The 123,480-nt window shown below is 43.6% G+C and overlaps 2 protein-coding genes across 4 annotated transcripts; one reads left to right on the top strand and one right to left on the bottom strand.

Annotated features, from left to right (window-relative positions):
• The first annotated feature begins 1,012 nt into the window (after window positions 1-1,012).
• cenpf (centromere protein F) lies at window positions 1,013-40,286 on the top strand. Of its 2 annotated transcripts, none has more exons than XM_039737901.1 (19): window positions 1,013-1,092; window positions 1,929-2,116; window positions 5,209-5,405; window positions 8,580-8,695; window positions 8,828-8,919; window positions 9,301-9,580; window positions 10,912-11,114; window positions 11,587-11,712; window positions 13,655-13,783; window positions 15,816-15,938; window positions 16,266-16,401; window positions 18,920-23,697; window positions 26,387-29,011; window positions 29,896-30,048; window positions 32,075-32,218; window positions 34,521-34,689; window positions 37,284-37,754; window positions 37,905-38,059; window positions 39,785-40,286. In XM_039737901.1, exons 2-19 carry the CDS (start codon window positions 1,955-1,957, stop codon window positions 39,995-39,997), a joined length of 10,272 nt encoding a protein of 3,423 aa, XP_039593835.1. In that variant the 5' UTR covers window positions 1,013-1,092; window positions 1,929-1,954; the 3' UTR covers window positions 39,998-40,286. The 2 variants fall into 2 exon arrangements, with proteins under 2 accessions (XP_039593835.1, XP_039593836.1); XM_039737902.1 differs by having other exon boundaries at window positions 32,138-32,218.
• A 2,018-nt stretch (window positions 40,287-42,304) lies between these two features.
• On the bottom strand, window positions 42,305-101,674 carry LOC120516778 (spermatogenesis-associated protein 7 homolog). 2 transcript variants are annotated; one of them, XM_039738710.1, is made up of 11 exons: window positions 101,209-101,674; window positions 99,291-99,364; window positions 93,371-93,463; window positions 87,385-87,432; window positions 71,004-71,089; window positions 62,231-62,667; window positions 61,327-61,396; window positions 55,777-55,835; window positions 51,638-51,715; window positions 50,611-50,665; window positions 42,305-43,301 (listed from the first exon to the last, which is right to left on the bottom strand). In XM_039738710.1, the coding sequence occupies exons 2-11, from the start codon at window positions 99,355-99,357 to the stop codon at window positions 43,032-43,034; spliced, it is 1,263 nt and encodes a 420-aa protein (XP_039594644.1). In that variant the 5' UTR covers window positions 99,358-99,364; window positions 101,209-101,674; the 3' UTR covers window positions 42,305-43,031. The 2 variants fall into 2 exon arrangements, with proteins under 2 accessions (XP_039594644.1, XP_039594645.1); XM_039738711.1 differs by lacking the exon at window positions 101,209-101,674 and adding an exon at window positions 101,115-101,192.
• Window positions 101,675-123,480: the final 21,806 nt, after the last annotated feature.

Below are 123,480 nucleotides of genomic sequence, written 5' to 3' on the forward strand. Positions count from 1 at the left end.
AGAGACCACCGCCGATTTCTTTTTAATACTCACTTACCTAACTGTTCATAAAGCACTCTGAGCACATTCTGTGTATAAAAACATGTGACAGTAAGAAATGTTGCTGTTTAAATTAAGATCTGATGTTTATAGAAGAAGCCGATGCTCCCATATATGCAGTTTTGGGGGCTGGCCGAAGACCACATATGGACCCAACCCGAGACTCTGCTGTGTGCTGCCGCGTTGTGGTAACCGCTGACTGAACCCGACAGCACATATGACAGAAAACACGGACCCCCCCTTTAGCTTTACACCTTTTTACTTTCCGCCATAGGCAGCTAGTACTGGAAACCGGATAAACAGACCTAATTTCTCAAAATAATAGTAACAGTGTAAAATCTCTCCGAGTTATAAAAAAATACAGCAATCCGTTTATCGGGCCTTTCCATTCGCATTAAATCCCCAAACTCAATTTTGACTAAACCGGAAATAGTAACGCAGCAAATCATAAACAAGTATTGCGCACCACGCCGATGTCAGCGGTGATGCACACCTTATCAAAAAACATAGCAACGGAAATAACAAGTAATAAATCATAAATTAATAACATAAACCCGATGTGCCCCATCTGAGTCGCGAGGAACTCAGCCTGTCGCGGGGCAGAAGGATACGTGAGCAGAGAGTGCTACGCCAACAAAGAGTCCACTTACTCACGAATGTGTTTTTATTTTTATCAGCTCTACAATGTACACGTGACTACCTCTAACAGGTACGTGCAACGCTGCCCACACCATCCGTAGAAATGACACAGGATCGATTAATCACAAACAGAGAGCTCCTAACATTAAGGCGGGACCTATTTTTAAAACATCCAATCAGCTCTCAAACCGGGAAGAACTGGCGGATGTTTTCAACTAATAGCCAATCATAAGTAGCTCCAAGTAGACGCAACGCTTTTACTACCAATCATACCTCATAGTCTTGCGTCATGTTGTTGGAGGGCGTGGCCTACTGCTATTGCGCGCAGCGCGTACATTTTGAAAAACATAAAATAACGCATGGGGATGAGGCGCGTTGGCAGTAATTAAAGGCCGTTTTCAAGCAGCTGTTTCAGTGAGTAAAATGTTATATTGTTTGTTTTACGTTGCCAGGGTTTGCTTTGTGAACATGAGCCTGTGATATTTACATTGATAATCGCGAATTCGAGGATTATAACTCGCGTTATTGTGACTGTACGATAACGAGTATCCTAATGCGTGCATTGTTCTTTTTTTGTTATTTTTATGTACGTCAGTTGAACTCCATCAGCTATTTATCTCAAACGATTGCTGACGAATTTACTAAATACTGATGCGCCACTCTAATTTTGAAAAGTAATATTTTTCATTCTCCCCTTCCATTGCGTTCTTAAGGACAGGCGACTCGTTCAGGTCGTTCTCAGTTGAGAGCTCGCTAGTCGGCTTCTTTCCTAGGCCCACAAGTGTGGACAGATCGTATTCATCCTTCCGCATTGGTATAGTTTTGTTATTTAGTTTTATTATCTTGTGCTGCATTTTGTTATGCGTAATGAATTCTGTTTTTGGATGTTGACAGCTTGATATCAACTTTTCATAAGACTTTGTCTGAGGCCAGCCACATCTAAATTATTTATGAATAATTATGAACCTTGGCTAAACAGCCAGACTCAGCCTAGATAATACACCTGGAGTACTAGCTACGAGGCTCTCTTAATCCTAATAAATTAATATTAACATGGTGTACAAAGTGGATGAAAGTTGAGCGTGGTGTAAATCTACCACAGCCCCACTTGGATTCCCTGTCATGTATGGACACCAAGTTTCACTAATGAATTGGCAGTGGGGACTCACAAGTCTAAACAGGATTAATCTGCCTTGAACACGTCATGTTATGTTAGTTTCATTATAACATTGATTGTTATTATATTTCAGGGTTCACTTAAGCCCCTGGCTGCACAATGAGTTGGGCGGTTGAGGAGTGGAAAGAAGGGCTTCCCACCAGGGCCCTCCAGAAGATCCAGGACATCGAGGGACAACTGGACAAACTAAAGAAGGAGAGACAGCAGAGGCAGTTTCAGTTGGAGTCACTGGAAGCTGCTTTTCAAAAGCAAAAACATAAGGTTATTAAAACTTCAAATGTGGATAAGTGAACATTTTTTGTAAGCAATATTGAAAAAATGTATATAGAGTTTTTAGTTAGAATAAGCCAAAGACAAAATAAGAGGCAAGCAGAATTCATAATCAATTGTGATGGTAGGATCTCGTGCAGCTTGTACTCCGAGAAGCTGATGAAAGGGTATAATGAATGAATGATTAAGCTGGTTGGGAGGGCACGTAATGGCCTACAGTGGATGATGACTTCAAATAAAATTTTAATAAAAATGAAGTTGATAAAGTGAGAAAAGGCACACTAGGTCAAGCACAAGTGTTCCTGGGAATGAGCAGTGCTGGATTAACCATATAAGCAAAGTAAGCACATGCTTAGGGTATCAAGGGTAAAGCGGGCACCACAAAAATTTTTCATGGCCAAATTTTTCACATAAATCATTAAATTAATTAAATGTATAGCCATTTTCAAAATTTAATGAAAAATAAATAATGCCTCCCTGTACCTCCCTATGCCGTCACTGTTCATAGATAGCGCCTTACACAGTGCGTTCTGCATACTGGTGCCATCTATGATGGTGAATTCCTGTTTCATGGTGATTCCCTTAAACGTCATGTTATGTCAAAATATTGTGAACATTATTCGATTCAAAACACTATGTTTTTATATTTTTAAATAATAGTTGATTAAAAATTATCACATAATTGTTGTGTTTTGTGAATTATCTGTTATTTAACTTAAATAAATTTCTAGTGCGTAGAAAGCATTATTTTCTGTTTTAAGCAAAAACAAAAAATCGTCCCAGTTTGAAGAAAAAATATTCTGGTAAGTCTATTTAATTCTATTCTTGGATATTTTTAAATTCATTTACATTATGTAAAAGTGAAAATCGTACAGCCGATTACTATTGGTTAAAATTGTTTAACTTTTTTACTAATAAAGATTTATTAACAAAATGTTCACAAAGTATTCTCCAAGTCTTGTACTAAGAATACGTGTAAATAGATTTGCTAAATTGACACAAAAGCCATTAATAAATAATCAAAAAGGTAAATCTATGGTTTTCATGTCAAAATGAAAAACATACATTTCAAAAAAAACCTTTAAAATCGACTCCAAACGTTAAAATTTGTAAATATTCGGATGCCATTTTCTCTTCAAGTAATAATAAAAACGCAATCAAATCTTTATCGAAAAGCAGTACTGCAAAAAATAAATTTTTAAATCAATTTTGGGGTTAAAGTCAATTTCTACAGGTTTTAGCAGGAGATTGGATAATTTGTAGTCCAGAGATACATTTCATATCAGCACCTTTTGCTTAATTGTTGGCAAACTTGAAACTGAGATGAAAAGGAGAGGAGAGAAATACACAGAAATAGCTGAGAAATATTCTTTTCTAAGTGATCTGCCATGTTATGTCACTTCATCATCTACTAACATTGAAAGGTATTCGAAGTACTGCTCACCCAGAGGACTTCAACAGGATTTTCTCAGCTGAACTTAAGCAGTTTCATTTATACAGTACAGGTCAAACGTTTGGACAATTCAATGTGTTTTCTTTATTTTCATGACTGAAGGCATCAAAACTCTGAATGAACACATGTGGAGTTATGTACTTAACAAAAAAAGGTGAAATAACTGAAAACCTGTTTTATATTCGAGTTTCTTCAAAACTCTGATTGCTGCTTTGCACACTCTTGGCATTCTCTCGATGAGCTTCAACAGGAAGTCACCTGAAATGGTTTTCACTTCACAGGTGTGCCTTATCAGGGTTATTTAGTGGAGCTTCTTGCTTTATCAATGGGGTTGGGACCAGCAGTTGTGTTGTGCAGAAGTCAGGTTAGTTGGACGATCATTTATTTTTCAACAGGACAATGACCCCAAACACACCTCCAGGCTCTGTAAGGGCTATTTGACCAAGAAGGAGAGTGATGGAGTGCTGGAAATGGTCATGAAAATAAAGAAAATACATTGAATGAGGAGGGGTGTCCAGACTTTTGGCCTGTACTGTATGTGCACCGTAAGTTCAGTGCAACAGAAAATGTAAAAACAAGATTCAGTCATGCAGAACTTTATAAAATAATTTTAGAAGACAATTTTGAGAGTGCTTTTCCAAATGTAGATATTGCCTTTCGTATATTTTTAACATTAATGGTCACAAACTGCTCAGCGGAGTGCTAATTTTCTCAGTTGAAGTATATTAAAAATCCCCTCAGAACAACTATGCATCAAGGCAGGCTGGGTGCCTTATCTCTATTCTGTATAGAAGCAGATGTGTTACGTAAGATTGATTATGAAGATCTAATCAAAGAGTTTGCAAGGAAAAAAGTAGGAGAAAATTATTAAGTTAAAAATAAATATTTTACTTCTTACTATAAGTATGTGTTGTTTAATTTTGAATTTTCAAAAATAAATTAAAATGTTATTTTCTAATTTGTTATTATTTTAATATTTTGAATTACTAGTGTAAGAGGGCACCAAAATTACTTGGTGCTTAGGGCATCTAAGGGTCTTAATCCGGCCCTGGGGATGAGGCAATTTAGAATCACACATTAACGTTTTATTCCAAACAGCAGCCAGCAGTGGCAGACATTGAATTCAGTTTCCTCGGACTTTCGGATGCCACGACCGCTGCCCTTGTCACGTCATACTAAGTGACCTGCCAGAAATTATTTTTTTCAACACTGAATAAAATATCTTTCAGCAGTAGCTACAAGACATGAACCAGAATCTCAAGGTAGTTTGCATTTCTGGCTTTAGGTGTAGGTAAGCAAATTCATAAATGACACCTTTGTAATGGCAAATGCCATCCCAAGACCCTTAACAAGTTCAGGTAAATACCTTAATGGTTTATATAAATTTTTCAGTTAAAACTCGGGCAGGTTAAGTGACTTAGTCAGGATCACTCGATACGGTGGAGGTTAGGCCTTTGCATTTATCGATACTGTAGTAGAGAATTAGTTGTGTTTGGGGTTGCTGACTATGTTGTCCTGTTTTGATTGTTCGTGTCGATATTTTATTTGTATGAATTTCACCAAATTGTACTCAATGAAAATGACATTGCCATGACAAGTTTTTAGTTACTTAAACAGGATTTTCTTCCAGGTGGAAAATGAAAAGTCTGAAGCTGTGGCTTTAAAAAGGGAGAACCAGAGTCTGGTGGAGTCATGTGACAGCCTCGAAAAGTCCCGGCAGAAAATCAGCCATGAGCTGCAAATGAAAGAGCAGCAGATGAACTGCTTGGAAGGACAACTGGCCTCCAGTAAGAAACAAGCCGACAAGCTGGAGCAAGAAATCAAAAGGTTTGTTATCTCAGTACTCCGAGTTCTTGGTGACAAGTATGTTGCTTTTCGGACAAAATCCAAATTGAAGTCTTACGTGGTAATACTTTTATACATTTTTTTGTTAAAAAATTATATGTCTTTTGAAAATTCACATGCTGTCAATGTAGCTTACAATCCATGTTTAAAGCATATATTGCTGTCTGTAGTTTAGAAAGTCTCAAGGAGTGCCATACCATAATGAAATAACACGCCTTATTAATCTGAACAGTGTTTATGCATGAAACCTTTCCATAAAGGTTTTGTGTGGTGAAGTCTGTTAAAATATTACCGTATAAAATCTTAAAAATACAGCATTGCAGAGTTGTTACCTTTTTTTTTTTTTTTTTTCAAGCTCTGTACCTGTTGTCAGATTTCATTTATGTGGACGTGTGTGGGTAGAAGTTGCAATCATCAATAAACAATGCGATATGTAATATAATGGTGTGTCGCACAAATGTTTATGTATGCAGTGGTGATGGCTGCTTTGATGGGTCTGCCTGTATTTATGATTGTTTTAAATCGTTTCATGTCCATAACAAAGGTGGCAAGTTTAAGAACCATTGGACAAGTACTGCGTAGCTTCCAGGTTTGCAGTATTTGTCTGTAATGAAAATGCATGTGTGGCGGTGATGGAGTCGCAGATAATTGTCAGCCTGTGGTCAGTCTGAAGTTTTAACGCATAATTTATGAAAAGCTGGCTGGTTGCTTTTGCAACTTCAAACCACCCATCAAAGATGTTTGCACAGCTAACATGAATAGCAGGCCTTGACTTTAACACTAAATCCTGGTAGTTAGCAGGACTAAAAGAATGAAAACATGTACCCGTCCCCACAAATCAGTAGCGGCATTTTCTGTAAAACACACGAGAAATTGAACAAAATGTGTCTTTTATTGGCTGGTATCACACACATTGTTATGGAGCTTTGAGTGAAACATCCAATCCTTTAGTAAAATCGAGACTGCAGGGGAGCACATGTATGGCAGTGTGTTTGAAGGTCTTTCCTGTTGTTAATATCTACAGCTATATTTAGATTCATTTAAATTTAGTTTGACGGTATCTCTAATTTAGTGTTTTACTAGTCAAAGAATCTCCTATGAACTGCTGTTGGGCTTTCCATCACAGATAACCGTAATTCCATTTTGACTAGCTGTGACTGATTTTACAGATGTCTTCAGTGTGTTTACATTAAAAATATTGCATGTTATTTTGAAATGAACTTGTGCAAATGTAACAGACCACATCAGCTAATTCCAGTTTTAACTAGTTAAAATTACAGATATCTTCTATTGGAATTTTCACCTGGAATTCTGTCAAATTTTGAGTAGTTTCAAAATACGTCATGAAGTTAATTATCTGATATCAAATTGCTTTTATTATGCCAATCACTGCGTGTTGTTACATGTCGGCGCTTCCCTCCCTGTAAGCATTTTTGGAAATTGTCTGCTGTGAGATGTAGCCAGATGTATACAGTAATGTACATGTCCAGAGACACCCATGAGTGAATGTTTCTTAAACATGGGTGGAACAATTAGACCGCTCACTAAATTCCACCAATTGGAATCGCAGGTGGGCTCTTAGTAAGAAGACCAGTGTGATGTAGCAGGTTTTGCCGATGGTCACCACAAACATTTTATGTGTCTTCTCGTTCGAGAATCCTGTTTGGCCTCTTGAGATTAGTGGGGTCTGAAAGTCCATTGGTTTTGGCACTTTAGAAATTTTCAATCATTTTGTCTCATTAATTTCAAGACAGTCATCACATTCCTCAAACAGATACTGGAGATATTTCAAGGTGAAAGCAATGACAGAACAAGTGGAAGCACAAGCAGCCCTAGAATGAAAAACAGTTAAGGTTAATACTTACTTAAAGACGAAGCTGCATGTGCGCCTCGTTAACATCTGAAGCATTCATCGAAGGGAGACCATTAACTTCTTACAGGCAAACCTGGAAGGCACAGGAGGAGCAGGCGGGGGCTTAAACACCGCGTCTGAGCAAGAATAATCAGAGGAGCCATATTGTGATATGATAAATAGGAGACTTTCTTCATACAGCTTAGCACACTTGAGCGAGTGACAAGGAGCCCCGTTCTCTGTCCTGTCCATCTCCAATGAGGATTTAATAAATAAACTATAGCTATAATAGCAAGACAACTTTCAAAGGATCATCTTTGAACATTTTTACAATGAAAATTTGTAGCAACTTGAAAAATTATTAATAATGTCAAATTAATACTCTGACTGGAAACGTTAGTTGTGATGGGTAAGCCGCGACGCGTCTAAGAATATCGACAAAATATTTTCAATTTTCTAGTCTTCATGCAGAATCTGCTATTGCAGAGTAGCACCAAAGTGAGCCGTGGTCAAACAGATTAAAGTCAAGTTTAACGGCTCTTCAGAAATTTTGAAAAAGGCCGAACTCCACCAGGCCTACACTTTGCAGTTCGACTCTCCCAGAAGAGACGCTCAAGCTGATTACAGGATGGTGATTTGTTACTTTTGCTTTGTCTCGTTTGTTTAAAGCTTGGGAAGTCTTACAAAAAACATAGATAATGGAGGGATGTTTATTATCACTCAAACCACACACAAAGTGTTTATTTATAAGAGGAAACTCTACAAGAGGCTGACTAACCTTTAGCGGTTTATGAGGTGCTGATATGCTGGCTGTTTAATGTGCCCAAGGATTGAACAGGCCCAAACAATGAGTAGGGGAAGAACAAAGCCATCTAGAGTGTTTAGCCATGTTGGACACAATAAACATGGCCTTTCCATCTATGTGTTGAAAATCTTTGTTATTTTCAAATGATTATTTGGGATTTGTGCAAGTTTGTCGATGAGCACTTGTGACTCTCACATCCATTGTTCAGGTTTTAGGCCCCTTCAGCCCCAGTGTAGAGTTTGCAGGTTCCCCCTCAGTGTGTGCGTGTATGTGTTAAATGGGTACCCAAATTATAATTGTCATGGTGCTGTTTGTGGAGTTTTGTATTTTTCTTCAATTGTGTTCCTAGTGGTTGTGAAGGATTAAGTCTCGTGTTCAGTGTATTTCACATGTTTACACAGTGGACTATTTGAAATGTATCTTTAAATGCACAGTTTGATGAATTGTTTCACATATAATGTGCCAATTTCACATTCTGTTTTTTCTTCACCTCCTTTAGGTACAAATATGAGCTAGAAAGGATTCAGAAATCTCAAACGTCTTGCGATTCACAGCCATGCAGAACACCACAGGAAAGCTTTATGTCTTTCTCAACACCGAGTAAAGTTCCTAACGGTAAACACTTCAATACATCACAACTGCAGTGTAGTCTGAGAGCAGTCAAAATTGATAATAAGATTTTACATATGTTTAAATTCTTATAAATACTGGAAAAGTATAAAGTTATGTTCAATTTTCTTTTATAAGATGAGAAAATTGAAGAACTTCAAGAGAAATATAACCGAGAATGTGAAGAGAGAAAAAGGCTTGAAGCAGAACTGAAAGTCCTGCAGGTCAAAGTAAGTGCAAAATGGCAATTTCAAAATTACAGGGCGAGTCATAATTATGTTAACACGAATGGTACTGCTACGTATAGACGTGTATACAATGTTTGTGCCACATATGGTCCATGTGCTGAACAGGACGGCAAACAGGTGGAGACATTCCTGGAAATCATCTTGCACATATGAAGTATTTTTTGTAAAAAAAATGTTTCTGCCATTCAAATATTAACATAATTTTGACTCGCCCTGTATTTATTATTTTGTTATTATTCAAATTGATTGTCATTCTTGGGGAATTTGTTTAATAACCTATTATACAACATAACTACTGCTTTAGTAGCAGAGCAGAGCTGGCTTGTGTAACTGTGCCATTAAATGGTTCTGTTTTAAAAACAGTTAGTAAACCAGTCCAGTGGGAGCCACAAGGACATTGCACGGCATCAGGCGGCATCTTCTGTATTCCCATGGCAAAAAGAGCAGGTGGCAAACCATCAGTCAGGCAACTCGTTTGAGACCCCCAATAAAAGGGGTAACAGCACTTCAGGATTTCCATGGGAGCAAGTCCCCGCTTATCAACAGAGCTCTAGATCTGCAAAGAAGACGGCGCCTGCTTGTAACCCAAGTGATGGCACTAGCAGCAACCCACAGTATGAGCAGCTGAAAACTTCCCACCAAGGTATGTCGTGAAGCGTGATGTCTCTGGAGCTTTTGGACTTAAACTTTGGTCTTTTGGTTGCAGGATATTGTAGTTATCTGGTTAGAACGAAACATTTAGACTAAAAAATGCATATATCATTGTATATTAGCAGGCTTGTGATTTTATTATCTGTTTATTTGTTTGTCGACAAGAAAGTGAGTAGGTGCAATGCGTCGTTTTGTGAGTACTCTTTTTAACTTTTTCAGTTCACACAGCTGCAAGCAGTGATTTTATCTTCACATGTATACCGTATATACTCGCGTGTAAGTTGTGCCTTGAAACCCATAAAATCAGACCCCGACTTATACGGCCGTTCAAAAATTTGACATTTTTTTTAGCATCTTCTTGTTTCCTCCAATCTCGCATCAGTTTCTCAGACACATTGAATTTTGTTACCAATTTCTATTGCTACTTCAATGATGTTTAATTTAAAACCAGCTTCATATTTTCTTCTGATCGTACGCCCATCGTAGATAAGGGATGCTCTTATGATAAAGGTGTATGAGGGTGTGAGATACAGAAAACACAAAGCAATGCAAACGTTGCTTTGGAGTAGTTCGGGTATTACTGTGTGGTCACATAGCCACAATACATAAGGGAAAAAAAGGCAGTGTGCTCCGTGGTTACTCTCTCAGGTGGGCATTAGCATATCTTAATCCAATAGTGTGAGTTTTCTGCATTCAACTTATACCACCCACATTATAAAATGCCCGAAATTATACAGTAAAATCAAGCCCTGACTTATCCACGGGAGAACTTAAAAGCAAGTTTATATACGGTAGTTGAAACATTTGTTATTAATGAAAAAAACATTAAAATCAATTTTCTGTGTTGTGACGGGGTGACATTTGAAATCCAGGGGAATAATTTGAGAAGAAATGAACAGGAACTTTTATCCAAATCTAGAGCATTAAACCATGCATTCTGAAGCATTTCTGTGTATTCTTGCATGCATGTACTCTGATTCAAACATGGCCTTTCCTCCTGGACGTTTCACCTCTTCAGTGCAGTACACGCTGACTTCAACCGACAGCATGCCTATCCCGGTTTATTTGTGTCTGGGATGCAAGAGGCTTGTGTGGCCAACCTTGTCACATTTGCTAGTATGTTACTTTCTATGAAAGGTCAAAATGGCCAAACTGAAGAAAAGGGGCAGACAAATTAAGAACAAGCGATGAGTCCAGTGTGTTAGAAATAGTCTTACTGCTTGCTAATGTGTAACTAAACTGCAGCTCTGTTGGATATTTTTACTTGTGATGTGTTAAAGAATAAGGACTTAGTTAATTAACCATTAATCTTTCTACCTTTAGAATTAAAAGCACGTGTGTGTGAATTGGAAAATCAACTTAAATCTCAAGAAAAGGATATCAAGTGCCATCTCAACAAAGTGCAGGAGATGCAAAGCCAGTATGAGAAGGTGAAGTTACAGCTCAATGAGAAGGACAAGGGCTTAAGCAAAAGTAAAGATGAACTTGCCAGGGTGACGGGACAGTATGACCAGATGGTGGCCAAGGTAAAGAGAGAGCGTTTTTGTCAAATGGAGCACAGCTAATGCAGTTCAGATTTGATTAGGTATCTAAGTACTGAAGCAGGTGTATAGTAGGAGAACCACCGGACTACGCCTTGTATTGTCCATTTGGGTAACTAAAGAGTAACACGCTGTGAAGCACTACAAGAAACAATGCTGCCAGTGAGAAGATCGTAGATTCAGTGACACGATTTGGACCTTGTAGTCGCCTTCATTTCTTTCTCTGGTCAGATTTTGTTTCCCTCTTCCCAGTCACTTGTGGCGCCCGTATAGAGTGTGCAGGGGGCTTCATTTGCAAGGTGTACTCGGGCTGTTGCTAATCTTATAAGGGTGACTGTCTACAGGGAAAAGAGAATCGGCACTGCACAAGTTCCATGTTCGCAAGCTGAGGAAATGTTTGGAGTTATCATTTTTACTGTTTATAAAATAAAAAGATTAATGTGTTTTCATTTTTCAGTGTGCAGCTCTTGAGCAAAAAATGAAACAAGTATCAGAAGAACTTAACTGCCAACGACATAATGCAGATAGTACTCGCCTGGCAATGGAGCAGAAGTTAAAAGACCAGGAGAAAGGGCATCAAAAGGTAATCGTAGTTTTATAAAGTGTGTTTCCGTTTTCAGAATTTCATTTTGAATTAAATAATCATTAGATGATGGAACTCCATAAATACAAGATCTGAATAGTGTTTTGGAACCTCATCCTGGAGTGAGGGGACTGCTGTTTGAGTAGCAATTCAGGCTCAGTACCCAGTGGTTGGTTTAAAGAAGCACAACGTCTACTGCTTGCTGCTGCTGTGATGTTGCCAGGCTTTCCGTCACCCTGTAAATGGGTTAGTGGAGTTTTTAAAAAAATATTAATGGTTGGCTTAAACATCAAAACTAAATGTTAATTAGTACTTATAGACTTGACATGTTTTACTGTAGTTGACAAATCAATTCAGTAGTTTCTGCTAATACCCTGAGGATCTGTTGTCCTCCGTTTGAATCCCAGACCCAGTCCCTGACTGTATGAACTTTGTGTGTTTTCTCCATCTCTTTGCTGTGCCATCTCCAGGTACTTCAGTTTATCCCTCAAATCTCATAGCTGTTCGAAAGTATATGTTGTGAACGGGCCATTCAGCCCAATAACCTCGCCATTAAGGTAATTAGTAACTCTAAATTGGCTCCACGTGAAACTGTAATTGCCTGGGCCCTGTGAGCAGCAGGCAGCTTGTCCAGGGCTGCTTCCTGCTTTATGCTCAGGTCCACTGGGATAGGGTTCTGTCCTTCCTTGCAAACTTCAACTGGGTCAATCAGATTTGAGAATTTGGTCTTAATGTAACCTCTTCATGTAGAAACATTAGAAAAGGAACATGCACATCCATTCAGCGTTTCCTGGAGTGGTGTGTGTTCCATCATAGAAATGTTGGCCTTGTATTTAATGTCAGCAACTGTTTATGTTCTGCACTGATTTGTGTAGGTCTCATTTAAAAAGTGAATGTCATTGCTTGTTTTGGTTTGCTTCATGATGGGAGTTAGTATCGTCGATCACTGCTGTTATTTCATTGATGTTGAGAGGAAAACTTTAGAGACCTCCACATCTTGACATGACGTTAATGTGGAGTGTCAAAGTGGATACAGTAGGACTGGCTGGCTTGTTGGGCTGAATGGCTTTTATTTTTTATTAAACATCTTAATTTTCCTGCAGTGGGCTGGCGCCCTGCCCACAGTTTGTTTCCTGCCTTGCGCCCTGTGTTGGCTGGGATTGGCTCCAGCAGACCCCCGTGACCCTGTAGTTAGGATATAGAGCAGGGGTGGGCAAATTCAGGGCCGCAGTGGTTGCAGGTTTTTGTTCTAACCCAGTTACTTAATTAATAACCAATCCTTGTCAATTATTTAATTTCATGGCTTGTTAGTGCTTTAACTCTGCCATGTCAAGTCATTCTCATATCATAGATTTTTTTTCCATTCTAAGATTATCATCCAAATGATTTGAAGTCTAAAACAGATCACTTATTCTCAGTGCTTCACTTTTTTCTCTTCAGTTTCCTTCCAAGTATTTAATTAAACCCAATAGTGCATGATAAACACACACATGGTGTAGGTGGAAACAAGCTAAATTGAGAGATGATGGTTTCTTTTTTTTATTTGCATCTTATTGCTAATAAAGAGCAATTAAAAAGCAAGACTACAGCTGTTTAAGACTAAAGTAAGCAATAAGGGTTCAAAATCTTAATGAGCGAGACAATTAAAGTGAAGCAGAAGAGTTACTTGAGCAATAAGTGCTTCTTATTAAGAAACTGGGTTGGAACAAAAACCTGCAGCCACTGCAGCCCTCCAGGACTGACTCTGCCCACCCCGGATATAGAGGGTTGGATGATGGATGGATCTTCATTTTCTCTCACCCTAATTTTCACTGGTCTCTCTTTAAGCTTTATGTTTATTCACTGTTGTGGATATTAGATGTCTATAAGTTATATGAACATATGTGCTACAGTATGTAGGTTTTCATGAAGGTTAAAATGCAGTTCATTTTTATTTTTTCAGGAAGTTTTATATTATCAGAATTCCTTACAGAATGTGGAACAGCAGCTTAGTCAAATGAAAATTAAAACGGGGCAGGAACTGCAGCAAGCAAAAAATGAAAACAATTCTCTAAGATCTGAATGTGATAAGGTATTGAACCATTATTTAATTAACATGATTTTCCTAATTGAATGCATTACTTAGTATCATAAATCAAATATAATTAAATACCCTCTAAAATGTAATAATAAGTTGGCATTTATCAAACTTTATGGAGGAAAATCTGTGGAAATCTTTGTTTTTAAGTGTGACTGCAAACCGGAAAAGTGACTTGACGAGTCTGCTTGGGAAGTGTCAGCCGAGTGCACCTCTGAATCCATAAACTGCTAAATCTGCAGGCCCCGAAACCTAAAAAATTAAAGGAATACTCCACCCTAAAGTGATATTTGTTTAATATATTACTCTACCCGTGTAGTTTGCAGTGATGGCTGAGAGAATATTTTAATGTTGTCGTGCTGAACACAGATTAAGAAAAACTTTATGATATAATACAAGCCGGTGGTAACCAATGCTGAACAGTGGCAAACTGAAAATGTCCATTGAGCAAAGAAACGAGAAAATCTCATGTTGTGTAATCCACATGTCAGTTTTCCAGTCGTATACTCAAAATGCGTGTAGTTTTTACTAAAATAGCATTAAGTAGGTACCTCTGGGAAAATCGGCTCACATCATAAACCGCACAAGTCACATGGGATTGACTTTTAGAGCTGAAGATCTGCCTCCCACATTCATTTGTGAAGAGCCTTACCGTAAATTCAAATACGCGACCCCTGTGACTTGTGTTTCCTGTTTATGACGTACACATCAGTTTTCGTTTGCCATTTTGGAGTGCTGGCCACTATTGTCTTACAGCATAACATAAACTTTTTGTTTTTTTATCTCCGCACTGCATGAAAATGTGAGATTAAAAAATATATCTCGATCATCTCTACAAACTGTGTGGGGCAAGTAACATATTTAAAACTATTGTTTGTTTATGACTGCAAAGTTTTCATTTTGAGCCATTTCAATTGTGTGAAGCTAAAATGTTAAACATGCGTATATCAAGGAATATTTTATTTAAAAAATGTTTATACAGTGAGGTGTTGTAAATTAAATAATTTGGTTCTGAAACCTTGTTTGTTCTTGCCTACGTTTAAATACATGTATTATGGGGTAATCTGTTCCAGGCCCAGAGCCTTGAGCAGAGCTGCTATCTGAAATAATCATTTAAACAGGAAAAAATAATTCAGAATTCAAAATATACAGCAAGTGTTAAAGTAATTTAGAATTCATTTATTTAGCTTTTATAAACTGTACACATAAATTTGAAAAGCATAAACAATCTTTCCTTAGTAATAACTTTTAATTGTTCTTTCCATAATAAAAGCATAAAGAAATCTTGCGCACTTTTTATTTCTTCCTTGTTTTTTAAAATTGTACGTATCGCTGATTTAGCCGTACCATATTCATTGTCATCTCAAGGACTGATAAAGTACTGAATATCAAATTAAATAAATATTCATTTTGAAATCCAACATTTTTTCCTTTTTCTTGCTTGAAATGATTTTGTTTTTAATGTCTAAGTTAATTGGCTTTCTCACTCATTCCAAACTACAGTATATATTGCGGAATAATTAATAATAATATTTTCACTGCTACTGGTGCAAATAAGCAGATAACTGAATGTTAGTACCGATAACAATGACGACGACTGACACTTTAATCAAGACAGCAAGGCGCCGACACGTCATATGCGCACACGTTCTACGTCAGCCAATAGTATTCCTCCGTGTTTGTTGTAGCATACCTGACTGGATATCCATGAGAGACGTTACTGACTTCAGATTTCATACATTCATTGTAAACCAACTGGACCCTTCCTCCAGTAATTTCACTTTTGATGAATTACAAGTGATGGGCATTTGTAGTAATATTTAAATAAAAACAGCATTTTTGTATTTTCATTTCAAAACTTGTGTGCTTCACTGACTTTCAAAACGCCAAATAATGTTATTCCAGGATGTTCCTTGTCTGGCTGCTTATTTGTAAGTACATCACTGAACACGAGGGGGCAGCAAATGTGTTTGAATAACTCAACGTTTTTGTTTGTTTTGTTCCGTTTTCCTTTTGATTTATGCAGGCCGCATTCCAAAAGCAGCATCTTGAAAAAGACTTGGACGACATGAAACAGAAGTTTTGTAGGTTGGAACAAACGCTTCAGTCTAGCCAGGCAAAGGAAAACAGTTTTCGAATCAAATATGAGGTACGTACTGGATTATTCAGAAATTCGGAAAATCTAATCTAGTTAAATTATTTTTGAAGGCATGCCTAGTTAATACTGAAGAGTAATGAAAATGTCACTGGAGTAGCTTACAAATATTAAAGTTTCTCCTTTTTTTTAAGTCTGAAAGAGCAGTGGTCACATATAATTCTGGATCGTTTTGCCTTTGTCAGCAGTGAATGGTCGCCCTTTCTTAAAACACAACAAGTGCTTTTTGTTCTTTTCTGGCTTTGCATTTCTTGTTTTTTGAATTTCAGTAGTCATGTTGACATGTTCTGGAGTTTTACTGTTTTTATTCTTCTTTTGAAGGAAATGCAAAAAGAAAATGCCAGGCTGTCCAGTCAATTTAATCAGAGCTCAAAAAGGCTGATTGAGGTGGAGGAACAACTGAAGAACAGCAAACAAACCCTTCAACAAACAAGCAACTTAGCCGAAGACTTCAAAAGTAGGTTTTGTTTCACAAAATGCCTGCCTGTGTGTTACAGTAAAATGCAGTGCAAGTGTGCTTCACTGTCAGGGCAAAATGAGCCTCTGCCTGCTTTGCTTTTTCAGACTCGGCTTCCCTTTGGCCCCTTGTCTGCTCTGCTGTTACTGTCCTTTCATTTGTCATCGTGGTGTTGGCTTGTGACATTTACATTTTGCTGAGTGTCTCTGGAACAGTTCACCCAAAAATTGTATTTTGTAAACTATCACTTACCCCATGTTGTTTATAGTCCCAGCCAAACAAATTTTAATTTCCTGTTTTCATGGGCAGTGGAAATCACACAGTTTATGATAGACTGGCCTTCAATAGGGGCCCAGTGCTGAACTACAGCATACAATATTAAAATGTCCATTAAAAAAGTCTCAAGTTATGCACATCGTATAATATTAGTTATCGTGTTGTATGATCACAACGTCCAGAACACTGCTTTGTATTTACTAAAATTTTGTTAAATAAATACCATCACAAAAAAAGAACAGTGCATGTACGTTAAGCGTGTTCATCTTAACATTTTTTTCCATGGACGTTTTAATCCTGTTGGCTGTCATTCAGCCTTGGCCAAGTTGAAAGCCTTTGTGTGATAAGCTCTGTGATGTCCGTTCTTCATGAACACATGAGATTAAACCTCTTCTCTGCTATTACTACAAAAAGCACCGGATATGTTACACATAAAAATGCTAGCGCTTTTGGTTGGACTGGTACAATGTTTTTAAATGGTAGAAAGGGCTTTTAATCAAAGAAGTTATTGTAATTTATTTTGAAAAGCTTACATTGTACAGATTATTATTTTCTGTCTTCCTGGGGGGCTGCCAACCAGGATCCCAAGCTGTTTCATCATATGGTAGGTGCAGCAACGTGCTGTGCCAGTGCATGCTCCCCAACCTGACCTGACATTGTATAAAATGGCGACTAAAGAGAATGACAAGTGCTGTACTGAACAACACAGCCATCGTATAGTGGCCTCCAGTTAGTGCCCTTATGTATACAAGGCAAGCCTGTAGCGTGCATGAAGGGTTTTCATTTAAGAGTTGTGTATTACTGAGCCATCAGCTAAGAATTACCTGAAGTAGTGTGGGTGTTATTTTGGAGAAGCTCTTGCTTCCTGCAGAATTTAATGTCCTGTGATTACCACGGACTGACTTTAGTGAGCTGCTCTCTTTGCCAGCAGCAGCCAAGCTCATGTAGTTCTGGTCTGTTTTTCAGCGCTGATGTTGACTTCAGTGCACTTCCACATATAATGCAGTCACTCTCCATGAATATTCGCGATGCAATATAATGCAAGATCCAGTGTGAATATTGTACACCAAGTAGTAGTACTACACCAGCATCAATTCCATACTAAATTTGAAGGTACCAGATACACTTACCCACCCAGTAAAACTCTCCTATAATCAAACAGACTTGTCCAGGGATTGTTCCTGCTTTGCTCCCTATGCTTGCTGGGATAGGCTGCAGCTTCCCTGTGACCCCTGCTCAGGAGTAAGCAGGTTTAGAAAATGAATGGCTGGATTTTTACGTATTTTTGTCTCACAGGCAGCATTTCAGTTTGGCTCAATAGCACCCTCTAGAGACCTTATGCAATATGTGTAGTATTTAATTGATCCAGAGGTCCTAGACATTCTTATCAACCCAGTAAAACTCTCGGGTCAAGGAACAGGCGAGTCACTATTAATTAGGTCATATTAGCTGTTAACACGCGTACCCCACCCAAAAAGGGTACACGTTTTTTTAAATGTTACCTACCCCATAGAGTTTGTTTGTGGTGGCTGAGAAAAATGGTGTAATCTTATGTATTCGTGGAGAAATTCAATATTGAATACTTAAACTCAATGGGGTTGATAGGTGGCCAATAATATCCAGTGGCATATGATGTGGAAAAATGAAAAAAAAAAAACAAATCAACCATATCTTGTGCCACCAAACTCACGTGTCCCATATCCCTTCGTATGGTCAAAATGTGTGCATTTTGTGCTAAATATCAGCAGCATTAAATGTAATGTAAATTTGTGTTTGAATTGAAGACCCCTGTGTTTTGTGCAAGCGCACATCATTTTCATATAGGATCTCAGATGTATGGATTATGGGACACGAGTTATGTATGAATTTTCTTTCTTTTTCTGTGGATTTTTTCATTGTTTGGCACTACACAGCATTGGCCCTGTTGAGTTTGAGCATTCCATATATTTAATTTCTAATGACAACCTGTGATTAAATATTTGTCTTGGCCACCACTACAACTACAGTACATGTGGTAAGTAACATTCTAAAAAAATGCCTTTCGGGTGGGGAGCCTTTGTGTAATTATTTACATTTTTATTTCTAAGTCTAAAATATTTTGTATTTTATTTAGTAGCACATTAGCCGGTTCTCTGCATTAAGGGGTTGATTAGCTTTGAAAGAGGGTCATGATTTAAATCTTAAATGAGACTCCATGTAAATTATGTGTAACTGTAGATATTGCCTTTTTTTTAACCCACAGCAAAGCATGCAGCAAAACTTGAAGAAATAAAATCTTTAAATACAAAATTAGATGAGCAAACTAAACGATCGACCCTCGATGTGCAGAACCTGAAGAATAACATAGCTGAGCTGGAAAAAGTCAGAGACGGCACACAAGTGCAGCTGAAGAAGAAAGAACAAGAACTGGAACAAATGAGAATGAAGCAGCTGTCTCTGGAGGAAGAACGAAAAACACTGCAAGCCGCAATTAGTGCAAAGCAGAAGCAGTGGGATGAACTTAAACGGGAGAACGAATCGCTTACTCAATGGAAAAACGAGAAGGAAAACCTGATCAAGAATGCAAATGCTGAGAAAGAAAATCTGTTGGAAAAAAATCGTTCCTTGACCAAAAATGTTGAGGTTCTTCAGAATAAAACAGATGACCAACATAAGCAAATCACACATCTTGAAAGTCTGAAGAATGATCTTTGGAAAGAAGTTGAAACTCTTAAGGCTGAACTTGTCCGTAAAAGTGCGGACTTAGAAGAAAAGAGCAAAGCTTATGAGGAACTTAGCTTGAAAGAGAAAGTGTGTGAAGAAAAGCATCTGAAGGAGTTGCATAATGCCGCACTGAGTGTTTCTCAACTGCACTCACAGGTATCGGAGTTAGAAGTGAAATTAAAAGAAGAAAACAATAAAGCGCTGGAAGCGGAGCATTCTTATAATGAGCTGCGGACTGAGTGTGAGACCAAAACTGACCTGGTAAAATCCAAAGATGAAGTGATAGGCTTGAAAGATTCAGAAATTCAACATCTCCAGAGTCGAAACTCTCAAATCATCCTTCATCATGAGCAAATGCTGGCTCAGATAAATGAAGAGAAGTGCAACTTGATCAAACAACATGAAGACACGATTGCTGCAAAGTCTGCTGAAATGGAGACAATGCAGTTGGAGTATGTGAAGATCCAACAGGATTCTGTGTTCTTTAAGGATCAGGTGGTATCTTTGGAGTCCTGTCTAAATGTCCAAAACCAGCTTAGTGAGGATTTGCAAAAGAGGAATGAAGAGCTTTGCAGAGTAAATGAGCAGATAAACTTACAGTTATCAGAACTTGAGAAGAGTCGTGATTCATTGCTTGAAGACGTACAGCTGAAAATCGACCAGATTCAATCCAGAGCCTTCGTTCACCAGACAAGAGCAGCAACTTTACACTCCTCTGCAGATGACACAGGGGTCCAAGCTGGTGCTTTGAATAAAGTGAGCAGTGATGCGCCATCACAAGGAGCAGAAAGTCATTTAGAAATGGCAACATGTGGACTGGAAGAAATAATGCCCACAGATTTGGCCTTCGGAAACAAATACAATTTGCTGTCAGAAGGAACTGAGCTTGCTATGTGTGAAGAGCAAACCGAGCAGTTGATGGACATTTCTGATGTGTCTCTCCTTGAACCAGTGAAAGACAAGATAACTAACAATTATAACAGTGAACCACAAGCTGGTGCATCGTCCGGTGATCACTTTGCAGGCAAACACTCCGCCATTCTGAGCTCATTAAGAATTATCCATGAGAAGTGTGTGGCTGTGGTTGAGGAGAATGCAAGGTTTGAAATGGAACTTTCCGAGAAGGCAAAAGAAGTTAAGCTTAAAGAAAAGCAGTTGTGGGAACTTTCTGAAAAGTCAATCCAGGAATCTGAAAAATATGCAGCTGAAATTCAGTCTGCTGAAGAAAAGGTGTCAAGCTTGAAGCAAAACCTGGAAACCCTGCAGGGTCACCTGAATAACAAAACACGTGAAGCAGATGAGTTAGCAGAGAAAGTTAGCATCTTTGAGCACGAAGTCCGACAGTTACAATGTGATCTTTTGGTTAAAACAGAAGAGCTCACAAAACTACAAGAGTTGCACAGATTAACCTGTCAAGACAAAGAACTTCTAGAGAAACAGCTGACTGACTTGCAGAATGAATTCCAGATTCTTCAGAGCAGCAGCTCAGCTCTGGAGACGCAACTGGAAGCAGCAAAACGTCAGCTAGAACTGCTAGAAAGCAAGCTAGCGTCTGTAGAAGCCGAAAGTCAAAAAAGTCTGGATACCATCAAAGAAAAGGAAAATGTGATTTGTCAAAAGAATGTTCAAATAGAAATGCTGCAGATGGATATTGAAGACAAGGACGAATGTCTGAGCGCTTGCTCTGCACAAATAGAAGAGCTGCAGCATAATCTGAGCCTTGCCGAGACCAAATGTGCCGAGAATGATCTGCAAAAGTCCAACGCTGAGCAAGAGTTGAAGTGTGCACAAGAAGAGCTCCAAAGTAAAACAAATGACATCTTAAAAATGAACGAATTAATCAAGTCCCTGAAGAAGGAACACGAAAGAAGCGTAGAAGAAAAATGCCAGGCTCTTTGTGACAAAATTGAAACCAGTCAGGGCATCATCGAGAAACTTCAGTGTGACTTACAGGAAGAAGCCAAAGTGACTCGAGAGACAAATGACAAGTATGAAGAGTTAATAAAAGAAAAATGCATCCTTGAGTCTGAGCTTAGTAACGTGAATCTCTCCAGCAGATTAATCTGTCAAGAAAAAGAACTGCTGGAAAAGCAGATCATTGACCTACAGCATGATTTACAGTCTTTAAAAAGCACCGGCTCAGCTTTACAAAGGCAACTGGAAGAAGGCAAATTGAAATTAGAAGAGCTTGAAAGTAAACTGCTGTCTGCAGAAGCTGAAAACCAGAAGAATTTCAATACAATAAAAGAAAATGAAGATGTGATTACCCAGAAAAATGCACAAATAAAAATGCTCCAGAAGAATATCGAAGACAAAGACGAATGTCTAAGCTGTTGCACTAGGCAAATCGAAGAACTTCAGCATAATTTGAGTACGGCCGAAAGAAAATTAGGGGAGGCCTGCTTACAGAAGATGACCGTTGTCGAAGATCTGAAGTGTTCACAGGAACAACTCAGAAGGAAAGATGAGCAGATCTCAAAAGCCGATGAGCTAATAAACTCCATGAAGGAGGAACACAGACGAAATGTGGAGGAAAAATGTCGGGCTGTTCTTGAAAAGGCTGAGGCAGATCAGTGCATCATTCAGAAGCTACAGCATGACTTGGAGGAAGTGACTAATGCGTCAAAGATAGCAAATGACAAGTGTGAACAGTTAACGCAAGAAAAATCCTCTCTCGAGTGTGAGTTTAGTAACTTGGAGCTTTCAAACAGATTAATGTGTCAAGAAAAAGAAGTTCTTGAACAACAGATACTTGACCTACAGAAAGACCTGGAGATGCAGCTACAAGAGACAAATGCTAAACTACAAAGGGCTGAAAGTGCATTACACACTGTAGAAGCTGAAAGTCAGAAGAATATCAATGTGGTAAAAGAACATGAAGATGTAATTAAGCAGAAAGACGTCCTAATTGACATGCTTCAGAAGAACATTGAAGACAGAGATGAACGTCTGAGCTCTTGTCTGGTGCAGATAGAACAGCTTCAGCATACTGTGAGTGCAACCGAGAAGAAATGTGAAGAGAGTGAGTTGCAAAAGTCTAACATTCAGAAAGAATTAAATGGAGCACTAGAAGAACTCGCCAAAAAAGACTTTGAAATTTCAAAAAGTCAGGAATTACTAGAATCCATTAAGGAGACATTTGAGCAAAATGTCGAAGAGAAATGCCAAGCTCTCCTTGAACAACTCCGAACCCACGAACAGATCGTTGAAAAGCTTCAGAGTGACTTACAAGAAGAGACAAACGTGTCGAAGGTAACAACAGACAAGTATGAACAGTTGGCAAAGGAGAAATCCCACCTAGAATATGAAATGACTTCTGTAAGATCTCAGCTGGCAGCTGTTACTGAGCAAAATAACAAGCTGGTTGAAGATCTTCAAAATTCAGAACATGAAGTGAGTCTCTCTAAAGCTGAGAGTTTGAATCTTCAGGAATCTCTTTTAAAGCTAAAAGAAGAAAACACTATGTTACAGTCATCACTTGGGGATCAAGAAAAGCGGATCGAAACTCCCGAGCCAACTCCATCCCATGAAGAACTGAAACGTCAGTATAATCAACTTGAAAGCCTTCATCATGAGCTAAAGGAAAAGTTTGCCTTACTTCAAAATGACCACCTGATATTGCAGGGGAATTTCAGCGATTTAATGTGTACAGTAAACGAGCAGCAGGGCCGCATTGAAAATCTGGTGAATGAAGAAGCAGCTTTACTACTGAAATTGGATCAACAAAACGGACAAATGGAACATTCAGCATCCGTCTGCAGGCAAAATGAGACAAGATCATCTGAGCAGGTTCTGGTGCTTACAGATCACATTGAAGCAGAAACCGGAGGTGACGTCTTGGTATGCGAGCCTACTGCAGTTGCACCACCCCAGAATGCTCCAAGGTCTCCTAAACAAGACCTCTGCCATGTGAAGTCAAATGACTTGGGCATGTGTGATGGGCAAACGACAGATTCATGTGATGAAAGTGAACAACTCCATCCAACTGATCAACAGGTGCATGTCCACTCTTCCCTGGATTCAGCAATAAATCTTGTAAATGGACTGCCTAGTCTGTCAGAGGTTTGCGGTAACGAGACTGAGGAACTAAAGGTAACCTTGGAAAGAACGACAAACGAGCTGAACCAGTTAAAACAACAGCACTTAGTAGAAATGCAGCAATGGGAGAGCAGGCTAGAAGCGCTGAACCTAGAAATGGAGTCCAAGCTAGCAGAAGAAAAGCAGCATGCGTTGTTCTTGTCGTCTGAATTAGAAGCTGCCAGACTTCAAATGCAGGGTCTGGACCTGAGTTCTCATTCCTTGTGTGTTGAAAATGAGGTAAGCAGAAGCTGCCGTCTAATTTATTTTGGTTAGGGGAGGATCTGCTAAAGTCTTTGGAACATTGAGTGGGGGAACCATTTAAGGAATAATCCATCCAGAAATGATATGTATACAGTATATATACATATTTTTTTAGAATGGAGAGTTTCTGATAGAATCGGTGCCTGCAGTGACTAGCACTGGAAAAATAGCAAACGGTATCATGAAGTTTCCAAAAAACATCCTGTTTCTCGTCTTCCATAGTCCACCTGTCAAGCTGTCCAGTTGTAGGCGTAACACGTGTGTTTTTACTAAGATTTTGCCCAGTAAACCACTTTTGAAAATCCATCCATCCATCCATTTTCTAACCCGCTGAAGCCGAATAGGGTCACGGGGGTCTGCTGGAGCCAATCCCAGCCAACACAGGGCACAAGGCAGGAACCAATCCTGGGCAGGGTGCCAACCCACCGCAGGACACACACAAACACACCCACACACCAAGTACACACCAGGGCCAATTTAGAATCACCAATCCACCTAACCTGCATGTCTTTGGATTGTGGGAGGAAACCGGAGCGCCCGGAGGAAACCCACGCAGACACGGGGAGAACATGCAAACTCCACGCAGGGAGGACCTGGGAAGTGAACCCGGGTCTCCTAACTGCGAGGCAGCAGCGCTCACCTTAATGAAAATGGAATGAACATTTGATCTGTAGACTTGCCTCCTGTCGTTACGCTTCTATTCAAAAGGGGCTGAACGTGTGAATCGACCTTCCGCTTGTTGAAGCATTTCGGACGTGCAGACTCTCTTCCCATGATTTCTTTTCTCTCAGATAGCACATGATGCGTGTTATTAGCCAGTAAATAAGGTGTTACCGGGGCGCATGCATGACAACGAATGAGGCAGGTGGTGGGCTTTCAGTTTGTATGCTCAGTCACGTTTGGGTACATTTCATTTTAGTTCACAAGAGCACATTCCGGACTTAACAATACTATAATACAAATCCATGCCTGAGACACGGTGAGTGTGCACACGGATGACTTCACATGGCTGCTTCAGATACTGTTTACTGTTCACGATGGCCAGACAGACACCTATTCAATCAGAATCTCCATCTTCACTCTGCATAAAAATGTGAGATTAAAAATTTGTGTTGGACGTCATTACAAAAACTCCATGAGCTAAGTAACAAATGTTTAAAAAAAAGAAAATGAGACAGAGTACTGGAATCGATATTTTTGGTGTTGGATCTCCTGGTATTGGTATTTTATATTTTCAGTCCTTGTTCTGCATTGTGTTTTTATGCAAATTAGAAGAAATGCTGAAATGCCAGTCTTTATTTCATGGGATATTTCATGTTGTTTGTGGTAATAAATGAAGAAATAATCAAAGAAATGCATAAGCAAGTAAAATAATATATTTATTTTGCGACACATTTAATTGTCTATTCTGGCATGTAATTTTGTTATTATTTTTTATCATCGCCTTTTATAATACATTTATTTATTTGCTAGGAGACCCGGGTTTGCTTCCTGGGTCCTCCCTGCGTGGAGTTTGCATGTTCTCCCCGTGTCTACGTGGGTTTCCTCCCACAGTCCAAAGACATGCAGGTTAGGTGCATTGGTGATCCTAAATTGTCCCTAGTGTGTGTGTGTGTGTGTGTGTGTGTGTGTGTGTGTGCCCTGCGGTGGGCTGGCGCTCTGCCCAGGGTTTGTTTCCTGCCTTATGCCCAGTGTTGGCTAGGATTGGCTTCAGCAGACCCCTGTGACCCTGTGTTAGGATATAGTGGGTTGGATAATGGATGGATGGATTATTTACGATTTGATTTAATATTGTCCAAAATATTCCTTGATACCCATCACATTTCCTTTAGAATTCTGTTAAAGGATAAGTTCACCATTTTTCAAGTTGAAGTTATTTCTTCACAAACATGGTATGTTTGCATTTAGCATGTGAAATTGTGTTACGAAGTCCCCCAATTTCTGTGGCACTTTACAATGGAGGCACCGGGTCCTGAAGTACCACCAGGAAATAAAAGCCTAAAACTAACTGAATTATGTCCTCTTTTAATTGCAGTAACAGAAAGCACACCTTTTGTGTTTCCAATGCATGTTTGTGACATGCATTGTCACAATTAATTATTTATTAATAATTAAGAATTATTTATTAATTAATTATTGTGTATTTCTTGTACAAATGTTCTCCAGGTAAGAATACGATTTCTATTGTTTTAGATCTTACATAAATACGAAAATATATTAAAACAACAGCAACCACGTAGCTCAAACCGTTACTGTGATCTGGTCCAAGTTTAAGGAGTGAAAGGTTAGCAGAAGACAGCAAGTGCTGAGCTAGCATGCACAGCTGGTTTTCTTTTAAAATGGTTGTATCCCATGATGATATGGGTGTGTTTTTTCTTCAGAAATGACACATATAATTTCTGAAGAAATAACTTTGACTTGAAAAATACAAAGCTTATTCTGTAATGGCCTCTTAACATTTTTGAACAGGTCCTCTCTAGGAGAATTAGATTTTTGTCCAGTTTGTGGTGGTGTATTAATTAGCACATGCCAGAACGAATTTCACTGCACTCTGCACACATGGTGATAATGACCTTAGATACTTGGAGTAATTGTGTTCTACAAGTGAGTAACGTTTACTAAAGTGTCACGCTCACCTGCCATATTATGTTTGTTTTTATTACAGGCCAGTGAAGCTCACAGCAGCCCCATTTTCCACAAGCAGGCTGAAGAGATTGTTAAATGCAGTCATCCAAGAGAAGCTCCTAATGAACACTGGAAAGAGCTCGAGGACTTCCAAAATGCGGATGTAAAAATGAATCAGTCGCCAAATGACACTTTTGAGGGACTCCTCAGTGATGCAGACATTCTGAAGCTAAACCCTGAAACGAGTCTTCATGAGGACTCTAAGTTAGTCCCTGAGGTTCTTCAAGAGACCCCACTTTTGCAAAAATGTGAAAAACTCTGTAAGTTTGTTTGTGAAGTGCAAAGAAGCCAATCCCCCAATGACACGTTTGAGAGACTCCTGAGCGATGTAGAAATTCTGAAACTGAGTGCTGAAACAAGCTTTCATGATGACCCCCAGGATGCCCAATTAGCACCCTCTTCTCCCCAGGAGAGTCCTCTGTCCCAGGCACGCAAAAATGCTGAAACCAGTGAAGACAAATTCCAAAATCTCTTTTCACAGATCAGCACTCTTAGAGAAGAGGTGGTATGCAAAAGTGAAATGTGTAGTGCAATGGAGGCAAAGGTACAAGAAATTGACAAGGAAAAATCTGCTCTACAAGGAAAATTGGATAGCATACTAATTAGCAACCATGAACTAATCGACCAAGTAAAAGAAATGGAAAAAGAGGCCAGTGATTTGAGGTCACAGATGCAAATTTCGAAAGTGGAATTTTCAGATGTAGCAGTTGTATTAGAAAATTTGGAAAAATCCAAGGAGGCATGGCATGAAAAAAATCTCGAGCTTCAAAATGATCTAAAACGAAGCAGATCTGAGAAGGCCAATCTTGAAAAGCACATCTTATCTTTGGAAGCAGATATTGAGGAGTTTCAGAATAAGAATCATAAACTGGAAAAGGACATTGAATTTAATCAGAAGAATTTTGCTGCCATGGAGAAGCAGCTTAGCCTGGTTACCAGTGAGAGGAACCAGATTAGTGAAGAGTTCTGTTCCTGTCTAGAGGAAAAAGAGGATCTGGAGAGAACATCACAAGCCTTGAAGGAGAAGCTAAAGCTGCTTGAATCCGATCACACAAACAATAAAGAGTTCATTAAGTTTCTAGAAGTGGAAATAACACAGCAGAAAAAAATGGTTCAGGTGGCCAACAGTGACTTGGATGCTGCAAAAACCGAACGTAGTAACCTTCTGCAGAATCTACATGACTGGGAAAATAAAATTGCTGTAATGAGTTCTGAAAAAGATGAACTTTTGAAACAACTCAATGTAAGAGAAGAGGAGAAAAATGTGTTATCTAGTGAGCGTGAAGCTCTGGAGGGCAAGCTGAAAATGTTTGAAAGTGAAAATGTGAGATTGTCTCAGTCGCTGGAAAACTCCCTTATAGAAAAAGGTGAAATAGCGTCACGACTCGATTCAACTCGGGAGGAAGTTGCTCAGATGCGACAAGGGATTGAGAAACTCAAAGCCAAAATAGAGTCAGATGAAAAAAAGAGAAAACACATGGAAGAGCAGATTAAAACACGGCAAAGAAAGATCGATTCTCTTTTAGATAAGATTGAGAAACTAGAAAGGGAACTGGAAGAGTCAGAAGGACATCTGGAAACGGTGGTGCTTCAGTCTGAGGAAAGAAAAGAGGAAGCTGAATCCTTGCTATCTGAGAAGGTGGCCTTATCTAAATCTGTTGCGTCTTTACAGTCGGAAGTTAGTGCCCTTCAATCTGAGAAGCACAATTTGGAAAACAACGCAAACCAAAATGAAGAAGCGCTCAAAGAAGAAGTTCAGACATATCGACTTAAAGTGGAGTCTTTGCAGGAAAAAAATGAGACATTGGAGAGAGAACTAGAAGTGAATCGAAAACAATTGCAAGATTCCGTCCTTGAGTCTGAAACGGCTAAAACTCACTGCAAGGAATTAAGCAGTGAAAAGGGAACTCTTTTAAAATCAGTGGAGCATCTGGAAATGGAAGTTTGCTCACTGAGGAATGAGAAAGATAAAGTGGAAAAAGAACTTCTTAGTGTGAACGAAAAGGTGAGTCAGACTGACCTGCTACTTTCAACAACCGCTGAAGCCTTAGAAAACCTTCAAAAGGAGAAGGCAGACATGTTAAAGAATCACACAAGTGTTGTGGAGGAGTTGTCTCAGCAGTTGAGTGAAGTGAATCGTCAAGGCCAGGACTGCAAAAGCGAGTTGCACTCTTGGAGATTGAAGAACGAGGAATTGACTACTCGCTTGTCTCACTTGGAAACTGAAAAGAATGAGTTGTCTCGGCAAATGATTCAGTCTCAAGCTACCTATGAGGAGCTTCAGGGGGCCAATAAGTACCTCACTCAAGATCTGGAGGCCCTTCAAATCAAATTAAACGAAAGCACTGAAGACAAAGAGAGACTACTGAAAAGTATCGCTGACTTGCAACTTCTCAAACACACCATGGATGGTGAACTCTCAAGCCTGGAAAAAGAAAAGGAAAATTGGAAAAAGAGTCAGAGCAGCTTACAGAACAGAGTTACGGAGGCAGAAGACCTGATAACCAAAAAGGAGGCCACAATTGGTGCCCTGCAGAATTCCATTAAACAGCTTGAAAAGGAATTGCAATCTGCAAAGTCATGCAGCTCTGAAGAAGCAAGACAGGTTGGTTTGTTTTAAAGGGTTTATAGTTAAGCTTACAGACGCTGTCCTCTACCAAAAAGTAACTGTTGAACAGAAATGTCTTGGGGTTTTAAATTGACTTTGACATTGCAGTGGACAAGCCCTCCATCTGGGTTTACATCCAGCCTGGCCTGCAGTACCTCGCTAGGTGACCCCAAATTGGATTAGCAGCTTTGAGAATGTTCTGTTGTGTCGTCCATTTTCATGTTGCCTTGGTTCTTTTTTCAGATGAGTTACTCAACACAACTTGTCCATCGATTTTCAGTTACAGCCTTCATTTAAGTGATTTTCATGAGGTGTTTAGTTTTGTTATTTATTTTTTAGGCTTTATTGTCATATCATTCATACACAAGTCAGTAGTTGGTATGAGTTGACATTCCCCCCAGAACTTTGGTACAATGTAAAGAAAAGAAAGGTGCATGTAAGAGTCTAAACATGGTGTAAAACATATAAGGGGACTTGGCACAAACTACACAATGTGCGACTAGACGTGGCAAATGCAACCACACACGTTGGAACAAACTCTACCACGTGCTCTTGAGCAGCTATGGAGCCTGAGGAGATGAGCTGTTGCCCGGTCTGGTAGAGTTGGTCTGGAGGTTTTGGTCTTTTTACTAGACAACAGGTGAGCAGAACGTCCATGAGTTTCATGGCCGAGGTCCTCTGTAATCTAATCTGCCTTGCTGATACAGCGTTTCTGAAGATGCCTTGAATGGAGGGGTAGAAAAGGTCCCAATGATTTTTCTTTTTTTTTTTTTATTTATTTTTTATCTACTTACAAGTCCTTGTGGTTAGAGACCTCACATTTACGTCAATGGCGTATGTCAATGCACAACCTTTGTAACATTCTGCTTTCTCGCTTTTAGATGAGCGACTTAAAGGAAAAGAACACAAACCTTCAGAATGAAATGAATGCCATGCGCAATGCTTCTGAGGACATGAAGAAGGAATCCGAACTTGAGCGAGAGGCACTAGCTACCCAGCTTCAAGAGCACCAGCAACAAACAGGAACCATCAAGGTTTGTGCTGCTAAAGATCTGATGACTTTGTAGCAAAGTAATTATTTCACTTGTTTTGATGCTCTCTTGGTTTGGATAATTGAGTAAAATTGAAGTTCTGTGTACTTTGTGGTCCGATATGTAATTACTAATCCACAGCTTCAGAATTACTGCATTGCACTACAGCTCACAGTGGAGGATTTGGGATGTTTGGAGCAAAAATGGAGTTTAAAATAAAGCAAAAAAATGTATGAAGTACAGTATTGTTGAGAAAAGGGAGGGTCATTGTTATATATTAAATATAAAATGTAGATACAGCAGGAAATTAACAGTGGGAAGAAAATGACAACACAATTTAGCTATGGAGCTTTCTTCAAGTATGTTCAGATAAGGCAAACCTGGCAATATGTAGAGATGTGGGATGGTCCGCTTCGGCAAGGAGACATTTGGACTCGACTCTTATTTAATCACTGGTGACTTTGAAGCACTTTGTAAAAGAACACTCAAATAAAAAGATCAATTGGAGGATGACCTAGAAAGGCGTAAAGTACAATAATAGCATAATAGCAAATATTGATCCAGCAGTCAAGCAGTGCCCTGGAAATCATAAGGCACAGACTACAAGAACCGAGCAGCATGCTGGTGGGACAGTTTCTAATTGTGTTTGACCTGAGGCTTGGCCTGCTCTGAGCCTGCACACAGATAAATGGACTTGACTACTGCACACTGAGGAACTTCCAAAGGACTGGTGGTGAGCAAATATTGTCACGTTATATAAAAATGATAATCGGGCTGATCCAAGTTACCCAGTCCAGTAAGCTTAGCGTGTGTGTGTTTGTCATGGGTAAACTAAGAGCAACACATGTCAAGAACAGACAGTATTAGCAAACCGTCGGCATGGGTGCAGAGGTCGTGTTTCTGTAATATGCTGAAATTCTATGAGGAAACAATGAAAGCAGACAATCGGAGCGGATGATGATATTGATTTGGATTTTCTGTTTTAATGAGGTCCCATATGATACACCACTGAACAGATTCAAAGGAATACTCTGTTATTTGTTACAAAACCCATGTAATTTGTAGTGATGGCCTAGTAAAACTTTTATTCTCATGTTTTTGTGGAGAACTGAGATAACAATATATCTGACGGAATGGCAGCCAAAGGTGACCAGCACTGAACAACAGTAAATATAACAACATCTATGAAGAAATCTTGCATTACTCGTGTCACGTAATCCACATGTCAGGTCATCCTGTGCTCGCAACATGCCACACGCTTGTGTTTTTTCTGTTAATCAGGTGCCTCCAAAAAATGAAAGTAGTCCACAAACAGTAAGCCCCTTCACACAGGATCCCGCTTTTACATTGACCAGTGATTGAGGGGTAAGGGTTGCTTTTCAGTTCAAAAGCGTGACCCCCATATGAAGGGGCTCCTTGTTTGTGAATCATACGATTGGAGGACTCGACGTGTGGATTTTGTGACACGAGTAGCTTGTTTTTTATTTTTTAATTTTTTATTATTATTGTTCACTAATGGTCACCATTGACACCCATTCTATCAGAATCGTCCGTTCTTCATGAAACCATGAGATTAGCCATTACTACATACTACATGGGATAAGTAGCATAGGCAAAAATCATTTTTAGAGGAATATTGACTAAATTTGTAGCTGGAAACAAAATTGGCTTAAACATTGGGAACAAAGTATTATGGGAGAGGAACTTAATCAGAATGAAGTGATTTTAACAGTGGTGTCAATGCTGGGGCCACTGCTCCTTTTACTGTAAAAGATCTTAAATGAGAATGTGAATAACAGTCTGGTCAGGTTTGTAGTTTAATAAAGTGGAAATATTAGATTTGAATATACAGTGTGAGTTTGGAACTTGAAATTGTACCCCCTCATGAGAAGGACCTGGAGGTCCTAGTGGACTGGTCCCTGCCCACATCCAGACAAGTGTGCGGAAGCCATTAAGAAAGCTAATATGACGTTCAGCCGATCTTCTACTCTAACAGATTTTGATTGAATTCTGTCTTTATTCTTAATAGCTGTCCTTGGAGGCCAGTACATTAGAGAATCGTGAGCTGAATGTTAAACTTCTCTCTCTTCAGAGTGAACTTGAGACGAATAAACGAAAACACGAACAGGTCGAAAAAGAGTATCAGCAAAAACTTGAAAAGCAAGCAAGTGAGGTGAGGAAACAGAAGCTGTATATGAATTGCTTCTCATGGTGCTCTTTGTTTGGAGTGTGTGTTTTTGAAACCTCCTTTTGTCTGTGAGTGTAGAGCTTTAAAGTGGCAGTACGAGGTGTACACTGATAATTTAAGTGTAATTATGTGAGTTTTTAATAGCATCTGCCTGGTCCTTGACAAAAAGCCATAAAAAACTTGCAGATCAGACAGCAGTTATTCTATTGTTCCATTTTCTTTAGATGTTCACATTTCTGTGCTCTTCATTACGTCCACTTTATAAACGGCTTGTCTGTGTTTGCTTTGTGACCTTATCTTGAGGAGACATGATGCAGATTGCTGCATGACGTTCTTCTCTCTTGATTTGAGTGGCTGCATTTCAAGTCTGAGAATTCACAGTGAGTGCTCTGATTTATTAGCAAGTCCACCAAACAGATGTCATCCGTGTTGCCCTAACAAATTCTCTGCCATTTATTTTTTTATTTTTTTTAAATCTTGGGAATCCTTACATGTGTGTTTCGTTCATCTTTTGTCTTACTCTACCAGTTAATCCACGTTGTCTTCCATTTCACTTCTGGTCGTTTCTCTCCTGTCTCCTTCACGAGGCGCCTGTTCACCAGGTCTTCCGCTACATTTCCTCCTCAAGCCAAAACCATTTCTGCCTGCGTCTACTTGCCCTCCAGCCTATTATGTCAAACTTGGTTTTACTGAGGGTTAGAAAATAACACTTTATATTCCAAACTTTGGCCACACTATATCAACAACCTCCCTCTCCAGTGTACCTCTCTGCTCATCACAAGCACTTGTTCTGCTTTCCTTCTCTTTTGAAAATGTCTTCTTTCTTTGTCATCTTTTTTTTTTATTCTTGAACACTTCAGGGACTTAGGAAAGCTTCCATTTGTCACAGGCCCGAAATCGGCACCGAGTGACAAAATGGCATCCGTGCATAAAGCTGAGTGAGAGAGTGGCAGTCTGAACAAATCTAAGAATTTGTATCTAAAGCAGACTACATTTGTTTACACCTGTTTGAACGTGCGTCATGATTGGATGGTACTTGAGCACACTTAAAAAAAACAGGTGTAAATGCACTGGGGGTGGCGCAATACAGACAACATTCAATCAAACGGGCAGCAATCGCATTTAACACAAATGGAAATGCCAGTCAGTGGAAGAGACAGAAGAATCGTGTAGGGCAGCGATAGTGGTCAGGTAAGCCACGGAAGGGAGGCCAGCCCGTACACTTTTGTGACTTTATAAAGTAAGTGGCAAGGGTGACCTTGAGCTGCCATATTTTTTGCCATCATTGGCATTGTGTTAAAACACTAAAGTTCCATATGGTATCTTCTTTTAGCTTTCTCTTGTTGAGTCGTCATGAGCAGCCAGTTTTCATTCTAACTTAAGGTTAGTAGCTGTGGTGCACTGTGATGTGCACGGACCCTGGAAACACATTTTATTGGCAGGTATAAATGTCATCCGGTGAAATTCTATTTGTATACAATCTATATATGAAGCGCATGTTACAGGGGTCTTTGAGCAAACTAGCGCTCGCGGCAGGTTGTATGTAACGTGTTTTGAAAATCGATGAAGGTGGCCACTATAAAAAGGTCCAAGGGCTGGATTTGGCTTGCAGGCCTAGAGTTTGACACCCCTGCTTTTTCTCAACACTGTAATAATGGACACTTGATCATTGTGTTTTTATTTCCAGACTTTACTACATTTCCCTACGTTACTGGCCTTGTCTTACATGTGCTAACTAGTTCCGTACAGGTCTTGTATGTATTTTCTCCTTTAAATTTCAAAACAAGAGAGCAGTTTCCAGAATGCGTCCTGATCCCATTTCTTCCTTCCTTTCACTAAATGTCCTGAAGTATTCTGTAAGTAGTAGGACTTTCCCATTTTCAGATAAGGTCCACTGCTGACATTTAGGACTATCTTTACTATGTTATGCCTTCTCCTTAGAGCACTGAATTCTTTCTTCACTCACTTTCAGCACCTATTCAATGTTGGGAGTCGATTGGAGATGTGATGCACCACATGTTGGAGCAGCATTGTCTCCATGTCCGCTCTTCCCATAGCTAATAATGAAGGCTCCTTTAGGCCTTGATCTCAAGTTCAGAGGCACAGTACAGTGAGTGAGTTTTTTGAATGAGAAAGCACTGAAATTCCTTAATTTCACTATTTTTCTAAAAAAAGTAAAATATCAGTGAATGTTTCATAGACATGATGGTTTATTTCCATCGGTTGATGTTATTTTGAATTACTCTGAACCATTCACACTTTTCCGTTTCATTTATCCATTTTATAGACTGCTAATCTCAAGTCTAAGATTAATCAGCTGAAGAAGAAGATGGAAGCTTCAGCACTTCAAGTACAACAGCTGCTGGCCTCATGCAAGCAGCTGGAATCAGAAAAGGAGGCTCAGAAGAAAGAAAACGCAGAGCTGCTCTTAAAACTGGAGTCCCGTCAGAATCCAGGTATGGAGTTACCAAGTTATCTCTGTACACGATTTGATCTTTTCAATAAATATTTGGTAGCTCAGTAAATTATGAAGTAGTCACAGTATTATTTCCTGTGTGGCTTTTTACAGATGTCAGTATTGTCTCTGATTGTCATTTGAGTGTTTTTATTTTTGCTTTTTTTCCTATATGACATCGTCGTGTGTTATCATCCCACCTTATTTTGCATGCTGTTTGGTGAGGCTTACGGAGGTAACGCATTCCACAGGGAAGACTTGATGTGCCTGTCTCTAGCCTTCATTTCCTAAGTCACCTATGGAGGCTGAGAGAGAAGATCTGTCATTTCCTGGGCCAACCCATGATCTCCTCCCAGTGGGCTGCACCACCTTAAGACCCTGAAAACAGAACCTCTTTAAGCCAAAAAGACCAAATCACTCAGCTGAATCACTGTGGTGCACTTACACTGAATCAGTGATTTAACTCCAAACATTATACTAATATTATACACTAAAATTAGACAAATGGCAAGATAAGGATTTGGGGAGTCTCTAAATCCACCCTTTACAGTTTAGGCAAAAGAAAATTAAGAGGTGACATGATTGAAGTGTTTAAAATTTATGAAGAGAATTAGTCCAGTGGATCAAGATGGTGACTTTAAAATTAATAATGAGTAAAATGGAAGAAACTTGTTAAGGGTAAATGTTGCACAAACATTAGGATGTTTTTCTTTACACAGAGAACCATAGACACTTGGAATATGCGACCAAGTAGTGTGGCAGACAGTAAGACTTTAGGGACTTTCAAAACTCGATGTTTTTTTGGAAAAAAGAAGTGCATAGGACTGGCGAGCTTTGTTGGGCTGAATGACCTGTTCTCGTCCAGATTGTTCTAATGTTCTAATTCATTTAGGTGGATCTAAGGTTAATAAAACACACCGGTAGGGTTCATCAATTAGCAAAGGTTGCTTGTGCTAAGAAGTATTGTCTTGCATAGACGTGGGGTCTGAATGGCAAATTCCAGTCTGATCTGATCTGATATGTGTGTATGTATGTGTGTATATATATATATATATATATATATATATATATATGTGTGTATACTGTATATATATATATGTGTGTGTTTATATATATATGTGTGTATGTAAAAGCCAAATCTCACTGACTCACTCATCACCAAATCTACCATGAGGACTTGGGACTAGAAATTTGGAATGTAGCTTACCCTTGGCCCATAGGTGCTCGCTAAGAAACAGTTTTAAAAATTTTGTGGTTCAAACACGAAATTTCTTATAGTTTTTTTTTTTAGACCCATTTGCATGGCTGTCCCCTTTTCACAAGAGAACTACTTAATGGATTTAGATCGGGTTTTTCTATAATTTATACACATATACGGGGTGGTCCAAATCTAATTATGCAGATCCAGATCGTCTGGATGACTTTGATTTATGCAGGGACGATTCCAGTTCAGCACAAAGACGATTGATTCTTCATGTCGTCAGTTCGCACATTTCTCGATGGTCCGGGATTTTTCGGGTGATTTTCTATGTAATAAACTTAAGTTATAGCGTAATGAATATTGCATAATTATATCTGGATATATATTGTGGGGTACAGCCCGGACACAGACAGGTAGACATGATGTTAATCACCACACACGTTTATTTACAATATGTACAACATAGTAAAGTGCACCAATCACCCCTTAAGTCCAGGCCTTCTCACTCTGCCTTTCTGGTCCTCCTCCACTCCTCTCCTCCGAGCTCTTCCACCCAACTCTAGCCATCGAATGGAGGGAGGCGGCCCCTTTTATGCAAGCCCGGATGGGCTCCAGGTGCTTCCCGACACTCCCCTGTGCGGCGGAAGTGGCGGCTGTGCACCTGGAAGTACTCTGGGTGTTCCCAGTCTTCTTCTCCTCAGCACTTCCGGGTGTGGCGGAAGTACTGAGGTCCAGGGCTCCAAAGGCATAGGGGCGCCCCCTGGTGGTGACCATGGGCCCCTACAGGGTGGAGCTTCAAAGCTCTGTACCCGTGGCCCCCAAAGGTACCAGGGTGGTCGCCTCCACATGGTCTAGGGAAATCGCAAACCCTCCTCTGGTCCTCCTGGGTGTCCCAGCCAGGTCACCTCCCCAGCCGTCTCTGACAATATATACACTGAATAAGTGCTCTGCATAAATTACCATGATAAACAGCCCTTTTGAAAAGCACACTTTATTCTAAGCATGTCTTCGAATACAGATTGAGCAGACATGACAAACTGAATAAATCTTTCAGGAACAAGTCGACTCCATTTCTGTTTCCTCCAGTTCCGTGAAATTCAAAGGCTTCTTCTACGGAGCTTCAGTCCTACAGAGAAGCAAATCTAAAAGACAGAAGCAGCCCAGCTGGGGTGCAATCTGATTCTTTGGAGAAGAAAGCGCCGATAAAGAGTTTTATTACTCTGAGATACGAGATCTGCATGTTAGTGTGGTCATTTAGTTTATGCTTGTAAAGGGATTGTACTTTCTTTGTAATCAATTCATCCCTGGAAAGCAAAAGTGTAGATTTCTCTGCTACATTCTTCACTATATACAGTATGCATGCATAATATATTTTCCTTTTTTTCCTCTTAAAGCTGACAGCACAAACAAAGAATCCCTAAGATTAGAAATTGAAGATTTACAGCTCAAGCTTGAGGAAAAGACCAAAGAGGCTGATGAAAGCACCGAAAAGTACTGTAACCTCATGATTGATTTGTACAAACTGGAAGAAAGTAACGAAATTCTTGAGAAAAGAGTTGCTTTACTTAACAGTCAGATAACTAATGTGAAACAAAATGATTCTCAAAATGAAAACAAGTCTAAAGCAGATCTTAAAGAAGCCAATCAGCCTAAAAAGTCAAAGGAAAAGAGGACACCTCAGCAGGAGCCACCTCGCCCATCAGTAAAGAGGCAGAGGGTGCCGGAATCTGAGGAGAGCGATAAGCAGCCTGGCATTGCCGACATTCAGGGAGCGGTGAAGAGGATTAAAGGTTCGGCTGAGCAATCTGCAGCAACAGAAGATGCACAGTTTCACCTAGAAGGGCTTCCAGAACTGGTCAGGAAAGGTAATAGCAAAAGAACATTTTCTTTGGAATGAAAAATCTCTGGGGTCTCCATAATTTTTCCAAGCCAATAGTCAGCCTTTTTAATAGTTTAACACTAATGAAGCATAATGTCCCCCTTAAAAAAAATCTATATTTATTTTGCAATTTTAGGGTTTGCTGATATTCCAGTTGGAGAAATGAGCCCCTACGTTATAAGGAGAACAACCGTTCAGCGGTGCAGCCCTCGCCTTGCAGCCAAGAGATCACCAGCTGTGCCACCTGCAGAGTCCGCCACACTTGAGAGTCCCATGCTAAACACACATAAAGTGAGTAGCCTTTGTAGAACTGATTTCAGGTAATGCTTGTCTAGCTCTGTTCTTATGAGCTTTGCTGGGCTGAATGGCCTGATCTCTCAAAACTGTTCAAAATGCTGTAATGTGGGCACAACCCTGAAAAGCTGGCATTTATTATTTCACATAAGAAACATACACTATTTAGAAATAGGCCGGCCTTCTCTTAATATTTTACCATCGTTTGGTTTACCAAGTCAACTTTACATGTCATGGGTGTACTCTACCATGAAATTTATACTTGCATGTCTTCTCAGTTGACAATAGTACAATGCAAGAAAAGTCTAATTAGCACGCAGAATTATATAATTAGTGGAAACACGACAACGGGAAAGAGTTGGGTCAAATTAGATACAAAAATAAACAGAGAAAACATCCAATCAGTGCAGAGCAGTCATTTCAGACTGGAGTTCAGAGTAGAACCAAGTCCATGATGGCCGAACTGCTGGTCATATGGCTTCCAGGCAGGAAGGGGTGGGTCCAGGAGGGCGGTCAATGGAAGTGGCGTCAGAGGGAGGACGAGAGAAGGTATTAGCAAACGGTGCCAACCCCTCGGTTCAGGGGGTACCTACTGTCATCAAGAGCCAGATAAACATGGTACGTGTTAGTGAGAACAGAATTTAAAATTAATTAGGCTAAGAAATGTGTATCTTAATTATTGGCATTATGGGTTAGCAGATTTAAAAAGAAACGGTCGAGTTTGTCCAGTTTAAAAGAAATCTTATAACACCCCAGAAGACAAAGTCCTGCATAAGACAGCCGCTGATGAGGAAACATCTGAAACACAAACCCAATCTTCTTTACAGGGAGTCTGCACCGTCACTGCTGATTTATTATAAGAGTTTTATTATTATTATTCAAGCTTATAGCTAAAGTGGGCAACAGGCCAAAGTATTATGTTGAACATCGCTTGGATTTAATCTTTTATTGTTGAATATTATTTTATGCTGTAATAAATGATTTAGAATCCTTTACTATTATTTTGGTCAAAGATTCTTTCATTCTTGTGGTCTGAAAGGTGAAGGTATGGAGAGTCTCAGCTTAGGGGTTTCATTGAAGGGTTAGCGGGATGGCGGCCTATCATAGGTAAGGAACCTTAAGGACCTGAGGGTCTCCGTTGCCTTCAGATGTCTCACCTCTTAACCTGGGAAAGACAAACGGATAACATGAGTGTCCCTCCAGCCTCGGATTCTAGATATCTGGCGTAAGACGATTGAAACAGGGAGCTTTCCAAACTGGTTTGTTGTTTTCCTGTTTTCTGGGTAAAAAATTTGGGGTGCCATTCTGGTGCAGCATTCACTACTGCCTACTCACATATTTGGAGTCCTGGGTTCAAATCCAGTGACCCGGTTGTTGTCTGTGTGTGCTTTGCATGTTCTCGAGGTGCTCTGGTTTCCTCCCACCAGCCCAAAGAGGTGTGTGTGTGTTTTTAACTTGTCTTGTCTACGTGTCGGTGTGGTGTCCTCACCCTAACCTGATACCGACTCCTGACCCATTGTCACCCCAAATTATATATTTGGCAGGTTTGAGAATGTCTTTGTGAGATTCAGCTTTGTGATTCAGGGTTTCCATAACTGAAGTTTTGAATAAATTAGGAAACGTTTACACTGAATGGCACACTAATTGTATAATTAATATTACTCTACTAATAATAACAACTGTGGCAGCTGTTTCACTTTTATTTTTTACTTTCCTTGTCAGAAACATTCCGGTCAGTTGGCCCCTAAATCTGGAACGCTGCTGACGGCCATAACTAACAGCCCAAAAGCACACACCTTTGAGAGCCCAAAAGGCGAGACGGATGCCCGGGCAAAGCGACGATCCCTGAGCCTAAAGAAATCTCCAGAGCAAAGACAAAGGCTCCGTGACCTGGCGAGGTCCCCAAAAGAGGACGAGAACTGCAACGTACAATAATAAGGGGGGGTGGTCTTTGTTACTGCTGTGAAGGTTCTTTGTGTCTGTCCCGTTATATTTGTTATGTATATTTGTTTCTTACAATGCATATTTGACTTAAAACCCAGTTTTTATTTTTGTACAGTTTTACAACTTACGTCTATTGTTAAAGTTATGTCAATGTTTTTATTGTTTATATATGTGTAAGGCTTTGATTTTTTTTCAAAATGCCTTACATTTTTTGTTTCAAATGTTTAATATTGTTAACTCTAATGAATGTTTAGTAAAATGTTCAGAACCTAATGACAAAGCCTTCTGTGTCATCCTCAATATTATGCAGAATTGGTCTACAGTGCAGCAGACATTTTGTCTCCAGTGCCATCCCACTGCAGGACCCCCTGGACCAAAGTGGCAGGGGGCCAAATGTGACGACTGGCAGTTTTCACTGGTAATGAAAGTCACTGGGTGTCGCATCTGATCTCCTAACTGGCTTGACCTTGTTAACAGGTGACACACAGTGTCCAGCAGAAGCCTAATGTCTGACTGTCGCTGATATCTCTCTGCCATCAGAGTTCCTAGAACTTGCGGTTCTCTTGACCTCTGAAAGTGTTGATTATTGTCACAGAGTGAAGTGCGCTGTGGTGCTGCTTCTTGTACCCATAACTTGTGGTGGTGGTGCGTGAAATCTGCAGCTAACTGTCCCTACAAGAATAAGGGCCCAATGCCGATGAGAACAGGGACAAGGAGAGGAAGGCATGTCACTCTGGGCCGACTTGTATTTCCTTTTTTCAAGGTGTGCTAATGCAGTAACCTCGCATGCATACTGGAAATTCATATATACCAGAGTGAAATGTCTTCCCATTGCCCCTAAAATAACTGCAAACATGGTTAACTTTTAATTGTGTACAATGTGCATATACATCAGTCGCTTCAAATCTGAAGCACTCATTCATCGGACCGCAGCTGCTGGTGGCAGACGGCACACAGAAACAGTTCAAACCGGTTCACCAAAACGACCCCAGCCAACTTTATTTGTTGTTCCTTTTTGTTTTTCCTTTGGTTTATAAGTTTTGTTGGTATTCAGTGGTATCTCGGTGGGGACCCCAATACAAGACAATGTGTGCATTGCCCATTCTTCAGGGCTTTGCTGGCACACCAGGCCTGTTGAGGCAGCAGATTTAACGGACAAAACCCTCACGTGCATTTCAAATAAAACAACTGGACTTCAGATTGTAGCAGGGTCTACCTGGACTTTATCTGATATCAGAGGTGAAGTGGCCCCTCTGCAGACATCGTTCGCAAGAAGCCTGAAGAACGAGCTGTAAATTGATGAATGACAACTCTGATGGACAGAAGAACTCGCCTTTGAGAAGATGCTAACTTTAATCCAATCTGCTTCCTTCATAAACCAGTTGTACTCGTCCCATCAGGAGATTCTCTGGGGAATTCAGAGGGAACTCGGAGGTCAACCCTGAGCACAATCTCCAAAATGGCTGAACATCTCTGAGCCCAGAAATCCGATGAGCTGAAAACCAACAACTTCTTCACTTCGTGGACCTGAAAGCTGAGATCCTGCCTGCCAAGCCAATCACTGAGCCAGTTCTGAGGACTGAAAAGCAGCCAGTGCTTCAAAAAGGGAACATCCACATCTAAATTCTCGTGCCAGAAAGAGTTCCACTTTTCCTTATGACGTTTTAGACAATACAACAAATGGCCTAACTGAGGAAAGCACTGCATGGTGCCAACGCACTTGAGCCCGGAGCAGTAACATCTCCATCCAACGTCACAGAGCTGGCACTGTGAAACTATTTATGTGTGCCCAGTTAAATCAGAACTCCAGATCACCAGTAAACAGCGAGCCTCTCCGTGTTACGTGTTTGTCTCGTCGGTCTGCGTCTTGTCTTATGTGCCGATGCGCAGTATATGTACAGCACACTCAGCTACCCTATTTCTATAATCCTGGTCTTATTCTGTTTTTCTTAAAACTAGTGGGCTTCAGTTACCTTGATATAAGTCTCATGGCTGAAGACCGCCTAATACAACAGAGAAAGGTAAAGTAAATAAAGTAGGAGTCTTACTGAATTAATTACCCGCATTGCAGAAGGTAAAATGGTTGAAATCTCGCCTCATTCACCACACAGTTTCTTTAAACTCCACAACATACGTAATCTGCTAAAACTAATCGGATATTTTCAACACCAAACGCATCGTTTGGACACACGCAGTCCTGGCTGGAAACAATGAGGGGAGATGAATGTAGAAAAGTGGGGAATTCCAAAGATCTCCCAGACATTTTTACTAGCCACTGGATATTGTGAAATTGACTTGTAGATGGCTTTGAAATTGATGAACGTTCTCACTGTGAAATCTGCTGAATGAAATGAGCAAATAACGCTAGAAGTGTGCCCAAACCGTTCACGTTTGAGAAATGTCGGAGTCTCCACTCGCACAGCCACCTTTCCTTGGAGTCTCTAGCAGCTGACAAACACGCTGAGCCCAGTGGATTGTCGAGTCATTCACATTCAGGGTTTATTAAAATCGTCGAGGTGGGCCATGTTTATACGCTCTGTGTCCCCCAGAGGTGGTTGTGTAGAAATTCTTAAGGTGTAATCACCAAAACAAAGCAAATGAATTAAACGTACAAAGTTCGACAAACCAATCCAATACGTTTATTAAGGACATTTTTGTTAATTGTCGTTCTAAATCTCCATTCAACGCCGTACACCGGCCAATCGATTTCAGCACATTGGACTTTGATGTTCAATGTTTTCTTCAATCTATAAACCTCTAGAAACGCCTCCTCTATGCTTTTCTCTAAAATCTAATCTTCCAGTAACCAGCTTTGAAAATGGATGAATGTGGATTATTGTGCTGTGACAAAATATCAAGAAAAAGTGTCATGAATGTTTTATGTGCCACTAAATCCATTTCCACATTTCCACCTGAAAAGATTTCCCATCATTCGTGACAAACTTCCCATTAAATATTTACTTCCTCTAAATCGTGGGATTGGCTGTTTCTGTCTTCTGATGTCCATTTGTGTTACGTGTTAACATTAAACGTGCAACACCTTTGTGAACGTCGCCCTCAAGTTGTCAACTTCCGCGTCCCTCGAATTTGTTTCCCTTAACTCGGAGATTTCAGCCTCCTGTCCTTTGTCGTCTTTTGTGTTTTTCAGGAATTGACTCCTTAAGGCTTCCGAGGCCGAGCCTGTCAGAGGAAGGCCTTCACGACGTTCACCCGTGTAGCTTATGGAGAAGTCGAGGAGGTTGCTGCTGTAGGTGATGTCATGAGCGAGATGCTGCAGGATGGTCCTCATCCGCACCTGAAAGAAAGAAAGAAAACAGGCTGCAATTCTAAACATTCTCTACAAATGAGTTAACATTTTTTAAAAACTCTGTGACTCTTTTTTCATTTGATTTTTCTCTTCTGTCATTCTGATATTTCTCGCGTATGTTTGATTTATTTATTTCGTTTTCTTTTCTCCTCTTTAAGCTGCAGTTATCCAAGGGGGCCTTGCAAGATTATTGAGACGCCTGGTCGAAAATGGCAAAAGACGCTGAGTGTGGACGAGGTAGCCTTCCGACTCTGGCACCAAAGCTCTGGTGTTCTATTCTGCGTGGCCACTTTATTCTGTAGATCCAGATTAAGATTTCTGTGTGCAGCAGACACTCGAGTATTAAGAGAGACCTCCCAAGTATCGGAGGGCTTTTCTCCAGGCCCGAGATGTGAACCTGCCACTCTGAGGGACCCTGACTCAATACGACGACTTGTCACGGCCTGTTTAATTCCGAATTTGGCTGAAGCTTTGCCACCGTCTTCCTGCCGATAATCCTACGTTGTGCTCCTCGCGATGTTGTTGGAGTTCTACACGCCGTTTTTCTTGTCACCGTTGGCTCCCTGGCCGTTGCCTCTCTGTCTCCTTTAATCACGTCTTGTCCTTTCTAATCACATCGGCTCAAGTGTCAGAACATCCTGTGCTTCATTCATAATTGAACACTCCTCAGACTGCCGGCGCGGGAGCAGCGGCCTGCCATGCCAGCTCATTCTCTCTTCTCTCCCTCTAAATAAAACATGAAACAATGGAAGCACGAACTGAATGGGTCATTCGGAGTCCCCGCGTGCTGTTGACATTTTTAGGATGCGCCTGTGGACATTGTAACGACGCATCGATGACGACAGCAGGCTGGGCTTTAGCAGTCTGTGAAGTGCCTCACTGGTTTTGCATTTTCGAGAAACGATTTTCTGCTGCAACGCAAATTGGTTTGTGTTCGACTGCCCGTGATGTCTACTTCATTCATTTAGTATAAAATCAAGGAAATAGGCGAGTAAATGAAAGCAGGTAGGCTCATGGTGATCGGTACTATCCCATCATGCCCCGAGCCAGGTAGACTTCATACGTTACCACAGGAGATCTCATTGATTTTTGGGAGGGCAGCACCGGCTCCTGCACATTCATTCACAAGGCGTGACTGCAGTGTTGGAAGAGGCACACGGTGACGTTGTGTCTTTGTTTCGTGCTTCATGTTGTAGGATTAACAAAGAAGACCAATGGAGTCTTGCTGCAGACCTCCAGAGCTGCGCTTCGTTGCATTTACCATCAGCGGTGTACCGCGATACTCCCAGCTACGTTGTGGTTAAGGTTAGAGTCGGGAGACAGTTACCTGACACACATAATGACGACGGTTGAGAAAAGCGAATGACAGAAATGTGCAGTCCAATTGGCTGGAATCACAGAGCTCCAGAGGTCAGCCGCTAGACCCTTCTCAACAGGACAGAAATAGAGTTGGGGTATCACCTCAGCGAGACTCTTTTTAATAGAAAACAACGGAAAGAGATTAAGAAAATCCAATCAGGCAAATGTAACAATCTGTTGGCATTTGGTGCAGGAAGGATGGTGGGTCCAAAAATGAACGGCCAAAGCTCGCCTTTGACTGTGTCAAGTAGTGACCACTGCAGAAGGGGTGGAGCTTACTGAGAACTTGAGGAAGTGACATCAGTCAGCAAGACTGGGAAGGAAAAGGGAGATGGAGTTAGCAACCATGCCCCCTCTTGGTGCGGAGTGGTGCTGCTTATCTTGGCGGAGCCCTGAAGGTTCCCCAAAGCACACGTGTCTGACAAAATTTTGTATATTTTGCAGTTTTCTCCTGCTACCCCTTTTTTGTGTATGGCTTTTATATTTTTGGAATTCTAATCCCATTCCCTTTCCACAAAGTCCTACGCTACCCGCTCTTGATGCCTGAATTGGAATTTGTGGTGCTTTCGTGACACTGACAGTCCTGTTCTGACCATTGATACGCACATTCAGTTTACGTGAAATGTTTGCGTTTGCATATGTTGTACATCACGTGACTTCTAGGCAGAGGGTAGGTCATATCGTGTCCCCGGACCACATCAAATTAAACGCCAGATTACACGACTGCTTTACGACTTTCCAGCTCGCCGTTTTCTCTGAAGACCGATATCATGTTGCCTGACTGAGCCGGTGCTGTACGCGGGGTTAATTGCTACCGTGATTTCATCTGCCATCTTGGCCCTTGCTTTTCTTTTTCTTATTTGTTTCATTCTGCTACGTTCTGTAAAACACGAGACATCAGACAGAGGAGTTTCACGTCTGTTTGTGATGTCCAAAGCACCTTGTGCTCCTTATTCCTCGTCGCCGCCCACCAGCTCTGATTCGCTCACATAATGTCAAAGACTATGGCTACGAGTGAAAATCACTGGAAAATTCGTGCCATGTGACAGAGCCGTGTTGTCCGCGCAGAAGTGTTCTGTGTTGTGCCAGTCGCGGGTACCTACCGAGGCTCTGCTGTCCCTGCCTTGTGGACCTCTCCCAGTGTCTACATGACTTTCCTCCATCCAGGTGGCCTTGTGTTTTGAGGTCTTTGGCCTGTGGCAGATTGGCACCCTGGCCAGGGTTGGCTCCTGCTTTGTGCCTGCTGGGCTTCTGCTCCCAGTGGTCTAGAACTCAACTCCACTGTTCTAGAAAACTGGGCCAGTGTCATTTTTGTGTGCTGATCATTGTTTGTCCACTAGATGGCAGGACTCTCAAGTGGAAAGTGCTGAGCGAGCCTAGGAGTCCGCAGATGTTGGCAGACACGATGCCCAGCGCTCATCTTTTGTATTTTTAATGGCTATTTAAATGTTTCATATCAACTGTCTGTGATAAGATAGAACTACAAAGTGAGGTGATCTTTTATTAAAATCAAATGGGCCTTCCCTTAACGTAATTCCTCACCTATTTTGATCGGGGGCATCGGGCCGGTGTCCACACGGCAACAGGCTGGTCAGATTCCGGTGACTTGATGCTTCACATTGACGGACTTCCTCTCTGCTTTGAACACCTAAGCTTGCTGCTGTCTCCATGTGTGCCCCTCAGCATGCCATTTGGCCTGATAAATGATAACAATTGTGGCTGAGGTTTGCTGTAGAAGGGCACCATATGTAATGCAGGGGTGGAAGTTCTGACTTCCGAGGTAAAGAGAATGCAGCATAAGGCCGTTATAAGTGGTCATCTCTGTACATGGGGGAGCTGGCACAGCAGCTACTTGGGGGTGCACAAGGCCCTCGGGGGTCGCTTTCCTCCATCTCGACCATTATGCCAGCCACTCTGTGCCCTCTATGGCAGTGCCCACTTTTCTTCTGCCAGGCAGTAGGAGGCCCAGTCAGTTTCTGGTGGGTGGTTTAGAGCCCAGTCCTGGGAGGTCCCCGGTGCCTGTGCCATCTCTTCATTCCGAAAACAGCAGGACCGTGATGTTAGGTGTTCATCACGGCTGCCAACAGGTGCTTGAACGGACATTCCGGGTGTCTCCTCCAGTTCTTCGGCTTCTCCTTAAACGCCGTTTCTTCTTTCCATCTGCAGCCCTCCTGTTCTGTTTCTATAGCAACTGTTCTCCTGCATCGTCACGACTGAGGCCTTGTCAGCTGACAACGATGGATCCTCAGCAGCAGAAGACAACGTAATGAAGTCGTAATTAACCTTTAGGTGGGAAACGCACTTGAACTGCGGATTCTGCAAAGCGAGCACTTCAGGAATTCCAGGCAAAGTCTTCACTCTCGGGAAATGTGACATAGTGGCCGTTGCAATGCAGTCGTTTTACGGGCATCATCTCTCCATGCCAGACTGCCTTGAGGTCTTTTATAGCGCCTTTTACAGCTCTTTGAAAGTATGGAGGCACTGGAGCACGTGAAGTGCTAGCCTTGTCATGGTGCAGTTAGCTAAAGGTGACACGGCTCGCTGTGGGTGGCACCCCAGGATATATTATATAGCGCCTTCTGTAATGAAAGTGACCGCAGTGCAGTTTACAGACGTATCGTTATGGTGTTGCTCAATAAACTGGTGCACTTCACCACCTGCGTGGCGTTCTAACTGGCCAGTCCAGCACTGATGTGGACAGCAGCAGGGGCTCGGCCGGTTGGTCACCGTGAGGTGGACGGCTGAGCTCACTCTGTCAGTCTTAGGTGGCAGCCTTGTACCGTTCAGCCACACAGCACACCTTAAATGTCCGTCAGTTGAACATCAAATGCCAAAGTCAAAAACAACATGTGGCAGGAGTGGAGTCAGACAAAGCACTGATGGACACAGAGCAGGGACACGGCTTGGCAAGGACTCAGGACAGTCGACATGACCACACAAGGCAGGAATTGGGCGTCAGGCTGGAGAGCAAATCTAACCCAAATGTAGTGCCAGTCTCTGGGAGTTGGTGATGCCAGTTTGAATTTTAATCAACTGAGCGGCTGACATGTGAGTCCAGACCATTCACACATTCGCTGGGCCCTGCCAGTCTGCCCTAGGCTAGTTATCATTAATCTTTACCTCAGTCGTGCCATGCGTCCACAGCACAGGTGGGCTCAGCACAAACCCCTGTTCTCGTTCTTCTTGTTTTTATTTCATTTACCATATAATCTCATTTTATACTGAAGCTCTTCAGTGCGATTATAAAAGCCGCCTTCCCCAGTGTGCCAGTCTCCGTACATTGGCTTATCGTTTCTTTTATTCCCCTAACAAGTACGACGGTCTAATTATTATTCAGAATTTCCAGACTGGCGCCAACTTCACGTGACGGAGGTGCCAAGAGCTCTGCACAGATTCACCGTATGCCTTTGCAAAAAGAAAAGTCAGACGAAGAAAAATAGGAAAGAGACAACCTCGGATAAGTGGCCAATTAAGCTGTCAAAGGGTGGCAGCAACATTTACCGGGCACAACTCCGCGTGCCCTCCTCCACAACTTCTTTCAGAGACTTTCTGACACTTTGGCAGCAGCTGGCATCTGTAAAGTGAGCCCAATGACCCTGTTCCTTCCATCCATCCAAAATTGGATCCACTCACTCAGTCATGGGGTTTCATGTTGGCAAAACTGTAGGTGTGGTGCCAGTCCACTACAGGGCACACCTACACACACTCAGAGGCATTCATGGCAGGATGGGGTGGGGACTGGCGTGGGCGGGGTCAGATACCAGACCCTTCCTGTGTTCAATATTCCTCCCCTTGCTGCAAAGCATATGATGGGAGGAGTCTGATGTGGGTGGGGACTGGTATGTGTGTGACTTAGATGTCAGACCCCTCCCATGTTCAGTAATCCTCCACTTCCTACAGAACATGTGATGGGGTGGGGTCAGATGGGGCAGGACTTATGTGGGAGGGGTTGAATGCCATAATCCTGACCTTGCTACACATCATGTGATGGATGGAGTCTAATATGGGAGGGGTCAGATGTCATACCCCTCCTGTATTTGGTAAGGCTCCCCTTGTTGAAGAACCAAGGATGGATGGGGTCTGATATGGTTGGGGATTCATGTTGGAGGGCTGAGATGTCAAAGCCTTCCCATGTTCTGTAATTCTGTCCTTGCTGAAGAGTATGGGGTGGGTGGAGTCTGATAGAGGCGGGGCTTCATGTGGGCGGGTCAGATTCAAGCCCCGATGTGTTCAGTAATCCTCCCCTTGCTGGGAAAACGGATGAATGTGGGTGGCGACTGCTGTCAGCCTACCTTGTAAATGAAGTCTACAGCTAAAAGTCGAGTAATGTGACAGCACCTGATATGGCCAAGACCTAGAGGCTACAGTGCCCCCCAAGAATCACCTTGGCACAAAGAGGCTGAGACCCCTTGGTTAATGCCACTTCCCAGTCACTGATATGTCACTGCCACCGTCACTGTCACCCTCCATAACAGCAGAGACACGTGTCACCTGGTGCTTTGTGTTCAAACTTAATTCTGTTTGTCTCTGTGAACGACTTGGCGTGTTTAATGAGAAGGCTCGCGTCTGCCTTGCGTTCAACATTACATAATGAGGCTCTCTGTGTCCCTGTTCCTGAGCACAGCTTGTTGATTCAAAAATAGCTTACTGCTTGTCGCCGATGCGTCGTGTTCATTAATAGACGATTGCCACTGAGATGAGGCGTCGTATTCAGTCCGGTCAGAGTTCCACATTTCTTTATAAAAGACGCTCATTTGCACTTGACGGACATAAAGTGTGTGTACCTGACATGGCGTCCTCGATCAGACAAACCGCCACATGCAGCCACCACCTTCTGGCAACTATTAAGTCAAAGTCCTCTCATAAAGAAATCAGAAGAAACGAGTGAGAGTTTCACCGAAAGCCAGGTGGCATGTGACAAAAGGGACCGGAATACGTAAGAAATCTGGGAAAGAAGGACCTGGGAGAGCCGGTGGGGCCAGGAGACACCCCTGTGCTCATGGAGTCTTGTAGCCTGAGGAGGTGGTGGGCTCCTAAGCTAAGTGCCAGACCCTGGTAATGCCAAGGAGGCCCCGGTAGGTCAAGATAAAGGCGAACTCATAATAAAAATAAATTACACGCAGAAGGGTACAGGATGATGGAGATAAAGCCCTTCCAGCCGGGAGTCTTCCTGGTCTGACACGACCGCTGGGGGTTTTCTGCCATTTTCCTCTGGAGACCGCTAGTGGATGGCTGTGTTCCATGGTGTCTCTAGAGATCTTCGTTTGGGTTCAAGTCCAGAAAGTCCTGGCTTGGTCTGAGCTACAGAACCGTGCGTATGTCAGGCTTGATGAATCAGACTTACAAATCTACACAGAGCTTTATAAACGTGGCCTCAGCTTCCTAAACTTGTCATGTCGTGTAGTGACCAGGGTTTGTGACAAAAGAGGCCTGCACTTATCCCAGCCAGCACAGGACACTAGGCAGGAAAAAACCCCAGACAAGGTGCCAGTCATTTGCAGGGCCAACACACACTCCCACCCGGGCAAATTTAGCATCGCCAATTCGCCTAACCTGCAGCCTTTGAACAGCGGGAGAGAACTGGAGGAAGCCCACACAGACATGGGGAGATCATGCAAACACCACGCAGGGAAGGCCCAGCACACGGACCCCATTCTCCTTAACCCCGTGCCACTGTGCTAGCTAACCCTAATTGTCTTTACGACGTAAATGAATTCTTTCCTTTAAAAAGATGAAAGTTAAAATGTCCCTGGAAGGACCTCTGTGTGTCCCGTCTCTGTAGATCTTGACAGGAAGACAATTTGCAGGAGAATGGCATACGGGAAGACGGCTCTTAAACGACGTGTCAGGTGGGAGAGCGGAGAAGACCTGTTTGGTGATTCTGAAGCAACCAGCAGGTGATTTGTGTGCCGACTGTCGTGGCTTTTCAGGCCCCTACCTTATTCAGGTCATATCTTCGCTCCATGTGCTTTTGGAAGACGCCGTCCATCACCCTTAAAGAGAGGAAATGAGACGTGAGTAGCAAATCAGCCAAAGGCTCATGTTAACATCTCAAAGCAGCAGCTTATGCTTCACTCTTGCGGTCTCGCTTGTTCAGATTCCCCACCCTTAATGGCTTCTTGAAGTCTGAAACAGCCACATTCGCTCATTAGCAATAAGAACCAGCAGTGGCCCGTCTGAGCAGAAACGGACGAGAAAAAAGTGAAAAGAGAGAAACCCTTCGGCTTCAGGCCACAAGTCGCTGGGTTGTGTCTGGGATGTCGATGGATGATATAAAATAAAGCTGACACAGACGGGACAATCCATAACATCACACAAGATGGGTTACTGGCCAGGACTGGCATCTACCACCCAGCAGGGTAGACTCTGCCAATGGTGAGTTACGAGGAAAGCAAAGGACTGGCAAAGGCCTGTCAGTCCGCGGGAGAACAAAAACGGACCTGAAGAGATGCTGGTCAAAAGAGTCAAAAGGCAGCCAAAAGTTCAAATCAGTCACGGGCAGCACACCACGCCACTGTCAAAGGTGGGTGAGGGCCATGGCAACTGAAACAAGGACCTGTCGACACCCGAAGGTGGCAGCCCATGGAACGGTGGCAGGCATCGGGGACCTGCACTTGGAGGGTCGTCCACATCCGCCACACTCACCCCTCTAAATCTCGACATCTTTGGACCACTCAAAGAGACGATGGGTGGAAAGACTTGCAGTTCAGATGACGAGATGCCCGCGACCAAAAGACTTTTTTTCTAGAGAGATCCATCCCCTAAGTAATTGAGCGCCATGTAGATTAAGTCGGACACTCGTATGGCTGCACGGCCCCTTTGACAGTGTACGCTTGTCATTTGTCTCAGCCTCGTATTTTGAGTTTATTTTTGGGGTTGGGCCCATTAGGGCGAGGCCTTTTCCTTTTGTGAACTATTTGGAGGTCTCAGGCCCCTTTTGGTCTCGTTTCACACGTAACACTTACTTGTTGGAGTAACATCCTCTCAGTAAAATCTCATTGGTGACGTCTTCAAGGAAGTCCAGATACCGCAGTTCTTCTTCCCTACAAGACATCAGAGGTGTCTGTACTTCACCTTTTTGTGACTCTTACAACTTTTAAACAACTTCTCCCTTTTGCCTTTCTATATAAAGGAGACTTCTGGGTAACAATGAAAGTAATTTCAGTTAAATATCGACAATAAGATTAATTAGTGCAATGAGATGAGGTCAATAGATGGGAAAAATGTAAAACTTGGAATGGTTGTTAAAGCCTTCCAAAGCACAAACGGCTCATCAATAAAAATGAATCGGTTTACGGCGCTCATTAGACCAGCAGAACAATTGGGATGACAGTACAACGTTCAGCCCTACCAGCTCGTCCGTCCTCTCCACTCGAGGTCCCTCAAGTCCTGCTGACCACCACGCTACTTGCTCATGTAGTATGCGTATTCGGAGGTTTCACTAGTGACAGGGATGCTTTCGGAGATCATTTCAAATGAAAACGTGGCATTGGGGATGTCACCTCCAGGAAGGGCAGTTTTCATGTCAATGGCTGAACCTTCTCTTTGTCTCCCAGACCCTCAATGCCTCCTTCAGAGTCACAGGTTGAGCACAAATAAAGAAATAAGAATCTTCACTGGCCATGGCTTCCATTGCTGAGGTGCCCTCTGACAACGTTTCAGTGTCACACTCGCCGTGAAGGAACCTGGCAGGCCTGATGACCGTCCGACTCCACAGCACATTCGGCACTTAAGTGCTTTTACTCTGAATGCTAGGAGACGGAGTTAATGCCCTGGAAAGTCGTAGCAGGATACCGCACTTAATAGGAGTCGGGAGAAATTGAGCTGAACAAGACAGTGAACAATGGCTGGAGTCCAACAAAACCAGCGGCTAAGGGGCTGGCTGCTTTTCTATTTATAAAAGTTCTAAGGAGCCTTCAGAGGGAAGATGAGTGAGCGCAGGTGACTTTAGAAGAAAATCGATGGCTTTTGGTAGAGAGCAGATTGGGGTATTTGTGTCTCGCTGGTCACACAAATCTCGTTAGGCTTCATCATTAAAATTAGACAAACGCAGAATCACATGCACTGCTGCGTCACAACTCCAGAGTCTCAGGTTCAAACGCACCCTGGCCGGTCCTCAATGTCTCCGTGTCTGTCAACGATTTCAGCCCAAACCTCAAAGAGACCACCCTCAGCCATCCCTATTGGCTGGGGTCTCGGAACTGAATAACTGGGGTTGATAAAAGGTGGCTGTCCAGACGTCAGAGGCCTTCTCCGGTCTGCTGCTCAGCTTCTTATTGACTCGGAGTCGTTAAATGTCAGGCGTGGCCCTTATGGCTTACAAGGCTTGTGTCACACTGGCGACTGGCAGGTGACACACGTGTACTGCGTGCGCGTCTCGTTTGTGCCCTCTGCTTTCGTTTTAGCAGCATGTTGTGACTTGCGACTTCTTTGGCACTCTTCATGCTTGTGAGTGTTCATTTGTACTTTTGGACATCGCGGAGGTGACAGCCGTTCATAGAAGCTTCCTCTCTCTTTTTTCTTCTTTTTGAAAAGCATTCTTTTAACAATTATTAATTATTAATGTTAAGATTACCTGTGATCTGCCATTTGGAGTTTTAAACCGAATACATACCGTTCGGATTAACGGTGACCTGGAGATGTCACCGGGTGAGTGCAGAGGATCAGAAGGCTACCTTACATCTGCAGCATCTGAGAATGTTAGAGAGTCTGGGCAACGTAAACTGGGGTCAATTAAAGAGTGCCACCCTCAGTGGGTAGCACTGCCACCTAAGGAGCTCTCTTACTCCCCATCAGAGGAGCAGCCCAGCATAAATCTGCAGAGAGGATAGTAAGGTGGGAAGAATTTAGATCTGGCCTGCCTCCATATAATGAGGAATGTTCGATCACTTTTAAATAAGATGGATGAACTGTCACATCTCATGGCAAGCACCAGTGAGCTCAGATACTGTGGCATTGTGGGTACTGTGTAGAGCTGGATTGCACTTCTTATTTCAGTTGCTATTTTAATGCTGGGTGGGTTGCATCTGATATGATCAGATGGAGTGGAACAGGCAGAAGGGGGACTGGACCCCTGTGTTAATGAGCAATGATACAAAAAAAGAAAGCACATTACAATTAGAACTAAAATGTACAATCCAGACATGCTGACTGAATTCATCCACGTTACTGCCTAGAGAGACGGGATCCATCATCCTGATTTAATATTAATTAACTCAGAAACGGAAATGACGCACTCTGTTAGCGACACTCCAATGATGAATCATTCAGAATTGGGAATGCTGGTTGACTTCAGCCAAGGAAACTTAGGAAGGAACAAACTTCTATCAGCGTGTCCCACTTGGGGATGTGACCAGCTGGACCTGCTCTGTCCACAAGTTAAAGTCTCTAAAGGTAAACCTGCGGCACAACCAGGCAGATCTGACCACATCTATGGAATCCTGCCAACTACGCTATCTATCTATCTATCTATCTATCTATCTATCTATCTATCTATCTATCTATCTATCTATCTATCTATCTATCTATCTATCTATCTATCTATCTATCTATCTATCTATCTAATCATGCCAATTATGCTATCTATCTATCTATCTATCTATCTATCTATCTATCTATCTATCTATCTAATCGTGTCAATTATGCTATCTATCTATCTATCTATCTATCTATCTATCTATCTATCTATCTATCTATCTATCTATCTATCTATCTATCTATCTATCTATCTATTAGATAGGTCTTCCTGCTTCCATAAGAGATGCCCCTCGGTCTCAGCCTTTAAATCCCGGCTGAAGACTCACTACTTCAGTTTAGCATATCCTGACTAGAGCTGCTGATTAACTGTACATACTGCATCTCTGTTGTTAGTCATTAGCACTATAACATAAGTAACATGATAATTATATTTGAATACTAACCCTCACCTATTCTGTTTCTTTTCTCGGTACCCAAATGTGGCCATTGGTGCCTCGGCCCACCTGCCAAGTTGTTTGCCTGCCTATGGTAAAGTCATCCCTGATGGAGGATCACAGGAATCATGGGAAAGAGAGGTCCTTTCATCGGAGCAATGTTTCAGCCGTGGCATGGCCAAATGGAGATGCAGCTAGATGGATGAGGTCTCCAGGACTCAAAAACCTAATTATGTCATATCATCTACTGTTAAACCGTAATTCTAAAATTTTATTATGCTGTCTTAAGGAATTGTTCTGTTGTGTATATTGTATTGTATTGACCCCTACTTTTGACACCTACTGCACGCCCAACCTACCTGGAAAGGGGTCTCTTTGAACTGCTTCCCGAGGTTTCTTCCATTCTTCCCTACAAGGTTTTTATTGGGAGTTTTTCCTTGTCTTCTCAGAGAGTCAAGGCTGGGGGGCTGTCAAAAGGCAGGGCCTGTTAAAGCCCATTGCGGCACTTCCTGTGTGATTTTGGGCTATACAAAAATAAACTGTATTGTATTGTAAACTGTATCTATCTAATCATGCCAATTATGCTATCTATCTATCTATCTATCTATCTATCTATCTATCTATCTATCTATCTATCTATCTATCTATCTATCTATCTATCTATGCCAATTATGCTATCTATCTATCTATCTATCTATCTATCTATCTATCTATCTATCTATCTATCTATCTATCTATCTATCTATCTAATCATGCCAATTATGCTATCTATCTATCTATCTATCTATCTATCTATCAATCTATCTATCTATCTATCTATCTATCTATCTATCTATCTATCTATCTATCTATCTATCTATCTATCTATCTAATCATGTCAATTATGATCTATCTAATCTATCAATTATGCTATCTATCTATCTATCTATCTATCTATCTATCTATCTATCTCTATCTATCTATCTATCTATCTATCTATCTATCTATCTATCTATCTATCTATCTATCTATCTATCTATCTATCTATCTATCTATCTATCATTTCCTAATACTGTGTTGCTTCACCAATGTGTATGCTGATTTCTCCACTTCCATCTGTGCAGTTACTACACACACAGCCTTGTCCGTCAGAGTAAAGAAGTTGTTTGATTGTCTTTTTCTTGAAGAATGAATACCATAAACTCGTGTCCTACCTTAGAGTGTCAGATGGAACCTGAGATGCTGTGAAAAAACGCAGACCTCCTCTGTAGTCCTGTAAGGGAAACCAACAACAGCCAGCATTACCTCATCTTAACGTCACACTTTTTCCTGCTCTTATGTTTCTTTATTTACGCAGTCAATTGATGTTTATGGCCACAGACTTTTTAATTATTCTCTCATTTTTTATTGTTTTTTGGTTCCTTCCACCACCACATGCTTCATGAGTTATAAAGGAACAGCACAAGTCAGCGAGCCAATGAAGTGCAGCACACGGGGGTGTCACACAGAATTCTGGGCCCTTATACTTAAGCAGCCTCTGCGGACCCCTTCCTCTTGACCCAAGTCTGTCACATGTCCTTTTCTATTTCAGGTTTTAAGCCCCCCTCATCCCCCTCCACCCCGTGGGTAATCCTTACCTTTTTTGTCCCCACACATCAGAGGTTTCCCAAAAGTGGAATTAAAAGGAGTAAAGGGAGAGACCCTCGCCAGGTTCAAATGTCAGTATGCTCATTTACGGGGTGGGCTTGTGTGCCCCCCCCCATCCCAAGCACATGTGCACTAACTGACTTTAAACTAACCCAATGTGTGTGTCAGAGTAAAGGACAGGCCCACCAGCCCGGGTGGGTTCCCGCCTTGCACCCAATGCCAGGATTTAGCGAGTACAGAAACTGATATTTTAAGCCAGGCTTGGATCTCAGCAGGCTTTGAAAAGAAAACGGCAGCACTTAATTTATGCCCTCTGGGACCTTCAAATCTGAGTCATCTCACTAATTCCAGCTTTTGTACAGCAAGGAGCACAAGGTGAGGGTTGATTTGGCAGCCAATCAGTGTAAAGAACATTGGGATGAAAACAGGAGACCCCCTTAAAGTAGACAAAGACGCAGCTTAGACAACTCAGTCGCAGTGCACCCTTTGTTAAGTTAATTCAATGGGCTTCAAGAATGGAGGCTCTAAGGCCTTTACCCCCCCTCAGAGTTGGGTGGGTGACACAGATAACTGGGCAGTGCCCCCCAACTAATCTCAATGGCAGGAGAAACACCACCTTTGGGTTCTGGTTGTTAATAGCCATCTTTAATTTGTTTTTATTTCATGCCATTTCGATGTTGGACTGGCCTGATGGGCACCCCGACACCAGTCATAGTTCGGAGGTGGGCAGTTTAAGGCTGGCACAGAGGGGCTGCACTGTGGGCAAATTACTCCATATAAAGGGGCATCTTGGATGGTCAGTGGTGGTGACTGGACCAGACCCCTGTCCCTGTGTCATTTAAACTCCAACACCTTTACCAGCAGGGGGCACCCTCTCTGTCTGTCTTTGTATTGTCGGGTTGATGTTTGCATTTACTGCGGTGGGCTGGCACCCTGCCCAGGGTTTGTTTCTTGCCTTGCGCCCTGTGTTTGCTAGGATTGGCTCCAGCAGACCCCCAATGACCCTATAGATTGGATGTAGCGGCTTGGATAATGGATGGATGGATAGATGGATGTTTGCATTCAGTGGTCTTCTACTTAATGAAGATGGCAATGGAATACCAAGAGTAGATACATGCAGATGATCTTTACAACATACTGTTAAGGAACAGTTTTCAGTCCGATTTTTGTTCCGGTGTGAGTCACTGCCATCCTCCCGATTCTCTCTTGACGCGGACGATAAACCTTCTTCAGCGAAGTCACTGGAGGGCATTTTCAGTGGCTGAGATTTACATTTCTTTGATGACATTTATGAGCTCGCGGACAAGCGTATGAATATCAATTTGAGCGCCTTAAAGAGTGAAGCGCAAAGCACATTAACGCACCCAGCAGTGGCAGCCGAGTCAGCTGGGCCATTAATTTGGCACAAGGATCATTTCATTTGTGAAGCCTTTTGAAAAACAATTAGAATTAATAATACGACTGGTGGGGTTTAAAGACGCTGCAGTTAGCAGAGTCCACTGTGGGCTCACACCTGATTTGTTCTTTGGTTAACTTTACATTCGATCCAAATCCGATACGAGATTGCAGAGATGCCGGAGTCCTGAACGTAATCGTCAAGCACTAAGTCACCAAAACAAATTCATCAGGCAGATGCCACCTTGTGGACCACCAGGAATACCAACAGGGCAGCGGCGGCTCAAGTACTCTCGTTATGCCACCAAAGGTCATTACAGGGGAGGCAGATTAGGAGAAGAGACGTAGTGAAGACAAAAAATGAAGGGGAGTCAAAGAGGGGAATAACGAAAGAATGAAAATGATATTCAAAAATCTTAACTGACGATTAGCAGCAGGGGTCTGCGCCGAAGGGGTACTTGAACTGAGGTAAAGATTTGAGTGAGAAGAAGAACGTAGAGGTTGGAGTGTAGCCACAAACCCGGAGGAGGAAGAAGTGCATCAAAAGGGGACGAAGTTAGCATAAGCGCCCTGCCCTCCACGACTCCAGCATTTAATAACCGTGCTGGCATCTCAACGATGAATAAAGAAAATGGCAGCAATCGCAACACAAACAAAATGGCGTCAGAAACGACCGGAATTTAATTAAGAATTGAACGTATGCAGTAGGTCAGGGGTGTCGAACTCCGGGCTCGGAGGGTCGCAGTGGCTGCAGGTTTTCATTCGCACCCTTTTCCTAATCAGTTTTCACTGCTAATTAACTCCTTTTCCCTTTATTTTAATAGCCCCCTGTTTTTAAGGATTCGGTCCTCTAAATTGATTATTCGTTTCTTCATTAAATGACAGCCAAACTGAAACGAGACATGAAACGAGCCGCTAGAACTCCAAACTCCAACCAGTCTCTCAATGAGAAGTTGATTCTTGCTGTTAATTAAGTCCGTTTTTTAATTCCATGGCCTGTTGCTGCTCTCGTTCTGCCACAGCAAACATTTCCAAAATGGCTGATGTTTCTGTTTTTCCTAAGACCACCGTCAAGATGTTTTGGTGAGTTTTACTGAGACCTTCACCTTTCTTTATTTTCAGACACTTGTGTGATGGGCACAGGTGAGCTGGTCACGTGGCGACTCGTTTTGTGTCTCGTTATTGTTTGGCTGACAACTAAGGGGGGGAGTCACGTTAATTGAAACTAAGAGAAAAGATGTGAATTAGAAACAAAAACGGGTCACTCATGAAGAAGATGGTTAGAACGAAAACCTGCAGGACCGGAGTTCGACACCCGTGCAGTAAGTGAAAAGCAAACTCCTTAACTGAAAAAACTCAAAACTGCCGTCTCCATTTACCCAAACAAAAAAACATGAAATGGTCGTTTCGTAACAACTTCACTTTGTTTTCAGGGCAGGACATGAGAATGGAGCCGGGCTGATGGGGAGACGTGGAAGGTTTGGCTCCAAAGCAGCGGTTTGTCAATTTCACAACGTCGAGGTGGACATTCGATTACTTGTGCCGAGTCTCTTGCAGAGAAATACGCACATAAGGTGCAGGAGATTCACCAGACAACGCAGAGCCGTTAGCAGGCCCCCAAACCAGCTTTCATTAGCTTGTTGACTCGGCGCCGTCCTCCATCTTGATTTTCAATACTCAGATACGACTAAGCAGTGATGTAGAATTAGAATCCATGTGTCCCTAAGAGAGATCGGATACGTGCGAGTGAGTGCAAGAAAATCAGAATGGACCGGCAGTGCATTGACAGGCACGGTGCCCACAAACGAGGGCGCACCTCAAGGCTCTTAAAGCTGAAAGTAGTGAGGCTGATCCACGATGAGGACCTGCGCCCTGACGTCAGTGCAGTCAGAGACCAGGAGCTCAACAGCTGGGTCTGCTTTCACTTCCATGTTCACTTTTCTCACAAAATGAGATACCGTGAGGCCTCACGTCACCCGGCTGTCATCCGCGTTTGAAAGCCGTAGACAATGGTGAGTGATGGCGCTCGCTGTCCTTGGCGACTGGACTAATTGAAAGTGTGGGGACAGAATCAATTAGCAAAACACCAAGTGACAAGTGACAGTCGGCTCAGAGAGTTGATCATAACTGACGTGTGACTCTCTCTCTCAGGCCTCGTCTTCCTCCTCTCCGTCCAATCTGACGATATTCCCAGGCAGACTGCAGATCGAGACGTTTAGCGTTAGCCAACCAAGACAAAGGGTAATGGAAGTTGTGCGTTGTCACATTCATTCTGATCAGTGAGGCTCTTCTTAATTTCCTGCTCCTGCAGTGAGACTCCCGCTAATTCGACTTTCACGCTTTCATTTAGATTCTTTATCTTTCTTTTGAGGTCTTTATTACACGACTCCCTTGCCAGACGTGTTATGTCACAAACCCAGATGAGGAAAAGAGCGAGAGGTCTCTGTTATGATCACCACCATAATTATCTGGAACGTCACCCCTCAAGTGACTTCGTTCTCTTTATTCAGTCCTCTGGCAGCATTTGACTTAGTGGCTGTGACGGGGAGGGAGACGCCACTTCAAGGCCAAAAGTCTGTGGACACCTGACCGTCACACTTACAGTATATGACATTGTTGGACATCCCATTCCAAAAACCGAAGGGCCGTTAATATGGAGCTGGCTCCCCCATAACAGCCTCCGAGGTTGTGGAGTTTTGGCCAAGAGAGCTTGTATGAGGTCAGGTCCTGAGGCTGGACGAGAAGACCTGGCTCACCTGGTCATCTCACACTGAGGTCCATGTCCATGTCTTCATGGGACACAGGAGTCCAGTCATGCTGGGACAGAACTATGGCCACAAAATCCAATGGCTCCTGTGCGTTGCCGGTTAATGGTGGGTGCTTTGACGTTCCTGCCACGTGAGGATAAGGGCCCCAGTGGAGCTGCTAACCAGTGTCGTGGCTCTGTTGCTCAGCTACAAGAGTGGCGTTTGGGGGTGGCAAGTGGGGTGACCGTCCCAGGCCCCGTGCCTAAGGGGGCCCCACTTTTGAGGTCTGCGTGTCCCGTTTGAGCAGATTTGTCAAGTTATAATCTCTAGTTATATTTTGATAAAGTCTGCATGTTTTGTTGAAAAAATGTGGCTGAATACACTAATGAGAAAATCCGGTGTATGTTAACATTATTTTTATTAAATTCACGCGCAAGTTTATACAGTCCACACATAACGGTAAAAGCACTTGACGTAAGTCAGCCCCCCCATGGGGTTAGTCAGCCCCTCTGCTCAGCTATTTGGTTGTGAGGGTCTCGGGTGAGCTCTTGCCCCCCAGCCATCATGAGATGTCTCCTGGATAATCACTTGCTGCCTTCCCTTCAGAGCTGCTCGAACCTTTTGCAAAGAGTGGAAGTTCTAACCGACCAGCAGGCACTCAGCCGGCTCTGGCAGGAGAACTCGTTTGTTCTTAGCTCGTTCAACGCTCTCCTCCTGTGCCATTGCACCTCCCTGTTCACGGATTTGGAATTCTGCTCGTTCTTTGGCCGCGTCGTTTTATTGAGGGAAGGCCGATGTCTGCTCTGAACGTCGTGTGTATGGCTGCATTGGGAAAGTGTGCAAGATGTTGACGTGTTGACTTCTTATTTCGACTACCATATTCATTTGCACTTTATGCCAGGATATGTTATGCCCAATTTACGTAGGAATTCTAGAAAGGTTTAAATGCTGTCTTGTGATAAATCAAATAGATACCTGTTTTTGATATTGGGAGGCATCCTGACTTCTGTATTCCTCTAAAGCCAGCACTGGGACGTCCGTCGACCTGCGGAAAGAAAAGCGTAAAGTGAGGCGCAGAGTTCATCCAGTTGCAGCGTCTGCCCCTTCTCCCAGGACCCCATGGCCTCAAATGTGTTGTTAAGTCATCATCAACTGCCACTCTGACACACCGCAGTATCATTTATTTTTATATATATTTTATATCCAAGGTCTAGTTTTCCTGATTATTTACAAAGGGGGGCCCCAAAAATGGCCAGAATGCCGTTATCGACTCTAGGTGGTGCCAGTCATGGTAATCAGTCTGCCCATTTGTATTTCTGACATTTATTCTGCGATCATGCGCGTGATTTTCGAGGAAAGCACATCAGGCTTTATCGAACATCGAGACCACACCGATCGTGTTTTACCGACATTAATGGCCTTGTTAATAAAGAGTTTCCCCATGAACTGACTGTTAATCAGCAGCATGATCAGGAATAAAACGTCCAGAGCAGTGGCCCACCCAGAACTGCCTTTCACACCAATGGCGGCAGATCCCAGTTTTTAACCAAAAGCGATGTGCTTATGACTTGGCACTCCCCGTATTCGCACCGCCAGATTTCTCTCTCTGTGACTCTCTTTTTTGTTCCTGAAATTAAATTTGGGATTGAAAGGAAGACAATTTGCTAGCATGGACACGGTGACAACAGTGGAGTACGAGACATGGTGACAGGAATGAAGGAAGCGCTGGGATGGCATCTCAAGGGGTTTTTGGACGATGACTCAAAGAGAGCTGGTGCAAGTTGGATAATAACGTTTCTTTTTTAGCAATTCCGGTAATTTTTGGGTCCCACCTCGTATGTTACATTCATTATTAATTGCCTTAACGCATTGACCTCACCTGTTGACAGGGGATAGTGAGCCCCTCTTGGGCGGCGTGTAGTACCGGTAATTCGATAAGAAAGGCTTGGCCGCTTTCTTCAGTGTCCTCGGCGTGAACGGCTTACTCCGCCGGGTGAACCACTTCGAGTGCTTATCGAGGACATCTCCGCAGTACGTTGCCTTCGTGGGAGTCGAATAGATTTTCTTTGCGAGCGTCTCATCTTTGTATTTCCCGAGGCTCTTCCACAGTCTTGAAGAACTTCTTGTGTGATTCAGAGACCTCAAGGCATCCTGGCAGAGCCCCCCTTGGACTGTTTTGACTGAGCTGCTGACCGCCTCTGGACCTGCCAGTGATGTGATGGGCGTCCCGAGAGGTGCGACACGAGCTTTGTGAAGATTTCGTTGATTGGTGATGCCGTTGACATCATGCTGACTTTTATCTTCGGTGATGTCACCCTGAAAAAGAACGACAGCCATGAGTGAGTGAAGACAGAACTGTCCGACTCGTCTTGTCAATACCGAAGAAATGTCGTGTTTACCGTAGTGTAACATCGAAGGCGGACACGAGGCACACCTGAGTAAATACTGTAAAAGTGTCTGAATGGAGTCGTCCACCAGTAAAACAACAGCGCAGCTTTCACGAGGACCCCCAACCCGTGCAGCCCACCACAATTTTGTAAAGACGTCCTGACTGGAATAAAAGGGCCTTGTGACTCTGAGCATTCGTAAGTCCGCTCGTCCGTCTATCCACTTTCTTAATTCGCTCCGCTCAGTCCGTGGGGGTCTAGTGGGCCTCACATCACGTCTTTGTGCCAGGGTTATCTTTAGATGAGCCATCTATTACCTTATTATGATGCCATTTTGATTTGTTATTGCCATTGTTGCTCACAGTTGTCACGGCGGTTGGCTTGATGTCCTATTTAAGATGGCCGTGCCCAGCTTTCTCAATCCAAGTTTTGAGATGATACCACCTGCTGTTTAGGCAAGCCTCCCTGTTACTGCAGATGGCGACTTTCCGTTATGTCTGTCTTGCTGGTGTTATTTTTGATTTAGGCGTTCGGCTCGTTTGCCCCCCCGGTTTTCACTCCTATTCATTTTAAGACTTTGTTTCCTGGTGCGTTCCCGACACTTCCCTTACATTTGGGATTGTCGAACTCCAACACCTTAAGTGTGTGTCATACTACATGGCATGGAGTTGGCGAGAGTGTCACACTTAACGCCCACCATTTCACATGTCAGGTTACATGACTTGTGGGCCTTATGACTATGCGTGTCTGTCAGATTTTAAACGCTGATTAAGCCTTCTGACGGAAGGCCTGGCTGGGCTGACATCCCACTGGGGACTGCTGGTTCTTTCTTACTGGGGTGAGAGACTGTAAACGATGAACAGCCTGGGTAGACTGGCATCCCGGCTGGGGCGGTTCCTGCTCCCTTTCCCAACCAGGGGGCCATTATAGAATTCAATACAATACAGTTTATTTTTGTATAGCCCAAAATCACACAGGAAGTGCCACAATGGGCTTTACCAGGCCCTGCCTCTTGACAGCCCCCCAGCCTTGACTCTCTAAGAAGATAAGGAAAAACTCCCAATAAAAACCTTGTAGGGAAAAATGGAAGAAACCTCGGGAAAGGCAGTTCAAAGAGAGACCCCTTTCCAGGTAGGTTGGGCGTGCAGTGGGTGTCAAAAGAAGCAGAAGCGGAGAAGGAGACACAAAGCTGAGAAGGTCTCATAATCCTCACTGGGGTCGAAACGCTTCCTTTGTGTCTTTGATGTACATTTTTATTTATATGTGTTACTATTTCTTTCATTTATGCGTTGCAGTTTTCTTTATGTTTATTGTTCTCTGTATTTAAGCCCGTGTTTTGTTCTATGTGGTTTGTGGGTGGTTCCCCAGGAGGCGGGGCCCTAAATCTGGAGGGTCTCCCACAGTCCCTGGTGGTTCATTGTGAATGCGCTCGGGAGTTGGTGAGTTTATTTGTCTTTATTGTTACACTTTGATTTTTTTGGATTTCTACATTTTTTGACCTCCTGCTCTGTTTTTTGGCTTTTCTTTGGATTCAGTGGTGGGACTTTGTTTGCTTTGGATGTTCTTGCTGGCAACTCCTTTAGACTTTTGTGCTCTTTGAAGCTTTTCAGTGTGACAGAGCATTTTGTGAGAATAAACTTTCTATTGTATAAAGATCTTGTACTTACCCTTACTGTATATTAGGCCAGAGTTTTGGTAGGACATTCCCCCTCCATTGGGCATTTTTGGAAGTAGTTTTGGGACGTCTGTGTTCTTTCACATGGGAGGGTGGCATCTCCCATTTGGAGCAGTGCTGCAGTTGTTGTCATTCCTTGTCCATCCTTTACAAAAAAATTAACCTTTTCAAAGTTTAAAAGCCTTCCAATTACCACAGGGGGTTTTGGAGGCATTGTGGTCCTCTATTGCCTAAGCTGAAGATGACATTTTGGCCACCACCACCACCACCTATTGTGTTCCTGAGGGAGTCCCCCAAATGCTCCTATTGTAGAAACTCTGAAGCCGGCATCATTTGTAAGTCGTTTTGGAGAATCCCTTGAGCGACGTTAATGAGACGGAGCTAATTTAGTGCTGTAGAATCCAAACATTTATCAATATGCCAGAGCTCCTTCTTGCCCTTTTATTAGACAAACAATCGCGTTCTTTCCCTGAAGCGGATTCCCACAGAAAAGAAAACAAAAGGAAATATCACAAGTCAGCTCGGCACTCCATTTTGACACAATATAAATTAGTGCTAAACAAAGCTGCTGAGCGGTGATTAATCCTCAGGAAGCAAAGCGCATGCAACCAAGCGATTGTCACTCCTTCTGAGGCTGGGAAGGGTAATACTGGAATAAAATAATGATAACATAATATTAGAATGAGGAGCTGAAATAGTGACGACTTGAAGATAAGACCAGTCAGGGAACAAAGAAGTTTAGAATCCGCACCTATAAGGCTTTAATGAAAATGTCCTTTAAAAAGATTTGTGGGCGGCACGGTGGCGCAGTGGTAGCGCTGCTGCCTCGCAGTTAGGAGACCCGGGTTCGCTTCCCGGGTCCTCCCTGCGTGGAGTTTGCATGTTCTCCCGTGTCTGTGTGGGTTTCCTCCGGGCGCTCCGGTTTCCTCCCACAATCCAAAGACATGCAGGTTAGGTGGATTGGCGATTCTAAATTGGCCCTAGTGTGTGCTTGGTGTGTGGGTGTGTTTGTGTGTGTCCTGCGGTGGGTTGGCACCCTGCCCTGGATTGGTTCCTGCCTTGTGCCCTGTGTTGGCTGGGATTGGCTCCAGCAGACCCCCGTGACCCTATTCGGATTCAGCGGGTTAGAAAATGGATGGATGGAAGATGTGTACTCCTAACTTGAAGACGCTCCCCACGACGGACTCTCATGAAGGGTGCCCCCTACTGGCAGCCTGACTCAGGACAGCTCACATTTCTTTGTGGTGGTGGTTAGCTCGTCTCCATACCGCAAATCCACACTCCAGGTTTCAGACGGAGAACTGCACAGACTAGGATTTGAACTCCAGGAACAAGGCAGCAATGCCAACCACTATGCCATCCACCAGGACTGGTAGTCTTTGATTGTAAACAGAGTGGCATAAAGTAGGACTCACTAACCAGAAATCAGAAACTAGTGAGTGGTCAACAGAACCAGCAAAAGTCTGATTCACCAAATTAAAAGGAACACAAATCGTTATACCAGCAGGTAAGGAGTTAACTGAAGCAGGTAAAAGTCAGGCTGGGGGCAGACTGGGGTCCGAAAACGAGAGAAACACACATTGAATCTCCAAATAGTAGGCCTGGTCCTAAACCACCTCTGCACCAAAGTAAGGCCTGACAGTCACGGGGAACGCCAAGTCAGACATGATCTGTCCTGTTAGCTGTTGTGGCGTAAATCTGAGAGGGAGGGGCTTATTTAGTGTCATAATTTAATAACATTGTTAATTATTAGGCTTCTGGGGACAAATACGGTTCTCTATCTATCTATCTATCTATCTATCTATCTATCTATCTATCTATCTAATCCTGCCAACTACACTATCTATCTATCTATCTATCTATCTATCTATCTATCTATCTATCTATCTATCTATCTATCTATCTATCTATCATTGTCTCTTATAATAATGATGAACTTCATTTCAATAAAATTTGAAGAAGACTCAATTCAAATGGTTGCCTCCTAACTCAAAAATGAACAAAACCTGAAATTGAAAAATGAAATGAAAGAAATCTGAATGCCAATATCGATCCTAAAAAACAAGGTCAGAGAGTTTAAAAACCAAAGAATTAAAATGTATAAATGTACAAATCTTTTCAAGACAAAATCCAAAAAATGGGGATCTGAACAACACAAGAGGATTTCTAACATCTCAGCATGAGCTCAAAGCGTATCTGGCCTTTAAACAGGCTGAATGCAATGCTGGGGGGCCTGCCTCCTTTGGCTCATTTTGAAATAACATGACAAGTTACCAAGTAAACTGTTTAATAAATATGCAATAATTCAAAAACTAGCCAACACAATATAAACAAAACATCAAATTACAGAACTTAATACAAATATAAGCATAGAAAAATAACAACAAGCAAAATAAACAGGAGGGCAGCACGGTGGCGCAGTGGGAGCGCTGCTGCCTCTCAGTTACGAGGCCGGGGTTCGCTTCCCGGGTCCTCCCTGTGTGGAGTTTGCATGTTCTCCTCGTGTCTGCCTGGGTTTCCTCCGGGCGCTCCGGTTTCATCCCACAGTCCAAAGACATGCAGGTTAGGTGGATTGGCGAATCTAAATTGGCCCTAGTGTGTGCTTGGTGTTTGTGTGTGTCCTGCGGTGGGTTGGCACCCTGCCCAGGATTGGTTCCTGCCTTGTGCCCTGTGTTGGCTGGGATTGGCTCCTTCGGAAAATGGATGGATGGAAAATAAACAGGCCAAGAGAGTGGACACCAGGGTCAGAGTCCTAGCTGAGCCACAACAACAGGGTTTTCAGGATTCTCAAAAAGATGAGGTGCTCAATACTCTTGAAGGACTCTGGAGTAGAGGGATTGGATCTAGAAGAGGCCATTTAGTGGGCAGACCTATGGAGTCCGTGGAATCAGACCTATAAACTGATCTTGGATGAACTGGGGGCTGTCGTTTGGGATAAGGAAATCCGATCGTTCCACTAAAGCACTGAACTGGAAAGTGAAATATAACAATGTATTTTTGGTGTGATGTCTTATTTCTTTTACTCCTGCTGTTTCTTGTTTTTCACACAAAAACACACAAGTAACCTAAGGTTATAAACCAGAAGGAATTCACTTTTTTTGTTAATTTTTCAGTTCCTGCTATTTTTAAACAATGCCAAAAATGAAGTGCATTCTCCTTTTGCCAAGACCGTTTATCAATGGGCTTGTCCCGGAAGTCACATCACATGAGTTTGTCATTGTGATCTTTCGTCCAAGATTGTGGATTCACCCAAACCTTACGGCGATCAATTCTTTGCTGTTCTGGAAGTTCCGCTTGGCAGATTATTGCTCTGACTAGGATTTAGGTTTCGTGTTTTGGTTCGGGATGTTTTTTTTGCTGATTGCACGGTTGCAGTGTTTTGCTTGGTTTTTTGGTCTCTTATTCCAGTTTTGCTGCTACATTCTCTGTGCAGTAGGCACAGATGTGAAGGCAAGCAGAGGGGCCAATAAATGAATTAAGAAAGCGAAGTGGACTCTCATCGAGATGAGAACGAGACTGCGTTCAGTCAGTAAAATGACTTGGTATGTGTGTGGTGGAGGGAAGAGCAGGCCGCTGTTCACATCTCACAAGACGTTTCTCAGAAAGCACCTGTGTGTTTCAAAAAATGCATTTGTTTTTTTTTTTTAATATATATATATTTTTTTTTAATGCAAAAATAATTTGTAAGTTGGAGTGGCTGTGTGCTGCCAGGAGAATATGATCTGTTACTAAGCAACAGCATCATCATACAATGCACTTGGAGTCGGACCGAGTCGAGTCGAGATGCTCTGTACTTCTGGCTGATGGATCTTCATTAGTAATCATTTAATAAATACACAATGTGCTCCAGGATGAGCAGAAACAAGCAAGCCGTCTTTGTGACCTCTTTCTCATACTTGCTCTTCAGAAGGAAACGGTATGAAGAGGTGAAGATCATTTAGCTTTGGAGATTACGCCCAGGTGGCCTAACAGCTTCTCTAGGTGGTCCTTATGCTGCAGACGTCCAGCGTGTGCCTGACAGAACCGCGCACGGCGTAGAAGAAGCCCAATAAAGTGGCCGTTCAGAAGACGCTCCTGAGCACCTTACACTTGTAGCTGACTGACCTCCCTGTGACTCTGAGTCTACATAATAAGACTGAAGCACCAGGACTTCAGGACCCCAAAACTGTGCACCGAGCTGCCTGCTGGTGTAACAAATGCAGAAACAGGCCTCTGTAATAAAATCCAAAATCATAAACAGAATCTTTTAGAATCGATCTCAGAGTGGAGTACTGACCAAAAAACATCATTCTATTATCAATCCCAACGTTCTCAAACTTAAAAAAATGATAAAAGAGCCCCCAGAAAAATGTAAGAAAAGCAGACGCTTGCTGAGATCCACCCAGAGGTTTAAGTCGCTCATTGATGCTGCTGAAAGATTTCGTTTTCCTCTCCTCCTTTGCCGAGTGTCCAAGAAGAGATCCGTAACGTTACGCATTTCCTTTGTTTTACGGTTGTGGCGGACGGCTGAGACACCCATAGAGGAGCAAGACGGGGGAAAGCAGCTACTGAGGGCCACTACTTCCCACCGGACCACAGATGGAGATGTCCCTGCAGATTCCACCATTTGGAGTTCGGCTTCACAGCCCTGCTGGGTACTGTGGGTGCCACCAGGAGATGCTGCAGGGAGACCTGAGGATCTTTATTTTCCATATAGCCTGGAAGTGCTCCCAAGTCACGGGGTCAGAAACACAGAAGTTCTTCCGGGCTGAAGAAAAGTACAAGTCTCCATCTGACCCGGAAGTGCTGACAAGTCACATGGATGGAGGAACAGAAGGACTAGAAGAAGGACTGGTGGAGACCCAGCAAGCGAGCCGGAGTTGGGAGGTGGTGGACAGAGCTTGCTGGGAGGTGTGGAGGAGAGATCAGTGTGTATTAGTATTATTATTAATATTATTGTTATTGTGCTGCCAGTTTATGGTGGCGGAGGTGCTTCAGAGCACTATTACAAGAAGAAAAAGGGTTAAACAAGTTCTTGGAGATTTAACCCTGCGTTCAGAGTGTCTGTCTGTTGGCTTGAAAGAGGCAACAGTGCCCTCTAGTGTCTTCCACGCTGCTTTCTAAACATTCTGTAAAGTTTGTGCTTTACCTGTAAACTTCACTACCCTAAAACTAGACAAAATAACTTGAAATGGCACTTGTTTTGCTATCACTTAGCAAATAATTCTGCCAATGGGGTAACCAAAATTTACTTGACGAGATGTCTTATACCATTTTTTTGATAGGTCAATAATTCTTACAATAAGGAAAACAAGATGTAATGTCCTGATATAAATACTTGTCACTTGCTTAGATTTCATTTCTTGCAGTGTTGCCAGTGTCGCCTGTAGTTTTCTTTCTGTTTTATTGTGATTTTCATATCTTTACGTCATTTCTGTGAGGTTTGCTCTTCTCTTGTTATTTGTGCCTTTAAATGTGTTGCCGTTCCTTGTGTTTTGTAGGTTGAGCCCTCCCCCAGAGGCGGGGTCTTCCTGACATTGCCTCCTCTGGCCCCTCCCACTACCCTTATATGTCAGTCACAGAGACGGGGAGTCAGTTCATTGTGAATTTTGTGTTTGAACTTGAAGGATTCGCGTTCGGGTTGGCATTAAGGTCTTCATTGTCACACTGGTGACCCAATAATCTGCTGCTGTGCCGAATGTGTTAACCATTTGTGCTCTACTATGCTCTAGATCAGGGGTCGTCCTGGAGGACCACCATGGCTGCAGGTTTTCATTCCACCCCTTCTATTAATGAGTGACCCGTTTTTGCTGCTAATGAACGTCTTTTGAACTCATTTTAACTTACTTGCTCTTGAAGACTCAGACCCTTTCATTCGTTCTTTTTCCTTAATTAGCAGCCAAACAATAACGAGATACAAAATGAGGTGTCCAAAGTACAATATCTGAAAATAAAGAACGATGAAAGTCTCCGAAATGTCGATCCGCTCAGGTCCCCAGTGCTCTTAGAAAAAGAGAATCAGCAATTACAGAAATGTCTGCCATTGCACAATGAGAGAAGCAACAAGCCAGAGAATTAAAGAACGAGTTTAATGAACGACAAGACTCGGCGCCTCATTAAACAGCTGCTTGGAGTTTGAGGCCCCGATTTCGGTGGTCTTCTGGTGGCTCCCTCACTCACTTCACATTTCACTTCTGTTTGGGTGCCATTTAAGGGCCGAAATGAAGCAAATCAGAGCAACGATGAAGAAATTCAGGGGAGCAAATCTTCAAAAAGCAATTCAATTAAAATGAATTCACAACAAGTCCATTAGCATTTAAAAAAAGGGTTGGAATGAAAACCTGCAGCCACGGTGGACCTCCAGGACCGGACTTGGTGAGCCCTGTTCTAGATCTGCAAGCTGAAACAGGCCACACCTGACACCATGCACGTCAGACGAGTAAACCCAAGCAGCCCTCTACGGCGTTTGTATCTTGTGTCGCACCCTTCTGGGATCACTCAGGACCCTCTTCATAGCATCACAAGTCAGTAAAGGTGGAGCTGAACGCCTGAATATGAGGGTAAGCAGGAAGAGGACTTGGACTGAGGAGTCAGACGTCACTGATACTCACTGCGGGGAGCGGCCGTCTGGTCCGCAGGATGTGCTGGTATTGCCTCAGCGCTTTGAACAGTTTTTCTCTCTTCTTCTGGTCTTTATCTGCAAAAACAAAACATTTCATTTGGCCAATCAGTGACACGTCCGCCAATTACTGTCTGACTAACTCTTCCAAGGCGAGTGTCGGCAAAGGGGAAATGTCGACAGAAGTCACCAAAGAGGGGACTGTTTGGTTTTATCCACCAGATGGCAGCAAACACTGAAAACTACACTGAGGCTCGTATGCTCGAGGCATTCGTTTGAGCAAAAGGAGATCGGGAGACAAGACAAAGACGAGAGGGAGGCAGAAATCAAAATCGGGAGATCAGAAATCCTAAAGACAAAAGCCAAAAAGACTTTTAACCTGGAGATCAAAGTGAGTGGAAGCGCACAGAGGCTTGGCAGATCCACAGTCCTGATACAGAAGGGCCATCGGGGTGACCTCATAGCCTGCCACCCTAATGACATCACGCACCATGGCGACGAGAAAACAAACGAGGGCACCTGAAACTGCACAAGTTAACTTTAAACACCTTCAGTACGTGTCAAAATGTAGGAGACACGCAGAAAACGCTCCTGGCTTTTCAGAACGTTCCAACAATCGGCTCGACTTGCCTCATTTCTCCCAAGTAACACCAGGGTAGTCCCAGTTCACCACACTCCTTGGTCACTTACTCCGCGTGTCTTGGAACGCCAAGTCAAAGGCCAAGTCGAGACACTGTGGAGGGATTTGAAGTGGGCTGTGCATGCAAGACACCCCTGAGACATCACACAAACCACACACAGGAGGATCAGGAGAAACGTCCCCCCAGTTGATGCCAAAGACTACTAGAAAGTGCCTACTCATTACTGGGGCAAGGCCAGCCTGTTAGAGCCGAGAGTTGCTTTATCCACAGACGGAAATGGCCGATCTGTGCATTTTTCAATGAATGAAGCACTGCCATGTCCAGTTTCAATGACATCACCTTTATCTACAATATGCTTCACGAGAAGATCAAGGTTTGATGTGTCCACACTTCACTGGGGGGTTTTTCACGTGACTGTATTGACTAACGGAGGCTCGTGCAGTCCACATTTGCTCCTTTCTCTCAGTCGGCCCATCCTGGTCTCGGTGTGGCCATCTCATGACCTTCTACCAGATGCCCTGTCAGATCGCTCCACCATACTTGTTCCTGGCTAAAATGTAAAGCAAGGTCAAGCGTCAGTAGTCCCCACGGTCAGCCCGTTATCTTTCCCTTCAGCTTGATGTCTTGGTGTTGCTCCAGCTTGTTATGGGTGGTGCGGCCGACTCCGTCCTCATCAGGTCCATCAGGTGTGTCCCAACGAGGCCAGACAGCTCTGCTTGGTCCCATTGCACTACGTGAACTCGTCATTCATGTTAATTCTGCTGTACCGAGAAAGTCTTTCCTTTTTTTGTTAAACGTAATTAATTCTCAATTCAATTCTCAGACAGACGCTCAGTTGACGCCTATGTGGTGACCACGTTGTCATCAACAAGGGGACGGAAAGACCAAACTCAATAAATGAAATGTAAAGACTTCTGTAGATATGGGGACCATCGCTCAAACCAAACAGCCCTGCCATGTAGAAGTCTTGCCATCCGAAATGAGGTGTGAGCTGTGAGACGAGACACAAAGGACTCGCGTCCATTTCAGAAGAGGAGGTGACGATGGCAGCTGTACTCACACCAAGGAAGCCAGAGGCCGCTAAGAGGTGACAGAGGACGCGTACATCTTTGGCCTTTCACTTCCAGGTCAGACTGAGCGGCGGGGCTCTTCTTCACTTTCCGGCACCCTTTATGGTCGCAGTAGTCGGTCGATGACGAGGACTCCTGCCCACCAGCTGTCTTTGTACTTTGGTATTAATGTCACTTCATGTGCTCCATTTCCGATGTCAGCCTGCGAATTTACATTTTGCAGAAGTGGAGTATGAAATTTAGAAAAGATGTGCATAATTATCCTCGCGTTTAGCACATCGTGCATGCATTCGCTCTTTTGCTCTCGTTCGTTTCTAAATGGCTTTTTAAAAGCAGGCCACTTAAGTGAAGAGGCGCGCGTGTGAATATCGATGTACGGGATGTTCCTGCGCACAATAAATTGTTAAGTGCGTCGATGTCTAAGAGAAATCATTTAAAAAACGAACGCGCCTAAGCAGACAGGGACCTCTCACTGAACACCTCACAGTGGACGTCGGAGAACAAACTTAAAGTTGGAGACCCGCTAAAGGGTGACAATGACAACAAGGGTGCTCCTTGGTGGAGGGCAGTAGGGTGTGTGGCACACCGCAGTGAGCTGGGCACCCCCGCGGTGTGGTCCCATAATGAAAGAAGGGAAGCCTGGAGACTCCGGACAGGTGACAAGTCACTTCGGACTCTTGCAGGGGTGCCTGGGAGTTGAAGTTCTGACAGACAGCCTGCCAGGTGGAAAGCAGGGAACTCCAGAAACAAACGTGACCTCACGTCCTCATGGGCTTCCAGCAGACCACGAGATGCACAACGAGGCTGCCAAGTGACATTTCTGGATATACGGTTCTTAGTTTGTGTCTTTTTAATCATTTTTCTTGTAAACAGTTTTTTATTATTTTCTAAGGAGAGGAAAAGATGGGAAGAACAGAATAAGAAAAGTACAACATCTAAAAGAGAATAAAGTCCCCATCGTGCTGGCACTTTGTCATTTTATGGAATGCTGAGCTGTGCTCTCCATCTAAGATGGGGTGAAATCCAAGTCATCAACGTGGACCTCAGTGTTAAGGTTTGTGGCTCACCATGCAGTGCGTCTGTCTCTGTTATATACCATCTGTTAATGCATGTGATGCGCCACCTGTTGGAATAGGACAAGATTACAGTAGAAATCGCAAATTAAATACACTAACCTGCTTTCTAGGAGTTAATACCACAAAAACAAAGTACACCGAAATGTAATCAAAATTCTATGTGCTGAATAATACTGTAAATCAATCAATGAATACATAAAATTATCAAAGAATATAATTACACTCTATGTATATTATTTATAAAAAAGGAAGAACAAACTTTGCATTGGAATAAGAACTTTAGACATGCATCTGTTGGAATGACAAACGCAATGTCTCTGTTAAGTGCCATTTGGTATGGGATTTGCAAAATCAGGGTTAATGTTTGTGATGTGCCATCTGTTGGAATGGCAAGTGCACTGCTTTTTAGTACTAAAAATGTTTGTGATGCGACATCTTTTGAAAGAGCAGAAACACGGCAAGCAGAGAGGCACACAGACAGGCACTTAAGGTGGAAATGAGGTGAGAGGTGAAGGCTTTACATCCCAGCTGACAGAGTTAACTTCAAACCCTCTCAGAAACAGTAGAGGAAAAGGAGAATATCCCATGGCCACGGACTTCATTAGGGGGTCCTTCACCAAAGGTGCGCATACCTAAATTGTGTCCATTGTCACACTTGTGAGCATGAGGAATGTTTCACTCGTTTGGGTCTCATTGGAGGAAGAAGAAAGTGAAACACCATCGTCAACACGGATGATGTCACCTGCCTAAGCCCCGCCCCTTTCGGTCTGCCCAGGACTTAATGACCTGCAGTGTCAGAAGTCGACCAGCTTCAGAGGAGAGCAGAGCTCTAACCCTGAAAAATGCCATCTGAACACCTTTCTGATGCCAGTCAATTCCTTGCTGCCCAGGTTGAACCCGAACTCTTTTGTACCCTCTTACACCGTGTGTGAGCAGGAATGACAGTGACGCACTACTTCACTCGGGCCCGCTCCGTTGGATTAGTGGCCTGTTTTATAAAATTCTTTGCCTGCCTGCCTTGATATTTATGGAGGAGTCCATATTCAGAATCAGTGATAAATATTAATAACACAGCTCAATATTTTCTCTCTTACGTTGCTGAAAATGAAAGACGGCCTCATTCTGCCTTTTTCTCTTTTAATACCCGAACCTTGCCGCTTTATCTTTCGTCTCAGGGTGTGCATTCCTCCTGCACAATGAATATGACAATTTGCTTTGAATGTTAATAATTAAGCTAATGTCACGGCGCGCGTGTGGGCGGACAGAGTGCGGCTTATATGGGCTGCGGAGAGAAGCAGCCACTGAACTCCCCTTCCAGGCTGCCGTTCCAGCGCTGAGCCGTGCCGGCCATCGTTTCTGTTCAAAGTCTCCCGTGCGGCTGACCTTCAGCGTTGAGCAAAGGCTTCACTCCGCACGCATTCACACCACTTTCTCATTTGACCGATTTCTGTGCACTTCAGTCAGCGCAGTGCCGTCTCTCAGTCTGGGCTTCCCTTAAGTGACCCCAGAAATGGCACAGCTTGAAAGAGGCGCTGGGGGTCTCTGGGGGTGTGGAGCCAATCAGCCTCACCTGCCCAACAGACCTCCAGAGCTCCACTCCTTTGAGGAGGCTGTCACTTTATACGACACGTCACAGGTGACACCTGCTCTGGAGTTGGGGGAGGAGTTGGCTGCCTTAAGTCAACTAACCAGGTGACACAAACCTGCCACCCAATTGGCTGTCCAGGTGAGCTCCTGAATCGCAGAACTGCGCAGGTCTACAGCTGGACCCATCTGATCTGCCGGACACGCTCAGTGCCCACTCACATGGTCGAGGGGTTTAGTTTGTGTCCGACCAGAGTACACCGAGTACATGGGCACTGCAGTGCTGTGACAAAGTAAGTGCACCCCAAGCTCTTCAGAATATTTGTGCGGGGTCTTATTGCCCCTTCTGCAGAGTAGAGTCAGAGTCTCAATTGCATGTGCCAACTGTCCAATTAGGTGAACGCTGGCACTTTATAATGGATTAAAGAAGTTCTGTGTACAAGTCAGGTCAGGGAGGTCCATACATCTCTGTGGTGGTTCCAGCTGCTCTACTGGGATTTCCCCACGCGACCCTCTCTGGTGTTCACAGTTTGATAGACAAAAACATTCAGGGGGGTCAAAGGCGAACATCCAAGAATTTTGCTCAAGCAGTGCTGCCCCACTCGGAGGTCATTGGATTCCAGAGTATGGACGTCGTCTTAGCCATTCGAGCTGAAGGAGTCCTCTGGCTTCTGACTACGAGGTCATCAACTCTTCATGGTGCGCCGTCTCCATATCAGCCTTGCTACAGACACGTTTAGGCTCACAGACAAGCCACAAATCGTCAAATATCAACTCTTTATGACAATGGCGTGCAGAAGGTCACCTCTGAATACTCAACAAGGGAAGCCATGAAGTGCCTGGCCTAGAAGAGCAAAAGATCATGACAGGGAGGTCACGGGGGCACATGGCCATCAGAAGCAGACAGCTGAGGTCACCCTGTCTCTTTGTGATCTGTGGGTTAGCTAAACAGGGTGAACTCCGGGGTCCATCCTGCCCTGAGGAGTATGATGGCGCACATTCCAAGGTAAAGTCTGATAAAGTGGACACTCCGCGTCAGTAAAGACATTACAAACACGTCACGCCAAGAGCGGGTGGCAAGTGTGGCGACTGCCCCAGGCCCCACGCCTAAGGCTTTTGAGGTCCGCGTGTCCCGTTCGAGCAGATTTCTCAAGTGATATTCTCCAGTATATATCGAAATATAAATATATATTTGAGACGCTTCTAAGAGGAACCCTTTTAAAATCCCTCTTCAAGGTCAAATTCCGTCCATGAACGTCTTTGAAAACATTCCATAGTCGGAATATTCACGCATGTGACTCACGTGATAACCGGCTGACATGACATCTCGCATATCGACACTCACAGTATACTTTTCTAGAAGAGGCCCCGCTAATTTCCACCTGACACCGCATCACATTTCGCACTGTCGTGGTATTATGAGTAAAAAATTGCACTTTTTGGATAGATTAGATCATTACATTTTGATAAAGTCTGCGTGTTATCTTGCAAAAATGTAGCTGAATAACGTAATGAGAAAATCCGGTGTATGTTAACATTAAGGGGCGGCACGGTGGCGCAGTGGTAGCGCTGCTGCCTCGCAGTTAGGAGACCCGGGTTCACTTCCCGGGTCCTCCCTGCGTGGAGTTTGCATGTTCTCCCCGTGTCTGCGTGGGTTTCCTCCCAAAGACATGCAGGTTAGGTGGATTGGCAATTCTAAATTGGCCCTAGTGTGTGTCCTGCGGTGGGTTGGCACCCTGCCCTGTGTTGGCTGGGTTTGGCTCCAGCAGACCCCCGTGACCCTGTATTCAGATTCAGCGGGTTAGAAAATGGATGTTAACATTATTCTTATTAAATTTGCGCACAAGAGAATACAGTCCAAACATACTGGTAACCGGCCCCGCATGGGATTGGTCAGCTTTGGGCGGGCCCTGGGCGGGCCTCGCCCACCCCTAAGGCCGCCGCAGCATCACGCCCACCACAGGGCCACAGTATAATGTAGTGCCCGGCTGAGATGTCCACCAGGGTGCCGGCCATTCTGCTCCACTGGGCCCTTGAGGAAGGCCCTTCACCCAAAGTTGCTCCAGCGGCCCTGGTCAAATGGCCGACTCCAAGGGAATGTGATGGCTGCATTTGGTTGGGCCTGCACAATGACAATAGTTGAATCGTCTTCTTCTTCTGTGACACGGAGTATTGCATTATTACAGCTGAATGAACATTTTTATTTCAGACCAAATGTACATAACGGCTTAGTTTCGTCAGGCTGACTGGAATTCATAAATGGGGGTTAGCGACAGTTTCGCCTGAAATTACTCTTAAAACTCAAGACCTGCCTTGTAATTTAAGTGCAAGTCCTTCTTGTTGCTTCGAGTTCATTGCACAGCAGCAGGAGATGTGAGCCCACCTGGGTGGAAATACAACGAGCTTTTCCGTTCCACTTCTGGCAATCAGCATCACTTAAATACGCAGAGACAAGCAGGCCATTCAGCGCAGCAGAGCTTCTCGACTTTACCACAGCATCAGTTCTTTTTAATTAAACACCTTGATTACATTTGGAATGGCTATGGAAGTCAATCCTTATCCAAGACCCCAATGTTTTACAAGGACATGAAGAACTGATAAGCACACCTGACGGGACAGATAAGCCAAATGAGTGGCGACCCTTCGTCCCTAAATCTTGGGGGTCAAACCACACAACCTTTCATTACGATATTCTGGCATGTCCTCCATTTATGTAACCGTCCTGAAGAAGGGGCCTGAGTTGTCTTGAAAGCTTGCATATTGTAACCTTTTTAGTTAGCCAATAAAAGGTGTCATTTTGCTTGGCTTTTCTCTACATTCATAATGGCTAACACGGTAAAACACCCGAGTACTACTGTAACCGTAAGAAAATTCAATGAAATCCATCCATCCATCCATTTTCTAATGAATGAATGAATTTCAATGAAATCAAAAAACACAAATCATCTTTAACGTCGGCCACTGATTCCTGTTTACTGCGTCCGGGCCGGCGAATGCAGATAACCCAACATCAGCGTCTGCACAACGTGCAACATCAGGGAGTTTGTCCAGCAAGAAGCCCACTGAAGAGAACCTTCTAGAAAACAGAAAAACCAGTTGAACTACAAAAGACGGACGATAGGTGACAAATGAGCCGCCATCGCACTGCACAGATGAATTTTCATTTACAGCCTCTGGTTACATCAGAAAACCACGGCGTGCTGCGTCCAGTAGGGAAAGAATGGATTGTCTTCTCCGAGTGGAATGGGAGGCGCCTCAAGTGGAGGAGTTCAGGTACCTCGGGGTCTTGTGCACGAGTGAGGAGAAAAGGGGATTGTGAGGTCGACAGATGGACTGGAGCGCTCAGCACAGTTATCACTCCACCGATCCACAGCGGTGAAGAAGGAGCTGAGGCAGAGGCCGCTACCCTCATCTGTGGTCATGAACTTTGGGTAATGACCAAAAGGACGAGATTGTGGGTACAAGTGACAGAAATGTGCTTTCTCTGCAGGGTATCTGAGTGCTGACGTCCAGAAGAGGCTCAAAGTTGAACCGCTGACCCTCCTCATCGAGAGGAGCCAATCGAGGCGGTTTGGTTACGGACACCTCCAGGGCCTGCTGGGTGGATTGTATCTCCTCGATGGCCTGGGAAAGCCTCGGGATCCCACAGCATGACTCGGCAAGTGTGGCTGGGGAAAGGGACATCTGGGTCTTATTGCTAAGACTGTTGTCTTGGATAAATGATGGGAAATGAATGAGTGACTGCCAATCCCCAGCCGTCAGGTCTGTGAAATGACACCCCAGTGTCTTTGAGGGTCTTGGAATAAACAAGCATCAGGACCTTCAGGTTTGAGTGAACACATGTCAGTTAAAGCCATCATAAAAAAATGAAAGCCCAAGGCAGCAGTTGGCAGAGGATTTGAGGCGATTGTTCCCAGGACCCCTTAAGGGGGCAAGAGCAGCCCATAAGACCGAAACCCTTCTTCTAAGCAGTGAAGGCTCCAAGTTCAGAGTGACAGATATAAAGTCAGGTAGCTGGCTTGACTGTAAAGAAAATGATCAAATGAGAAAAAAACGGCACTGGCAGTGAAAGAGCACATGGCATTGAAGGTCAGCCTCGCAAAATAAAAACACTGCAAGGCAACAGCGGTCCGCGCTAGCAATGCAGGCTGGAAGGGAAATTCGCTCGCTGCTTCTCTCGGTCCTCCCACACACATGCCGTTACATGCTGCTGGGGTCCGAGCACATGGAAGAAGGGGGGGCTCGCGGTACCTCAGGGCACGTTGTCTTCTCGTTTGACAGGGAAGAGCAGCAGTGCTTCAGAAAGGACATGGCCAGTGAGGGTGCCAGGCGGACTTGGCATGAGGCTGACATGAACTGCTTGGCTCTGCCCCACATATTCCAGCGGACAAGTTCTTCTTATCAGCTGCTGTCTCTCCTTGGCACAAATGACATTCTGGAATCATTCCAGTCAGGGTTCAGAGCTTTCCACAGTACTGAGGATTCTGCTGACTGTGCCAATGTGATTTTACTCAGTTTAACTGCTGCCATACTGTGCTCCTTGACCACCTTAAAAATCGGGGTGGCACCCAGGGTAGGGCTCTGGACTGGTTTGTCTCCTGCCATAATCATCAAACCTTTTCTGCTAAAATTAGAAACCCGTTTTCCTCACCTGCTGTTGTTTCACGGGGGTCCCACAGGGTTCTGTTTTCGGGCCTGTTCTCTTTTCAATTGATATGCTGCCTTTGGGGTCAAAGCCTTACGAAACCCGACATTTCCTTTCACTTTTATGCTGATGATATTCAGCTTTACTTGTCTGTGAAACCTAAAAACAGAAATGACGACAGGAACTTGAAGAGAATCAGCACCTCGTGAGGGACGTCGGAGGTAACGTCTCAAGAACGCGACTTTACTTTTGGGTTAAAAAGTCTGCTCTGCCCAATCGCTATGTGATTCAAGAGCCTTGGCGTCTTCTGGCTCACTGATTTGTTCTCTTTCTTGGCTCTGGTATTTGGTTTGATTCTTTAAAAGTTTGAGCCGAATGTCCCTTTAACATCCCTTAAGGATAAATAAAAGGCTAAACAAAGCGATCACTCCTCCGAGTTGTTTCAGAACGTTGTGAAGCGACTTTTAATGTCACTAGAGACTGACGCAATTTAGCTACTTTATTAAAAATCTTCATTTTATTCATCCTTTATATGCTAATCAGGGGACATTACAGCTGAGAAGATGTGTCTGAGCCCCGCAATGTCAAACTCAGCTCTTAGTAGAAATGTCAAAAGAAACAGCGATTGGGTGACAAGGAAACGTGTTGTTTGTTTAGGACGGCGCTGATCAAAGGCTTCGTTAATACACATGTTGTGACAGCCATGATTAGGACCACCTTTATCTTACCAAACAAACAGGAATTATCGACCCACGGCCTGTAGAAGAAGTCGAGCGTGAGGTTCCAGAGGGCAGAATGTGGTGTCGTGCAGGACCGTTAAATTGGTTTACAATAAACGCTGTGCTGCTTCGCGGGCCATTTACTGATAAAGACCAATCTGCCCACCAACTTAACCCAAATTAAGTGGAAAATGCGCCTTCCTTCAATTACTAGCACAGCTACGCATCCTGAAATAGACGAGGCAGCGGGACGCGTTGAAGTGCACTCTCTCTACCAGGATGGTTATAATTACTCACAGGTGTGCACATGGAATTTTTAGAAAAGATTAAAAAGAACAAATCAACAGATAAAATACACAATCCTTCAGCCAGATGGTCAAGGTTCAAGTTAACAAAGTAAGCCAAACAAATATCGATTCTCTTCAAATGCCAGGAAAGGCCTAGCAAGGAGGCTCACAACAGATCATAAACGAGGATGTCGCTGAAGTCGAGGGCTGGAGGGCCTGCAGTAGAATTGCACCCCAAAACACTCGAGAATCAAATCCTAAAACCAGAATGCAAACACAACCTGAAGTCTCCAAAAGATCACAACGTATTCTCAAATCTCTCGAAAAGCCCACCGAGGTGCTTAACTATTAACGATCTAGGATGTCTCACTAATGCTGCAGCGACCGACGCCTGGAATAGAAGTAAATTACTGGCGTGACTCTTTTAATTGCAATACCGTGACATTCGAATGCCAGGATATGTCAAAACTCGAACCCGAAGAGTCTCAACTAAGTTCTAGTGCAATAAAAACATCGCCGGCATGCTAAAAACATCGAGACATTGACAGTCAATCAAAGATGCGAAGGACAGATGCTGGCACTCTGTGTTGGAACTCGAAGAGGGGAGTCCTGGCCCACTGATGATTTACAGCGCCATGCTGCTCAACTTCCCTGGGGGAAATTTGACTTTTTACTGAAGTTCTTTAAATGAATAAATACATAGATAAGCAGATCCCCCCCCACACACACACACAGTGGTCTGCACACACAACACAATAACAAGAAGGCAAGAAAATGAAACGGAAATAAAACTACCAACATGTCAGTCCCAGTCCCCGTGAGGTGCTATTCAGACGTACCCCCGTTGGTATAACGGACCCCCAGTCGTGTTTCTGCTGAACGACTCGTTGGCTGAACGTCCTCAGTGTTTGTGTGTCACAGAGAGGACGTGAAGCATTGTTCATGATGGCACTCAGTTTGGTCTTCATTTGTGCCTCCTCCCGAGTGGATCCCATAACTGAGCCTGTCCTTTTAATGAGCCTGTTGACTCGGTGGTCCTCTCTTGAAGTGACGTCACCAGCTCAGGCCACCACACCGGCCATCACAGAGTTGTAGAAGTTGTGTAGGACGTCACTTTCCACATCTGCTCGGCCCTTTCTTCTCTTGTGTTATGAGACCAGTGCAACCTGCCATTGATGTGGACCCTCAAATTCCTGTAGGAGTGCACCACCTCCACGTTCACTCCCCAAATAGTGACCAGCACCCACGTACAAACAAAAACAGAATAAATAATGATACCTGCCTAGTGCCTAGAGGCTAAATAAAGCAAAACAAATTATGGGTGAATACTCCCTGATGTTTAACACGTTCAGTTTTAACAAGAAACACATTAGGAATTATTTATTTTAATTTTGCTTTCACTGTAATAACAATTAAACAAAATTATTTGCTATTTTATAACAAGAAAAACGGGGCTTCACGCCTTCCAATAGACGGCTGATGTTACGCTGGCCCCCTCGTAAGGAAACAATAAAGTCTTCAGTGGGGTCATCCAAGGAGGTCTGGACTGGTGGAGAGCCCAGTGTGAGGAATGGATTCAGCATCCTGACCATAAGGGTTTATTCCAAACTTCCTCCACCATTCCGTATTGTTGTGTGCGCCATTTTGTGAGCTGTGTGGCTCTGGTTGTGAAATCAATCAAATTGGACACTACTTAAGATGGCGTCCAGGGAGAAGACTTGATCCTAGTTTTGGGATATTGAAATACACTCAATAATTTACCTCACAATTCCTTTTTTGGAGGACCCCTTTCTTTATACGGGAGGGTTTTGGGACCTTAGGCATCGTTATATCGACTACAACTTCGGATTTTCTGGTAACTTTTAGAATCTTTTGGATCTCCAGGCTAACACTCTGTTTAGACTCATCTTTCTGGTCACATTTTGAACTCGTTATTTGCAGTTTGGTCGCCCGCTCTCATAATTGGTGTCACGTGTCTTAAAGGTCTTGTGCATGTTTTTAATATTAACATTATATGAGCAATGCTCCCAAGAACTTTTCTTCATAATCAGGGATTCATGGAAGTCTCTCATGACCGCAGTACAAATATCAAGGAATTCCAAGCAGATTTGATCTTTTTTGCGTTCAATAAACTAAAAACGTAACATTGGCCTGGAAACGCGTGCTTAGACAAAGCTGCTTGCTAACAAGGGGCGCAGATGCAAACACGTTTACTGCCAAATTAGAGCATAATAAGCACTTGAGGGAGCCGCGCTTGTCTGTCCTCATTATCGTCTTAGCAAACATTCAAGGGTACTTCACGGTTTTTCAAAGGCCGCAACAATAACGTGAAGGAGTGAAACGGATTCAGCAACCGCGTCTGGAAAACCTGCAGGAGTCAGTGGAAAACACGGCAGTTGAGTGGAAGATTCCCGTTGTCAGGGACTCCTATCTTGCATATCATTTGATTCTTTTGTAGGATTTTATTCCCTGAAGTATCCACTGGATTCATTTGTTTTTAAATAAAGTTTTCATTTTGATTTGTGATTTGGGCCGCCATTGCATCGGAATTCGGACAGCAACATTGTTTATTCCTAGAGTGGGCGTGTCCGTAGAGGTGGTAGTCTGTCATTCACGATGCCATGGGATAAAAGGTCATCCGGCGCTATGCTTCCCTGTCCAGCCATGCAGATCCCTAAAAACTTTTAAAACTTTTGGAAAATTTTCCTTGTGTTGTTCTGGTTGTCGAACTCTCTGCACTCTTTCCGATTTCGATTTTGTCTTGCGATTCTTGGCTTTGGAGACTGATGGTTGTTCTCCTGGTTCAGACCCTTGTTTCGGTTTTGTGACGACGCCATCTTAAATCTCGTACCCAGTGGCACAACATGCCAATTCACTCAGCTGTAATTGTCTGAAAGGCAGTTGGGATTTCCTTTTTAGTAAGGATCGGGTAAAAGCCACAAATCAGAGATGTGCAAAGATGGAAAACCAAGAATCAGAACAAGGAGTGAAACAAGAATCAAAGTCAAGAGTTCAAAAAAACAGAAGAGCATAAAGAATCGAACGCAAGTATTTTAAAAGTCTGAATGAGCGTAAGCCGCCCTAATTCAGGGATTTCATAAGGAATGTAAGAATTTAATTCATGAGGCAGAAGTACAACACAAACAAGAAGAGTCGTGTCCGACTAGCACAGCGCTCTCCCATTTATTAAAACACGCTCAGTGGTAAGTCCGTCTCCTTGAACTGCGTCATGCATTTATTAGCCTCTGGTCACCGGACATCCATTTTGTCTTTTTTGTCAGACATTTTAGCCCTTACGTTCCTCTTTTTTTGTGCATCTTGTTGCCTTTCTCCATCTGACATTGCAGCCATGTCTTGGATGACGTGACACACAGACATTCACCCCACGGCTTTCTGTCTTCTGTCGGCCACTGCACTTTGTTTACAGGACATTCCTGCCCTCTTGTGGACGACAGATGACATTACGCCTGAGCAGGGGCACGGAGGCCGGATGGACGGATAGCTTAACGGTTTATATATATATATATATGTATATTGTGATCTTTGGCCGGCCAATACCCCCTCCAGGCCGCCAGATCGAGCCCTCCCTGCAGTATGGAGGTGCCCCGAAGACCAGCAGAGAGTCATGGGATATGTAGTTTTTATACAAGACCCTGCTGGATACCACAGGGGTTGCAAGAGGGAGCTGCAGGGAGGACCGAAGACTTCTTTGTGCCCTATAACCCGGAAGTGCGTCAGAGGAAGAGCGATGTGCTTCCGGGGTGAAGAAAAGGACTTTTTATCTGACCCGGAAGTGATTGAGAGTCACATGGACTGGGGATTGGAACACTTCCGGGTCCGGATATATAAATGGACTATGAGAGCTCCCAGCTGGGTGGTAGGAGGGCAACGCGTCTGGGAGTTGGAGGATTGTGTATTATTGTGATTATTGTTATTTGTATGAGTATAGTGGAGGAGAGGGTGCTTGGTGCACTGTGGCGATTGAATAAAGTCAAATTCTGGACTTATACCTGGTGTCTGGAGTCGTGGACAGGGGTTCAAGGGAGCGATAGCGCCCCCTATCTGTCACAATATATATATATATATATATATATATATATATATATATATATATACAGAGATGTTAAAATATGGAAATGTTTAAAGTCTAAATATTCTTCATCATGTCATTCATCATGTATATTCTATAAGACACAATCTATGCACAGTGAATCAAACAGTAATCCCTAGTCTGGCTTTTGAACTTTTCATCTTTGTTTCATTTATTTTTCCGTTTTGCTCACTAAGGACCTCATTTCAGCCCTCAGATCACGTCGTCTCTGATTGTTGTATCTGTTTGTTTCTTTGCCAAATGGCTGCCCACCCACTCTTCACAGACTTTTACATGTAGGTTGCTGTTGGTCCAACTTAATGTCCTGGTCATACACCGTCTCAGAAATGTCATCTGTTGTAAAGTAGGGTCTCCCAAAAACTACACCTTATTCCAAGCTGACAGAGGTGATTTTAATGAAAATTTGCATGTATAATAAAACTGAGCCAAGTTCACATGGTGCTATATGGTGTTTCAAAAATGTCATCAGGAAGGGTGGCTGTAATGTGGAGGAGCCAAAAAATGCCCCATGAAATGTTACATACGTGCAAACTGCCATCGATACAACTGAAAATCTCGAGTCTACGACTCTCCCAGGGAGTCCTGCTTTTGCTGTTGATTGTCATCCCTCAGCCTTGATACGGTCACACTGTGCTGGGAGAAGGCAGTGGAGATGTGGGAGATGGTCCTGGCTGTCTCCTTCAGCACCTAGTTGTGGTGCAGTAACACAGCAGCGGAGAACACAACCCAGGGTGCCTCTCTTAACACACGGGGGCACACTGGACTCTCTGCCTTGCCTCAGCGGAGGACTGGGGAGGCCATCACAGGCAGAGCCTACCAGGAACTTCATGAAAACTGACTCGGCCTTCCACAGCTCTGCTCAAGTGCAGCTCCTCCACCTCAGCTCACCCCACCTGCTGCCCTGGCACGTGTCTGGGCATTGCCCAGCCCTCCCCTACCTGCTGCCTCACAACCTATCGGTGCTTCCACCTGCTCCATTGCTTTTGCGGCCCTTCACTGCCCCTCAGCCCTCACCTCAAGGAGCACGTCTGTTAAAACCACAGAATCCATCAAAAAGTGTAATCAACCAAACGTTAAACTTCCAAACTTTGTCACTGCTTTTAACAGTTTCTATTAGATGGCCTCATCTAGGAAGGAATAATATAAAACACTGAATAAAACATCAAGATTCTCATCGCCGAGGACAAAGGGACATACAACACTTCAAAAAGCTGATTTATGGAACAAACGATTTCCTTAAATTGAAGTTTCATCCGGCAGATCAGCAGTAAGTTCATTTTCAGGATGACCTTGAGCTCAGTGGCATTGAGTGTCCTCGGAGCAGCTGAGATATTTGACTCTAGAAGCCGGTGGTGATGCACTTGACTCTAAATCGAGAACGTTAAAATCAAACACTCCCCGCTCATCGCGGTGCACACACAGCCATATACGACCTCAAGGGGGCGATCCTGAGCAGACTCCAAAGCCCCACAAATCCGTTAAAAGGGATTTATTGATGGAACAGGAAAACACCTCAGTGGAGACACTCGAAGGCCTGATGAAACACACGGTAGGTCTGCACCTTCTCAGCGAGTCAGCGAGAGGAAGGATTTAAAGACTGGGAGAGGAGATGAACTGAATAAACAAAGTGAGGTCGGAACTGGAAATTCAAGCAACGGTCACTGAGTCCCAATACAAAAACCACAAACTCGAAAATAACGCAATCAAAACATTCTTTAACCAGAAACGTGAATAGGAAAATAAACTTGGGGAAAGACTTTTAAGATATCCACAAGTGTGGCAGATCAAAAATATGACCCTGTCACGTGAGTGACGTCACACACGAGTGCCACCAGAATGGCAAAATAAACGTGGCCTGAAAGATGGTGAAAAGTCAATTTAAAAAATGTCAACAGCTGCCAGTGGATGGGAATGAATCTCCGCCATTCGAAACATTTTTGGGAGTGAGAAAATAGAAATGGAGTATAACAATCATTCTACATGAATAAGTTAAGAATGAATTCACAAGACTTACCTGCCTACTCTCACCTCTAGTGATGGCGTATCCTCATCCACCTCCTTCAATGTTTTATTGAGGGAGGAATTCAGCGGGTTTACAAGGTAAGTACGATTTTAAAAAGGCATTTTATTACTTTTGTGGGCACGCTACTGATAGCTACACGTGCTCCTGCTCCATGGCGCCATTAATGGGGTCACAACATGAAAAGAGATTCATTAAAGAAGAAGGTAAAAGCACTCACATTTGACGCTGGTGAGGAGAGTCTTTGGAACAGAAGAGTCGATGGCAGCTGTGAAAAGAGAGACAACTCAGTTAAGTTTGGCAGGTCCTCGCAGTCGGCTTGGACTAGACGCTTGTTTAAAGACTTAGCGCCCTTAGTAAGGAACTCCTCTAATCTGGTCTCCTAGACTCAAGTTAAAGTTGGCGGTTGGATTGACTAAGGTCACACACACACACACCTCAAGGATTAATCTGTGGGTCACACCCAAAGCGACACGCGGTATTTTGAACCTGAAGGTGAGTAGGCCACTAGCCAGGAATGCTTCAAAGTGGACATCAAAATTGGCCAGGCTGGTTCTTCTCCTGGTTCTCCACTCGGTATCTCAGTATCAAGTAAACCACTTGCCCGTCAGCGTTCCTTTCACCCTTTTTACCTTTATAATGTTATAGAATTCAATCTTGATCACCTCATAGTACAGAAATTGTGCTGTCTGGCAGCCTATTGTTGCTCATACAGGTTTGGTGAGTCTCTCAATGGGCCCTGAGGTAGTAGCAATGGAGTGGAATGTTTCATCTCCCAGTCTTTGGCTGTCCTCTTCAGAATGAGGAACAGCAGTTGGCTCCACCCCACCTCACCTCCAGCTCCACCCCTTCTGTCCAACCAAAATAAAACACCATGTGACCAGCAAAAAAGTGTCATTTGACTGGCAGAGCCTGAGCAAGAAGGATGACCCTGCAATTCTTGAGCGATTTTGACCAAATCATCATTTTTGGAGATTTTTCCATCTGTCTTCTTACAGGAATAACAAATTAAATTTGACCCCCCAGTTGAAACCCCAAAGCTGTTTCTATTTGACTTCTTATTTTCACCATCTAGCATGATTGGTGGCATGTCAGGTGGACATGAAGCCAAGGATGGCAAGAAGTGAGGTCCCCTGTGAATAACTGCCAGGAACTGCCCTCTGCCCAGTAGATCTGGAGGGTCTTTCAAAGTTCCTGGTGGTTCATTGTGCTCACATTCTGAAGTCGTGAATTAACTGTGCTTGTGCCTTTGGTGTATTTCATCTTTCACCTTCATGCCCATTGTGTGACTACATTTCTGGATGTCTCTATTGGGACTTTGTGCCCATTGGATTGCTTTGGTGTTTTTTGGCTATTCTTTTGCTTCTTGTACTCCACGGAGCTTCATTGTTATTGAGGAGCATTTTGTGGGAATAAACTGTTTATTTTATAAAGATTTAGTGCTTGCCCTTATCATTAGTCAGAGTTTGATGGTGATACCCCCCTGAGTGGGCATTTTTTGAAAGTGCTTATTGGGACGCTGGGGCTCCGAGTTCACAACAGGACCTTTCAGAGAACCTCGTAGTCGCTGTGGATTTGTTACTTGAACTGCAAAATAAAAAGCAGTAAAAGAGAAACTTTATTTATAAATGGGAGTAAAAACCTAATGAAATGTACTAAGATGTGTATCACTTTGTCCATCCATCCAGTATCCAACCCGCTATAGCCTAACTACAGGGTCACGGGGGTCTGCTGGAGCCAATCCCAGCCAACACAGGGCGCAAGGCAGGAAGCAAACCCCGAGCAGGGCGCCAGCCCACCGCAGGTGTATCACTTGGCGAGAAATGCAATTCCATCACAAAAGCAGCATGTCTGGCAGACCAGGTTATATTTTTTATTTTATGCAATTGACTAAGGTGATGGATTGTTCCTGCCTTACACCCCATGCCTGCTAGGATGGGCTCCAGCTCCTCCATGCCCTGCTCAGGGTTTTAGTGGGCTTAGACAATGGTATGGTATTGCTTTAAGGTTAAAGGTATGTCAGCGTTACGCCACAACTCGGACAATTTCAGGTTTTGTCCAAAATGTCAAACTTGTAGCTTCGAGTTTGCAGGGCATTGGCGTTGAATTTTGACTCAGAGACTCGGATTTAGCGTTTTGTCCGACAGCACGTGAATACAGCATAAGGGTGCCACTGGTGGGACTGACTTAGGGGTGCCAGGGAATTCTGATCTGACCAGGCAGCCCTGTCAGTTGAGGTCTATGAAGCCACTAGGGGGAGCTCTCAGGAGGCAACTCACTACTTCTCTATCATGCAGAAAGTGTGTCGCCATTACACGGTGTCACACACGTGCGATTAGGAGGAAGCTGAGTGGACCAAGTGAAGGTAATTACCCTCCAGGCCAGAGGGCAGCAGGGTGTGCTAAGCCTAATTCTGTATACAGGAAAACCTCTCCGATTCAACATCGACGACGTCACGTCCGGCGCCAAGACGGACAGCACTTCCGGTCCCGGTGCCAAGACTGACGTCACTTCCGCCTCCGGTGCCAAGACTGGAACTCCAACATATGCACATCAGTGCCTATTTTCGAACCCTTGTGCAGCCAGGGACAGTAGACGGGTGGCTGCCCCAAACCTTTTTCGTGGGTTGAGAAGGATTCTTTGACAACGGCTTTTGTTCATTTACACTGCTGCTCCCTGTTTCCACTAACTTTCTGATCAGAGATGCCTCCTGGATCGACTGCATTGTGTTAACTGACTACCATCATTAAGGGTGGCTTTGGGCGTGAGAGTGTCCAGAGATTGGCTGGCATCCTGCCTTTCACGCAGTGCTGCTGGAGTTGGCTCTGACTTCCCAGACCTGAGAGGTGGATCGCTGATTCTGTGTGAAGGCCCAAGACAGCACCTGTAGTTTAGCACACTAAGAGCCAATTCTTTTCATTCGTTTGTTTGTTATTTCTATCGATGGCATCTTGCCTGCTTTTTGTTGATGTTTGATCCATCATTCTGAGCTAAGAAATTATTTTAGGCAAATAAAACTAAAGAACGTGTGCTTCTTACTTAAACAAGTAAGAAGTCAAACCATTTTAAGTCAGGCCCAGCAATTCCATGCCATTGGCTTTGCTTTTCTCACAAGATGGCCCTTTTGATTTATACGCTCGGCCGTTTGTGGGTCACCACGATGACCTGTGCGACATTTCACAGTAATCACGGCGCCCAACGGGAAAGCTGCAGGATGTTGGGAGGTAATTAGCGAAGCCTCCGTAACTGGGATAAGTGGCACTAATGACTTGGCTGTGATACACAGCAGAAAAACAAAAACGAGCAAACATCAGGAAGCGCGTTACGTCCCACCTGGGCTTAGAAACAGCGGGCAGCGTGAAACACTTCCCTAGGAGTGAAACGCTACTCGACCTTCTATTAGAACGGCCATCCGCTGACCGTGTCTGCCATCAACGCCACTTGTTGATAATCAAAGTAATGGCCTCCTTATTACAGGCTGCTCCCGCTTTGCTAAGCTAATCCGTTCCTAAAGATCCGTGGCTACGCTGAGTTTCTGAAACGTGAACACGTAATTAACATTCATTTTAACTCCAAAAATTTGAAGCATGTCCTGGCCCCAGAAAAATGACCTCCGTTTATGCTCAGATAGAACCAAAAAAACATGAAAATTGACAGATTTAGTTCAATGATAACAGTAGTCATCAAAACAAGCCCTAATGAGACGATCTCCCTTCATTAAAAACACTTTAATAAATCCGTTTACCTGAATTGTCGCTTCAAGTTTCACATTCAGAGCAGTTTGACTTTTTAGTCTTTCTTGGGCTTTTCTCACTCATTCACAATCTTTTTTAAAGCGGCGCTACTGAAAATAAGTCAAGAAAGAATGTAAGCGGCCTGCTTGACTTATCTGGACTGAGCCCGGGTTTGAGCGCCACCCACATTTAGCCCCGTCCCTAACGTCCAGGCGCGCCCCACTCCTCACGCTGCAGACGTGCTTGGAACGACGATGTCGGTGCTTAGATGTGATCATTCGAGGTTCATCCCAGGCTTGGTCTTCGTACCCGTGGACAGCCATATGACGAAACGTGGAGTCACATGACTGTTTCTGAGTACCCGGATTTTCGTAAAGGGGTAGTTTGTTCTTCTGGGGGTACCTCGGTTATTGTCGTTAGACTCAAGGTCAATTATCATTTTGTACCTTTGCCCCTTTCACCTTAGACGTTCCAGGAAATTGTCTGCTGAACTGTCCTAGGAATTTGCCATCTCTCAGTCGTCTGCTGGGTCAGGATTGGTTAAGGGTCACAATGTTCTGGTCTGAAACCTTTCGATATTTTCTGTGGGTCTACTCCACGCTGTTTTAATCTGTTTATGGATTTTAAAATACATTGAATTGATTTCTTGAATTACTTTCTAATTGAAGGTTACTTTCACATACCTGAACATATTTTTGCATCACGGTGGTCTGCCATTTTGTCTTCTTATTGTCAACAGAATTTTAGGTAAGATTGTGTTTGGTTTCCATTGCTGTTGTTCCCACCCAGAGCCACGGCTCCATGCAACACGATGATATTAAGATCAGCGTCACCAAATGTCCAAGACTCTGGACCAATCAAAACACTTGTGCTATGGCGGTACTGTATGTGCCCTACCTAAAGGTTTGAAAACTCTCCTAATTTAATTTTGGGGATCTGTAGGTTGGTTTATCTTGACTTTTGGTACTAAGCCTTCCTAATATTAACGGCTGCAGTTTTGTCTCGTCCATCTCCTGCTTCTACTTATGATATTTTACCTGCCTAAGTCTCTGTCAGGTAGAACACACACACGTTTGGTGGCCAGCAGATGCCAATAGCGAGAGTCGAACACCGACTTTGATTTATTTACTTGTGTAGACTCTACATTGGCCTTGAGTGAGCCAGTAACGGCCTGCTGTAATGGGACCCCTGAGACCCCATTTCAGGCAGGGGCTTCTCTGTTGCTTGTACATTTTGAAGAAAACGCCCCTTTAGAAAGCATTTGTATTTAATACACAATTTAATAAACTGATGGCTTTACTTAACTTTGGCCACCCTGCCTTTTATCCTGCCTACTACGCTACTGCGATTGGTTTTACTTAAAAAATCTGAAAATGAAATGTAACCCGAGATGAGTAAGAACGGATAAAAGGGAGTGACATGTCATATGCTGCATTGTGAGGTCAACAGTCACGCCTGCTGATCGTAAAGAGCGCACTCCAGCTACTCCCCGGAGATTTTGGGTGCTCCCAGTTGTTGGAAGTCGCTTTGTTTAATTCTTGGGATTTTTTCACTTTTGTTTCTCCTTTGTGTACATATTTTGTGCTGATGGTGATTTATTGCTTTGGTCACTTTCTTTTATAACAATAAAATAAATAAATAACAATAACCTCAAAAGATAACAGAGTTTGAAAAACAAATCCCAAATACAGAAAACTGTCAAGAAATGAATAAACAAGTTAGAAACATGGCAAAGTGGGAGAGGAGTTTGATGGCTTCCCCCCTTTCCTGAATGGCTGGCTGAGACCTCCAGTGTAGCCCTTCCAGGGTCACGGACCACCTCTCAGTCGAGACACCCAGCCTGCCCCTCTCCTCTTAGCCCTCCCAGATTGTTCAGCTCTTACACCGCACCATATTTCTAATTCTTTAACCCGTCACTGTTCTACCAGAAGGAGATGGCAGAAACCAAAATTCTCCAAATGCCAGATGCCAGTTTAGCTGGGTCATAGAGTAAGCAAACCCACCTGCTTTTTTTAGCCCCAAAATTCCTTGCTACAAAAATGGACACAGATAAAAAAAAATACACGAAAAAGTCACAAGTGGTGACAAAAACAGAAACAAAATCCTAAATCAAAGTCAAAAGTCCATTACCAAGGAACACAGTAAAGAAGAAAACGGTACAACGCCTGAAGGAGTCGCCCACCATCTCAGACGCCTAGGAACCACCTGATGTGGACCTTTGACGTCAGAGCTCTCGCCATTCCAGGCCATTTCTTTGGCAATGTTAAAAAAAATGGCAGCACCCATGAAAACCAAACTGGTGTTGAAGGACTGGCATGGAAACATTTTTTAAAATAAATGATCAATCAAGAAGCCGTCATCCCCATCGGTTACAGGATGCTTCATAGTAAGAATGAGAGAAACACCACATTGGTATGTCATTACCGTCCCGTCCCCCAGCTCTGTGCACTGCACTTCCAAGTCGTGGCTTACCTTTGGCAGACAGAACTTTCTGGTAATGCGCTCTCATGTTGTCCTGAATGAGGTGCTGAGTAGAAAGTGAGCAGGACGACCCGGAGCAAAAGGCTGTAAAAAGAACCAAAATAATGAGAAATGAATTCAAACCCATAAAGCCCCCTCAGTGGGAATTACAAATCCATCCAACCATCACAGCCTCACATTGGGAATTCTGAATTGTCGTCTTTAACGTCCCACCACAAAAAATACAAAATCCAGCTGCTAGACGCGGTGAAAGTCAAGGGGCTGCTGATTTGTTACGTTTTGAATCAAAGTTCTTATTCACCTCTAAACAGGGACGGAGGCAGAGCTTTGTGTTAAACGGCTAAGATTACCTTCAGTACAGAATTTGGACAACAAGCTTTGATTTAATGAATATTTCATAAGGACATGACATTAGCTCATGTGTGTTTGAACCAAAGGATCCTGTGGGCATGAAACATGGAGACTCCCCCGTGCGTCATAAAACAGCTCAGACGCTCAGGCTCAGGGTCTCTGCAGTGGTGTAGAAGAAGAAGGATTAGGGCCGGCAGGATTGTTCCCTTAATTATGAAGATACACGATGCATACACAGATTTGATCGAAGGAGGAATAAAAATAAAGACGTGTGAAGCCAGAGAACAAAACCAGAAGCAAAGCCTAAAAGATGAAGCTGAAAACCAAACGAGCAACTGGAACTTCCTTTCCATTTGTGGGGATTTTTCTTGGATGTCAGACAATCCACCAACATTTATAGCAAGTGCTTAAAAATGGAAAAGGCAACCATGAAGAGTACAGCCATTGGTCAAGAGTGACACATTGGTGATGACCACAAAACAGAGCTGATTGGACCGTTTAGAAAGGCACACGTGACCCTCCGTCCATGGAGAAGGTCCCACAGTCCACAGTGCATGTTGGGACAAACGCCAAGCCATGGAGTCCAAGGAGTTCTCCGTGTGGTGAGGCCCACATCAGGGCAACGGCAATTTATTTAAAAGGCTTCGGCTTCAGTGCGGCTCGTCTTCTGACCCGTAACTCTAAGTGGCTGCCACCCCAATCAGAATTGCTCACGGTTCTGCTGGGAAAGGCGCTCGACTCCCATAATCCTACACTGCATTCATAGGCATACGTATATGATGTTTAATTAGACAGATCACCACAAAATGAAACTTCTTCTACGTTTTTATTATCATTGGTGACATCAGGGTGTCCATCGCAATTCTACTCCTTCCAAACCGGTGACTTCTTTCAGTACAGCCGTTGTGAGAGTTGAGTAGTCAGCGTGCAGTAAGCTCATGATTTGCTGCCCACTCGTCATTTAATCGTAGAATCTCAGCTCAGTGCGGCTCGTAGATGTGCCCAGCATTAGGAAGAAAATCATACAAACACAGTGACTGGAGCGGAAGTTCTGAGCTCCGTCTGGATCTGAAGTGTCTGCTCTAAAAGTGGCACTTGATGGCTGAAGATTGGCACTGCCTCTACCAACCATTCTCCAATCACTTCGGAGTAAACTCTAGAGCCTGCAGTCTCAACCCTGACAGGTTTCTTCATGTTGTGAAATAAATAAATGAGGAAACAAATAAATAGTGTGGTACATGAGTGCTACGGGGGCACCGTCAAGGCAGAGAGGGGGGCGGTTCTTGAGAAGGTACGTGAAGTCACTTCAGTGCCGTGGTGGATGCCCCTTCCCTTTCACCCTGGAAGTCTCCATTCACATATAAGGTGACAACTGACTCAGAAGCAACTTAAACTCCGTTACTCCAACACCATGGCGGGCTTTACTCTTTTTACCAATCACAACTGAATTTGGTGCTCTGCCCAACCATAGCTAAATGGGGCTGAGACCCCAATCTTCACATGGTGTTCCTTCCTTTCTTTTGCAATACATAAAGAAGTAAGCAACAATACACACCTGGTTAACCTCCTTGGTGTTAACCCCAAACGTCTCTCAGGCTCAGAATTCGATGTCAGAACGGTTAAGCCCGAGTATCTCTGGTGTTAGGCTGCTATGATACGATATCTGAATAACGCTCTGCTGCCATCTAGAGGATAAAATAACATCATGCTGCAGAAACATTCTATGTGTTACTCTAGAATAGCTCATCAATATTCATGAGTGGGGTGGAGCCTACAACCAAAACAAACAATGGTGTGTAGTCGTAAAGCTGTGAAGTCAGTTTTGGAACAAACTGAAAGTGAACCATAAGTTGAATCAAGCGACAGTGACGACAATGTGAATTGGTCATCAGACATTGACGTGGATAGTGAAAGTGACGTATATGGCACTGAATGATCGGACCACCATGATAATCCGGGTGAATTCAGTGGCATGAAGCTCCAGAGTGGCATATAAAGGCAAAATGATTGGAAGAATGAGAAAGACGTCAGCCCTGTTCACACTAGGAGTCCCAAAGCACGTCAAGTTCCAAATACACTTCTAAATGTGCCTCCTAGAGGGGGATACCACCATCAAACCCCAGCTAGTAAAAGGGCAAACACAGAGTCTTCATAAATTAAAGATTTATTCTTCACAAAACTGCTTTGCTACAAGAATGAAGCTCTGAAGGAGCACACAAAGCGAAAAGGAACTGCCTGTGACGCCAAAGGCAAACCAAAGCAAACTCGTCCCAATGCAGACATTCAGAGAATCGTCCAAATACGGAGCAGAAATTCAAAAAATCAAAGAAACTCAATAAACTCAAGTAAGCCCACCACTCGTTAGCATATTTGAATGGGCCGCCAGGGACTGTGGGAGATGAGGGGCTGTTGGTGATTGGCAGGTGACCCCGCCACTTTGAGGACCACCCACAAGGCAGCTTATGCACACAGAGAAAGTCAGAATTAAAAGAATGAAATGCATAATCAATTAAAGAATGGAAAATGAACAAAAAAGACACAAACTGAAGACACGACGACAATGCAGCTTGAAATGTGAAGGTCACTAAGCCTTGCGCTGTGGTGGGCCACAATGACACAATGAGGAGGGGTGTCACTCGTGTGGGTCAGGCACTGACATTCCATCGGGCTGCACATCGGTGACTGGCTCAAAACACGTCACACGAAGGACCAGATCTGCCTCAGCACAGCGGTGGACGCCGCACACACCTGCCTTCTGTATTTACTGGGACCTTTTGGTTTTTGTGGTGTGCTTCCTGTTACACGTAAAAAGATTTCTTCTTGGTGAAAAAAAATGGAACATTTTTGGCTCGTTTTTCCGGGGTTAAACAAAACGCCGAGGAGGTTAATGACACATCATTTATGCTCGCATATCCTTTTGTTCTTTTATTATTTATTGTTGTAATTCATTTATACATTTTCTCCAAGGCGTGGTGTGTTCTTCTTGAGCCCAAGACAACAAGGCGTGTGATGGGCGTCGATGGACACTCCTGAATCGAGAAGTGAGCAGGCCAGCTGGCTGGATTGTGTGTCACCCGAGAAACTGTCCCTCTGGTAACACATTAAAGAATTCATCGAGCACCGAACACGATACACCGCCCGCCGTTTGCACAGAGACGGGCCGCGTCTGGGCTCCTCCGTTCGTCTTTTTCAAAGGCAGGTGAACGCTGTAATGTGAGAACGTGGCAGGAGCTGCAGGAATACGATCTGCTCGCCTTTAGGCTTTACAAAGTGAGAATTAGGGAAAGCTGCAGGTCATTCAGCTCACTTGAAATTAGCCGTTGAGTCGGCTGTGAGGTGATTTAAGTGATAAACATGTGAGAAGAAATGAGGAGAAGAGCAGAAGTCATCAGGTTCTTAAGGTACAACCTGCTGAGCCGACCGATTCAGGCTCCTTATCCATGGCCGTGGAGTGAAATGTAATGAAATGTATGGCCGGTGGCTTCAGCGCTCAGGGTGTAGCTTCAACTCACAGGCTGCCCGATTCACATTTACCACCAATAAATACGTGGTGTGTCTGAAAAGAATAAAACTGACAACGTCAGAGAGGCGAGGGGGTGCCTGCTGATGAATTTCAGCCCACCTGCTATCATCAAGGGACTGGCATGGGTGCCAATCTGCGAGAAACAGTAGAGTGGAAAAAAATGACTGTGGTATGGGAGACTGACGGGGCATGATGTCTAAATTTAGGAATCACTCCTGAGTTTGTCACTTCTTGAACTGAAAACATCAATGGGGAGACATTTAAAAATCATCCCGATAGAGATGGAGCTAGCAGAGGGGTCCAAGACTTCAGGACCACCCGCCTCCTAACATAAACTGGCAACCTGGAAATGGCCTAACCCTGAAGGCAGGTGTTTTAGGAGCCGCTTGGTGGGGCTCTCGTCAGGGGACACCAGGACATCCCCAGAGCGCTGCTGATCCCAGAGGTGCTCCAGAAGCCTTCCCTCGAAAGGAAGAACCGAATGGCAGCTGAGTCGCCATGTTCAAATGTCACAGTCACTTTCACAACTGCCACTCCACCATCATTATTTCAGTCTTTGCAGACAAGTAGGCTGGCATACCGTCTGTTTTTTCTGTCACTTCTGGTAATGTTGTGGCTGCTGCCATGGCCCATCAGGTAACTAATAATTGTGATTACTGTTCACAGCTTGTGTTCCCTTGGTAACAGAGCTCCATAAAACAAAGGGGCTTGTTGTCCACATTCCATGCCATAAAACCAGCGACACCTCAAATAAAATCATCACCATTACTCCTACCTTTGGGAGTCTGTCAGAGATGGCTGTTTGTTCTTCTGCTTCAGATACAACATTGAAGAAAAGAGCACAGTTAGTAAGGTCACCTTAGTGCACTCACAGCCACTCCTTCAGTCAAATGGGGACAATCAAGGGACACCGATTAAGGGAATACACGTAGAACTCCGCAGAGGTCGGAGAAGAATCTTCAGAGGAAAATCCACACGAAAACGGGGAGGACATGTCACCTCCACACATACCATGCAGAGTTGAACTGCCACGTGCAGGCAGTGCTCAGCTATCCAGACGTAGTGGAACTCTGTGTATGTTATATATACATATATACCTGTATGCAGTATATATATATATATATATACTTATGGGGTTCATTATTATAGTTATTGCTATTTGTTTAGCAGACACCTTTATCTGATAGATAGATAGATAGATAGATAGATAGATAGATAGATAGATAGATAGATAGATAGATAGATAGATAGATAGATAGATAGATAGATAGATAGATAGATAGATAGATAGATAGATAGATAGATTTATTTTTTTTTCATTCCTGGGGCAGTATGCATGTGAGATTTAAACAGAACAGATTCAGTGCCCCTCTGCTGGTCCGAGTCCATAAGGACCACATTTACATGAAAGTGTGTCAGATCAGAGAGGACCTGTAAATGTGGACGTCTGCCAGTGGCTGGTATATCTCAAGTGTGCCACTACGGAATATTTACATTTGTTTGAGGGCTAAGTCGATCCCTCAGGACTGAATGTTCCACACAGGAATTCTTCTTCAGCAGCTTGGGCCGTACCTGTTTGGAGTTTGCTTGTTCTCCCCAAGCTCGTGTGGCTTTTTGTCTTGGTATTTCTGAGCCTTACTTGGCCCAATGTGGGTGAATGTGACCTGTGAGGAATCGGAATCCCGTTCCCGCCGTGTTCCCATTGCTTCAGGGATACACTTCTGTTCCCCATGTCCTTAAATTGAATGACGCCTGCTCTGTTATGTTAAAGTGGCCCAGTATGAGTGCCTTTGTGTCGTGTGGTAAACCCTCATTAAGGTGGGTTCCCATCTTGTGCTCAGTGCTGAAGGAACAAGCGCTGGAACTCCATGACCTGGTGCAGGATAAGCAGGAGGACGGATATCTCACAGGGTGTTTCTTACAGGGTTTGACACGTTGTCAGGTGTAAATTCCGAATGTGAGGTGTTTAGTATTCCAGACTGGTGTTGAGCTGAAATTGGTTATTGAAATGAGTAATAAAGCAAGTTAAATACTCACAGCTACTTTTGGGACACATATGTCCCATGAAAAGGCTCATCATGGAATTCCTGGAAATTACGTCCATTGCAAACCTGCATAGTAATGACAAAAATCATCATCATTATCATCATCATCATTATCAAAATGCACTGTACATGCACTTCACTGAATTGATTTTAGGAGTGTAGGATGCTACATTGTATGTCTAAAGGTTTCTGCACAGCTGACCATCACACCACGTTTTGGACATCCCAGTACAGGGCAGTGCCCATTACTGTGGAGTTAAGAACCTCCACTCTTCATTCCACAGGATGATGGAGTGTGTCTGTGGCAATCTGTGCCATTTGGTGGACGAGAAGTCCTGGCTGGCAGTCGACGTTCCACGTCCTCCCAAAGGTGGTCCACATGGACGAGGTCAGTGCCTTTCTAGTCTACCTACCTAATTTTCTTTTTTCTTATCCTGTTTATGCCAGTTCACAGCTGTGGGATGTGGCAGCCTGCCCACCATTATTGGACAGTAGGGCACCATTGATGTGATGCCAATCTCTTGCCTGGGCACACTGGCATCCAGATATTTCAGGCCGTGGGTAGGGCAGCCTGGAGGGAGCCATAGTGCCTCAGTGTAGAGATGCCATTCACAATTGGGGTCTTCTAAACGTTTCCTTAACTAGATATCCCATGGCTGATTACTGAACTCGGGTCCCCGGAGCTGTGAAGCAAACACATTGATGGCTGTGCCAGCACAAGAGTGCCTTTGTGTTTTACTTTTTCAGTTTGAGTGACACTGAAATTCCCTGTGCTTGTCACATTAGTGACATGTTAGCACAGCATGATGGTATCTTCTGCTATTGTGACATAAAGGCTTATAAGCAAAGCAGTTAATGCCAGTTGGGGACACTGTTCTGGTCCCCATACCTCAAAAATGACAAATGCTAAACAAGCTAAAAAATATGGAAATGAAATGTTTAATTACCACAGAAGGCAAAAAGAAAGTTACAGGTCTTTGATGGCACAGTGGGGCACTAAAGCAAACTAAAACGTCCTTTACGTGACCCCCTGTCTGCCCCTTCTAGCTTCTCCATTCTCCTCCCTCATCCGATGCTAAGCCCGCTGACCTCTTTTATACCGGACCCCTGGACTACTATTACTACTACCTCTGGGTTTGGATTTGCACCTACAGAACCCCTGAGTTGGTCTGCCCAACACTTCCTCGGGTGGTCCCTGCCCAACCAAAGCTCCTGAGGAGCCTGCAGGGGGCTTTAACAGACAGCAGCAGCAGCAGACTCTGCCTCAGTGACCTTTCACTATATTAACTTCCTAGGAATAATTCAAGGGACGCTTGTTCCTGCATCTCCTCCTGGCATCCCATCCAAGGTGGGTCACCTGTCTGGGACATGTTCTGTCACCCGCTGATACAGGCCTGCCATATCACAGGTTCAAATCTCCAAAAGCTGAGGACCCACCATAGCATTCCAGGGCAAGAAACAGAACATTGTAACCATCCTGAGAATGAAAATGAAAGGAATAAAGCAAGTGACGGCCCTTCAGTGCCACTAAGGCCTGTCCTGTGACGTCCTCCATAAGTCGGTCCGTGTAAACCCCCTCCGAGCACACGGGAGCTGGCAAACCTCCATCATGCTGGACTCCTGCCGGCCTTCAGCTTGTGAGCTTTGTGAGGTCGCACATCACTTAACTCAAATAATTGAGACGAAGGCCTAAACAGACTCAAGTAAAGCGGCCCTGAGGGACCCCAGAGAGTCACTTCAGCTGAGCCCCCTGCACACACATCACAAAGCCAAAGCCAAACACTCTGTAAGAGCAGAAGGATATAAAGTGGCTTACCCGGCGCTCGACCCGGTGGCTACCCTGTGCCTCTAATGAGCCCCCGCGCCTGTACAAGTGGGCTCAGCCGGCTAATCCCTTAAGTCTGACTTACCGGCCAATGGGAGGCGGGCACAGCAGGTCTCAGGCTCCTTGCAGCGTGGACGCCGGCTGACATGACTTTCTTTTTGTTGTTGTTGCTGCTGTAAGCGTTCGGCGCCCTGTTGCTAGGGATGGCCGAAGCAAACACTGCACGGTATCTCTAAATCTGTGTGTGCCTACGGGGCGTTGGTGTGCCTTTGAAGTTACGCTCTGCTGCTGTCACCATAGGAAGCCGGGCCTGGCATTCCAGCACACTCACTGAACTAGATAACGACGTGTGCATGCGGCCCCCCCAAAGCCGCTCCAGCGGGGTTCACGCCGGGACTGTTTGTTCAGTCGGCTTTGATGACTCGGCTGCTTTCTTGAGAATCTCCGCTGGTTCCCAATTCACGCTAAATTAGCCCGCGCTGATCGTTCTCACGCTACATTTCCATGTACATGATGGCGGATGAAGTGCATTCACGTGAACACTGCATTTTAGACAAACACGCTTAAGCTTTGATGAGCAGGGTGCAGAACACACAATGTGACTAAAGCCGAGCAACTACAATAGCAAAAGCAGCTATAAATAGCAATGTGTGAACCGCACCGGGGAAGGACGCAGGGGAGCCAAAGAACAAAAAGTCGGAATTTGCGTAAGCCCCCCGAATTTGGGGTGTTCATAAGAGATGAGACAAATAAAGGAGAATCGATTATGTGAAATATTCAAGCGTGCGCTTCAATGGAAATGTTTACAGTCTAAAAGTTCTTGATAGAAATCTGACATTTGTCTCCCTCTGATGGAGGTCCACGGAGGGGTTTGTAGAGGATCAAAAGACAAAAATAACCTCACACCCTACATGCTTATGATTGAGATGTCTCATTTGTCACCTTCAGGGAGAGGCTCTTAGAGGTGACCACCGGGGACGAGTCACATTTTAAATATATGGTCACCACTCCGCCACATGCCTGTATTACTAAAAAGGCCTCGTGTTGAACCCTCATACCCCATTGGGGCGTTGGTTGATGTGACCTGCGCACCTTCAAGTCCTTCTGGTCATTTCTGATGAGGACGCCAATCGAGTTTCTGCACAAAATAAGGTCCAAAAATGGCCTAAAAATAGGGAGGCTTTGGGTCAAAAATACCTCAAAAACCCGCAGTCTCACATAACTAGACTTCAGGACGAGGCGACCAAAACACCAAATGTGGGTTATTATTGTACCGGCAAGTCAGGAGGTGCCAGAGAAACAAATCTCGATCTGTTATGACCCCCCAAACCTTACGTCAGGCCCGGCAGCACCAACGGGCCACCCTGAAGGGCTTCGTCGACACGGCCGGCGTCCATTCAATCAACATTTGAACAAACTGACAGCTGGACCTAACAGAGAATTCAACACACTAATAGTGCAGAAAACAAAGTGCAGCCTCTTAGCACCTCCAGCTGCGGGGTCAAAGGTTAAAGACGCAAAGGATAAAAAGCTACCGACTCAAATGCTCTTTCATTTAGACACTCGTAAATCTTCCATGCAGAGGTTTCACTGGTGGTCCCTGTAGACCTCATTACTGATGATTGCTTATTTTTATTTTTTAATTTAAACGGTTTGCTCTTCTGCCATTGGTGCACACGGTCATTGCCATGCTCTTTAACTGCTGGTGTTTTGATGAGATGGCTCACTTATTATTTGATAATGTAGATTTCCTCCATGGGATAATAAAATCTGAATTGAACAGAAGTGAATCAATCAGCCATTTAATTTAAGAGCACAAGGTCTCCTGCGGCTGAACGTTGGTCAGGCCCATGCAGTGTGCTACTAAGAAAGAATTTGTCAGTCCGCACTTCGCCTGGGCAGTGGGTGCCATAAATCCAGCATGCCTGTTTCTGCTGTCATGGCTCAGGACAAGAGAACATGCAGACTGCCTGCAGATAGGAGGTGAACTCGGGTCTCCTTGTACCGGGACAGCCAGGCCATCCACTTATGGAGTTGAGTTTAGGGCATCACTTTCATTGAGATATTCTGCTGTGGTAACCACTGCTATTCTCGGCTCATTTTCCTGCTGTCTTGTTCTATTTCTGTCCTATTAATATTCATCAATATCCTGACTCACATGTTTGCCAGACATCATGGCTTTAGCAGCAACTGTGATCTCATTTCCATCTCTTCTCAGAACCTGCATGCATGCATTTGTCTCCACTGTGATGGGGAACTGCAGCTCTGCTGCCACCAGAAAAAGTGAAAGCAAAAAAGGTAATCACTCGATAACAAAGTGAACGACGCTCTGATTCCATTTATGTCTGTCGTGGTGCCCTTTGAACGGGCAGATGGAAGCTTCACCAGCCCATTGTGAACAGTGTGCTGCACAACTCCAGACACCCGAATAGACTGAACTAGAAGGCCAGCGGCTTTACAGCACGGACCCCAAAAATGGAAGAGGGGCGCAGTCATCCCCTCCATGACACCTCCACACCACAGTTTGTAGGAGAAGCTAATGTCGCTCTCTTTAATGTCTCCTTGGCTCAAAGCCGTCTTCACCCCAGTGACTTATAATAGACACAGGAACACATCTTATCTTATCTTGCCAACTACGCTATCTATCTATCTATCTATCTATCTATCTATCTATCTATCTATCTATCTATCTATCTATCTATCTATCTATCTATCTATCTATCTATCTATCTATCTATCTATCTATATCTGCCTATTTCTATCTATCTATCTTATCTATCTATCTATCTATCTATCTATCTATCTATCTATCTATCTATCTATCTATCTATCTATCTATCTATCTATCTATCTATCTATCTTCAAAACTTGATGTGCAGTTGATTAGCATTTCCTGATACAACAGCGGAATCTTTGACTTTTGATTTGATTTAGGATTTTTGTTGTCCTTGATGTTCAGACCTCCTGGTTTGAGCCTTGTCTGTTTCTATGGACTACATTCCCATTGTCCAGCATGTATTTTAGGCTTAGTGCCCTCAGAGCCACCTAAAGTTAAAGAGTTCAGTCCAAAAGGTCTGCTTGGTTCTTCTCACATTCTCCCCTTGCCCCCATGAAGCAGCCACCAGGGGTTGTAGGAGCGCCCCAAACTCTTGACACAACTAGAAATCCACAAGTCCCAGGATGAGGAGAACACAGAAGCAAGAAAAATAATCAGAATCTAAATAGTCAATCCAAGGCAAACGAGATCCACATTAAAGTCTTCAAAAATACTCCAGAAACAGTAACAAAAAGTGAAGAACTTTAGCAGATATTACAGAAAATCGCAATACTCAGCGAATGTGGTCAAAGGCAGGCAGAGGAAACAACACCATAATGACAGCCGACCCACCATAAAAATCAGAATGCTAATCCAAAAATCAAAATCTAAAGCCAGGAACATAATATTTGACCAAGAAACCCAATAAGTCAGTCAGGAAAAAGATCTACATGAACTCAGAACGAGAATCCTAATATTGGGAACCTTGAATGGTGAACTTTGTGCCGATGCTCCAAATAATCAGGACTATTGGGATGGATCACCGTGACAATGACCAACGCTAACTCAACAAAAGGTTGCGCCCAACAAACCAACATAATGGTGCTGTGATAAGACGTTCTAAAACTTTTTAACCACTGCAGATTTTACCAGACTCGTATTCCAGACCCTGTAATCCACGTAAAACGTACCCAAGAACCGTCAAGAAGGCAGGAAACCTAAAAGAAAATGACTCATCACAACAATTCCATCCTACATCCAGCCTCACTCCTCCAGTGCTCGAGGTTCTTCTTCTTCTCCTCTTTGCCATACGAGTCCTCACTTCGGCTCCTCTCTCTGTTACACAAACATTACAAACATTATATTTTTCTGTACCTCAGTAATTGCAGCTTTATTTGTGTTTTGTTCAGAGGCTTACTAAATTTTATTATGGTTATATTTTATATTTCACCGCCTCGCCTTAAAATTTTTTATTGTCACGGCCATTTTGTGGCCTGGAAGTCGTGTTTTGTGACGCCAGCACAGCAATGGTTACTAGTCATGATTTGTGAAGTCCAAGATGGTGGAAACTCCTCCTAAGACTTTAGCATTCTACTTTTTCGATAGATTTTCTTGTATTTCGATGTTTGGTTCATTGGTTCTGATTTTTGATGCCACAGGTTTCCCAGTTTCCCAGAATGTCCATCTTAATGAACAAATGCTGTGATCACATCACCCACCAGACAAGAACACAGGTAAATGGATGCCGGAGGAAATTAAAAAACCCTCTAGGGATGCTGCTACAGTTCATAAAAGTGTCCCCCTTTTGAGGGTCTTCTTGTGGAGCTTTCTGTTTCGCCTTCCCTCCCTCATCACACGTGGTGCTGTGATGAGCTGGTGGGCTCATGTAACTTAATGGTAATGGTGGTCTCATGTAACTCCCTACCTCTAACCCCACCCAGGCCTGTACCCTGACAGTGCTCAGTTACGGGGTCTCAGACCCCCAGTTATTAGTCTTCTTGTTTTGGTCTTTCGAACTCCTCTTGTATTTTTGATGAATAAAACATGGTGATTGTGTAACGCAGCGTTTCATCTTCGTAAATCACTTCATTCTGACAGTGGAATGAGAGTTTCGGTGCCCGGCGTCCCCTAAAATCCTGATCGGTCTTGACAGGCATCACGTGAAGTCGGAAAACAGAAAGTTTTTTTGGGGAAGTCAGCATTTAAATTACATTTTGTTTTGATCCAAGCTGATTAAGCTGTCAACTTGGAGTTAAACTAATTACGACTAATAAGCCATTACTGTGCGCTTATTAAGAGTCTGTCTGGTTTGAATTATTTCATAACCTCAACATATACTTCTGTTTCGGCATTTTAAATGAATGCTCTTTTATGGACGAGGAGTGAATAAAAGAGAGACTCTCGTTGTTCTTTCTTTGTAGTTTTGCCTCATTTCTCATTTTGTTCTTCTTCTTTTCAGCAAACTTCAACTGTCTTGGTTGGTTAACGTTAAGTGAGATTTCAGATCTGAAAATATATGAGACCACTAGAGAGTCTGACAGTGTCCGCCATACGAAGAGGGCCCGCGACTGCCTCATGCGGAGTGCTGTAACAGAGGGTCTAGCACACTCGCTAACATGTCTCCTGCTGCCGCCCTTAGAGGGCGCTGTATTTTAGAATGTGATTTCTTCTTACGGCCATCTTGTGTGCCTTGACCGCACAGTTGCCAGGGTAACCTTTACTGCCACTGGAGGGTGTGGCACCCGGGTCCGTCACCTGCTGGCAGTTGGAACCGTGGGTTTAAATAGCCATCCACTTCGAGGCGTCTTCAACTGAGCTCCGAATGACCCAAACCTTTCTTAGCCTGTCTTTTTGCTTTCTGAATTGATCTCTCAGGTGCCTGACTTTCATTTCCGCCTTCTCACCTCAGTTTTCATCTCGCTCTTTGACTTTGTTCTTTTGACACATATTGACTTCCCAGTTTTCACCCTTTTCTGTTTCATGTCTCTCTGGAGGAAATCCCACCCATAATCTGTGATGGTGACTCGACTTCATTTGGTGGTGTTGTGTTCACACACACAAGAATGGCAAGAGCCGAAAAGCAGGCTGGACTCCCCACTAGCCTGCCCCGATAATTCCCACTCCCAGGTATCCTGACTGACAATAGGCAAATGGGAGGCTTGTCTAGGCCTCAAAATGGAGGACAGGCTTTTAATGTTCCAAAACCACAAGAAAGCCTCAGTATCTCAAAATTTGCATCACCAGAAGAAGAACCATGGAGACTCAGCGGCTGGTAATGAGACAAGTCCCATGAGAACGTTATAAAAGAGAGTATTCATTTACAAATCAAAGAGAAAACAAGAAAAGAGCAAAAGGAGTTACCTAAAAGGCAATCCTAAGCAACAATGTCCCAAAAACAAAATCCAATAAGAAGAGTCCAATGAACAGAGCTGAGAAAGGTGAAAGCCTCGGATGAAAATCAAAGGATCTCCAAAACTTACAATAAGACCACCAAACCTCAGCAGAGTCCATTCCAATGAGCTGCACGGCACTCACTGCCCGGCCTTCTTTTATGGACTGTGGGCGGTGCCTAGTACTGATAGACACGGGAGTCCCGCCTCTTAGCGGTCTGCCCCCAAAACACAAGGAACATAATGACATCACAGCTTTAACAGAAGAGTGGATCTTCAGCCCTGACGTTAACACGGAGACCAGTGGGACCTCTGGGACTGGGGACCACAGATCTGCATATCGGACGAAACATCTAAATCTTTATTGTTGATCACATATTCACAAGATATGAACAGAAGTCATCTCAAAGCATTTTATTAGCATAAGTTTGTTTCAGCTTCTAGATGCTTCTTTGTTTCTCCCTTTGTTCCTAGTCAGATGAAATCGTAATGCGTTGCTGATTTCTACAGTTGCCAGAAGTGCAATTAAAAGCGATGGCAGTGAGGTGATGTGATTAAGCATGACAAAAACTAATTGTCTTCCTCTTATAATTTGTACGCAATGTTCAGACTGTTTTCACAACGCATTTCTGTTGACTTTTTGAGTTTCTGTGATTCGGCGTGGCTTTATTAAGCAGGGCAACCTTCAGGGAACCTCATTTGTCCACTTCACAAGAATGGACTCAAGATCTACTGTATAGGTTAAGCTTGGGTGAATTGGCAGCCTTAAACTGTGCCAGTAGCGGGTGAGTGGGTGAGTAAGTGAGTGTACCATACGAAGGATTAACGTGCCACCCAGGGCTGGATCCTGCCTTGATCCCGATGCTGACCCTTTGTGATCCTGAATTGGACAAAGACGGTAGAGAGAAATGGACGATCGATAGTAAGAAACCACAAAATGGATATTTGCATAAGGAGTAGAATATTACATTATAGATAGATAGATAGATAGATAGATAGATAGATAGATAGATAGATAGATAGATAGATAGATAGATAGATAGATAGATAGATTGGCAGATTAGATAGATAGATAGATAGATAGATAGATAGATAGATAGATAGATAGATAGATAGATAGATAGATAGATAGATAGATAGCGTCGTTGGCAGGACAAGATAGATAGATATGCTTATCGTATTTATCAATATTGTTCTATTTGCTTCTGATTTCGTATCTATGTATTGCGCCCTGTTCTTTGCTGCTCTTTATGTTTAGTGGGTGGAGCTTCAGGCGACAGGCCCGCCGTGATGTCACCTCTGAAGGACCGCCCCCGAGCTGAGTGTCATCATGTGGAGTCGGCCGTGTTCTCCAGGAGTATTGATCGACTTTTGTGGCTTCTTGAATTGTCCGCTTCTTGCAAACAGAGCCGTGTGGTGGTTAAGGCTTTGGGGGTTCAAATCCTGATGCTGTGTGACGGTGAATGAGTAAGTCACATGACCTGCCTGTGCTCTGATTGGAAAACCAAAACAAATGGAACCAACTGTATCCTAAAATGTTGTAAGTCACCTTGAATAAAGACGTCAGCCAAATAAGTAAATAAATGAGTTGTTGCTTTTATTCTTGGATTTCACTCTGGTTTTATAGATTTAGATTTGTCATCTTTGGATTGCCTTTTAAGCAAATCCTTTTGCCTTTTTCTCATTTTCTATTCTTTTCATTTTGTTTATATCAATCAATTCTTATTTTATAAAGATTGTTCATGGACTTTGTTTCTCAAGTTGTATTTTTTACAGTTTTCTTTTTCCTTAACAGGGAATCTGATCATTTTTGGGACATTTTTAGTAATTTGAACTTTATAGGCCTGCTCCTCATTTTCGGGGCCTGTTCATGCCTGAAGCCTGCCGGTGGAGTTGGCAGGTCAGGCTGTCTATAGTGAAGTTTTTTTTTGGGTGGGCTCGAGAGGGACCCCGGTGTGTTTCACGGGTGTCCTACATTAATGGATTAAAGGCCAGAAGTCCACAGTACCATCATCATCAAGTCCTTCCATGAGAACCCTGAATACAATGAGGACTGATCATTGATGTTAGGTAGAATGCCTAGATGGGGCTGGGTGGTCTTGTGGCCTCGGACCCCCTGCAGATTTTATTTCTTCTCCAGCCATCTGGATTTTTCTGTTTTTTCTTTCCTCCCTGGCCCTCGGACCTTCCTTTTATTCTCTGTTAATGAGCGTTGTCTTATTCTTATTCTTACCTTGTCCTTTTTTCTCTTTCTTCATCATTTAAAGCACTTTGAGCTCATTATTTGTATGAAAATGTGCTCAAGAAATAAATGTTGTTGTTATTTCTTGAAGCCTTTTGCCATTTAGTGTGCTGCTCCATCATTACACATGCTGGCATTTAAATTTCTAGATTTTGGCTTTTTCATGACATCTCTTTAGCATTCCCATATAATACGGAGAAGTCTGAATACAAGTAAAGTAACTGAATCTTCATGTTGAATGCTAGTGAACTACGCCATGGCAGAGTCGCCTTTATGATGGCTCACAGAGCTCTGAGACATCACGACTCTCCTCTCCCTCATATACTGGACGGCTGCCCCAGGGTGGGGAGCACAGCCCGCCGATAATTAAGTCTTCTCGTTGGCTCTCGTCTGTTGTACTGTTTGCAAGTGTCCAGGTAATCAAGTCAGTTTTGCAGTATTTTGAATTATTGAGATCTCTGTTTGGCCTCCACTTGCTGGTTCGTCTCTTTGCAATGGCCCAGTCCTGATGTCTCTTTGCTTGTTTAGCTGCTCAATTTGTGGTCAGTTTATTGGTTATTTCTTCCTTGTTGAAATCCTGAAAGGACATGTGAGTGTCATCATTTGGAAAGTCCAAAGGTTTGTCTTTGCGTTTAGAGAGTAAAGTCAATGGGATCCCAAGAAGGGACGAGTAAAGTAATCCCGTTAGAATTTGAGAAACTTTATTAGTTATGGAGGACCTCCTTTGAATGTCAAGCTCACAGTGACTGACTGTCTTGGGGTCCCCATGCAAACCGGGGTCAGGTTTGCTGAAGCACAGGCACTGATCTCAGGAGTGGAGGAGGAGCCTACAGGAGACCAATAACCTCACTTCTGGACCCCCCTGAAGTCCCGCCCCTTCCGGTCCTGTCACTATACGTGAAAACAAGCGGCTGGAAGTCGGCCTTTATTATGGAGCCACGCTAAGCCACCGAAGCCCCTAAATCAGAAGACATCGGAGTGCCGCCTGTTTGATGGTCACACACTTTATTGAATTTCTTGTGTGTCTGGATGTTCATAGCATAGACGGGGTACTCAAGGAGACCCCAACACTGTCTTGTCCCGTTTCCTGTGTGTTGATCTGAGTGTTAAGGGTTGACGACAGGGCCACATCCTGATGTAGTGCTTCAACATAAGAAAGATTTCATTGAATGGGCCTTTGTTTTTAATCAGTTATTATGCAGAAGCAGTGATGGTCCTTTATGAATTTTAATTTTCCGATAAATTATTAATAACTCAAACAATGGCGTTCATATCATTCACATCAGCCAGGCTAATTTGTAATAAATTAGATCAAAAGCAGGATGACCGTGAAGCAGAAATGAGTTTGGAGTCTAAATATAGAAATGACCACACAGCGTGGAGCGCACTTCGTAATGACTTCCAGACTTCTGCACGCCCGCCGTAGCGCAGGTGTAAGGGGGTCTGCGTAAATCGCCCGACCACTGTGGCACTCTTTAAATGTGCATATTTTCTCCTGAGGAAACGCCATATGCTTTCAGCCCTTCAAGGTCCTCCGCATCTGCATGAATGTTTTGCAGACCTCACCCTCTTATTTATACTGACTTGTGTTCAGAGGCTGCACTGTTTATCGAGGGAAAGGAAGCGTTGCTCTGCCTGAGCATCACTTTATAAATTTCCTCTTGACCTGTTCAACTGTACAGCTGAAGCACAGGGAAGGACGCGTTCACGAAACAGCTCAAATTACCAATATGCTTTGAGTAAAAACTGCCAGCTTGAAAAGTGCTTTGATTATTATTATTTAACCAGAAACTTGCTAATATGAATGCATATGTGGATTTAAGAAGGTGCACAAGGACTGAACCAAAAAAGCATCTCTCTGGATTCTAAATAAAGTCAAGAGAGCCAAGGACTTGTCAAAAATATGGCTGCTCTATCACTGAGGAAAGGCAGACACGAGGACATGACCTCACCTGATGACCGTTATGAGATGGAGTCTTAGATGTACTCAAATGAGTGTTAAAAGGACCAAGAAGGCAGGTCTTCCCAAGGAGTCTCACCCAAAACTCATCTACTCCTCTCTACTAACTACTGGTGATCGGCCTAGCAGGTCCCAAACAAGGAGAGCCAGCCAAATAACTTGGACAGTCCCACGATAAAGTAAAAAGTCCCCAAAGGAGGAGGAGACCTTAAACCTCTGGCTTTGCACAAAAAGGACAGCAAGCAATCTTTACAAATTAGGATTTATTTAACAAGACAGAAAAATAGAGCAAAAAGATGTAAAAAAGAGTTGTTTAAGTGGCAATCCTACACAGATAAGTGTCAAGATACAATCCAGAAGCCATAATTGTTAAACAAAAACAAGAAGTTAGCAAAATGAAAAGAAGTCAAAGAAAACAGCAAAACTTGCAGAACTCCAATAAACGCAATGATCTTCTGGTCTGAGCCTTCTCTGCTCTGACTTTAAATAGCCAGTGGGAGGGACTCAGGAGTGGTGATGTCAGGATGGCCCCGCCTCCCGGGCTCCACCCACAAAGCGCAAGGAACAGCAGTGCCTTTAAAGGGACAAACGTAACAGAAGATACATAGACATATGAAAAATAATGGATCAGATCGACAATAACATTTACAAAATCAACACATCAGTAAAGGTTTAATGAAAAACACATACAAATAAGAAAGGTAATAATTCAGCATTAATAAAGGAAAATATTAAACAGATAGATAGATAGATAGATAGATAGATAGATAGATAGATAGATAGATAGATAGATAGATAGATAGATAGATAGATAGATAGATTTATTAATCCCAAGGGGAAATTCACATAATCCAGCAGCAGTCTACTGATACAAAAAACAATATTAAATTAAAGAGTAATAAAAATGCATTTAAAAACAGACAATAACTTTGAGTAATATTAGCATTTATTCCCCCGGGTGGAACTGAAGAGTCACATAGTGTGGGGTCTCCTCAGTCTGTGGCTGAAGCTGCTCCTCTGTCTGGAGATGATCCTGTTCAGTGGATTCTCCATGATTGACAGGAGTCTGTCTGCTCAGCGCCCGTCGCTCTGCCACAGATGTCAAACTGTCCAGCTCCGTGCCCACAATCGAGTCTGCCTGCCTTCCTCACCAGTTTGTCCATCTTCTTTATGCTGCCTCCCCAGCACACCAGCGCGTAGAAGAGGGCGCTCGCCAACACCGTCTACTAGAACATCTGCAGCATCTTATTACACTTAAATTCAGACCCTTACGTAACATTAATCAGCCAGGGCCTTGGTGTCTTTTTTAACCCTTTCGGTCCTGGATTTTCTGTTTTTATGGGAAAAATAATTTTGGGAGATATTCTAACTTTGGGATGTCTAGGAAGCTCAAAAATGAAAAATCAAAAAATGATCACTATTAGTATACAATAGCTGCCAAATACTTTGATACTTTCACGGACTGTATTCCAGTCTCTCCAGTCTGTGCTAATAGTAGCACACCCTGTTCCAACAGCTCCAAACATACCTGTGCTTAACAAACACGGCTACATATGTATGTACTAGTACTAGGATGTCAGGGCCGAAAGGGTTAATTTATTTTTTTTTGTAATTTTTTTATTTATTTTGTTAGGGAAAATGTTTTTGTTAATTTCATTATTATTATTATTATTATTATTATTATTATTATTATTATTATTTTCAATCATTTTGTAAACCTTTAATGTCCTTTAATGATGTCATTTAACTGTTAGTTTGTACGTTGAGCCTAAGGGGCCGGGCCCTCCCCTCACAAAGGCCTATTTCCGGGCCTGTCAGGCCTCAGACTCGCTTTCTCTCATTCTCTTGGCTTGTGTTGTTTGGCTCCGCTGATTAGCTCTGTTTTCAGGTCTCTGTTCTTGTTAGATTTTAAATTTGCAGACTTGTTGACTCGTGGTTCTTATTAATAAGCCATTTTCTTTCAACCACCTAATGATCCCAATCCAGGGATGAGGCTCAAATTCATTTTTCTTTGGGTTTACTTTTACTTTGTTTGTGGAAACAGAAATGTAATGAACAAAGACAAATATCACGTTTTAATGCCCACATGTTACCAAAGTTAACTGCCTGGCGGTCCTCTGTGTGGCACCACAACAAGAGTGATTTAGCAGAACCTGCCAAAGACCTCACGACTTCTGTCCACTGGAGGTGCTCAGCAGTGTAATGGAGGACATCACTATGCTTGTAATGTTTCACTTGGGTCTCAATGAAAGATTCTTTAGACATGGCTGACCCCTTGATCCAAGGCGACTTACAACAATCAGCTCTTTTTCCAGTTGAAGCACAGGGAGGTGAAATGACTTTCTTATGGGCACACAGTGGTGTCAGTAGTGGGATTTGAATCTGCAACCTCAGGGTTTGAAGTCCAAAGCCTTGGCAACTAAGCCACATTGCCAGACTAATTGACCTAACAAAACAGATGAGATCAAATAAAAATAACAATCAAAAACATTTTGGGTGGGTTACAAATAGTCCTGTTTTAAAAAACAGAGATTTTAATGAGACAGGGCCAGAAGAATAAGACGTGGTCAGAAGTTTGTACCCAGACCATAACCAGAAGGGCAAAGTGATGTGCCATCAGACCCTAAATGCTAACTAACAGTCAACATTCTCAATAACAAAGCTGAACCTCGAGAACCAGGAAACACAACCTAAAATTAGATTAGACGAGATGAGACGTACTTGAGGATGGCACGGTGGCTGCCTCACAGTTAGGAGACCCGGGTTCACTTCTTGGGTCCTCCCTGCATGGAGTTTGCATGTTCTCCCCGTATCTGCGTGGATTTCCTCCCACAGTCCAAACACATGCAGATTAGGTGCATTGGCCATCCTAAATTGTCCCGTGTGTGTGCCCTACGGTGGGCAGGCGCCCTGGCGCAGGGTTTGTTTCCTGCCTTGTGCCCTGTGTTGGCTGGGATTGGCTCCAGCAGACCCCTATGAGCCTGTAGTTAAGATTTATTGTGTTGGATACTGGATGGATGGATGGAGATGTACTTGATTAAATGTAAACTTTACAGGAGCTCAAGAGAAGAACAACAAATATTAAGTTTGTGACGTTCTTTTAAACCAAATCTCGGATGATTCCGGATCGCACATGGTGACCCGATGATGTCAGGGGTTGTCTACTCCTGTTGTTACCATAGCAACAGGAATGCTATAGATCTAAATGGGCATCACCCAAGACTAAACAAAATAATGGGGAAAAATGTAAAACTGTTCTAAACTTTTGAGATATAAAATTAAGTCCAAAACGAATCTGTTGAATTAAAAAACCCAGAAAGGACTCCATTCCTCATCCTAGAAAAGCACTGAAAGTCTAATAAAAATGAAAAGGAAAATGGCAATCACAACAGAAACCGATTAAGACTGCCGTGAGATAAAGGGGGTCTGGGCTACTGAGACCACAGAAGTGTGACCACATGAACGCTTCAGCACCACCACCATTAGAAAGGTCACAGGGACACGAGCGGGCAGATGAGCCCACCTGACACAAACGACCCCTCAAGTGACCCGCGCTGCTCTGTGCTTCTGCTCTGCAAACCCAGGAGTCTGTTGAGCGTAAAGGAAGTCACACGGGCGTCACTTTAAAACTTGGGAGACGCCGACAGCAGGCGTTGGTGCTTTAATATTTAATATTCCTTGTCTTTATACATCAGAACAGTCATAAATAAAATAAATCTTTCAGATCCATTTAAATACACATTAGTTTTATAGATTTGCAATGTTTAATGAACACAGATTTTTAAAAGTTTATGAGAACTCTTTTTGCACGTGGATGTAGGAAGCAAATTGAAGAAAATGTGTGAAGACATGCAGGGGTCGAATGTCCAGTAAATGTTGAATATGTGGGGCCGCTGGAGGACCATTAGAGTCCAGCAGTCTGGCCACACGGCCCTTTAATTAGAGGACTGATGGGAGAAGGATGACCTGCAGCCACATGATGGTCAGCTGAACGTGGTCCTGGAAGTGTTCTTGGGTCGTCCTGTAAAAGAATCTCTGATTGCACAGGTAGGCAAGCTTGGTGTTGTGGGTGTAGAAGGAGATCGAGGACTACGACAAAGAAAGAGTTAGACGGTGAGGTAGGATCAGGAAGGCCGTGGCTGGGGGTCTTACTTAAATCAGAGAGAGTCCAGATTTCCATTGTGCACAGCCCTTTGTCTTTCTACTCACCTTTTGCCAATGTGATCCTACCCAATCTGGGGAAATCTCTGGGGACTGGGCAGTTTGTAGGGCTTCGGGCAAATAGACATCGCCCCCTGTGGATCACCACAGAGACTCGTTTGATACCAGGCTGCCATCATGAACACTTCACAGACTTTTTGTCAGAGCCGTGATGTTAGTGGCCACTAATTGAGTCTGTTTATTGAAGTCAGCTGAGCTGAAGTTGGTGCCACGTGTCCTATTTAAGATTTCTGAAAGACACATTTGTATGGGCTGCTGGAAAACAGTCACTTCAGGATGACACGTAATGAGGTTGACCACAGACCCGTCTCATGTCACTCCTGACTTCCCTTGAGTAATTGAACCCATTGATTGTGTCCATTTGTTCATCCATCATTGCTGGGAGCAATTAATTCTAGTCAGGGTCACAGGGCTCCGGACTAACAATGAGTTCACGGCAGACCCTCATGAACACAGGGGGAAATCTGGGCACTTCAATCAAGTTAACAGCATGTTTGAGAATCGGGGAAAGAAACAAAAACCTTCCAGAGGAAGCATCCCGCAGGAAAGAATTTGAACGTCAGAGTCAGAGCCACCACGGAGGAATTAGGAGAAAGCCGGACAACAGAACCACTGGGAGGAGATTCCAGCATTCTTTTAGTGGGAAATCGGTGGGCCTGATGGGGAATCTTTTTAAGGGGACACCATGGAATGGAGTTGGGGTCAACAAACGTTTAACCTCTTTATTAACACCGGGGACATTCATTTAGTTCCCTGGTCTCAAAGTCTCCTCTTTGTTTGGGACCTGTGAGTGACAAAGGCACAGTAGCAAGAAACCATCAATGTTCTTAGTTCAGCTCTTTAATTCTTTGCTTTTTTTCTGCCACGTGGCACTGAATAACCCCAACTGCCTTTTCTCATCTGATTTATTTTACAGTACGTAACGTAAACCCTCGGTGGTTTGTGCAGATATCACAAGTAAGTATTTAAGTATTTATTCTTCTTTACTCAGCAATTTATGGATGCGATTCATTTATCAATGGGCTGTGCTCTATATAACAATAAACTGAATTCAAGGAAGTAAAAAACAAAAACAATGTCTAAGCACTAAAGTCCCTGCAGTCAGCACTCTAAAATATTGAAACAACAAGGGCAGTATATATGGGAAATTATTACTTTTACACAAAAGCTCCATTTGTTCTTAACGCATTAAGTGCAATAATGGGGGCCTCAGGCACTGAACATGATGCACAGCCGATGGGACGCCAGTTTATCACAAATGCCACATTTACGTATTTCTACCTGGGACACTCTGATGAATAGCGAAGAGTGGCGCAGCCGAGTTTCATTTTCAGTACGGTTTTATGAAGTCGATGCTAAATTTGTGAATTCGCAACCTTAAATTTCTCCAAAATTAGCTTTTGTGGTGGTGGAAAACAATGAATATCCCTCATGAAAGCTTCATTGACACTGCATAATGCAGAAAAGCTAAACCCAGTTTAAGGGTTTCGTTCACATGACTGTGGTGTTTCTAAAAAATGTGGCATGTGGCGTGTTTTGTACACAAAGACGCACCAAAACTTAACATGTTGCTATGCTGACTCACGCGACACAGTAAAAATTAAATGAAAATGATCAGGAGAATTGAAAGACAAAAAACTGGCCAAGGGTCAAAGCCTGGAGACAAGGAGATCTGTCGTTAGCGTAATCGAAAAATTCAGAGTCAAATATAATGGGATTCGAAAAACGAGAAAGGACTAAATAAAGGTAATCGGATACGCCAGAAACCTCTGGGCTGATCTTTGTATCATCACAAATGAACGCAACCCAGGGAGTTCTGGGAAAGATTCTCCAGGAAATGGCAGAAACGGTGCCTAAATGGGAAACGAAACAGCTTTGTGGTAGAAGGTGATTAAATAATGAACTTATTCAGAATAGACTGTAGACAGAACGAAACCCCCAAATTGGAATTCCCTGAGTCTCTAAATCGTGTAATCCGGACGTGCAGTACATTGAAGGACCGCACAGGAATTTACAAAAAAAGCGTATGAGAGTTGGAGATCCTAACAGCTACTGTGTTTACACAGGAGGTCCGTCACCCTAACCCTAACCTAACTGCCCTTACCTGTTCCTTGATGGTCATAAAAACTAAACGATACAAACAGCTCCTCCACATCAAAAGCAGCCCGTCGGATCAGGATGCCTCCCTGGGGACGTATCTCGGGCATGTCCAACATGGAGGAGACCTTGGGGCAGACCCTGGACTTGCCGGAGAGATTATGTCACTCAGCTGGCCTGGGAATGCCATGGTGTCTCACTGGAGTGGTGTTCAGGGAAGAAATGGATGTCTGGGCCTCGTTTCTCAGACTGCTGCCCTTGTGGCCTGGACGCGGATAAGAAGTGGAAAATGAATGGCTGAGTTCTACAAACAAAACGTATTTTGCACTCAGGAGACCATAGGTATACAGCAGTTGCTTGTAATGTGAGTAGAATGAGATGCATGTCGGCTTTTCGTTACGCTGCTAAGTTACGGCAAACGTTATTCCAGGACGGGAAGATGGACATTTTGAGGTAAGGAAGACAAAAGGTTTCAAGGTTAGGTGGGTCCACTCAGTGATCGTGCTGCTGGAGACACATCTCGATGTACACATTCACTGTACTCTGAACATGGGACAGCCCCGACCCTATGAGACAGGGGTCTTCAGTCACAGTCCTGGGGGGCCCCAGTAGCCTAATTAGAAATCAATTATTTGCTGCTGAAACAATACGTTTCTTTTGGGCTTAAAGTCAGTTCACTCACTTGTTACGATTAACTACCCTTAACTGCCTGTCTTAGTGTTAAGTGGCGGGTCGTTGGGCTTTATTTGTTTTGTCCTTCCCAGTTAATAATGAAACGCAAATAACAAAGACGTCAACACCTCTCCTGCTAACTTGGTTCCATTTACAACAGTCAATGTGCATCATAAAGTGCAGTTCCTGTGTTACTGAAATGTTTAGAAATACATGAGAGAGAAAATGGAGGACAGTGAAGTGCAAATCTGTTCCGGTCCACAGGACATGAGGATAAGGTTCTCAGAAAAGGAAAATCTACAAAGTAATTAAAATGTGTCTTGGATGAATGAAAGTCCTAACAAGTTAAATATCAAGTCTCATTATCAGCAAGGACTGCCTTCTAATTAGGAAGCCGGTGGCAACAAAAGGCCGTCTTACTCACACATAGGAGTCAGGTGCCCACTGTAGGGGGCGTACAGGAGTCCAGCGCGGGCCTGGCCTTCGCTTTTCTCGCAGAACATTCTGTCCCATCCTTCAGTCATTCTTCACATAATGGGTATGAGATAAGGCGGTGGACACCAAATCATTTCTGATTAGCATCACAAACAGAGCCTCTCAGATGGCACATTATTTCATTAGACACAAATGGAAATGCGATTATTCTGTTCGGTCACGTCCTGTTATGCATGTTTATGAAATTACATTGCATTTGACGTTCTGAAAGGGCAATCAAGTCTGGACGAAAATGAAAGATTTTGTGATCTCACGTTTTAAATGTTACTAATGTTGATGAGCTTCAATAACATACACCACTGGGGGCCCAGTGAAGACCCCTGAATTGTGGAACCGGACACCCGTCTGACTGAACACATCAACAAGGAAAATGAAATTATCAAAGGCCGCCGAGGGGTGCAAAACAACGCTAATGATCCCTTCGATGGGACCTGGGGGTGTGGGATACCCCAAACAGGTCAGTTTCCTAAACGGCTTGATCTGCTTTTCCTATGTGCTTACAACACAAAGATGGCCACTCATGACCCAACAATGGCGACCTGCAACCCAGGTGGTTAGGAAAGCCTGCCCCAGGGGGCGCTCGGTCCCAGTCTCTAATATAGGGGACCATGCTGTCCCAGACGCTGCATAGACTTGGTGTTTAAACGGTGGTCTTGGATCTGGTAGAACTAAACATTGTGTCAGGACAGGTGTCTCAACATGGTGGTGGTACCAGTGCTGGTGCTGTACACCAGTGAGCCACCGTGAGACTCCAGAACCTCTCCGAATGGCCATTCTATAGCTTTTGCTGTTGACTGGACAGCATTTGGTCAGAAGAAATTCTCATTTCCTTTCAAGCGACCCTCGTGGCACAAACTCAGTCATGTCGCCCTCAGATCAAAGAGATGAACGTCGCTCAATTTTCAATCCATTATGAAAAAAATAAATAAACACAGCTTTCTGGTGAAGCACTCAAGCCTTTCTGAATGAATGGATGATGTTGGCTCCCTCCTGTCCAAGGGGTGTTTCATTTTTAAATCCAATATCCGAAGTGACGCCGGCCGGTGCTTGTGTGCTCAGATGGTTTCTTTGTGTTAAGCGTAATTGGATGGCTGTCTCTCCACTCCGACACCCGCTTTATCATTTTCACTTGGTGTGCTTGGGTCACATCCAGAAGTCTATGTTGCTCCATACAGTGTGACCCAAAATCCTTTATGCCTTGAAATGGAGTGAGGAACAATCGAGCCGACCAGACCTCCTGTAATCGCCAACGTGATATTGAAAAGTACAAAGAGTTCAGAAGGAGCACATGAAAGGTGCGCGGCAACCAAACGAGCGCAGGACTGTCGACTGTCGTGGGATTCAAACTGTCTTAACTCAAACAGAGCAAAGATGATTTGATGGGGCGAGTGGTGGAAATGGCGGTGCCTACAGAGTCAGCGGGAGTTGGCACACCAGGGTGGCCACAGCCAAACTCAATGTCACGAAAACCGAGGAAAGATGAAGATTTGTGGCAAACCTAAAAGCAAAGGTGAAGAGACGACCCTTCAATTTACAAGAATGGAGATCCGGCTGTCACGGTGTATGTACGGGTCTGCTACCCGAGGAACGATTTCTGCACAGTGTGTGATTGCTCTGCATTTCTGGTGACGTGTTAGAATTTGTGGCTGATTTTTGCAAATCTGTAACCCGTTTCATTTTTACGTGTGCTGTTTATTTCTCATCATGGTCACATGGACGTTATCTGCCCCCATTTCACTCTCATTTTTCTCGTCATAGCACTGTCAAATTATTGTCTTATGTATTTGTGTGTTTTTTACACTCTATCATATTCACCACTGCTCGATATAAAATGTTGAATTTAAATTTTGTTACATGTATGGAGGCAACACCAAGAGAACTTCCAGACAATTGTAGGTGAGTGTCTGAATCTTTAAATTCAAGCCATGTAAAGGGAAGGCAAAGACGCTCGGGTCCACTGGCAGCAAGAATTAGTTGGGATCAAAATCTGCAGCCACGGCGGGTTTTATCGTCAATGGTGCTGCTAGCCCAATGGTTTATCACAGCGTTTCTCAACCTTTAAGTATTTTCAACCCGAGTTTTCATAACAGTTTTAATTGCGCTCCCCCTTACATTTGTTTGAAATGTAGATGCATATTTTATTATACCTACTTAACTTTTATCAACATTTATCTAGCTCTATATTTATTTTTCTAGTATCAGAATGAAGTTAATTTATTTTGGTTTCAACAGATGTTTTTTCATATTTTTGATTCTTGTTTCCTTTTTTTCACATCTTCGCGCCCCCCCTTTTTGTTACTTGCCCCTAGGGGCTTCCACTGGTTGAAACCCACTGGTTTATCAATCACAGCGTCCCTCCTAATGCAAGGCTAATACTGCAAACCGTCTCCTTCCTCAGCCGCCCTCCAATGTCGCTGCCGCCGCTCCACTCTTCCATGGCTTTTCTGCGCTGCTCCACTGAGATGCTCTGCCGTCTTCATTGCCTGCACATTCACCCCACCTCACTGCCCTCACTTCACCTGACTGTGTCAGCCAAATCCAGCCAGGATCCTTCCCAAGACTGCTGGCAGCCGCTCACTCAGGCCTGGTGATTTTAGCAGAGGAGCAAGTCCTGTTGGCGTCTCTCCTAAAGGGCTTGATCGTCTGTCTCACATTCACACGCGTCCGGTGCATGGCTTCTCAGGGTGGCCCCGCCCCCTCCAATTGCCTCTCTGTGTCTCTCACAGACTCCGCCCCTCTACCGGCCTCTCACTCGCTCTCTCAAACAGGCTCCACCCCCTTTGACAGCATATCTCTCTCTATCTCCCTCTCACAAGCTCCACCCCCTCTGACAGTCTCACTCTCTCTCTCTCTCACAGACTCTGACCCTCTAACAGCCTCTCTCTCTCTCTTGGGCTCCACTCCTTTTAAACAGCCTCTTGCTCCCTCTCACCAAGTTCAAACTCCTCTATCAACATCTCTCTGTCATCCTGGCTATGCTCCCTTTGTCAGCATCTCTCTCACTCTCTCTCTCTCTCTTCACTCACTCAAACAGGCTCCACCCCCTTTGACAGCATATCTCTCTCTCTCTCTCTCACTCACTCAAACAGGCTCCACCCCTTTGTCAGCATCTCTCTCTCTCTCTCTCTCACTCACTCAAACAGGCTCCACCCCTTTGTCAGCATCTCTCTCTCTCTCTCTCTCTCTCTCTCTATCTCCCTCTCACAAGCTCCACCCCCTCCGACAGTCTCCCTCTCTCTCTCTTTCACAGGCTCCGCCTCTGCTGACAGCCTCTCTCTCTTCCAGGTCTGAGTGGCCCCAACAGACTTTTCATGCCACAAATGCCACTTTAAACTTTGTTCGCTTATGGCAGGACGAGTCATCATTCACCTGCTCTGCCGGCTGTAATCTGTAGAGATGGATTTTCTAACAAATGTGTCATGTTTATTTTTTTTCCGGAGAGAAGGATGCTAGCCATTCATGCAGTCAGTGCCATCCCTCTCCACAGCTATTTGTTGCTTTGCGCAGCCGCTAGCGAGAAGTGAGAAAGGAGCCATCTGTGCAGCCATTTTGGCTTTACACCGCACCTGTAGGACTTCTGACAGTTGTGCACTTTGGGCAGATTCAGTGGGGAAGTCGACGCTAGGCCTGCGTCTCGGGTGCAGATGGCAGATACCTTGGGCTGCATGTGTGCAAGTCCTGGCATATTGAATGGGGTCCCACTTTAGACCCCCAACCCCTCACAATCTCTCTTGTAATGTTTGCCTTACTATATCTATCTGTTGTTATCTATACTTTTTACTTATTGATATATTTTTGGAGTATTGTTTTTTGTCATTTGTTCTGAGAAGACATGAGAGTATGAGCTTCATTGTAATAAATAAACAACAATAGTGCTGACATCACGTAATTATACTCACTGATCAGGAGATTGGCTGGGAATGGTGATGCACATGGAAGTATTAAGTAAGAATTCCACTGCACTCAGAACACGAGACAATAAGTGACAGCAACACAAAACACCTTACAACGCTTTAGAAACGGCAGACGTGACTCACCGATGGAGTAGCCCTTTAGCCACTAGGGGGCAGACTGCTTATTAGTGAACACCATCTCTTATTACACAATTCACCCCAATATAACGATAAGTGTCTGTGTGTCCGTCATGTTGCTGTGTCTCTGTCATTCCACTAGATGGCACTTCACAAACATCTGTAGGAATGAAATGCATTGCATTTGTCATTTCAACAGATGGTGCATCATAAAAAAAATATTATATCATGCCTATCACTGTAAGAAGTGACTCTGGAATGGGACATTGGCCCATCATGGAGACAGACTGATCATCAGCGATTCATGTAAAGGTCTTTTGGGATTGAGAGACACAGACACAGGGAGAGCATGCGATTCAAGGCTGGGGTTCAAGACTCGTGAGGCTGCAGCACTTCATCTCTTGGTGGTAGCCCAACAGTCAGAAGCTTCTGAAACACTTTCAGGTGGTGACGCCCTTTTCAATATGCAGCAGCATCGAAATATTACAGACACGTGGCGGGTGTCTCTACACTTCCACAGGGTGTGCCCTGTTTGGTGAAGGTCATGTATGGGGTCACCAGAGGGCGCTGAACCCGTGTCTTGTGATTCAATGTGGCACCTGATCTGGAGGACACAGCATAATGCACAGCAGGAGTGTGAATATGACCTCTGTGACTCCATGTCATGGCCTTCTGTGGAAAAGCACACAGCATAGCGCCTGAGTCAGCCAGTCT

This window comes from Polypterus senegalus, chromosome 16 (genome assembly GCF_016835505.1).
Source record: "Polypterus senegalus isolate Bchr_013 chromosome 16, ASM1683550v1, whole genome shotgun sequence".
Lineage (NCBI taxonomy): Eukaryota > Metazoa > Chordata > Cladistia > Polypteriformes > Polypteridae > Polypterus > Polypterus senegalus.

Coding starts and splice junctions, on each gene's coding strand:
- cenpf (XM_039737901.1), top strand. CDS start 1,955: ATGAGTTGGGCGGTTGAGGAGTGGAAAGAAGGGCTTCCCACCAGGGCC. Junction 8,920..9,300: donor TGAAAGTCCTGCAGGTCAAA/GTAAGTGCAAAA, acceptor TTTTAAAAACAG/TTAGTAAACCAGTCCAGTGG. Junction 15,939..16,265: donor GTTTTCGAATCAAATATGAG/GTACGTACTGGA, acceptor CTTCTTTTGAAG/GAAATGCAAAAAGAAAATGC.
- LOC120516778 (XM_039738710.1), bottom strand. CDS start 99,357: ATGGACGTAATTTCCAGGAATTCCATGATGAGCCTTTTCATGGGACAT. Junction 51,716..55,776: donor GTTCCATCTGACACTCTAAG/GTAGGACACGAG, acceptor GATGTCTTGTAG/GGAAGAAGAACTGCGGTATC. Junction 50,666..51,637: donor AGAGGATGTTACTCCAACAA/GTAAGTGTTACG, acceptor CCTCTCTTTAAG/GGTGATGGACGGCGTCTTCC.